Raw genomic sequence first — 137,456 nt, forward strand, 5'->3', positions numbered from 1 at the left:
TGCAAAAATAGGTATTAATGATAATTTGCTGCTAGTAGTGAAGAGCCTGCCTGCCAATGCAGGAGACATAAGAGATGTGGGTTCGATTCCTGGGTCGAGAAGATTCCCTAGAGAAGGAAATGGCAACCCACTCCAGTATTCTTGATTCTTGACTGGAGAATCCCATGGACAGAGGAGCCTGTGGGCTACAGTCCATAGGGTTGCAAAGAGTCAGACACGACTGAAGCGACTTGGCACACACGCTCGCACTCTGAAACAGGGAGGTGGCCCACTCAGCTCTGGGTGCACACAGCATAGCTGGGTCAGTGCTTTGGACCCAGGGAGGCACACTTGGCTGCCCAACCGTCTTCCCCCCATCTAACATTTGACCTCCACCCCATAAGGCCAGCATCTGCCTCCAATGCAGGAGACCTGGGTTCCATCCCTGGGTTGGGAAGATCCCCTGGAGAAGGAAATGGTAACCCACTCCAGTATTCTTGCCTGGAGAATCCCATGGACAGAGAAGCCTGGTAGGCTACAGTCCACGGGGTCGCAGAGTTGGACACGACTGAGCGACTTCACTTTCCCTTTCCCTAAGGCCGTTGCAGTTATTTTACTTTGCTTCATAATCCAGTCATTCATCGTTGACTCGCTTTAGCTCTCCAAGGCCTCTTAACTTCCTGGAGGCAGGCAGATTGTGGAGGTGGCTCTTTTCTGGGGCCTCTAGAGGGTTCTGTAAATAGCATGTGCCCAGGACTTGTTGTGGAGTTACCAGCAAGTTATCCTGCTTGATTCCCGGCGTGTTCCCTGTCCCTGGGAGGGAACCCAGGAAGGCTGGAAACTAGGACCTGGCTGGTGGGCCGATCCCCCTGCAGGAACCAGTTGGACCAGCTGACCGTGAGACCGGCCATGACAAAGGCTTCTCAGAGGGGACAGCAAAGCACGTGCGTTGGCCTTTAGGCTCCAGCCAGGGCCCAGGCTGTGTGCCGGTGGGCGGGCTGCTGTGTGCAGAGCAGAGCAGGGCCCTGTGTCTGGGATGTCTGGGTGCCCAGCACTGCTTCCGGCCGCTGCAGCTCTCAGGGCGCTCTCCCTGCTCACTCTTCATCAGGCTCCGCCAGGTCTGGTCCTGAAGCTGCCTTTCCCAGTGGGAGCATGGGAGCAAGGGGGTGCCAGTGAGAGTGTGCTGAGCAGGGTTTTTGTGTGTTTGGCCCAGGGAGAAGCTGAGTTAATTTAGGTCTTCCAGCTGTGTGCAAGTGTGGAGCCCTGCCCTCTCCCCTGCCCCCAGCCAGGATCTTGGGATTATTTCCAACCTCTCCCTCCCCCAGCCTCAGTTCCTTGAAAAGCACAAGATGGACCACCCTCCCTCTGCTGATGCCAGGGCTCCTTTCTGCACAAATGTCTCCTAAGGCTGTGGGGGTAGGGACAGTGGCGGACAGGGGCCTTGAATTTGCCAGGCCTTCCCCATACCTGCAAGACCTTGGCCCAGTCAGGGGCCCACCTTAGCCCATGAGGTGAAGTGAAAGTCACCCAGTCATGTCCGACTCTTTGTGACCCCATGGACTGTAGCCCACCAGACTTCTCTGTCCATGAGGATTCTCCAGGCAAGAAAACTTGTGTAGGTAGCCTTTCCCTTCTCCAGGGGAATCTTCCCATCCAGGGATTAAACCCAGATCTCCCACATTGCAGGCAGGTTCTTTAACATCTGAGCCACCAGGGAAGGCCATCAGGTAGGACACAGGTTTTCATTCCCACCACCTTTCATGATGGGCCCCTGACTTCTACCCCAGCCTCCTGATTTCTGGGCAGTGGGTCCCCTCTCACCTCTCTGCAGCCCCCAGCCCCCACACTGCAGAGGAGGCCTTCAACCTCTCGCCATCATTGCCATTCAGACACAGGCTGAGACCTTGGATCTTCTCCAAGGTCAGTGGAGTCCAGGACAATATGGCGTGTCTGTGTCCTCACTCCCCATATGAGGCTGAAACTTGAACGGCCTGGGTTCTTCAGGGACAAGCGTGCCCCTCACTGCTCCTTCACTGTGGCCCCAGGACCCTGCCTCCAGGGTCCCAGGTGGAGGCTCGAACCCTCACCTGCCCTGGTCCAGAGTCAGAGCCTAGCTCTGCTCCTTTGCCTGCTTGCAGTATGATTTCAGGTGAGTGAGATCTGCCTGGTCCCCTAGGTGGAACGAGGACCAGAAACCCTCCAGGGTCGCTCGGCGGCCAGTGTTCTGACTGTCCAGGGCAGGGCTCTGCTTCTCAAAGGCAGCCTGCAGAGGGGGCTTGCGGGGAGGCGGGTGGGGGCAGCCTGGAGGCCCCGGGGATGCACGGGCTGGGGGGCCTCAGAGGAGGTGCGAATGAGGGAGGCAGAGCAGGCCAGTGCGGACAGCTCTGTCCCAGCGCTATCTCCCGTCCCCGACACCCTCTCCACACCCGGGCGCCGATAAGCGGGTGTGAGCCACGGCTGCCATGTGACAGGCCCTTCAGCGGGGAGGGGATGGGGGTGTCCATCCACCGCTGAGCCTGGACGGCAGCGGCCTCCTCCCCCTCCCCTCGTCCCTGGCGGGCTGGACAGGCCTGGGCAGCCCCTCCCACCCCTGCCTGGAGACTGTCCTGGGCAGCGAGGCCCCGCCTGCTGGGTGCGGGGAGCAGACCTCCCTCCGTCCTTTCTGGCAGAAAGCCCAGGAGGATGGCCGCCCCTGCCCAACTGCTCCTGCAGTGACCTCATCCCCACACCCCATCTCCTGCAGTACGCATGGCCACCAGCTTTCAGTCATCCCCCACCCCCCTACCAGCTCTGACTTTGGGGCCAGCATTCCAAAGGGGCCTCCTCCTTTCCTCCATGGCCCCAGGCAGTGATCATCGCCAGCAGGCCAAGGCCAGAAACCCTTCACTTCTGGGTGGTGGGCCAGGGGTCAGGGAGGAAGAGAACCAGAGCTTGGAGCTCTCTGGATGGGGAATGGAAAGGCCAACCGTCTGGGCTAGAGGCTGCGCGGACCCTCTGGGAAAGGGGGTCTTTGTCCCCTACGCCTAAGGCACTCAACTTGGAGCTTCCTCCTGCTTTCTCAGAGTCTTGCTGATATGTTCAGACCTGGAGGTTGTTTTGATTCTCAGGCTGCGGCCTGCTGCATCCGGCAGCCTGTCCATGTGCATTCAGGCGTAAGAGTGTGGGGTCCTCTGTGCTCCCGTCCCTGGGTTCCGTTTTCAGCCTCTGCATGGCTTGTGCATTTTCAGGGCCCACAGTCTAAGGGTGCTTGGCGTCACATCCCAGCTCTGCCATCCTAACTGGTCTGGGCCTCAGTTTCCCCATCTCCATGACAACAGGGATGTTAGTACCGCATACATTGTAGGACTCATGCAAATATCAAGTGAGTTACAAAGTATTTGGACAAGGCCTGGCACACAGCATGCACCATGGGGTTTTGGCCATTATTATCATTTGTGTAAATTTTACTTTAATTTCACTTATATCCTTTATGCTGAGTCACCAGTTATTTATGTTTTGCTCATTTATTTTGTAATTCTCTCTACATATACGTGTCTAGTATACTGTATATATAGTATATATATATATATATATAATGTATTATATATAGTATATTTAATATATTTTATACAATATGTATATACTACATATACAATATATTAGGTATATAATATACTATAAATAGTGTATATTTATACTGTATATTCTATATATACAGTATATATTCTATATTGTAATATACTATGCACAGTACACACATTTCTTTATCTGAATCACTAGAGAGTAAGTTGAAGACATGATGCCTTTTTACGCCTAAATACTTGAGAGTATATTGATGAGGATAAGGATATTCTTTTGCAAAACCACAACACAGTTAACAAAACTAGAAAATGTGTTATTTAATCCTTAGGCTATATTCAAATTTCGTTCATTGTCTCAATCTTATCTTCTATTTGTTTATTTTTTCCTTTTCGAGTCACCTGTTGCATTTAGCTGCCATGTCCCTTTGATCTCCTTTAATCTGGAGGAATTCTTCAGCCTTTCCTTGTATTACTTGAACCTGACGTTTCTGAAGAGTTGAGGCCAGTTATTCTGTAGAATGCTGTTGCTCAAATGCTGTTTGCTGTTTCCTCGTGACTACTTTCAGGTTATGCGTTTTCGGTAAGATTACCACATAGGTTATGATGTGTCCCTGTGAGAATCACATGGGGAGACATGCAATGTACATTTTCCCATTTGTTAGAAATGTTGTCTTCGATCAGTGGTTTAGGAGGTGAGCACCAAATTCGCCCTCCCCACTGTTAAATTAAGAAAGCTATAAAAAGCAATGGTTGGAGGATACTTTGAGACTATGTTGCTCATCAAACTTTTACGTTAATTTTCATCCACTGATGATTTGTTACTCCCTTACTAACTGGCCCATCCAAACTGCCCGCTGTGTGTTTTGATGTGTATCTATCCGCCTAAGAACTCTCTTACTTTCCAGGATGGTCCAGGGCTCATCTTGTATTTTTTCTCTACTCTAACAGTGAATCAGCCGTTTCACCAAGGAATCCTCTTTCCTTTGAATGGAATGGTATTTGTACTCTTTGTAAACAGCATTTGTTTATGTGGCTGTGCTGGGTCTTAGTTGCAGCATGTGCACTCTTAGTTGGGTCATGTGGGACCTAGTTCCCTGACCAGGGATCACACCCAGGCCCCCTGCATCGGGAGTTCAGAGTCTGAGGCTCTGGACCATCAGAGAAGTCCCCAGAGTAGTATTTAGAAAGCAAGACTCGGGCGCTACATGAGCTCATTGATACCAGTGTATTATTGTTTCTAGGTGAGCATTTTATCGTCTGTTCATTTGGATGCAATGGTGGGAGCAACGCCAACCAAACAGCAGCTTGGAGATGGGAGGGGCAAGGTGGGCTGGATAGGGTCCCTCCCCTCTCTGGCTGTCTGAGTCCTCCCCGCCTTCTCTGTCCTTCTCTCCCTCTTCATCATGACCTCATGTCCTCTTTCTTAGTCAGAATTCCTCTGGAGATTCCAGCTGTGGGAACCTCTGAAACCAGCTCCCCAGCTACGTGTGTGATACCAGAGGCAGGCAACTGCGCGACCTTTGTGTGTGAACAGTCAAAGGCAAAGATAATTTACGAGAAAGTTTTTGCTGAGAACAATCTGGTGACAGGGTGATTGGGGAAGACACATTTGGAAGATTTCCACCTGGAAACGTTCCTTCTTCCTGCACGAAAAGCACACAGCCTGTGCTGAGGTTAGGGCTGGGGTGCTATTGGAGGTCTGCTCTCCAGATAAGCCTCCGCCAGGCTCGGGGGACCAGCAGGAATGGTTATACGCCTAGCACAGCCCACTCGCCACGTCCACAGGGAGCAGGTAGAAAGAAAGTACCTGGAGTCCAGTGAAGGCCACTTGGCTGGCTTTGTTAGTTACGCAAACGTTGGGTGAGTGGGTCTCCCCAGTCCCCCACTTGAAGTTAGTTAACTGTTTTGAGACAAGATCCAAGGCTTCCTCTCTCTGAAATCCGAGGTATGCAAAGCTGGCCTCTGGCGGAACTGCATCAGGTCACAGCAGGACCCAGTATCCACCTGCTGCTTCCTGAGACGGGAAGGGAAGGAGGCTGCGGTGGGGTGGAGTGGCCACAGTAAAGGCCCTGGGCCAGGGGCTTCTGAAACGAAATGACTGGGGAAGCAGAAGTTGGTGGTGGTGGCAGGGCTCCCCTGTGTTTCATGCGGGGAAGGCTGGCTTCAGGGTGGAGTGAGGCCACTTTTGGGAGGTGCTGAACTGGGCTTGTGCTCTTGACTGGAGACTGTGATTATTTATCCACAGAACTGTCCCCTAGAGAAGAGTCAAAGTGGGTTCACCCCTTCAGCTCTCCATGTCTTTGAGGAATGGTACTGCCTTCGGGTGGGCTTCCCAAGTGGCTCAGCAGTAGAGAATCTGCCGACAATGCAGGAGACGTGGGTTACGTGGGTTCAATCCCTGGATCGGGAAGATTCCCTGGAGAAGGAAATGGCAACCCACTCCAGTATTCTTGCCTGGGAAATCCCAGGGACAGAGGAACTGGCGGGCTACAGTCCATGGGGTTGCAAAGAGTTGGACCTGACTTAGTGACTGAACAACATCAACGCCTTTTGGTAGCCTGGACCCTGCAAGGTATCCAGGTCTCCTCAACAGTGAAATGGCAGTGCTGTCAGACCTCAGCCCCTATTTCGTTTTATAAACAATTCAAGCAGAGAGTGAAGATCCCTCAAAAAAAAAAAAAAAAAGTAAAAAAGAGAGGAACTGGATACGTCACTAAATTCTTGACTAGTTGATAGAAAACATTAAGTCCGTTCTCTGAGTGAGCTGGGGGCCACTGGGGTTCTGTGTGAAGCAGCAGCCTGAGCCAACAGCATGACTTTTGATAGACCCCTCTGGCTGCTGTGTTGAGAATGGTCTGGACCCAGGACCAAGCAGGAGGCCTTTGGGAAATTCCATGCGAGGCCATGGTGGCTCAGACCAGCAATGGCGGCCGTGCAGGTGTTGAGAAGTGGTCAGGCTTGGGATGCATTCTGAAGGCAGAGCCAACAGGATTTCCTGGGATTGGATGTGGAGTGAGAGAGAGAGAGAGAGAGGAGGCGGGGAGGACGCCAGCTGGAACCGAGTAGCTGGATCTCCAGCCGGACACCCCCGTGGAGGCTGCTGACTGGTTTTGCCTGTCCCTTGGGGGCCTGTGGCTGAAGTCAGGACAGAGACCGGCGGTGGGGGGTGCGGAGGGGAGTGGAGGGGCTCGGCCTGCTCCTGGCTCTGGGGCTCAGGGCTGCACATACTGATTATTCCATTACCCCTCATTTATTGGCCTTATTGGCTTTTGTCATTTCCTCATTGTCTCCTGTCTGGAGGGAAGACTATAAACGTGATGGATTGATACAGGATACAGGAGGCCCAATTATCTCCATCGAGCCGGCCTCTCCTCTTGGTCAAGCCCTCCCTGCCCTCTTGTCCTTGTAGAACCTTCCTCAGCCCCGCACACAGAAGCAGCCTGGCCCCTGGCTGTCCAGGAAGTGCAGCCCGAGAGGGTGAGTGGCAGACAGATGGTCCCCAGGAGACATGGCTCCAAGAGCAAATTCTGGAGGCAGACTCAGCCCACGGCGGCCAGACACAGGACGGCGGGGCGGGAGGCCAGGATGGACCGCTGCCGCTCGCCCGCATCCGGGGAAGGGGGCTCTGCTGCAACTTGCATGCCTCTCTGGAACCCGAGCCGGCTCATGCCTCCACGGAGGCTGGAGTGATGGGCCTTTTCTCTCTGGCAGCAGGTGCCTGGCAGCTGACCGTGGATGCCAGCCCCGTGAGCTGGCATGGGAGGAAGTACTTGGCAGAGTGGTGATTGTACGTGTCGGGCTTGGGCCGGCCCAGCCCCCTCCCCTGCCATTTACACTGACTTGGGACACCCACAGGAGAGAGGTGCCTCAGGTGGGGCCTCTTGGGATTCCCCCCGGACAGAGCTTGGCAGCTGCCAGGCTTTGAGTGTCATTTCTAAACCAAGTCCCTTGCCCCAACCTCTGGTCTGTCTGTCTCCCCCTATCCCGAGGATCGTGGTCCAGGGTGGTTGGGACAGGAAGCCTGAGGTTCAGTATTAGGATTTCAGGCATCTCCCTGTGAGCACATCTGCCCCCTCATCAACATGGACACTGGCTACTGTGCCTTGAGTGTACCCTGTGTGTGAATCTGCCCATGCCCCTCCATGTAGGTGACCTCCTTCCAGAAGAACAAGGAATGGAAGGTAGAAATGTGGCTGAGAAACAGGGCCAAGGGTCTCATAGGACAGAAAGGTAGGAAGGGTTCAAACGGAGGAGAGGGTCCAGGTGAACCCCGTGGACACTGAACAGCTGGGTTGATGGGGTGTCTCTTGTTTTAACGCTCCTGGGGTTCTATCTGTGTCGGGCACGGGCAGGGCTGGAGAGGGTGGTATGGGGGTGCTGGCTTGGCCTTCCCCAGCCCTTAGGGAGCACATACACAGAGGACAGTGTACTGGAGGGGTGTACAGTCCCGGGGCACCCCCAGCCCATGAGAGGTGGCCTTTGGCATCTCCTGGCTCTCGGCCGCTGCCCACTCCATCTCCACCTGTAGGAGTGAGTGCCTGGCTGTCTCCCTGACCCTCCCAGCCTCCGGGCACCAAATCCCATGGCCGTCAGGGCTGAGGCGGAAGAGCGGCCGGCACGGGGCAGGGAGCTGCCAGGGCCACGGCCCCAGGGTGAGAGCTGACGTCTGTCCAGGAGCATCTCTGTCCCTGCCAAGGGCTGAGATCCCGGGCTGCATGCCTTCCCTCTGACACAGAAGCCGGCGTCCGTCCCTCATGGAGCCTGGACCCCTGCCTCGCCCCAGAGCGGCCGGGTGACAGCTGCGGTGGTGCAGTGACTGCAAGGCCCCCTCTTGCCTCCCTCTGGACCAGTCTGCACCTCTTCTGTTGGAGGGACAGGTGATTTACAGTGTTGCGTTAGTTTATTGTTAGTTTCAGGTGTACAGCAAAGTGATTCAGTTATACGTGTACATACATCCATTGTTGTTCAGATTCTTTGCTCGTATAGGTTAATATAGAGTATTGAGTAGAGTTCCTACGCTACAGCAGTTCCCTGTGGATAATCTATTTTATATATCGTAGTGTGCTGTGCCAAGTCACTCAGTCATGCCTGCCTCTTTGCGACCCTATGGACTGTAGCCCACCAGGCTCCTCTGTCCATGGGGATTCTCCAGGCAAGGATACTGGAGTGGGTTGCCATGGCCCTCCTCCAGGGGATCTTCCCAACCCAAGGATCGAACCCGGGTTCCCCACATTGCAGGTGGATTCTTTACCGTCTGAACCACCAGCGAAGCCCAGTAGTCTGTATTAATCCTCAATTTATCCCTCCCCACCCCCACCTTTCCCCTTTGGTGACCATAAGTTTGTTTTCCAAGTGAGGACTGGGCCCCCCCGGGGCTGAGAAAACTCAGGTGGGCCAGTGACAGGGATCTGGGGCTCTGGGATCCGGGTGGAGGTCTGTAGGCCAGCTGCTCTGGTGGTGGCTGTGGAGCACAGTGCTGCCAGGGCCGGGCCGCAGGCCAGCGTCGGGGGCAGAGGCAGCAGGCGGAGAGGGGCTGTGAGCCACCACAGCAGGGCTACTGGGGGAGCCCAGGGGCTTGGCAGGAAGAGGCTGAACGGACCCACGGGTACCCACGGGCAAAGAAGGGGTCATGGGGCACCCGGAAGAGTACATCCCCAGGGCTGGGAGACCACTGGGAGAAGGCCCCACAAGCCTGAAGATGCCGCGTGGTGCCTGTCCAGCCACCCCATCTCTGACTGTCACGGGACTGGACATGCTCAGAAGGAAGCCAAGGTGGTGTTTACAACACAGGGCGGCTGAAGGCTGCTGTTTCACCAGGACTGAGTGGAAAAGCCCCAGGAAGCTAAGGTGGTATTTACAACACAGGGTGGCTGAAGGCTGCTGTTTCACCAGGACTGAGTGGAAAAGCCCCAGGAAGCTAAGGTGGTATTTACAACACAGGGTGGCTGAAGGCTGCTGTTTCACCAGGACTGAGTGGAAAAGCCCCAGGGCTGGCCTGGTTTTCATCTGGGGCCAAGGAAGTTATCTCCACTGAATAAAGTTGAAGGGGACAGGGAGAGGCAAAAACAAAGGCTGGATTTGATGACATTGGGGCCGTGTCTCTTCAGACACCATCTTTACAGGCATCTGTTCCCCCCCAAATATATGTGTGTGTGTGTGTGTGTGTGTGTGCGCAACTGAATTATTTTTCTGTACACCAGAAATGAACACAATATTATCAATTTGTAAATCAACTCTACTTAAAAAAAAAATGGACAGAGTCCAGACCAGGTCATGTAAGCCATTTATTGGTTTGTTTTAAAAATATGTATCTTATTTATGCACGAAGTTTGGTGCGAAGTGCTTGGGTAGTTCCGACAACGGCTGGCACTTGGTGCTTGTCCCTCCCTCCTGTGTCCTCCCCTCCTGCTGGTCACTGTGCAGTTCTGGAAAAAAAGCAATGAGAGACACGCTAAAAGCTAAGGAGTTGGCTTCGCTCGGCCCTGCCCTTGGCCACACGGTCTGCAGTCAGTGGCCGGCCCTGGCACCTGCCTCGGGCTCCTGGGCTGTCCCCACACACAGAACCCCGGTCTCCTTCCGGTCAGCTGGGCCTGCAGCCCGGCCGGCCTGCCCACTGCCTCCCCGCCCACGCAGGGTGCCAGGTGTTGCGGAGGGCATACACCTCTCCAAGCCTTGAGAGCACAGCACAGAGAGCTACAAAAATAAGATTTCCACTCAGAGAAGTGGTGCTGGGATAGTTAAAACCACGTCCCACGCCGACTTCCAGGGAACATGAGAGAAGGGAAAGCACTGGGGGCGGCGGGCGGCTGGGGCTGCCACCAAGGGAACTCGAGTGACAAGAAGAAACGTTAATACTTGACTCGCCGCTGACGGTTCCCCCTCAGCTCCCCACGGCTCCCCCCGACGGCTCGGCGAGGTAGGTTAGGACAGCCAGCTTCTGGCTTCTGGGGCTGCCCCGAGAGGCGGCCTGTGAGGTGGCCGCCGGGTGGAGGGCAGCTTTGCTGGAGAGTGGACTTGGCAGCCGAGCCCCTGCCTGCACAGCCTCCACCAGCCACCACTGTCCCTCTCAGGGTGACAGTTCTCTACGTTGAAAGATTTGCATATGCTCAGTAGGATTGTCAGCAGCTGAAGAGGCCCTGTGGTGGGGTGGGGGGTGGGGTGGGGAGGGTGGTGGTAATTGGACTAGAAAAAAGTATTTTTCCCTGAAAAGGCCTGCTCACAAGACCCATGGGCAGCCTGGACCCTGCCCCGGGAGGTCCCGTGTGTGGTGTTCCCGGGACCCTGGGCTGAGCAGGGGGGCGCTGGTCCAGGGTCACTCGACTCCCTTTCCCAGGAGACCTGGGGTCCATTCCCCTCCTAGGGCCCTGGGACTGGGCTGAGCATCCTGCAGCCCCTTCCCTGCACAGGGCATGGGCAGCCCTCCCCACTCCCCGTGCTTTCGCAGCTGGAGAGGAGCTGGGGTCCACATAGGCACCCCCTCAGCCCCGAGCAGAGGCAGAAAGGTTTGGAGAGAGAGCCTGGGTGATGACAGCAGATTCCATTCTCCAGGCGGGCTGGGGGGTACCATGCTGGGGGCTGTGGAGTGGGTTCTTCACCCCAACCCCATGGGCTCAGCCTTCTCTTCCTGGCCTGTGGGGCAGGGCCAGCCAGGCTGGACAGCACGGACAAGCTGGGTGGCAGGACATATGTGCCTCCCTCAGGCCCTTCCCTTAATGTTAATACTCGAACAGAGGCCACGCTCTACAGGGAAGAAAGGCAACGTCAGTGCCAAGGACGAGCCCTGGGAGCCAGGCCACTCTCTTCTGGAAGCTTGTATTTACAGGCCTGACTCCAGGGTGGCCTGCATAAACATACAGGGGGGAAATGGGGTAATGAGTGAGCCCTGGCTGACAATAATCCCACCTGTGGGGGACTGGGGGGAAAGGCCGGTCACCTCGCTCGCCTCGGGGAGTCCAGGCCACATGTGGCTTGTGTCTGGCCTCTGTGAGTGTGAGAGTGTGTGCATGTGTGTATGGGAAGGGGTTCAGCCCTCCTGGCACCTCAGCCCAAGCGGCGGGGGACCCCCTTTCTGCCCCTAGGCAGTGAAGGCCCGTGGGACCCACACCGGATCTCACTTTTGCATTGACAGCAGAGCCGCAGCAGCTCCACAGACACTCTTGTTCAGAGTTAGGAAGAGGCAGTGTGAATCGCTGCCAATCCATCCATAAAAAAAAAAAAGTTCTTTGCTCAAGTAAAAAAATATCAAATATAATAAATTTATGAAAGCCCATTCACAACATACACAGTCTCGGTTTCGCATTTTGCCTCAGCAGCTGGGATGGAGGTGGTGGTCAGAGCCCCAGAGCGTTGCCGGACCAGACCCAGCCCCCAGGACTGGTAACCCCAGACAGACAGCTCGGCCAAGTGCTTCCAGCCATCAGCGCGGTGCACAGGACTCTGCCTTGTCGGTCCACGGGGCCGAGGCTCCTCTCTCACTCCCGAAGCCCAAAACAAAGGTCGGACGGCCCAGCAACTGCTGGGCTGGGGCTGCCTTTGGGTTTGCCGCGATGCTCTGCGCTGGCGCCCCCCTCCCTGGGCTGCGCTCACACGATTGACTCACGGTCCCTGTCGGGGGTTGGGGGGAAGTCTGCGAGATCCTCGCTTGGGCTGTAGTCAGACGCCCGCACCTGGGGGTTGTCGCTGGTGGCCCTGGTGACGCTGTCATAGGAGGGCGGGAAGGACGTGGAGGAGACGGAGGAGCTGGAGGGCGGGCCGGGGCGGCGGGAGAAGTTCTCGTTCATCATGTAGGCGATGAGGCCCTCCTGCTCGGGGGCGTCCTCCTCCGAGAGGCCGCTGCTGCCCGCCTGCTGGCGGTAGAGGAAGGAGGCGTGCTTGACGGAGCGCTGCAGCAGGTGCCGGCGGAAGGCCCGCTGGATGATCGTGGCCGACACCTCCTCGTGCTTCCGCCGCAGCGTGGTGGTGATGGGCTCGTAGGAGATCTTGGACGGGTTGGCCGCCATGAACTTCTCCTCCATCTGGATCTTCAGGGCGTCCATCTCCCCAGATTCGCCCAGGACCCTCTTGGTGAAGGCAAAGAGGATGTCCATGCAGTGGATGCGGTCTCCACTCACCATGGGCAGGTCCATATTGATGAGGCTTATCTGGTTGGGCTTGGGGATCCGGAGTGGCTCTGACAGGGCATCGGCGAAGTCAGACAGGGCCAAATACTCGATGAACTGGGTGGCCTCCGGGTCGAACTTCTCCCAGATCTCGTAGAACATGTCGAAGTCATCCTCACTCAGGGGCTCCGTGCTCTCCTCCGTGGCCACGCTGAAGTTCTCCAGGATGATGGCGATGTACATGTTGACCACAATGAGGAAGGAGATGATGATGTAGGTGGTGAAGAAGAGGATGCCCACCGCAGGGCTCCCGCAGTTGCCCCGGGAGCCGTTGCTGTTGGGCAGGTTGGGGTCACAGTAGGGGGGCCCCGTGTTGAGGATGGGGCTGAGGAGCCCATCCCAGCCCGCCGACGTGGTGATCTGGAAGAGGCACAGCATGCTGTTGGCGAAGGTCTGGAAGTTGAACATGTCGTCGATGCCAGCCTCCCACTTGACGTAGGCGAAGTTGGCCATGCCGAAGATGGAGTAGATGAACATGACGAGGAAGAGCAGCAGCCCGATGTTGAAGAGCGCGGGCAGGGACATCATGAGGGCGAAGAGCAGCGTGCGGATGCCCTTGGCCCCGCGGATCAGCCTGAGGATGCGGCCTATGCGGGCCAGGCGGATGACGCGGAAGAGCGTCGGGGAGAAGAAGTACTTCTGGATGATGTCTGAGAGCACAGTGCCTGTGGGAAACAACAGAGACTGTGGCCACTGGTGGCATCACTGTCCTCCCTCCAGCCCAGCCTCGCTGGGAGGGGTCTCTGCACAAGCAAGGAGCCTGGGAGTGGAGGCCTGGGTCACCTGGGGCCTGTAAGGACCCTGCCTCCACCCACCTGAGTCTCCAATTCTGCATTTATGGTCCAGAAAAGGACCCACAATTCCTGCATCCTTTGCAAAGTGCCTTCTCAGCCCTCCGCTCCTTAGTCTCCTGAGCCTACCTGCACATACGAGGCCCATTATCCAGACTGTGGTTCAGGGGCCTCAGCAGACCTGCTCAGCATCCCTGATAGCCTAGCTTGGACCAGAACTCTAGAACTTTTAGCTCCTTGCTGCTCAGAGTGTGGTCTGCAGACCAACAGCCTTGGGATTTCCGGGGCACTTATCAGAAATGCAGATCTCAGCTCTGCACCCACACCCCTTGTGTTTTAACAAGTCCAGGTGGTCCGTGTGCACACTGAAATACAAGAGGCACCGACCAGGCAATTGGCACACTCCTCACACCTCACCTGTCACAAGTCAGCCTCTCCGAGGTGCTTTCTGTGACCTTCCCACCCCTGCTAGCTGCCAGGCCTGCCCACTCTGTCTCTACTGACTACTCTGAGTTTGGAGTTTCAAGGAGCATGGATGTAAGTTATAGAAGAAAGAATGGAATATACTTGCCTTGTATTGGCCCAAGTGAACTTTCCAGACTTCTCATATATTAGGTTGGTGCAAAAGAAATGGTGGTTTTTGCATTGTTGAAATCTGCTGTTTGATATTGGAATACACTTTAAATAAATGTAGCTAGGTTCTACATCACTTTAGTGTGCATTTCTCGCTTTATGTTTTTGTTTTTTTGTTTTGCTAATGACTTATTACTTGCTGTTTATTTTATATTTATTTTAGACTATGGAGATGATGTTAGGCAAAAAACGAGTTTGAGCAATTTTCTTTTTTGAGTTCAAAATGGGTTGTAAGACAGCACAGATAACTTGCAACATCAACAACACATTTGGCCCAGGAGCTGATAACAAATCCACAGGGCAGGGGTGGTTCAAGGAGTTTTACAAAGGACATGAGAGCCTTGAAGATGAGGAGCACAGTGGCTGGCTATTGGAAGTTGACAACAACCAACTGAGAGGATCATTGAAGCTGATCCTCTTACATGAGAAGTTGCCAAAACTCAACGTTGACCGTTCTACAGTCTTTCAGCATTTGAAGCAAATTGGAAAGGTGAAAAGGCTTGATAAGTGGGTACCTCTTAAGCTGACCGCAAATCAAAAAAAGCATCCTTTTGAAAAGTCATTTTCTCTTATTGTATGCAACAACAACGAGCCATTTCTTAATCAGATTGTGACATGCGATGAAAAGTGGATTATATACCATGACCAGTGATGACCAGCTCAGTGGCTGGAAAAAGAAGAAACTCCAAAGCACTCCTCCAAGCCAAACTTATACCAAAAAAGATCATGGTCACTGTTTGGAGGTCTGCTGCCCATCTGATCCACTACAGCTTTTGGAGTCCCTGTGAAACCATTACCTATGAGAAGTGTGCGCAGCTGATCGGTGAGATGCACTGAAAACTGCAGCACTGACAGCCAGCACTGCTCACCAGAAAGGCCCAGTGCTTCTCCGTGACACGCTCGACACACATTGAACAACCAACACTTCAGAATTCGAACGATTTGGGCTATGAAGTTTTGCCTCATCTGCCGTATTCACCTGACCTCTTGCCAACCCCCTATCACTTCTTCAAGCATCTTGACAACTTTTTGCAGGGAAAACGCTTCCACAACCTGCAGGAAGCAGAAAATGCTTTCCAAGAGTTCATCGAATCCAAAAGCATGGATTTTTGTGCTATAGGAATAAACACTTATTGGCAAAAATGGGTTGATTGTAATGGCTCCTATGTTGATGAATAAAGATGTGTCTGAGCCTAGTAATAATGGTTTAGAATTCACGGTCCAAAACCGAATTACTTTTGTACCAACCTAATGATAATGTCACTCACGAACATGTGTCAAGTGTTCACTGTCAATAAAGCACTGGGCTGAGCAATTCACACATCCATTTACCCCTTCCAGTTACCCTAGGAGGGAAGCTGATACTATCATCCTCCTTTTCCAGAAGAGGAAACTGAGAGGTGAGGTAACTTATCCAAGTTGCCACCTAGTCAGTGAGAAGTGGGGATTTGACTCAGACGCTCTGGCTCCAAGTTGAGCTGTTAACCATGCCTCTCTGGTACACAAGCTCTGGAACCAGTAGTTCCTGAATATAGTCTACACTTCCTGGAATCTTGGAGACTGTCCCTCAGGGCTCCGTTCCAGCTCCTGACACCTGCTTTACAGAGAAGCTCCTCTCTAGCCCCACCAGGCATGGCCTCACCCTCATCCCTGCCTGAGACCTCCTGGAGCATTTCCTGAGCCCACTTCTAGCTTCTAAGCATCTGTGCATCACTATAGCCACAGCAGCCCCTCTCTTGGCCCCCGCCTTTCCCTCTGAGTCACTGAAGAGGCTATACACGGAAGAAAGATGAAAGCCAGTTATCCCATGGCAGAAGTCTGTGGGGGCAGGGTCCAGATTGGGCTCTGAACACAAGTGACAAAAGAAAGTACTGATAAATTGGACTTAAAACCTCTGTGCTCCAAGAGGTGACAACCAAGAAAGTGAAAAGACAACCTACAGAATGGGAGAAAACATCGCAAATCTTGTATCTGATAAGGGACTAGCCTCTGGAATATATAAAGAATTCTTACAACTCAATAAAAACACAAATACGTCAATTAAAAAATCAAGCAAAGGATTGGAACAGACATTCCTCCAAGATACTTCTCCTGTTATATACCAAGATATGCCAAGGAAAATGACCAATAAACATATGAACAGATGTTCATCATCATTAGTCATCAGGGAAATGCAAAGCAAAACCTCAATGAGATGTCACTCCATACCAGTTAGCAAGGCTGTAATTAAAATATACAGACAGGAACAAGTGTTGGTGAGGATACGGAGTAACTGCAACCCTCCTACACTGAATTTGGGGTTGTAACGTGGTGCGGTCACTTTGGAAAATAGTTTGGCAGTCCCTCAAAATTTTAGATTAGTGGCTGCCAGGGGGTGGCTGGCTGTGACTGTGAAAGTTGCTCAGTCATGTCCAGCTCTTTCCAACTCCATGGACTATACAGTCCATGGCATTCTCCAGGCCAGAATACTGGAGTGGGTAGCCTTTCCCTTCTCCAGGGGATCTTCACAACCCAGGGATTGAACCCAGGTCTCCTGCACTGTGGGCAGATTCTTTACCAGTTGAGCCACAAGGGAAGTCCAAGAATACTGGAGTGGGTAGCCTGTCCCTTCTCCAGTGGATCTACCCGACCCAGGGATTGAAGCAGGGTCTCCTGAAATGCAGGCGGATTCTTTACCAGCTGAGCTGCCAGAGGGCAGGGAGAGGGAAAATGGTGAGCTCAGTAGGTGCAGAGTCTCTCTTGGGGGTAAGGAAAATATTCTAAAATTAGAGCGTAATAATGGTTGCACAGGCATACACTCTCAATGTAAGACCAGAAACTATAAAACTACTAGAGGAGAACATAGGCAAAACACTCTCTGACATACATCACAGCAGGATCCTCTATGACCCACCTCCCAGAATATTGGAAATAAAAGCAAAAATAAACAAATGGGACCTAATTAACCTTAAAAGCTTCTGCACATCAAAGGAAACTATTAGCAAGGTGAAAAGACAGCCTTCAGAATGGGAGAAAATAATAGCAAATGAAGCAACAGACAAACAACTAATCTCAAAAATATATAAGCAACTCCTACAGCTCAACTCCAAAAAAATAAATGACCCAATCAAAAAATGGGCCAAAGAACTAAATAGACATTTCTCCAAAGAAGACATACAGATGGCTAACAAACACATGAAAAGATGCTCAACATCACTCATTATCAGAGAAATGCAAATCAAAACCACTATGAGGTACCATTTCACACCAGTCAGAATGGCTGCGATCCAAAAGTCTACAAATAATAAATGCTGGAGAGGGTGTGGAGAAAAGGGAACCCTCTTACACTGTTGGTGGGAATGCAAACTAGTACAGCCACTATGGAGAACAGTGTGGAGATTCCTTAAAAAACTGGAAATAGAACTGCCTTATGATCCAGCAATCCCACTGCTAGGCATACACACTGAGGAAACCAGAAGGGAAAGAGACACGTGTACCCCAATGTTCATCGCAGCACTGTTTATAATAGCCAGGACATGGAAGCAACCTAGATGTCCATCAGCAGATGAATGGATAAGAAAGCAGTGGTACATATACACAATGGAGTATTACTCAGCCATTAAAAAGAATACATTTGAATCAGTTCTAATGAGGTGGATTAAACTGGAGCCTATTATACAGAGTGAAGTAAGCCAGAAGGAAAAACATCAATACAGTATATTAACGCATATATATGGAATCTAGAAAGATGGTAACAATAACCCGGTGTACGAGACAGCAAAAGAGACACTGATGTATAGAACAGTCTTATGGACTCTGTGGGGGAGGGAGAGGGTGGGAAGATTTGGGAGAATGACATTGAAACATGTAAAATATCATGTAAGAAACGAGTTGCCAGTCCAGGTTCGATGCACGATACTGGATGCTTGGGGCTAGTGCACTGGGACGACCCAGAGGGATGGTATGGGGAGGGAGGAGGGAGGAGGGTTCAGAATGGGGAACACGTGTATACCTGTGGTGGATTCATTTTGATATTTGGCAAAACTAATACAATTATGTAAAGTTTAAAAATAAAATAAAATTTAAAAAAAAAGAAAGGGTGGGTTTTGTGTTATGTAAAGTATATCTTAATAAAACTGTTCTTTAAAGAAGGAATTTGGGCTCTGAGGTCAAACAGATATGGGCGTGTACTCTGTTCTCAATGTTTCTGCCTCTCCCTAAATTCGTATGTTAAAATTACCCCTCTCAAAGATGATGGTATTTGGAAGTGGGGCCTTGGGAGGGGCTTAATTTCATGAGGGTGGAGCCCGAATGAATGGGCTTAGTGCCCTTATAGAAGAGGTTCAGGGAGCTCCCTAGCCCCTTCCAGTTTGCGAGGACACAGCAAGAAGGTGTGGGTTATGAACTGGGAAAAGGACCCTCAGCAGGAAACCCACCATGCGGAGCTTTCCTCTTGGACTTCCAGCACCCAGATCTGTGAGAAGTAGATTTCTGTTGTTTATGAGTTACCCAGTCTGCTACTTCTGTCGTATCAGCCTGAGTAGGCTATGTGTGATTCCTATCTCAGCTTCTCCCTAGCTGAACGATTTCCCTGCCTTGGTGCTGACTTTATATGGTGAATTGCATGAGGCAAGTGATGTCTGAGAAGCCTGGCACACACCAGGGTGTGCTCCGTGGTGTGTGCAGGTGGCAATTCTCAACTCCAGAAGGTCCATCTCCAGGGTTAAACGTCTACTTCAGAGGGCCACCTGCCTCCCAACTCTGGAGACTCTTTCTTGGGCTTGAAGGCTTTCCTTTGGGAAGGCAGGGAACCCCCACAGGCCCCATTCCCTTTCCAAGACTCACCCTCGAAGTTCTCCAAACAGAGAGCTGTGTTCCAGGGTCTCAGGGAGGGTGGGACCAGGAGGGGGTGTTGGGTCCTCTACCAAGCTGGCCCCTTGGCCTGAGTGGCCTTCCCAGATGTGTGTGTGTGTGATTGTGGGGGGTGGGGGTAGGAAGGACTGTAGGGAGCGAAGAATTCAGGACGCTGGTGTACTTGGCATGGAGCACAGATCAGGGGCCAGGGGAGGCCTTCTCTGCCCAGCTGACGTGCATACCCACCTACGATGGAGAGGATGACAACCACGAAGTCGAAGATGTTCCAGCTGTTGGTGAAGTAATAGTGGCGCAGGGCAACCATCTTGAAGATACACTCGGCTGTGAAGATGCCCACGAACAGCAGGTTGATCTTGGCCAAGATGTTGACCTTCTCGGGGCTCTGGTCGTCTGTCTCCACCATCATGGTCACCATGTTTAAGCAGATGAGAAACATGATGGTGACGTCGAAGGCCTGCTTGGTCACAATGTCGAATATGAAGCCCTGGTACTTGTTCTGAAAGGAAGGGCAAAGGAAGGGCTCAGCAGGGGCCTCAGACAGGCTAGTAGGCCTCCTTTGCTGCCCCTCAGCTCAGACCACCCACCCTCCGACTCCACCCTCTGGGGCAGGGGCGTCCAGTGCTCACAGACTGCCACGGGGAGAGGAAAAAGGCAGGATGCTGGACAGTCTGGCTCCCTGCTGAAAGCTCCCTGGGCTTCCAGGCCCAGCCCCGGGCTCCTTGTCCCAGACACCATCTCTCATGGCGCCCCTTGTTCATCAAGCTTCTCTTTTTGTTCCCACTGTCTGAAGGCTCAAGGTCAGATCTAATGTTCAGCTCTAGAAACTGTCTCAGCCCTCAGGTTAACAAAATTTCTCCATTCTTTCTGTGTGATTTATTTATTCCATTGAATCTGTATATGTGTCTTGAATTGCAAGATTATTTTGGGGAAAGTGTAAGTCGCTCAATCACGTCTGACTCTTTGCGACCTCATGAACTGTAGCCCGCCAGGCTCCTCTGTCCATGGGATTCTCCAGGCAAGACTACTGGAATGGGTTGCCATGTTCTTCTCTAGGGGATATTCCCAACCCAGGGGTTGAACCCCGGTCTCCCGCATTGCAGGCAGATTCTTTACCATCTGATCCACCAGGGGAGCCCCATTTTGGGGAAGAGAGATGATTATAAACAATTGAAAACACACACACACTGCTAACCTAGACCAGAGCATGGAGAACAGGAAAGAGTCAGATGACATGGATGAATTGGATGCAAAAACTGGGGCTGCCACCTACAAGCTAATGATTTAGGTACCATCATCTGCATAACCTAGGCTGCCCTGGTGGCAGTCTGCAGGGTCACAAAGAGTGCAGGGTCACAAAGAGTCAGACATGATAACACTTTCACCTGAGTTACCTAAGTATTGCCCCCATCCTGCTCCAGTACACACACACACATACACACACATGGGTGTGTGTTGGCCTGATTTGGCCAAGGGAGTCAGCCTAGCAGAGCACTCAGCAGGCCCCACCCACCTGGGGACTCTATGGCTCAGGGAGTTACAAGGATGAGGTCACACAGGGTCTGCCTAGCCCTCCCTGGGGAAAGCCTGCAGTGCTATAGGGGAGGAGGGGCCTCACTCAGAGGTTCCTGTGGGAGGGGATCATCCCTGGGCTCCCACAGCTGTCTCATGCCTTCCCCTGTACCTCCATGAGACTGAGGCCCCTGTGCATGATTGGAGGTCCCTCCTTCCCTGGGCAGGCCAAAGGCCCCAGGTTGCACCAAAAGACTGTGAAGAGGTTCCGATAGCTGGTCTTGTGGTGTGGGGGCTTCCCAGGGCCCTCTTTGGGCAGATCTTCCCCACGCCCACCGAATTGAGAGCCTGGCTCACCAGGGGCCGTGGGATGGGCTTCTGGGGCTTCTTGGAGCCCAGCTTCTTCATGGCGTTGTAGTACTTCTTCTGCTCCTCTGTCATGAAGATGTCCTGGCCCCCTAAGTGCAGAGACACAGGCACCAGCCTCATCTGGGGGTTCTCAGGGACCTAGCCTCCTTGGTGAGGTTGCCAGGGTGGCCCTTCTCCTCACTGCCTCTCCTGGGGGAGAAAAGTATGCCTTATCCTACATCAGAGAGTCCCCCTCAACCACCACCCTGGACCTGCTTCTCCAGGGTGCCTTTCCTCATTCACCTTGAGCTCTCTCTGACTTTGGGACTTGCAAATGCAGCCCCGGCCTCCATCCTCTCCCCTGCCCGGCTCAGCCACCCTGGAAGTTCCCTCTGCCCACCTGGCTTGCCTGCCACCCAATCGTAGCTTCTATGATGGAACTCTGGGAAGACCTAGGCCTCTGTGCAGTGGCTCCCCAGCCCCACCCCCATGATCCCCGATCATGGGCCAGGTGAATAGTCCCAACTCTCACCCCAGCTCCTCTCAGGAGCCTCATCTCTCAGACTAGGGGCCCCTTGTTACACACTTACGGGCCTAAGCAGGTCACATTATGGATACACCCCTCTCCCACCCCAGCCCGATGGGAGCTTAGTCCCCAACAGGAAGGAGGAATGGGGCCAGGAGCCAGAGAGGCTGCCAGGTGCCTGGCACCCAGCCCTGCCCTGCAGCCTGGTGGGCCCGTGCTCTACGTATCTTTTTCTTCTGCTGGTTGAAGTTGTCAATGATGACACCGATGAACAGGTTCAGGGTGAAGAAAGACCCAAAGATGATGAAGATGACAAAATAGATATACATGTAGAGGTTGTATTCCCACTGGGGCTGCTCCTCGTACTAGAGGGGAGAAAGCAGACAGGAGGTCAGGCAGGCAGGAATGGGGGATGGGCTGGCCGGGTGTGTCAGAGGAAGGTCACCACCCGGGGTGTGTGTCTGCGTGCGTGAGGGGCAGGCGGGGATGGCGTTGAGGAGGGTGGGTGGTGGCAGGTGAGGAGGGCAGGCACGCCGGGCTCAGAGCTGGCGCTGTGTTCCTGTGTGGCTCCTGCCCCTGGGCCACTGGGAGGTTTGAGTATATGGGGGTGTCTCGCAGCATTCAGCTGTCCATGTGATATGGTGGCTGGTGTATGTCTGTGGGGCGGGGACAGGACCACAGAGAAACTTGACTGGGTCTCTGTTGCTCCCACCCCACCCTCCAGAGGTAGAATTTTTGTTCAACTAAATTACAGTGAATGCAATTCACAAGATATCTGAGAATCTGGGGAGTCCCCGGGAGACCATACAGCCATGTCCCAGGGGAAGCCAAGGGCATTCCAGAGAGGCTCAACTCTGGGCTGACACAAGAGACCTGGCCCTTATGGGATGCAGACCCTGTTTCCGTGGCAGCTAAGCAGCTGGGAACCTTGGGTGCTTGGAACCTTGACTGATTCAAGGAGAGAGACCAGTGTGACAACCTACCCCCCTGGAGTCTACAGCTGCATACATGATGTCCATCCAGCCTTTAAATGTTGCCTGGAAGAAAGAGACAAGAGTAAGGAAATTTAATTCTGCGTCTATGGAGTTACTCCGGGCTCCTATCTGGGCAGATGGGACCAGGAAGTAACCTCCCACTAGACGTAGGCAGCCTGCTCCACCCTTTCAGCGGTGTCCAAGTGGCTGGGCAGTTGGGGAAAGGCCTTCTTGTTCAGGGCTGAGGCGGAGGGGAAGCCAGCCAAGCAGACACTCCAGGAAGGTCACTTAGTGGGGGAATAAGCCTTCTGATGTTGGCCAAGAGACTACCCTTCAGATCTGCATTCATTTCAGATTCTAAAATGACACAGAGGCCTACAGGGGTGTCAGGAACACAGAGCGGGCACTGGGGTTCCCTGCTCTGGTTTGAGGCCGGCCTCAGTGCTGACCTGGTCCTCTCTGTCATAAGCCTTGGGGCTTCTGCTCCACAGCTTTCCAAGGACATCCCTCAAGAATCCTAATGTTCCCTCACACTTAAGGGGGTCCTTTTGCTAGTGGTGTGTTGGCAAATGACTAACAACAAATGGCTTTCCAGAAGGAAAAATAAAAGCCCTGACTGGGCTTCCCTGGTGGCTCAGTGGTGAAGAATTCGCCTGCCAATGCAGGAGACACGGGTCCGATTCCTGACCCAGGAAGATCCCATATGCCGAGGAGCAACTAAGCCCGTTTGCCACAGCTATTGAACCTGTGCTCTAGAGCCCAGGAGCCACAGCTACGGAAGCCCTTGAACCCTAGAGGCTGTGCTCTGCAACAAGAGAAGCCGATGGGAAGCCCACACACGGCAACTAGAGGAAAACCCGGGCAGCAATGGAGACCCAGCACAGCCAAAAGTAAATACCATACAATTATACATAAAAAAAAGCCCTGACTGTGTGTGCCAACTTCTCTGTGTAAATATTCCCATCACGGCCAAACTCAAGTTGCCAAAGTGTCGTTACTGAACTCAGTGCTGGGAAGAGATGCACAGGACCACAGCATTGCAGTGTTTCCATGGTATAACTATAATAGGCGTGTGTAACCTCAAGAGCATAGATGATAACAAGCGGTCATGGTAAGTTTTTATTTTGTTTCAATATCGTTGAGTTAATTACAAGTTTATAAATCTAATTTTTAATAATGGCTCACAGAATAGCGGAAAATATAACAACCGGCTCTTGCGAGTCCACACTCGCTGGTTCTGGCATGGCAGGAAAGAGGAGGCCGAACAGGACAGGGTCCTGGCGCCGGTTGCATGGATGGCCCCAGTCTGGGCTGCTAGGATGATTCAGAGCTGAGGGACATGCTTGGTGGTGAGACTGACTACCTAGCAGATCTCATTGGTATCCTTGGCACAATCCTATTGTGTCCTGAGCCTCTTCAGGGTGTAAACTGGTCTACACAGATTTCCTACATCTGAGAGTTTTTATGAGTCAGGGAGGGTGGATGGGGAAACCAAAGCAGCCATAGAGAAGGCAACTGCTTCAGCTTCCTGTGCCATGGGGCCTCACCCACACAGAGGCCTGGAGATGCGGTGGGACCTGCTGGGGACCACCCAAGGTTACGAAGTGCCCGTGACCGGATTCTTTCTAGCCACTGTGCGGGTGTGTCTGCAACGGCAGGCAGCTCTCAGACTACAACGGGGGCTTTCCTTCCGAGTGTTGACATTCAGAAGGGAAGGCTTTCTGGGTTGGGTTCTAATCCTGTTCCCCATGAAGTATTTCAGACACTCTGGAGAAAGCTACTCCTGGGATTTAAGAGACGGGTGGAGTTGCTTCCCTGGTGGCTCAGCAGTAAAGAACCCACCTGCCAATGCAGAAAATGTGCAGGAGGCTAAGATTTGATCCCTGGGTCAGGAAGATCCCCTGATGAAGGAAATGGCAACCCACTCCAGTAATCTTGCCTAGGAAATCCCATGGACAGAGGAGCCTGGTGGGCTACAGTCCACGGGGTCACAAAGAGTCGGACACGACTGAGCAACTAAACAACAAACAACAATGGAGGTGTGAGGGGAAGTGTGAGTTCCCCTCTGCTCAGCACTAGAGACAGGTGTCTGGGCTTTGCACTGGGACAAGAAGAAAAAGCTGCAGCTTTACGTGTTACAGTTCTGTTTGCGGTTCTGCTGTCAAGGCTATTTGTATGCTGTGCGTTAGAGTCACTGAAGCCATCGTCCTCACAAATCAATAGAAACTTTGGTAGGGCCATGAGTGTTTGAACATCCTGCACATTAAAGATGAAAGTAAACATATTCTTTTAAACAAGGCAGGAGGAATCACCCCCTTGTATAACGAGGGGCGGCCAGAGTCACAATTTTGCTAACGGTTCAGTCCCTGGGTGTCTGTGGTCATTCATTTGCAACCTGTGCTATCGCACTGCCAAACTGACAGTGTGAGGAGTCAACCTGACTGCTGGCTGCAGAGCTGGGTAAAATGCCCCAGTGTGGAGTCTCACGCCATATTTGGAGAGTGTAGCATCTTCCTTAGAAAGGAACATCTGGCACCTTCCCAAACAGACAAGAAGTCTCTGGAGAATCCTGACCTCTTGTGAGGATCCAGAGTGGCCCCGCTGTCCCCCTCCTGCCCACAGCCTCGGGGAAGGTACCTGTTGCTGGACAACCAGGGAGAGGAAGGCAGCCCCCCCACCGCCCGCCACAGGACTCACCACCTGCAGAAGGGCCAGGTACCCGGCCCCCACGTTGTCAAAGTTGACCTTCACCTTGGTCCAGTACAATTCGCCAGTCACGTTGAAAGACTCACAGTCGCTCTTGTTGTTCACGATGGTATAGTTCAAGGGCAGGTCTCCCTCGGTCTGGTTGATGCATCTCCCAAACTTCCCCGCGAAGAGGTTCACGCCCATGATGCTGAAGATGAGCCAGAAGATGAGGCAGACGAGGAGGACGTTCATGATGGATGGGATGGCGCCCACCAGGGCGTTAACCACAACCTCAAGTGGGCAGAGAACAGACTCAGTTTCTGGGGGTGCTCAGAATGCACCCCCTTTGTAAGATCCACCCCCAAACCTACTGAACTCCCTGGGTGTAGGTCCTTGCGGGGGTACGGGTGGGGAACATTTCCTGTCAACAAGAAAGAACAGTCCATGGCTGGAAGCTCTGGTGGGCAGTGAGAGAGAGCACATGTGCCTTCTGCTCTGCATCCCACACTCACACAGCTCAGAGCCCTCTGTCTTATCCTTCATAGCACTGCCCGGAATCCATGACCTTCAAACTTAACTTTCAACACAGTCTCTGCTAGATAGTATGCCAGAAATCTGATGGGGAAGAAAGGGTCTCTGGAGACACATTCTCTGGGCTGAGTTTCTGGTTCATTTTGGGGCTGCTGCTCCTGAGATGGATGGGTGTTCTCCCGCAAAGCGTGCCCAGGGGCTCTCTGGGTGGTGCGTGTGGAGGGTGCTCAGGGCTGGCGGGGCGGTGTGCACGCACTGGGCCTCTGTCCGCTCCAGGGAGCGGCCCTCTGACCCTGTGGAGCCACGGCCCCGTGCTCTCTTCATTTAAATTCACAGCACCCAGGAGAGGCATCCTTGGCAAAAAGCACTGGGGACTTCACTCCAGGGAGGGACCTAGTCCCCAGCTGTCTGTGAGCCAGGAACATGTTTGCCACACAAACTGGAGGCGGAGCTGGCGTGGGGCTGTGTGGTGGGTATGGTGCCAGGACGGGTCATGCTGACATGTGCAGAGGAAGTGGGAGGGGGGTGCCCCTGGCCCAGCATGCAATGAACATGGGAACAGGGTGGAAACCAACTCTCGCATTTGCCTTTGGCTGGCTTTGTAGCCAGTAGCCACAGCAGAGGCGATCCTGGTAACTAGTGTCTCCCCCATGTCCCCGCGCCCCAGAACCAAGTGTTTTTTTCTCCCATTGGACATTTGGGAGCATCTAACTTAGGTCGGATTATTCACTTGTGAGTGGCTTCCCACCAGAAATAAGCAGTTTGTTTCTCCATGGATCAGGGATGTGGGCGAAGTTCAAAACCATCAACCGAATGGGGCTGCAGAGTGGTGTCTTCTGGGTCAGTGAGAGACACACAGAGCTGTCTGCTAAAGTCACAACAGAACCATGCACATTTCGTACAAACAATAAAAAACTCAATAAAACTCATACTGTTATGCTGCTGCTGCTGCTAAGTCACTTCAGTCATGCCCGACTCTGTGCGACCCCATAGACAGCAGCCCACCAGGCTCCCCCATCCCTGGGATTCTCCAGGCAAGAACACTGGAGTGGGTTGCCATTTCCTTCTCCAATGCATGAAAGTGAAAAGTGAAAGTGAAGTCGCTCAGTCGTGCCCGACTCTTCGCGACACCATGGACTGCAGCCTACCAGGCTCCTCCATCCATGGGATTTTCCAGGCAAGAGTACTGGAGTGGGTTGCCATTGTTATAAAAAACAATAAAATACTCAAACACATAGGCTTGTTTTCTTGCTATATATCACGGGTAATGTTTTTTCTTGCTGGGCTTTTAAATTTGCCTTAAATGTGCACATTCTTTGGTAAAACTTAGTGACTGGAAAAAAGGCAGAGCTCTCTGCACTTAGAAAATAGTGCCAAAGAGTTTACTAAGCAAATCAAACTGCTCTCTGATCGGTAGGACTACAACTGGCTGCTTGCTTGCTTCCTTTATCCTCACTAGCCCTGCCCTACTGCCCATCCTAGAGGGGAGGCAACCTGTGTCTGTCAGGAGGCGGGGGACACAGACGGGCACAAGGAGCCAGGGCACACAGACACGAGGCCCCATGGGAGAGCAGAAACTGAAGGGGCCCGGGCTGGCGGGGCTGGGCTGCAGCTGAGACACCCGTGGTCCAGCCCTTGCTTCCTTTCCTTTGTCCAGTGCTCTCTGGCCCTCGTGGAGCCCACAGGGCTGGGGCATCGGGCCTGGGGGGAGATTCTTACAGCTCTCCACCTCCGGGCACCTCTAAGCCCAGCCATACCTCCTGGAGATCTCACACATGTTTGCAGCAGGTCAGCAAGTGAGTCTGGGGGTCCCCTTTACGGGGGGACCCCTCTTACCCTCATGCCCTCAAATCGTGACAGGGCTCGCAGGGGTCTGAGCGCACGCAAGGTCCGCAGTGACTTGATGGGGCCCATCTCAGCAAAGCCCAGGGCGTTGGCCACCAGGCTGATCAGCGAGACCTGTGGGAGACAGGGCGGTGAGGCCATGAGGCCAGCTCGAGACTGGTGGTGGGGCTCTTGGCCTACCGAACTCAGGCTGGGTTCAGTGAGAGAGCCAGCAGGCCTCCCCGTGTCCAGGCTTTATGATTTCCAGCTGGATCGTCTTCACAGGCTGTCCTGTGCTGGGTCAGCCTTGCCCAGGCCCAAGAGGCTGGGGACAAGGCCAGGCGTGTCCCAGCTTTCAGGCCTTCACCACGGACGGGCCTGCGGTGTGCACTGCATACACATGTCTGTGATAGCTCCACTCACCCCAGGCCTTGGAATGCATCTCCCCAATCTACAGATGAGAAAATGGAGTTCCAAAGCCACCTGCTAGTGTGGAAGAGCAGGGCCACAAAGCCTGGGTGGCTTTAGGTCCCCGTGTGCTTTCCTTCAAATCAGATTCTTGGGCTGGCCCATCCCCTCCCCCAGAGTAAACTCTCTGGGGGAAGAAGGACCATCCTGAGTTGAATGAGAGCAGACAGACCATCCTGGGGCATTTCCTCAAGGCTGAACCTTGCAACATTCTATCATCTTCAGGGAAGAGAGGCTCAGATGGAGCCCCTGTGGACTGCTCTCTGCTTCCTCTGCCCTGCCCCCACTGGGACATTTCTACCCCTCGGACTTTATCCTTCTAAAGCTCCATGGGCATCCAATCCCTTCTTATGTCACTGCTGGCCAGTGATCACAGGTTGGAAGTGGCCTCCTGCCTGACCTCGCTGGCTATCACCATTACCGCCATCCGGGCTCTGAGGGCAGCCTGGGGTTGGTGAGGGGCCATGGGGAGTGGGGGGTAGGTGTGACCCCCATAGCCTGCTCCAGGCTTGGAAGTGCAGGTTGGGAGAAGGCTGGGCAGAAGAGCTTGGAGGAGCTGCCTCCTCCAAGGACTCCCAGGATGGACTTCTGTGCTGCCCCGACTCACCCCTCGAGGATGCTGGTCCCCACTCTGGAGAGGACGAGGGGCCTCTCTCAGGGACCTGCTGCTGAGGCCAGGGTCCCAGGGACCAGGTCTGGCCAGGCTCCCTAGCTAGTCCCCAGCAGGCCGCCCTTGTCTGTTTCTTCCCAAGCTTGCCCCAACTTTCCACCCGATCTCAGCTGATGGCAGCTCCATCCTTCCAGCTGCCCAAGCCACAAGCCTTGGCATCATCCCTGCCTTCTCTGTCTCACACACCCGACATCCAACCCATCAGGATTTCCTGTTGGCTCTGCCTTCAAAATACCTCAGAAGACCAAATATTTCTCACCACTTCCACTGCCGCCATCCTGGCCAGGCCACCGTCATCTCTCCCCTGGATTACTGCCACGGCCTCCCAACCTTCCCCCTGCTTGCACTTCCCCTCCCCTGGACAGGGTGATCCTTTCATAATGGGTCAGATGATGTCATTCTTCTGTCCAAAGCCCTCCAGCACCTCCCATTTCATTCTAAATAAAGGCCCATGGTTTTTCAAAGGCTGCATGCGTTCTACCCCATGCAGTCTGGCCTCAACTCCTGCACTTCCCGTCCCCTCCTCTGCTCCAGCCACTCTGCGCTCCTTGTGGTTCCTCGTGTCCCAGGCACTCTCCCACCACAGGACCTGTGCACTGCTGCTCCAACCTCTGCTTGGAATGTTCTGCAGACGTCTGCCTGGCTAGCCCCAACTTCCTTCAAACATCGCCACAGTTGGCCTACTTTCAGCCAGCTTGTTTAAGTTGTCATCTGGGTCTTCTCTTCTCTCTGAGTCCGGGCCCTCCTAATCCCCTTCCCTTTCCACTTCTTTTTCTCCCTGTGTACATCACCAGGGTAATATACAAAGCCGGCTCATGTATTATGCTTCCGGTTCCCAGTCACCTTTCTCCACGCAGGCAGCGACTTTGTCTATTTTGTTCCCTGAGGTCCGCAGCGTCTGCTCTAGCACCTGCATATAGTAGATGCTCGGCAGTTTTTAAAAACTGCACGAATTGAACATGGAAACACCTTTCTCCAGATCTTGAGGCCTGAAGTACACCATTTCCATGGGGTGTGGGAATGGGGTCAGGGGGCACGGCCAGTGTCAGGAAAGCTGGATTCCAGCACTACTTCCTTCTTTTTCTTGGGCCAGGCCCTTCTCTGCTGGGACCCTCAGTTTTCCTCTCCACAGGCTGATTCTCCAATCTTGGGAATTTCAGGCCCTGAGGCCTGGCCTCAGCTAAGTTCTCCAAGGTGGCAGGGGGTGGGAGGCGGGTGGGAGGGGTGTGGGCTTCCCCAGACATATTTGCAGACTCTATCTGGCCTGCCCTGGGGAAGTCAGTCCCACGAAGCTGCAGGAACAGGTGGGTGACGGGGGCCAGGGCGGAGCTGCCAGGCTCCCAGGGCTTCCCACAGCCCCTTAGCAGGGAGGCCCCACGGTCCTTTCCGTCACCTCAGGGAGGCTCTGAGGGCCCCAGGCTATAAGCGCACCCAGAGCCCCTCCCTGACTGCCACCCCAGCACCCCTTACCCCAGCATTGACATCTTTTCAGCCGCTTGTGGTGGCTTGGAGTCACCTGTGAGGAGGCCCACCTATGAGGCTCTGTGTCCGCATGCGTACTCTAGCTCAGGGGGCCACTCAAGCTTGACCTCCCACCAAGGCCTGACCCTGGCCAGGTCCACTGGCCGTCGAGCCCCGACTTGGGCCTCTGGGGCTGCTGTAAGGACTGAGCACAGGCCTAAGCTAGAACTCTAGGAAGCACAGCCCCTGCAGGTGGGCAGAGCCTGACACCAAGCCCAGAAGCCATGGGCATCTTCTGGAAAGCTTTTCCCAGCTTGCACATCCTGACCCACATTCTGTTGTGGGAGAAGCACCACAGCCAGATGGTAAGCCCTCACTTGGGCCCTTCGCCGTGTTCCCTCTGCCCTCAGGGAGCACAGATCCAAGGCTGCCCCGCACCCTGAGCCTCAATTCTCCCCCCGTCACCCTCTGGTTACTCTCCCACTTGACTGTACTCAGGAGCCCCGCAAGACCCCCAACTCACCCTGCTTGCACCCAACAAGGTTCCGGGGCCTGGGGAGCTGTGGGGAAGGGGCTGCATTCCATCTGCCCACCGGGTGCCCAGAGGACATGCCAGCCTCCTACCCCAGGCCCCTCTGGACACATCAGAGACTGGCACAGCCTGCCAGCTACCAGATGACCCAGGGAAGCTGGCCGGAACCCCTCACCCAGCCCATGTTCATGGCTTTCCTCCTCACAGGTGACTCCATCCCGACTCATCCTCCCCGTTGTGGTACCTTCTACCTGAGCCAGGACGACCTCCCACCTGCCCAGCACCCCTTCCCCAACCCCATGCCCTCTGGCCTTTGGTTCACTTCATCCCCTCTCATGTGTAGACATGTAGGCTCTTAACTGGCCACGTGTGTAGTGGTCCTGACAGACACTTCACAAGGTGCCGTGGTGAGGGCTGTAATACAGGCTCATCAGCACCCTGCTTCTGGCAGTCCTGAGAGGGTGAGAACTCACTCCCGCCCTGGCTCACAGCCCTGCCAGGACTGTATGCACTGACGCCCACAGTGAGTCCAGTTTCTCCCAGGAGCAGGGCCTAGACTTCCCTGTGTCCCTGGCTGGGGGTTCTGATTGCCTCCCTTCTGTGACCTCAGACTCAGATCTCCTGCCCCTCTGCCTGCCTTGCAGCACAGCTAAGAGCCTCCACGTCAGCCTGTGGAACTCCCGCCACCTGTCCTGTCCTCCGATCCCTCAGCCTCAGCTCCTTCTCCCACTGGCAAAGGGCGCCCCCTCCCCTCTCTTCCCTCAGGGGCCACACTCACGTCCACGATGAGGAAATCAAGCCAGCACCAGGCGTTGGTGAAGTACTTCTTGAAGCCGTAGGCCACCCACTTGAGGAGCATCTCCAGCACGAAGACGTAGGTGAACATCTTGTCGGCGTACTCCAGCAGGACCTTGATGGTCTTCCGTTCCTCCAGGTAGATGTCCTCAAAGGCCTGCAGACCAGGGTGGGCAAGGCAGACATGGCGTCCTGACCCAGCCGGTCCCAGCCCACATGAGCCTTCATCCCTGACAGCATCCCTCCCCCAGGAGGCCAGGGTGGAGGAGGCCACACAGTGGAGGGGCTTCCGCGGCATGCTCTCTGAGCCCCGTGGGCACCACTGCTGGGTCAGGAAATGGTGTTACGTGGTGTATGGACAACAAGGAAGAATGTGCAGTGAGAATGCTTCCACCTTCACTTTGAAGAGCAAGTCTCAGTTCAGGGCTAGTGCATCCATCATGAAGATCTCTCTAAAACAGCTCACAGCCTATTGTCGGAAACAGCACACATCTATCTCCCCCTGCCCACCCCACTGTGTTTTTACTGTCTTCACTTTGGGCACTTACCTACTTTTCATAGGAAACAATATTGGTTTCCAATGACAACAATCATTCAAAGTTGCCCTTTACAATAAATTTATTCAAACAAACAAAAAACCAGTGAGTGTTTATATCTAATGCAAAATTGCACAGAAGTGATAGTGAAGGCAGTCTGTAGATATGAAGATTAGGAAACACAGGACTAGACAAAGTCAGACCTTCTGCAATCGTCAGAATCTGGGAGTCAGTCTGTCTAACAAGCTAGCTGTTGGTCTTTCCCCACCTCCTCACTCCTGCCTCAACCCAAATCCCTGGGCCGAGAGAGACTCGGATGGCCTCTGCTGCCCTCTTCCAACTCCAGGCTTCCGATATGTATCTGCCCCTCCCCCAGGATGTGCTCTGAGGCTCCCAGTCTAGGCAACTGAATGCGTCACTGAGGGCCCTGGGGAGTGCCTCCGTCTTTCGCTCTGGGCCTCCCTGTGCGACTGCAGGGCCTCTGTGAGCTGCAGTGATCCAGGGGCCCAAGCCATCAGCAGTGCCCAAGGACGCACTGCCCAGGCGACACGTGGTTAACCTGGTCTGTGTAGGTGGGACAAAAGGATAATTCAGGTCCCCAGGTGGGGTTTGCGGATTCTTCAAGATAAAAAGCAGGCATTTTTTTTTCTGATTATAAAAATATGTGTCTTTGATAAAAAAATGAAATAATACAGAAATTATAAAAAAGAGAATAAACAACAATAACAACAACCTCCATCCCCACAAATAACCCAATCGAAAAATGGGCAGAAGACATAAATAGACATTTCTCTAAAGAAGACATACAGATGGCTAGCAAATACATGAAAAGATGCTCAACATCACTCATTATTAGAGAAATGCAAATTAAAACTACAGTGAGGTACCACCTCACGCCAATCAGAACGGCCATCATTAAAAAGTGTACCAATAACAAATGCTGGAGAGAGTATGGAGAAAAGGAAACTCTCCTACATGCTTGGTGGAACTGTAAGTTGGCGCAGCCACTGTGGAAAAGAATGCAGAGGTTCCTCAGAAAACCAAAAATAGAACTGTCATACGATTCAGCAATCCCACTCCTGGGCAAAGACCCAGACAAAACTCTAACTCAAAAAGGTAAATGTACCCTCTATGTTCATAGCAGCGCTATTCACAACAGCCAAGACATGGAAACAAAAATGTCCATCAACAGACGAACGGATAAAGAAGATGCGGTGCATATTTACAATGGAATATTAGACCGAAAAAGGAATGAAATTGGGTCATTTGTAGTGATGTGGATGGACCTTAAGTCTGTCATACACAATGAAGTAAATCAGAAAAACAAATACCATGTATTAACGATATATATGGAATCTAGAAAAATGGTGCAGGGCAATACTGTTTGTAGGGCAGTAACAGAGATGCAGACGTAGAGAATGGACATGTGGAAAAGGTGGTGGTGGGGACAAGGGAAGGGTGGAACAAACTGGGAGACATATACACATACATGGCATTGACATATATACATACATGGCATTGACATATACACATACATGGCATTGACATATATACATACATGGCATGGACATATATACACTACCATGTGTGAAACAGCTAGCCAAAGCAGTCTTAAGAAAGAAAAACAGCTGGTGCAATCAAGCTCCCTGACTTCAGCCTACATTACAAAGCTACAGAAATCAAAACAGTATGGTACTAGCACCACAAAAATAGGAATATAGATCAATAGAACAAGACAGCCCAGGAATAAGCTCACACACCTCTGGTCAATTAATCTACAACAAAAGAGGCAATACTATACAATGGAGAAAAGACAGTCTCTTCCATAAGTGATGCTGGGAAACTGGACAGCTACATGTCAAAGAATGAAATTTAGAACATTCTCTAACACCATACACAAAAATAAACTAAAAATGTATTAAATACCTAAATGTAAGATCAGATACTTTAAAACTTTTAGAGGAAAACATAGGCAGAACACTCTTTGACATAAATCGTGGCAATATATTTTTGGATCCACCTTTTAGAGTAATGAGAATAAAACAAAAACAAACAAATAGGACCTAATTATACACAAAAGGATTTGCACAGCAAAGGAAACCATAAACAAAGCCAAAAGGCAACCCACAGGATAGGAGAAAATATTTGCAAACAAAGTGACCAGCAAGGGATTCATCTCCAAAATATACAAACAGCTCATTCAACTCAATATGCCCCCTGAAATAGACACTTCCAAACAAAGCACACATATGGCCAGAACGCACGTGAAAGGGTGCTCCACATCACTAATTATTAGAGTAACGCGAATAGAAACCACAGTGAAACCAGCATCAATCACCTCACACTGTTAGAATGGCCATTACCAAAAAGCCTACAAACGATAAATGCTGGAGAGGGTGTGGAGAAAAGGGAACCCTCCCACACTGTTGGTGGGAATATAAATTGGTACAACAACTATGTATTCAGTATTGAGGTTACTTAAAAAGTAAAAGCTAATCCAGCAATTCCACTCTTGGGCATATAGTTGAAGAAAACTATAATTTGAAAAGATGCAAGCACCCCGATGTTCACCACAGCACTATTTACAACAGCCAAGACATGGAAACGACCTAAATGTTAACTGACAGAGGAATACATATACACAATGGAATATTACTCAGCCATAAAAAAGAATAAAAATTCCATTTGCCTCATGGATGGGCCATGGAGATTATCACAGTAGGTTAAGGCAGAGAAAGACAAATATCATATGTTATCACTTAAATGTGGAATCTAAAAAAAACCCACAAAATGATACAAATGAATTATTTATAAAACAGAAACAGATTCAGACACAAAAAACAAACTTATGGTTGCCAAAGGGAAAGGTAGGGGCGGTGCATAAATTAGGAGTTTGGGATTAACATGTACATACTATTCTATATAAAACAGATAATCAACAAGAACCAGCTGTATAGCACAGGGAACTCTACTCAATATTCTGTAATAAGCTATATGAGAAGAGAATCTGAAAAAGAATATGGATATATGTATATTTAGAGCTGAATCACTTTGCTGTACATCTGAAACTAACACAACATTGTAAATGAACTATATTCCAATATAAAATAAAAATTTAATTTAAAAAAGACTACAAAAAGTTAAAAACAAAAAGAATGAGGTACACATGTAAAAGAAAGTAAAAGAAAGCCCTTGCCTATTCCAAAGGCCAGAAAAAAATGACCTTTCTTTTCTATTTCTTTCCTTCTTGTTTCATTGTTTTGTATCATAATTTAAAAAATCTAATATATTTTGGTAAGGAGTAAATATCTATTTTAATATTTTTTCTAGAGCGACTCGTCAAGTGTCCTAACACTTTATTAAAGAACCCACTCTAAATCCACAGAGTAGAAGTCAACACTATAATCTGCTGCTGCTGCTGCTAAGTCACTTCAGTCATGTTTGACTCTGTGCGACCCCATAGACGGCAGCCCACCAGGCTCCTCCGTCCCTGGGATTCTCCAGGCAAGAACACTGGAGTGGGTTGCCATTTCCTTCTCCAATGCGTGAAAGTAAAAAGTGAAAGTGAAGTCCCTCAGTCGTGTCCGACCCTCAGTGACCCCATGGACTGCAGCCCTACTAGGCTCCTCCGTCCATGGGATTTTCCAGGCAAGAGTACTGGAGTGGGGTGCCATTGCCTTCTCCGATAATCTACTACACTTCTATATTTGCTTACGACTTCTGTGTGGTTCCATTGCTCTCCTGGTCGATTCCTGAATTTGTGTCACACAAATTTTCCTAGTCACTTTTCATAATTTTTAAGATACATTTAAACAACGTTTTGTCAAATTCCCTTTAAAACATTAGAAATTTATTACTGCATTGAGTTTATCAACTGTTTTAGGAACTAATTCAGTCTTTCTGCTCAAGGCTGGAGTATATTTGTAGTGTGTTTATCTGTTTGTCTTCCTTTACACTCCAAAGGAAAGTTTAATAGTTTTCTTCATGTATCTGTTATACATTTCATGTTATATTTATTCTCAGTTATTTTATGGTTACAATGCCTGGCATCTAAGGACTATTGGAGAAATGTTACTTGTGACTAAATGTTTCTATTACAACAGCAACAATTATTTGTACATTTGTTTTATAACTAGCCATATTATATGGCTATGCTATGCTATGCTATGCTATGCTAAGTCGCTTCAGTCGTGTCTGACTCTGTGTGACCCCACAGACGGAAGCCCACCAGGCTCCCCTGTCCCTGGGATTCTCCAGGCAAGAACACTGGAGTGGGTTGCCATTTCCTTCTCCAATGCATGAAAGTGAAAAGTGAAAAGTGAAAGTGAAGTCGCCTAGTCGTGTCCGACTCTTAGCGACCCCATGGACTGCAGCCTACCAGGCTCCTCCGTCCATGGGATTTTCCAGGCAAGAGTACTGGAGTGGGGTGCCATTGCCTTCTCGGATTATATGGCTATATATATTATATTATACGGAGAAGGCAATGGCAATTCACTCTAGTACTCTTGCCTGGAGAATCCCAGGGACAGGGGAGCCTGGTGGGCTGCCGTCTATGGGGTCGCACAGAGTCGGACACGACTGAAGCAACTTAGCAGCAGCAGCAGCATATTATATTATATTATATATAATGGCTATACACATATATAATATTATATATTATATATAGCTATATATATTATATATATAATATATCCATATTATATTATATTATATTATATGGCTAGTTATAAAACAAATGTACAAATAATTGTTGCTGTTGTAATAGAAACATTTAGTCACAAGTAACATTTCTTCAATAGTCCTTAGATGCCAGGCATTGTAACCATAAAATAACTGAGAATAAATATAACATGAAATGTATAATAGATACATGAAGAAAACTATTAAACTTTCCTTTGGAGTGTAAAGGAAGACAAACAGATAAACACACTACAAATATACTCGAGCCTTCGAAAAAGCAAGAGAGTTCCAGAAAAACATCTACTTCTGCTTTATTGACTATGCCAAAGCCTTTGACTGTGTGGATCACAATAAACTGTGGAAAATTCTGAAAGAGATAGGAATACCAGACCACCTGACCTGCCTCTTGAGAAACCTGTATGCAGGTCAGGAAGCAACAGTTAGAACTGGACATGGAACAACAGACTGGTTCCAAATAGGAAAAGGAGTACGCCAAGGCTGTATATTGTCATCCTGCTTATTTAACTTATATGCAGAGTACATCATGAGAAACGCTGGGCTGGAAGAAGCACAAGCTGGAATCAAGATTGCGAGGAGAAATATCAATAATCTCAGATATGCAGATGACACCATCCTTATGGCAGAAAGTGAAGAGGAACCAAAAAGCCTCTTGATGAAAGTGTAAGTGGAGAGTGAAAAAGTTGGCTTAAAGCTCAACATTCAGAAAACGAAGATCATGGCATCGGGTCTCATCACTTCATGGGAAATAGATGGGGAAACAGTGGAAACAGTGTCAGACTTTATTTTTTGGGGCTCCAAAATCACTGCAGATGGTGACTGCAGCCATGAAATTAAAAGATGCTTACTCCTTGGAAGAAAAGTTATGATCAACCTAGATAGCATATTCAAAAGCAGAGGCCAACAAAGGTCCGTCTAGTCAAGGCTATGGTTTTTCCAGTGGTCATGTATGGATGTGACAGTTGGACTGTGAAGAAGGCTGAGCGCCGAAGAATTGATGCTTTTGAACTGTGGTGTTGGAGAAGACTCTCGAGAGTCCCTTGGACTGCAAGGAGATCCAACCAGTCCATTCTGAAGGAGATCAGCCCTGGGATTTCTTTAAAAGGAATGATGCTAAAGCTGAAACTCCAGTACTTTGGCCACCTGATGTGAAGAGTTGACTCATTGGAAAAGACCCTGATGCTGGGAGGGATTGGGGGCAGGAGGAGAAGGGGACGATAGAGGATGAGATGGCTGGATGGCATCACTGACTCAATGGACGTGAGTCTGAGTGAACTCCGGGAGTTGGTGATGGACAGGGGGGCCTGGCGTGCTGCGATTCATGGGGTCGCAAAGAGTCGGAGACGACTGAGGGACTGAACTGAACTGAATGAGTGTTAAATTTTCTCTAAGCAACCATTATCTACAAGTAATGATATGCTTGTATTATTTTAAACTCATTTTATACTTGATTCTATTAACTTCAGTTCTTCTATTTTCCTATTTTTATGCTGCATGTTTGGTTTTCTTGATTAACTGCACTGGCTAGTACTTCAAAGTCATTATTAAATAATGAAAAACAGCTAAAAGGTAGTTAAATTATCTTTTTTTATCCTTGACTTTAATAAAATGTTTCTAGTGCTTTACTTACTACTAATGATGATGTAGAAGTTAACTTGAAATTAAGTTTTTCATTAAGTAAAGGAAATCTATTTTATTTCTATTTTTACCAAAGTTTTAAAAATCAAGCATTCACTGAGATAATTATATGGCTTTTCGTCTTTGTCTGATTCATGTAAATAGATTTCCTAACAGGGCATCCTTCTGACTTTTTAGGATATACCTCGCTGTGACTCATTTAATCTTTTAAATATTTTACTGAATCATATTTGCATGTATTTTAATATTTTTGCATCACTACTCACAAGTATAGAGTATGAAAACTAGTGTGTTGTTTTACTTTTGGTAATACTTAAGGTTTTTAAAAATCAGCACTGTTAGCTTTCATAAAAATAATTTATAGATTTTCCATCTGTTTTTCATACTCCAGAAGATTTTTAAATAGAATTTAAATTATTTTCTTCCTTGAAAATATGAAAGAATCCACTCTTGGAGATGTAAGAGATTAGATAAGCTAGTGGTTTATTGATCACTTTAATTTCTCAAGGAATCAGCTTTGGAATTTTATCAATTTTACTGTTTATTTTCTAATTCATTAATTTGTGTTTTTACTTTATTATTTCCTTTGCTTTCTTTACAATTATTTTGTTGTTATATTTCTAATTTCTTGAGTTAATAAATTTATTCTTTCTATTTAACAAGGAAAATGTTTAAGTCTATGAATTTTAGTCATTACAGCTTTGGCTATATCCCACATAAAGTATTAGCAATATTGTTACTTTCTAGTTTCTTCACCTGCCCCAAGTCAAAGTTTTTTCTCTACCTCTATTTTTTCTTTCTTATTTTTTTAGATATCAGGAGGACAAAACTGGTTGAATCATAATCTTTGATGACACACCCCCATATTTGGTTCATGAATAGTTTCTTTACTTCTTTCAGTTCAGTCGCCCAGTCGTGTCTGACTCTTCGCGACCCGGTTGGACCTTCTTTTTTTATCTGAAGATTTTCACCTTGAGTTCAACATTTGTTTGTTTAACATTAACAAACAAAAGCACTTTGATTTTTGTTGTCCTTGTTTACAATTTCCTGCTATATCTTACTATTTCACTTTTAATATTTCCGAGTCACAGAGTTTCAGGGTTGTACTTTGAGAACACACGGCTGTAGTTTTTTGTTTTTTTCTGATCCACTTAGAATCCTTTCCTTTTAAAATGATTAATTTTATCCAATTACATTTATTAATAAAACACATGTCTGATCTTGTCTTTGCCATATTATTTTGTTTCCTGATTTAATGCTTCCTGGTTCCTTCTTTTCTCCATATCTTTTTTGCTGTAAAATCTGTGTTCTCAAAAGAAATTTTTTTTCCCTTCAGCAATTTCAAAGTGATACATAGTCTGCTTTCTGTTAAACAAGTTTATAACTTTAAATAACACACTCTGACTTATTTTTCTCAATATATCATTGATGTGGTTTTTTTTTTAAACAGTGCTTGGCTGTCTACCCTGATGAGATTCACCATTTGCTTGCCAAAACACCTCCTCACTTATGCCAGGCTGAGCTTTTCCTCCACAGCCCAGACTAAATGGCTCTGGCTGCCCTTGTTTGTGGCTGTTTAAAAACAAAACTCGTTAACATATTGTCAAATCCTCCTTCTCTGAAGCCTACAGAGATTTGGCTCTAGCCGATGGTAAAACAGCATGTAGCCAGCAAGCAGCGGCTCCAGGCCCACTCTGGAACAGCGACAGGATAGTACAGGGTGGGCGGGAGGCCCAGAGGTTTAGAAGTGACAGCCGCAGTGTCTCCCTGTGGCTGGCCCCATAGGAGGCAGCATGTGGACTGTGTTAGTCGCTTGGTCGTGTCCGACTCTTTGCGACCCCATGGGCTGTAGCCCGCCAGGCTTCTCTATCCATGGAATTCTCCAGGCAAGAATACTGCAGTGGGTAGCCATTCCCTTCTCCAGAGGAACTTCCCAACCCAGGGATCGAACCCTGGTCTCCTGCCTCGCAGGCAGATTCTTTACCATTTGAGCTACAGGGAAGTCTCAGAGGCAGCAGCAGCATGAGCTGGAGGCAAACAGCCTGGGATCAGAGTAGCCCTCTCACTCTCCCTATCTAAAGTCCAAAGCACTCCTTGTTAGTTGCTCATTCATCGGGCTCTCATCTCCCCAACAATACTGGGTTCTTGCTCCTTCTGGGCTAGTGAAGTTTCTGTTTCCTCTGCCTTCTTGATCACCCCTCTCCCTGTTCACAAGTACCTTTCACAACTCTCTCCTTCTAGAAGGGCTCCAAGAGATGAGTAGGGTGCTTGGGAACCAGCTGGGGCATCTCCAGAGGCCCTCGCTGTTCCTCCTGGTCTCACCAAACCTCCCTGTTTTCCGTAGTCCAGCTCCATCTGCTTCCTCTAAGGAGTCTTCCTGATTGTTCTAGTTCCCCCTGACCTTCCATCACTCTGAATCACCTACTCCATTCTTGTTCTCCTCTCTCTGGAGCTGATCTCTGACTATCTCAAACCTGCTGAATCTAGTTTCCCCAACTAGACTAGGAGTCCCTGAGGCCAGAGCCGGGGTCTCTTCCTCCTGTTGCCCCTCCACGCATCACAGGACCAGTAGATACAAGGAGAGCTTAGTAAAGATCTATTGAACAAATGGAAAGTCAAGACAAAGGACTTAGAATCTGACTCTCTGGGCTCAAATGCCACATCTGCTGCTTGTGAATGGTGGGGCTTTGGACAAGTTACTTAATGTTTCAACAAAGGGTTGCTATGGGGATTAAATGTGATAATGTGTGAACTACATAGCTTGGCCTCTAGCCCTAGAAGACATGGAAGGAGTGGAGCTACCAGTGTACGATAGCCTGCATTAACTGCACTGAACCAGTCTGATGGCATGTCTGATGCTGTGTGCAGGTGGGTATGTCACCAGGGCTTAGGTGTAGGTGGTTGGTGACCTGAGATTATGCCAGCTGTACACTGGGATCTGGGAAAATCACTTCCCTTTGTGGAACAAGGAGGCCTGGACAGATGACCTCTGCCATGATCCCTTTCTGCTCTGACCTCTGTATGTGCTGTGGGTGTTGACAGTTTGTGAGTTGGTCCTCATTTGGGGCCCTGGGGGGTTTCATTTTCAGCAGAGGGCTCTGCCCCAGTTTCTAACCTGGCTTTCCAGCTGGAGATGTCCTTTCTCTGCCTACCCCTTCTACTTCATGCCCCCCTGCCCACCCTCTACCCCCAGGAGGGTACCAGTGCGCCACTGCTGAGCAGGATCATGAAGATGATGAACGTCTCGAACCAGCTGTGCTCCACGATGCGGTAGCAGGTCTTGCGCAGCCTCCACCAGACCTTCCCGTGGGCCTGTGTGGTGTCCACGGTGCAGCAGGGACAGCGGCGGACACAGCCTGTGGGGGAGGGAGAGGGCTCAGACCCAGCCCGGCACCTGCGAACGCCCACATCTGATAGCAGGAAGTTGGACACTTGAAAGGATGACTGAAAGTGGTTACAATGATGGATAATGAACTGGGCCACGTTGGGGGCGGGGCCACGGTGGGGGGTGACGACCATGGGACCTGCCCTCAGGAGGCTGCAGGCAGCAGGTACTCCATGCAGAGGGTGGATGGACTAGGCTACCAGTAAGTAGATGAAGGGCCTGGCAGGTCTGGGCCGGGCTCCAGCTTGTCCCGTGCTCACCCGGGCAACTCATCCCCTGGGGGAATGTTCCAGAATCCCCTGGGGTGCTCGGTCCCTGGACTTTCTCCATGTTTGCAGTTTCTGAGCCTTGGGAAGGGCACACTTCTCACTGACAGTCCTAAAGGGTGTGCCACATGGAAGACAAACCCTCATTTTATCCCCGGCTACCCTCCAAATATACCATGGATTCATAAAAGCTCCAGATGCTGTCACCAACATGGCCACATGTCACACCCACCTTGAATGTTTACAGAGGGCCTGCTACGTGCCAAGCACTGTGCCACAGCCTGAGGGGATGGGGGAATTAGACCAGTCCCTGCTGCTATGGGGGCCCCCAGTCATACCACCACGCCACAAACGCAGCCGACCCACATCGGTCCAGCCAAACACATCTGAAGGCACACCTGCCGTAACTCACGTCACGGGCAGGTGGGGAGGCCCCCAGGGTCTTGAGGAATAGGGAAAGAATAACAGGCATCCGGGTCAGAGCGGGATGTGATACAGCAGCTGTGGGTCCTCCTGCCCCTCTGCGCAGGGCTGAGGCTGGGCCGTAGTGCCAGCCGGGGCCGTACCTTCAGTGAAGCAGTCCTCTGGATCTTTGACATCCTCTCCGAGGTCAGGGATCTGCTCCAGGAGGTCAGCAGTGTTGGTCATATCTGCCGTGCTCCCCTCAGAGTAACTGTCTTCGGGAAGCTGCAGGCAGGATTGTAAGGTGGGGAGGGTGAGCGCATGAGTGTGGGCTCTGTAGCAGCCTCCAGCCTGGGGGTCCCACAGTGGAGGTGCCTAGGCCATCCCCTCCACAGCACACCTGGGGAATCTGAGCCCAGTGGGGTGGGAACCTGCCACAAAGGTCATTGAGGCTGGGCCTTAGGGCCCCTGGATCTGTGATTCTGGGCTGCTGGTGTCTAGAGCAGGGGTGCAGGGGTGGGACAAGGGTTCTGGGAAAACCCCAGGAATGGGGAAGGCATCCAGGTGGAAGTGAAACAGGCATGAGGAGCAACAGGGACACACACTGGGATGTGGACACAGTGGCAGCCCAGCACACACGCAGGAAACAGGCAGGCCACGCCCAGAACAGTCAGCGCCAGGGTCAGAGGCACACACAGGCACCGGGTCAGACATGCAAAGAGCAGGCCAGGGACCCCAGCCCACATTTCTCACTCAGTTCATACGGGTGCTGGTGTGAGGCATACAGCCTAGAGCAAGAAGGTGCCGGAGCCTTCCCTGCCTGGTCACGCGGGCTTCTGTGGCCCTGATCCCGCATAACCTGATGATGACAGGTATGTACCACTGCCCTAGGAGCACCTGTGTGTGTCACATGTGGGCACCTGTACAGGTGTGCTATAGTTCTGCCCAGTTCCCCTCTTTGGGCCAGTGCACCTGTCTCCAGCTGCTGCGAATACTGTTTAGCCGACCCCGTCTCCAGAAAAGTGTCTTTAGCCAGGGACCTGCCATCCTTGGAAATAGCTTGGGGGTTACAACCCAAGTCCAGGGTGGCTGACACCCAGTGACTGACTGATATGGAAGAGACCCGGCTGAGGCTGGAGTCCAGCCAGCATAACATCTGGAGCTGCTTCTTTTGCCTTAGCCTGCTTTTCTCACTTCCTTATGGGTCTCTCCTGAGGGCACCTTCTCAATGAATCATTTGCACAGGAAGCCGGGCTCTGGCTCTGCCTCTGGGAATCCACCTTAATGACAAGTATGGCAGGGAAGAGGGTTCTGGGGAGGAGGGCAGCCTTCATTTGCTTCAGATCACATCTACAACACCCAGCTCAGTCGTCCACCTCATGCTGCTCAGGCTCCGCTCCTCTGGGGAGAGCTGGTTTGAGTTCTTGGGCAGCCTTGGCTCTCAAAGCTGCCTTCTTTTCTCTTCCTTCCACAACTCAGTCCACTGCTGTCTCAAAGTCCTCTTTAACCTTGAGACTGGCCGTAAGGAGTAACTGGATCCTGGTGAAAATGTAGAGAGTGCCCCTGTGTGCAGGGTGGCTTCTGTGGCTCTGAGGGTCGCGTCCTCACTCCAGCTTCGTTGTGCAGTGCTGAGCTGGGAAAGTCACAGTTGAGGGACTTTGTGTGCCTTTTCTTTTCAGACACTAGAGCTTTCACGTGTGACGACAAGTTCTCAGGATTTCCCGGGCAAGTGAGATGAGGGGTCCTTCTCCTAGGAAAGTCCCAGCCCACCTGGCTGTCTCCTCATTTCCACTGGGACTTGATCTGAAGAGGTGATGAAGGTACCAGACTTGCTCAAAGGTCAGCATTCCAGTACGGGAGCCCCTTCTGTCCATGACCTTCTGTCCCTCCCGTGTCTTCCTGTTCCCCCCGCCTTGGTGTGTCAGACTGTCCAGGAGGACAAGTGTGACGTGTACAGTCAGGGCAATGATTCCATTAGGCCCTTGTACTCCCAAAATGGCCATGAAAACAAAGCTTCCCATGGGCCCATCCCATGAAAGGAACGAGACAAAGGAGAAATGTTGTCTTGGAGCAAGTCACAGCTGCCGGACTGAGGCTGAGGTCAGGCTGCAGGACAAGGGCCCTGGGCATGGTCTCAGCACATGACCTCCACCTTCCTGGGTGCTTGGCAGAGCAGGGGTGGGGTGTAGACAGTAGCGCCACAGTCCAGTTAGCTCAGGGGCTGCAAACCCAAATGCTTACGGGGCCAGGCAGGTGATGGAATGAAGGCAGGCAGGTGAGATCTGGCCAATCGCAGCATTCTGGCCAGTCAAGGAGGTGGTTACATTCTTCAGCAGGGAGGCTCTTCTTCCAATGTTTTTTTTTCAAGAGAAGCCAGAATGCAGACTTTTTACAGAAAAGCCTCTGGATTTTAAATGTTGGTCATTGTTATTTTGTTGTTCAGTAGGTCAGTTGTGTCTGACTCTTTGTGACCCCATGGACTGCAGCACGCCAGGCTTCCCTGTCCTTCACCATCTCCTGGAGCTTGCTCAAACTCATATCCATTGAGTCAGTGATGCCATCCAACCATCTCATCCTCTGTCATCCCCTTCTCCTGCCTTCAATCTTTCCCAGCATCAGGGTCTTTTCCAATGAGTCGGCTCTTCGTATCAGGTGGCCAAAGTATTGGTAATGAGCTCAAATTAAAACTCTTTTGTGTCCAGAACAAATTCCCCTGACAGGCCTTGTATTCGCCGCCTCAGCTTCCGTCCAGGTGAGAAGCGGCTAGTGGCTCGAGTGTTGAGAGCCTGTGCTCAGAGCTCCCCCAGTCCCCCAGGATGGGCTGACTCACAGGACAGACTTTCGCCAACAGGACCAAAGCACAGGAACCCAGTGAGGAAGGGGTGAACATGCAGGGGTTTGGGGTTAGTCCTGTGGCGTGCTCCTGGGGGGCTGCTTCCTAATTTCCGAATGGCTCTGGGCCCCAAGCCATCCCTCCCCTGTGTGGGGCCACTCCGCAAACAGGTCTCCCACACTGGCTGTGACAGCGGCTGTGGCTCCCACCAGAAGGTTGGTGTCTGGGGGCCTCTCACGGCCTCCAGCCCCAGCGGCAGTGCCCCATTGGCTTCGGGGACAAAGGTGTGCGTTACCTCACTGCACCCTGGGGCGGGGGCCTCTGCTCGCCGCTGCTGCCGCAAGTCTGCCTGAACCTCACTGGCCTCGGCCCCAGAGGAGGTGGTCTCCGACACCTGGCTCCAGACCCTCGGCTCTGGGAGGGCCTCTGGGCTGCCGGACGCCGGCTGGGATTCCTGCTGAAGAGACCCCCCCAGCTTATGAGCTATCCAGCCAGTGTTTCTAGGATCCTGGCTCTGCTTCACTACTCTCTTCATGAGGCATCATCTCCCTGAAGACCCCTCCCTCAGGCATTCATTCTAAGGCTGACGAAAGCTCCTGAGAGGACCAGGCAAAGGGCCTAAAGCTAAACAAAGCCCCTGGCCTGGCTGGCACAAATCTCCCCTCCTCTAGCTTCTTGAAGGGTGTCAGTGCGCCATGATGCCCAGCTCCCAGGTGCTGGCAGCTCCACTTAGGAAGGACAGGCTTTCCCAGGAGTTCCCATGGCAGCTCAGCTTGCTTACACACACACACACACACACACACACACCACACACACACACACGTCTCAGGGCCAACAGGCTCAAGAGAAGGAGAAGAGGAAAAGCAGGGACAGCCGGAATCCCACTCCTGTGCTGGAAGCATCCTGGAACTAATTCCAAGCCGCAGTTCTGGCAACACCAACCCTTCCCCTCCCCCAACTGACTCTGTGGCTGTCCTGCCGCCTGCCTGAAAGGGCAGGAGCTGGCCTCAGGGACCACAGGAAGGCAGGAGTTTGTGGAATCAAGCCTGGAGCCACAGATCAAATTCCGTGCAGGGGAGCAGCTGCTCTTCTCAGCCAGACCCACCCAGTGCAGGCCCCAGGGAGGTGGCCAGCGTGGGCCCAACGAAACTGAGACCCAGTCCTCACTGTCTGACCAAGGACCTTGGGACAAGCCACCTGAGCTGGGCTCAGGCCGTGAGAACACTGAGGGAGCCGGGGTGGGGGTGGGGTGTACAGTCCTTTTTGTTCAGACTCCAGTCCTAAGTGTTAAAAATAACAGGTTGGGAGATAAGATAGTGCTGTCTCTGACACCTGCCATCTTAGGGATGCTTATTTTTAAACCTTAGAATGAGCTCTGGGCCTCGGGGGAGGGGAAGGGGCAGTGGCGGGGTCAGGAGGCCGCTCTCCCCCACTCACCAAGACATTCCGCCTTGTTAGTCTTGGAGGGGATAAGGTCAGGGTTGGGTCTGGGAGCCAGGCTTCCTGGCTCTGTCCTAGACCTGTGAGGAACTCCTAGCAAGTCTGTCTCTCTTGTCGTGCCTCGGTTTCCCTCTCTGAACAACTGGCTGCCTGTGTCCAGCCAGGGGATGAATGATAGACAGCGGTCCCTTGAAGATGCCCTCCTGGGCTGGGCTGGGGAGAGAGGGTTGACGGCTGGCCTCAGCATGCCTCCAAGAGGCTGGTTCTGGGGGGGTGGCCTGTGTTCCCCCTCCAGGCCAATCCCTACTGGGGCAACTGCTCCAAGTGAAGCTGGGTCCCCTGGACAGGAGGTGGTGCTCATGCACATGAGGGCCAGGGTTTGGGGGCTCACCTGCTTGCTGGACTCTTCCTCTGTGCTTAGGCTGTTCTCCTCATCCTCCTCGGGGTCATCCGTGTCTGACTCGGCCATGGCGATGGGCACACACACAGGCTCGGCATCCCCAGGTGCGCCCTGACCTGGCCGCTGGCCTTCCTCAAACCGCGTCTCCTTGCGGGCTGGGGGCGCCTTCTCGCTCTCTGGTTGGGGTGGGGGGCTGGAGGTGGCGATACAGCCTGGCAGCTGGCCCTGGGAGGCGAGGGCCGTGGGCTTCTGAGGCGGCCGCTGCAGGAGCACGCAGCAGAAGTCCCAGGTGGTCCGCTTGATGAAGCGCAGGCCTCGCTGGATGCGGGCCAGAGCCAGCTGGAGGTTGTTCATCTCCCCATCCTCGTCAGGAGCTGTGAGGTTGTCTGCGCTGAAGGAGCTGAGCAGTAAAGCCAGGAAGAGGTTCAGGACCTGTGGAGACAACGCCAAGCCCTGGGCGCTCAGGATGGAGAACACTTGAGGAGGGCCAGACGCAAAGAGTGCAAGGCTTGGACCGTGGGGCCTCATTCTAAGCTCTCACTCCCTTCAATATAAAGAGTTTAGCTCTAAAAGGAAAGGCGAGCTCTCATCCTGAGGTAGGAGATACACAGGCCCCGGACTGAGCAGCTGCAGCTGGTCTCCTGCTGATGCTTCGAGATGGGAGACCAGCGGGAGCGCTGGGTCCTGATTGGGTGTGTTCTCATGGGTTTCCCGGGCCAACATGTGTGCAGAGAAGGCCCTCAATCTAAGGGGAGGACAAAAGGAGTGAGAATAGGCCAGCTAGAATCCATCTTGGCTGAGAGATGCATGTCCACACTAGGAACAGATATGGAGATGACTGGCTAGAAAAAAACACAACAATGGAAAACTGCCCGATTTAAGCAACCTAAACTGCTCCCTCCTAACTTGCCTGTCTGCTCTTCCACATGTACTTTGCTTCTAATAAACGCTTTTATCTTTTTCACAGTCTTGGTCTCTTTGCTGAATCCTTTCTTCAAAGAAGAACCGAGGTCCTTCTTCCAGCTTTTCACCACCAGAATCAACCCCTCCTCCCAAGGGTTCAGATAGTCTGAATTGAGGGCGTGCAACACCAATGGGTGTTGGTGCACATTCTATGGGAGAACCGTGGGTTCCTCTGATGTCAAAGCCTGCAGATATTGCCATGCTGTCTTGGGAGTAATGGGGGGCCCTGTAGGCACGACGAAAGCTTCCCTAGTGGCTCAGCAGTAAAGAACCCGCCTGCGGTACAGGAGACAGGGGTTTGATCTATGGGTTGGGAATATCCCATAGAGGAGGGCATTGCAACCCACTCCAGTATTCTTGCGTGGAAAATCCCATGGACAGAGGAGCCTGGCGGGCTACAGTCCATGGGGTCGCAAAGAGTCAGACACGACTGAAGCAACTTAGCATGTACACATGCAGTCATGGTGAGCACAGGACTGCTCCCTGGGAAGTGGGATCCAAGCTGGGAGTACCAGGGAAAAGACAGCCTCCCACCCAGAAGCAACCCAGAGCATCCATTCATCGGCCCACCCATCCATTGCTCATCTGCTGTTGGGGACCTCCTGGGAAGGGGCCTGTGCGTCTGTTGGTGAAGGAGGGACAGTGATGTGCCTCTAAGTTCCCCACTGAAGCTAGTTCCCCACTCAAACATCTGGGGGCTCCTGCTGTGCAGCACACTCCACCGGTGTCCCCAGATGTTACTATGCTCCCCAGGTGAAGGACATGGGAACTGAGCACGGAAGAGGGCGATGGCAGGAGAAGAGGCCAGGTGGCAGCTCTGGGGACTGACTGCAGGGTCAAGCCACTGAGAGGGGGTTGCTGTGTCCAGGTGCTGGAGGGTGCTTGGGTGGGTGCTTGTAACACTAGACAGCTGGGATGGAGTAGAGAGACCTGGGGCTGGTGCCAGGGGCCAGCCTTGGCTCCAGTGCCCATATGCTGCAGGGAGTCAGGGGAGGGGCTGAGGTCTCAGAGGGGCCAGAAGACACAGACTTACTATTATGGATTTGAGACCCCTAAGGAGGGGTTGCAAAATCCTCCTGTCTTTGGATGGTTCTTGACTACTGCTTGTTGCTAAGTGAAGTGAAGCGAAGTCACTCAGTCGTGTCCGACTCTTTGCGACCCCATGGACTGTAGCCTACCAGGCTCCTCTGTCCATGGACTGTAGCCTACCAGGCTCCTCTGTCCATGGGATTTTCCAGGCAATAGTCCTGGAGTGGACTGCCATTTCTTCTCCAGGGGATCTTCCCAACCCAGGGATAGAACCCGGGTCTCCCACATTGTAGACAGACGCTTTACCATCTGAGCCACCAGGGAAGTCCATTAGCTTGTTGCTAAACCATCCTGCAAGTCTGAAGCTTTAGTTTTGGTTAAAAAAGCGAACTTCTGTTGAGTGACAAGGGACTGGGCTTGGGTCTTGGGGAGGGTAACTGAAGATGGCAGCGGGCTTGCTCCACACAGGGGGCAGACTGGCTCCCGGGCACCACCAGGCCGATGGGCTAGAGAAGCAACCTCCCCCACCTTGGGCTTGTTCTTCCCCCACAGCCACTCCCAGAAGGGAGTCCAGTCAGATGGGGGCCTCTACATCAGGGTGGTGTGTGAAGGTGGACACCCAATCTGAATCTTTCCTGCCCTGGCTTCTTACAAGCCCCTGAGACACGTCTGTCAGCAAGCTGGGAAGGAGAATTCTGACGAAGGCAGTGGGCAGGATTGGCGTGCCGGGCCTCAGAAACCTGCCTTTGGTTTCGGAAGTAACACTCATTCATGTGGACAGTATGGAAAGGTTAAGAAGTGGGCTCTCCTGTCCTATATCCACAGAGAGATGATCGCTTGTGACACCTGGCAGCCTTTTTTTTTTTTTAATGCCGTCACTGGAGGGGTGAGGCATGTGATGGGATTCAGAGCTGCTGTCTACACTGATCCCTGGCCAGGCCCCTGGCCTCTGTCCACACTGGCCTGGGCCTGACCTGCCTCTGTTCCTGGTAGCCCACCCTGGATACGCCCACCACAGCCCTTGCTCACGCCTGGCTTAACATCTGATCACCAGGCATCCAGGGTCAGGCTGGGGGTGGGGCAGGGGGTGCCTGGGCAGCCCCTTCTGCCCACAGAGTGTGCCAGGGCCTTCCTTGCCGCCGGCTTCGGAAGTTCGGCGGCTTCCGGTGCTTTCCCCGTCAATCACACGCTGCTGCTCCCTGGCCCCTGCCTGATCATCACTTCCCATTTCAATGGCAATCTTGCTTCCACCCACGCCCGGCAGCGGCCCAATTCCTGAGGCGGCCAGGGAGGGGTCTGCGTGGGCTGCGTTTGCTTCCCTCCTCCAGCAGCCTCTAATCTTCTCATCCCCAGGCAGATCCGCTTGGAAATCGCAGGCTGCGTGTGCGTGAGAGCAGCTCAGCCTGGCCCTGGGCTAAGAGCTCTGTGCACTCACATCCTCCTTGGAACACACAAAAGTCTGCTGAGCCGGGGGCTGAGTGAGGGGCACCCCGAGTGGCCGCGGCGTGTTTGAAGGGATGGGAGGGGGTTGCGGGGCCAGCCAAAGAAAGAGCTGGACTCCATGGGCACTGAGCACCCTGCTTCCTCTCTGAGCTCCATCCTTGGAGACCAAGGGAGATGGACCTCAACTCAGACTGAGCCCACCCTGGCCTGCTTAAGGCATGTGGGAGGAGAAAGCAGCAGGTCTGAGAAGCGCTTAGGAATCTGCAGCCCATGGTACTCACATCACCCAAAACCTCCCTGTGTGCTGTGGAGCCTGCAGTGCCCACACCAGAGGCAGTGGGAGCCAGACCCTGCAGCTGTGACGGTGGGACGTGTGTGGGCCCCTGTACACCCAGGAAGAAGGCTGCATGTCCACAGCGGACACTGACTTCTCCCTGAACCACTGACCCTCTCAACCTTGCTTCTTCCAAAGCCTCCATCTCTGGCATTTAGATTTTGATCTCTCTCAACTCCAAAAATTTCCCACGTTGTAAAGACACAAGGCAAGATGCACTCGCTCTGGGACAGACAGGTGACCAAGAGGGCAAAGACCTGGCTCCTTCTGACGGGGCAGCAGGGCCTCTCACCACAGCGACCCAGGGTGACATGCAGGGCTCCCTCAGGCCCCACCTCCTGGACCAGCACCTGCCTGCACCTGTGCTTTGCTTAACCTGCTTCTTCCCTCTCTAGCAGCGCTTGTCCATCAGGTCAGCAGCAAGTCCCCTCTACCAGAAAGGCCTCCTTGATTTCCCTAGCTGAAAGGGATCAGTACCCATGGTCTCCCCCTTAATGGCTCTGATCATTCTGACCAGCTTCATTCAGGCCTGTTTGAACTCTCCACCTGCTCACTCTCTCAAGGTAGCGAGGAAAGTCAGGGCCACATTCACCTCTGTATACCCAACAGCATCTGGCACAATATTTTGCATGTACCAGGGGCTCAGCAAATGTTTGTTAAGCTGAATTGAATCAGGTGATAAATCAGACAGTGAACAGCTAATAAAGTAATGAGTAGCTGAGCAAATAATTAATTAATGGATATAAACTGAACACATAAAGAATAAATAGGTAAATAGATGGGTAAATGAATGAATGAGCAAATAAAGAGTGATGTGGATGAATGGATAGCTTAATTAGTGATAACTGGCTGGATAAATGAGTAGATGGATGGGATTGACGAATGAATGAATAGATGAGCGGACTGATAGATGGACGTAGAGCTGGATGAATGAGCAGAGGGATAGATGAGTGACTGGACAGATGAGTGATGGATGAGTGAATGGATGGATTCGTGGGTGAGTGAATGGATGTGTAGATAGATGGACAAATGGATGGATGAACAGGTGCACGTGTGTGTGAATAAATGGGGATTGATAGATGGATAGTTGATGGATAGATGAATGGATGGGTAAGAGAATGAGTAGATGGGGTTGATGGGTGGATGGCTGGGTGAGGGGATAGATAAATGGATAGGCAGATTAGTAACTTAATAGATTGATAGAGACAGACGTAGACAGATGGACGGGTGGGTTATTGATGAGTGGATAGATAGCTGGATAGGTAGAGTAGATAGATGAGTAGAGAGATGAAAAGAATGAATGGGTAATAGATAGATACATGAATGGATGGGTAAATGGGTGAATGAATGAATATTGCTGTTGTTGTTCAGTTGCTAAGTCATGTCTGTCTTTTGTGACCACATGGGCTATAGCCCACCAGGCTCTCTGTCCATAGAATTTCCCAGGCAAGTATACTGGAGTGGGTTGCCATTTCCTTCTGCAGGGGATCCTTCCTACCCAGGGATCGATTGTGTGTCTCCTGCATTAGCAGGCAGATTCTTTACCACTGAGCCACCAAGGAAGCCCATGAATGAATAGGTGGAAGGATGGGTAAACGAGTGGATGGATGGATGAGATTGATGGGTGGATGGGTGAGTTGACAGATGACTGACGGAGGTAGTGGATGGATGGAAGGAAGGGTAAGTGAATGGACAGATGGATGACTGGGTGGATGGGTAGCTAGGCAGATGAATGGACGGGTAGGTGAGAGAGTATGAGAGAGGCCTCTGGCCAACTTACCACGAGGTTACCAATGACCATAACAAGCAGGAAGACCAGCAGGCATAGTGACTGCCCAGACACCTCCATGCAGTCCCACATGGTCTCGATCCACTCTCCACAGAGGATGCGGAAGATGATGAGGAAGGCATGGAAGAAGTCCATCATGTGCCAGCGGGGCAGGAGGCCCGAGTCACTGATACGGTGCCTCTGCTCTGAGTAGTTCTTGCCAAAGAGCTGCATGCCCACCACAGCGAAGATGAACACAATGATGGCCAGCACCAACGTCAGGTTGCCTAGCGCGCCCACTGAGTTCCCAATGATCTTGATGAGTGTGTTCAGGGTGGGCCAGGACTTGGCCAGCTTGAAGACCCGAAGCTAGGGAGGGAGGGGTCCTTGTGAGGGCCTCTGGCTCCCACTGCCCATGGACACCCTCACGCCCCTAGCTCCTGCCTGAAAACCCAGGGCTCCCTTGGAGGTCACCAACACCTGTTTCTCCCCTTTTTCCAAGAGCACACATTACTGTTTCTCTCCAGAGCCTGAGGGTAGTTTTCACTGCGCTCTGATCTGGGAGTCAGGCCGACAGCTCCAGACTCCTCTCCCCAACCACCCCTTCTAATTGTCCCTGCATCAGCCTGTTACTCACCTTGGTCTCACTTCTAGGAACCACCCAGTAGATTCCCCCATCATGGAATGTCCCTTTTCCAGACCTTTCCTCATCAGGGGTCCTTCCAGGCAGGCTCAAACCATCCCAGACTTGCCCAGTCAACTCTATACTTCCCTCCTCTCAGTCATCATAGAGAAAGGTAGCCAGTGCCTAGCATTTATTGAACACCTACTGTGTCAGGCCTTATGCTTGGATCAGCTAATTAGGAACTCCAAATAACTACATGAGGGTGGCACTGTTATTACCTTATTTGACAGATGAAGAGGCCTGGAGTAACTTGTCTAAATCCCTTGGATCTTGGCAGTGCAGTTGGGATTAGAATCCACAGCCTGGGCTTTCTCTTTTGCCCCAACCATTCTGCTTTCCTAGCCCAAGTTGAAGCCACCTCCTCCAGAAAGCCTTCCCTGACCTACTTCAGGCCCCATGCCTGGACCTCTGAGACAGTGTGAATGAACTCAGAGAATGGTCCACAGACTCATGGCTATGACATTATCTGAGACCTGCTAAATCCACATTGGAACTTTAGCAAGATTGCCAGGCAATTTGTCTGCACAGTAAAGTTTCAAAAATGCAGATTCTAAAACCAGCATGTAGAGCCCCAGGTGAGCTGTCAGGAGACTTGGCTCCACCTGTTACCTGCCATGTGGCTTTGGAAAACTGTTTCACCTCTTTCAGACCTAGTCTCCTCATGTGTAGGATGGGAATGCAGTAACACTAGCTCCTCTCCTGAGATACTCTGAGGACTAAACGGGGCATGCTGAACCATAAAGGGCTTTGCAAATTATCAGGATGGATACTACCCCAAATGCCTCTCTGGAGGGAGGGATAGCTCCCCTGCCCACCTCTGTGTCCCCCACATTACCCATACTAGCCTAGGCTGTACCTAGCGAATGGCTTCTGGGTGAAGGTATGAAAGATCAGAGCAGGGGTGACTGAGTGATGGCCTCAGAGAGGGCATGCCTCAGTGGTCCCAGGCCCCCACCCACCCACCCCTGCCAGGCCCAGCCGGGTACCAGGCGGAAGGAGCGAAGCACCGACAGATTGCCCATGCGGGACAGGCCCAGCTCCATGAGGCTGAGGATGACGATGATGCTGTCGAAGATGTTCCAGCCCTGCTGGAAGTAGTAGTAGGGGTCCAAGGCAATGATCTTGAAGGTCATCTCTGCTGTGAAGATTCCTGTGAAGACCTGGGAAGGAGTGGGAATGAGGAGTTCCCAACATTTAGGCTGGAAAGAGCCTCTGGCAGCAGGGTCTCCCTACCTCCTGACTCTTGCTCCGGGAGGGTCCCCCTCCAGGGCTGCCAGCTCTGACTGTGCCCAGAATCCCAGTGGGTGCTTGCTTGGCCCTGGCCCACTTCCTTGGGGACACCTCCAACCCGATAACTCCAGCCAACTCTGCTGTTTCCCAGACATGACCCACCAGCCTGGGCTTCAAAAACAACCGAGCCCACTGACGGCTAAAGACTGATGGCTCTGGGAGGCACCTGGGATCAGGGGAGGCTGGGGTGGACCTCGACACCACCCAGCTTCAGACTTGTTCAAGCCCATGTTGCCACAGGAAATTTTCCCTGCTTCACACACACCAAATTCACACATTTCCACAAACACTCATGCTTCCACGGCTCAGCACCTTCGCCCATGCTGTTCCCACTTCCTCCCTGTCCATGTGATGACTTTTCTCAATGTAACAACAATCAGCCACCATTTCTTGAGGCTTGACTATGTGCCTAGAGCTGGGCTAGAATGCTTAGAATAAGTCATTTATTTAGGCATAACCTGCCTAACAATCCGGCAAGAAAAGTAGCATTAAGCCCATTTTACAGGTAAGAAAATTGAGGCACTGAGAAGTTAAGTAATATGCTTGGAGTCAAGTAGCTCATAAATTTGAGAACCAGGAGAAGAACATCATGGCAATGTTTTTAATAGGGACAAAAGAATGCCCATCACAAGGAAATGGTTAAACTATTTATGGCTCATCTGTACAGTAGAATATCCCACAACTATTTTTCTTACAGGGAAAAAAAAAAAAAAAAAAACGATGCTGTCGGAGAAGGAAATGGCAACCCACTCCAGTGTTCTTGCCTGGAGAATCCCAGGGACGGTGAGCGTGGTGGGCTGATGTCTATGGGGCTGCACAGAGTCGGACACGACTGAAGCGACTTAGCAGCAGCAGCAGCAGGTGTTTAATTAGTATGAAAGGACAGTCACAAGGTGTTATGTTTCAAAAGTAAGTTTATAATGTGTACAGTATGATCCCATTATAGACATAAGCCAAGGTTAGAGAGTTTTGTTGTTGTTCAGTCACTCAGTAGTGTCTGATTCTTTGCAACCCCATGAATGCAGCACGCCAGGCTTCCCTGTCCTTCACCATCTCCCAGACTTTGCTCAAACTCATGTCCATTGAATCAGTGATGCCATCCCACCATCTCATTCTCTGTCATCTGCTTCTCTTCCTGCTTTCAATCTTTCCCAGCATCAGGGTCTTTTCCAGTGAGTCGGCTCTTCATACCAGGTGGCCAAAGTATTGGAGCTTCTGCTTCAGCATCAGTTCTTCTAATGAATATTCAGGGTTGATTTCCTTTAGAGTTGACTGGTTGGATCTCCTTGCTGTCCAAGGGTCTCTCAAGAGTCTTCTCCAGCACCACAGTTTGAAGGCCTCAATTCTTCAGCTCTCAGTCTTTTTTATTGTCCAGCTCTCACATCCTTACATGACTATTGGAAAAACCATAGCTTTGACTAGACAGACCTTTGCAGGCAAAATCTTCCCACTTCCTCGGAAGCCACTATTAGGGCTCAGGGCTCTGTGAACCATCTGCTGGGAGTCAGGGGAGGTGGGTGCCCACACTCACAGCCTGTCTGTCAGATCCCAGTGAGCTTGTAAAACACGAAGAGCTGTTTGTATCTGAAGCCCCTGCTGGGGCTGGAGATCTCAGCAGTCATAATAAATGAGGCCAAGGAGAACAATAACCACCCTCTCACCCACTTGACATCCTTGAACTCTAACTCTTATAAACAGCCTATGGAGTTATTATTCTCCCCATTTTACATATGAGGACACTCAAGGCTCAGAGAGATGGAGAAACTGGCCCAAGATTCCCCCAAGGCAGACCCGGCTCTGGAACCCAGGTCTGGCTGCTGTTCTCTGCACATCTTAAACTATCCAGCTTTGCTCTCATGCCCTTACAATGCCAGTGATGATCCCTGGTCCAATTCATTTCTTATTATAAATTTCTGGAAGCGGAATTGCACAGTCAACAAGCACTTTCAGAGATTCTGACACCTGGGTGCTAAATGATCCTCAGAGATAGGTTTTAAGCAATTCCATGAACCACGTGGGAAAACTGTTTTCCCCATAAAGATGCTAATTCCTGTCTCACTCACCTCTCCAGTCCAACAGGACAAAGGCCGTTTTTTATTGTTGTTTTGTTGGACATTTCTTCAATGTTTTAAATTTCTCCTTTTGTAAAGTTGCCTCTTCATATCCTTTACTTATTTTCCTGTTAGGGTGTTTGCCTTTTTTGGGGTGTTGTTCATAAATAAATGTACTTTATGCCTTGCAATAAACGCACTGTATACATTGCGATTTTCTTATAATATTGGTGCAAATACAGAAAAACAGACTAGAGCTACAGAATTAAGAACTCAGAAATAGGAAACGCATATTTGGAGACTTGATAAATAACAGAGATGGAATTTTAAATCAGGAAGAAAAGGACAGACCATTCAGTAAACAATGCTGAGAAGAATGGTTACCTCTATGGAGGAAAACGAGTTTAGACTCCTACCCCACACTATATTCATTAATTAGTTGCAGGGAAATGGATTCAATACCCAAATACAATAAACATTTAAACCTTCTAGAATAAAAATGGGGGGAAATATTTAAAATTTGGAGGTTGGGAAGGCTTTCTCTAACACCACCGAAAGTTTGTACCATGAAAGAAAAGATTGCTAAATTTACATACATTAAAATTTATATCTGTATAGTAAGTGATACGGTGAACAAAGTGAAATCACTACCACAAACTGGAAATTGAAGTTAGGAAAAGTATCTAACTGGAAAGACATGGAATCCAGAATATATACTGAACGCTTACACATCTGTACGGAGAAGAGGGACAACTCAGCGGCAAAAACACAACCACAAGAATGGATGGCGGAGATGACAGAAGAGGACCTTCGGATGGTTATAAACAAACGACACACAGAGAATGCAAATTAAATCAACACCGAGTTACTATTTCTCACCCATAAGAGAATCAAAAATAAACTTCTCTGTGTTGGCAACGACATGAAACAGTGGGAACTCACACTCTGTAAGAGCGTGGATTTGGTGCAGCCCTTTCAGGGAACAGTTGTACAGTATCTGGGAAGTCACAGCTGTGCATACCCCAAGCTGTAACAATGTCAGATATGTATAGTCTTAAGAAAGTCTCCTTGTCTGCGCAAGGAGGCACGTCCAAGGAAGCTCTCTTCGCTGCATCGTTAGTCACGGGAAGGGCTTCCCTGGTGGCTCAGATGGTAAAGCTAAGAAGCCTTGTAGGCTACAGTCCATGGGGTCGCAAAGAGTCGGACACGACCGAGTGACTGCACCTCACTTCTAGAGGAACATAGCCAAATACCTAACCGAGTCTTGCAGGTACCTATTTGGGCTTCCCTGGTGGCTCAGATGGTAAAGTGTCTGCCTGCAATGCGGGAGACTCGGGTTCAGTCCCTGGGTTGGGAAGATCCCCTGGAGAAGGAAATGGCAATCCACTCCACAGAACTACATTGACTCCAAGGTAATTGCTATCATGCATGTTTCTAAGTATTTTTGCCTGGTTTTAAGGTTTATATAAAGGGGCCATGCCCTATGTATTCTTTTTTTTTTGCAAGTTCCTTTTATTCTTCACATCATGTTTATGAGATTTATCCATATTGAAAGATATATATGCATTCCTTCTAATTGTGCATAGTGTTTCACCGCATGGAAATACCACAACATATTTTATACACGGGAGGGTAAGCTCTGGCTTCCCCAGGAGCTCAGCGATAAAGAATCCGCCGGCAATGTGGGAGACGCGGGTTTGAAACCTCGGTCGGGAAGACCCCCTGGAGGAGGGCACGGCAACCCACTCCAGTATTCTTGCCTGGAGAATCCCCATAGACAGAGGAGCCTGGCAGGCTACAGTCCATAGGGTCGCAGAAGAGTCGGACACGACTGAAGCAGCTTAGCATGCACACACACAGGGTAAGCTCCTCACCTAATTCCTTAATTTGTCTTGACAGACTTTACTTTTCCATATGAATTACAGGACTGCCTTGTCAAATCCCATGGGTAAAAAGTATGTTAGGATTTTTATCAGAATTACACCAAGCATCTAGGTGTAATTTGATCAGAACTGATATTTCTACAATATTCAGACTTTCATCCATGAAAATGGCATATTGCTGCACTAAATTAACTGTTTTTCAATGCTTTTATAATTTTTCATATCAAATTTATAATCTTCTGCTACATTTATTCCTATATTCCTCAGTTTTTATTGCTATTGTGTTAACTTATAAATTCCTCTCTCCAAATGATCACTCATGGTGCCCTGGAGCAGAATTAATTTTAATATATTGAGCCTGTACCTACCAGCATTGCTGAACTCTCTTACTAGTTCTAATATTCCTTCTGTAGATTTTCTTGGATTATTTCTCTAGACAACAACATAATCTAGAAAATAACATTGGATCTGTTTTCCTTCATTCTTCCTTCTTTTTCTTCTCTTACTACACTGATAAGGGCTCCAGTATAACTTGGACTGGAAGCAGGCAGACGGAAACAAAGCTCGAGCTGTGGCGCAGCTGTGTAAGCCACTAGCAAAGAGCACGGGCTCTAGAAACAAAAGGCTTGGATTTAATCTTGGGTCTTTCACTTCCTGGCTGTGTGACCACTCTGCCTGTTACCTTATCAGTAAAATGTTGTTTTTGTTTAATCGCTGCGTCGTGTCCGATTCTTTTGCGACCCCATGGACTGTATCCTGCCAGGCCCTCTGTCCATGGGATTTCCCAGGCAAGAATACTGGAGTGGGGCACCATTTTCTTCTCCAGGGGATCTTCCTGACCCAGGGATTGAATCCATGTGTCCTGCATTGGCAGGCGGCTTCTTTACCACTGAGCCACTTGGGAAGCCCCAACAGTAAAATAGGGGTAATAATAATAGCATTTCCCTTACTGGTTGTTATAAAAAATTAGGTGTTCAACAAGTGTTAACTATGCTTATTAGAGTCTCTTTGTGTGTTAATTTTTTAAGCAGGTTCCAGGAACAGTCAGGTATAAATTTGAACTCCAAATCTGTATAAAGCCAAATTCACAGACACAAGCTCCCAAGGCTCACTTTTTTTCAGCCCCTCTCTCCAGCCCTGACTGAGACTGACAACCTTCCTTCTTTATCATTTCCCAGGGCCAGCGTGTGATTTTTTTTTAGTTCACCACTGTATTGAATGTAGGGTCATATTCCTATGGGGCTACTCGGTTCCAAACCCTACTTGCACTGCCCCAAACACAAGTCTTGTCTCTGCATGATCACTGAAATCCAAGCCCCCCAAATTACTCGATCAGCACCCATCCCACCCTCTAAAGCAACTACAGAACGATTTCCCACATTTACTGCTACGGTTTTTAAGTCCCTCTTTGTTTTCGGCACTTGGGGATTTTTGTTTTGTTTCCTTCTCATGAACTTTGCTATGTGTGTCAAAGAATATTTGCTATATTTTGCCATAATTTGCTATAATTTTGCTATATTTTTAATTGTTTTGGAGTTGGAGACATCTCAGGTTTTCTTCTCCACAGTATTGCTAAAAGCAGGTATTTCATTTGCCTTTTACCTTTGTTTATATAATGGGCTAGTTAAATCTATCAATCTTCTCCTTTATGGAATTTGTCTTCAGCGACATGCTTAGAAAGGCTCTTTTCACACCAAGGTTATTTACCCATGCGTATTTTTGTGGTTTTGTTTCTTTACATTGAATATTTAAACCATCTAGAATATTAATATTAACTGCAAGACAATTAAAATATTACATACTAACAATAAAGCTATCCAAACAGGAAAGAAGAGCTGTAATCCAACGACATGACCTAGTACTAATAATCTAACCACAAGTTTAACACAATCACAATTCAATCACATCTTAGTGGTCCAGGGAAGCCACCTGTGCTCTTCATCACCTTGACGAATGGCTCCGTCCAACCCAATGGTCACATTCCATTAAAATTGCATTCAGCTGAAACCCTACATAACCACCACTTGGAGACCGACCAACACAAGACCAGCACAATAGTGCAACGAGACTCCTACAGACTGAGAGCTAGCTTTTCCTTCTGTTTGTATACAGAAGGAAAGAAAAGTAGAACCACAGCAAAACAGACTCACATTTGTGAAAAAATGTCAACAGACCCTGTAGAGAATTACCTAGAGCTCTGGATATGGAAAGTAATAAGGGAAAATGATCCTCACACTCCACAGTGTAGGAGACCTGCCCGCCCGTGGGGGCCACTGTGGAGCTGGGACTGAGACAGACTGGGCTGGGTCTGCAAGAGGAGACGGCTTGGACTGAATGAGCCCTCTGCCCACTCAACCTCAGCAATGACCCCAGGAGCTCCTTCCAGAAGCCAGTGGGCTCTCTGCAGCTCTGCCCTGGGATCTGCTGCAGAAGGACCAGCAGGACCCTGTCCCCTGGGGTCAGGAGACAAGAGCCACACGCCAGCCCAGTATGTCACCTCTCTGGCCTCAGTTTTCCATGTTTACGGTGAAGAGCTAGGACTTGATTTGGTGTCAAGAGAAAAAAATCAGAATTAGAACTGACACATTCTGACTTCCAGGGATAGTCTCTTCAACAACAACAACAAAGATAATAACCACAGCTATCATTTGAGTGCTTATTGTTTATCAAACTCTGAGCCAAGCACATTACACACATTATCTTATTCAATCCTCATTAGCTTCCTGAGTTTGATATTGTCATACTAATTTTACATTTATTACATTCAGCAAATACTTACTGTACCAATTACTGAGACTTAGTAATTTGCTGGAGGTCATATAGTAAGACTGAGCCAGAATTCAAATCTGTCTCTGTCTGATTTAGTCACTCACTCATTCACCCAGTCATCCATCCATCCATCTCTGTGTCCTTCCCTTCCTCCTTTCTCTCCATCCCACCATCCATCCATCCTTTCCCTAAGAGAACTGCCTCTTTTTGGCATATTCTCCTCCTCCATTACTGCCACGCCCCATGTCCCCACACATCAGGATCCCCTCAACTCACTTTTGTTTTCTAGCCTTTGGGCATCTTTATCCCTAACTCTCTTTCCCAAATACATCGCCCAGCTCCTTGAAAGCTGATCCTGAGGCTCCTACCAGAACGTCTTCCATAAAGATGCCTATCTTCAGAAGACCCTTTTGTGCTCTGAGTCCCTCCTCCCTCACCCACGAGGGCTGTGCCAGCTGGCCAAGAGCCCTTCACACCACAATGCCCATTTGAGAATTAGCTGCCAGCGGCACTTACCAGGTTTCCAACCTGCAGCATCTCCTCAAATTCGGTCGTCATGTTGTAGTGCTCCAGTGCCATGAAGAGCGTGTTAAGCACGATGCACATGGTGATGGTGAGGTCAGCAAATGGGTCCATGACCATGAACTTCACTTTCTGCTTAATGGACATCCACAGCGGGCAGCACTCCCAGATCAGGTAGTGCTGGGCAAAACGGATCCAGCACGGTGGACACCTGCGCTGAGACTCCTCCAGCTCTGGGGGCAGGGAGTGGGGAGAGCCAGTGAGCTGGCTTGTTTCTGTTGACTGTGTCACATAACTTTCCAGAAAAGCTGTATGACGTTCTCAGCAGATGACAGGGCTGCTGCATAACAGGGGGACAGAAAGCAGGCCAGGGAAGGCTAAGGGGAAGAGGGGCCTGTGTCCTGACTTCTTACTCTTGGAGTGTGGGAAAAGAGGGCCACAGGGACAGAAAGCCAGCATGGGTATGGGGAAAATGGGGACAAGACAGATGAGGACAGGTGTGGGCTCTCTGGAAACAACACTCCCACATAGATGTGGGGCCCCTCGGGGGAGGACAGGCAGAGACAACATCTGAGATGGGCAAGTGCAGATATAAGGACACTCAGGACCCAAGAGGTAGGAACAGATGTGGATATCTGGGACATGTCAGGAGAGACGTGGGGGTGGGGGTGGTGCCTGGGACAGGAGTCATATGGGACAGGAGGGAACAAATCAGGGGGCTGGTACCAAGCTCAGGATGAATGAGATGTGGCGTTGCCTAAAGTGGGACTAGCTGAGACAGATGTGGGATGCTTGGACTAGCCTCGGCTAGATGGGGAATGATGGGGAATAGGCTAGAACAGGCCTGCTTGGGGTGGGATGGCCCCAGCAGACCTGGGGATACTTGGCAGAGGACAGGATGAGGCCAGTGATCACCTGGGATGGGGCAGGGCGGCTGCAAGGACATTTGGAAGAAACACAGGCATGACTCCTGAGGATGTCCAGGACAAAACAAGCTGGCACAGATGAAAAGACACTCAGGACAGGCGACAGAGACTGAAAAGTCTGGGACAGCTGTGGGGATGTCCAAGGCAGGCTCAGCAGCTAGGGCGAGCCTGGCTCCGGTCTGGATAATGGCTCAGACCAGAAGCGGGGGGTTGGGGAGGGCGGTGTTTGGATGACGCCAGGGTGCTGACCTTCCAGGGCACTGGTGAGGACGCTCACTGCACTGAGGGCTCGCTGCCGCTCTCCTGGCTCCTCGAAGCCGTCTACACACGGAGCCTGGGGCGTCAGCGTCTGGGGCCTGCCCGGCTCCTCCGATGGTGTGGTCTGGGTGTAACCGAGAGATCTGCATCAGCCTGGGGATGGACAGGGGTCCACCTGGACCTGGGGCAGGTGCCCCAGACTCAGGCTGGGGAGGTCCCAGGGGGCCACCATAGGGGTCTTGACGTGACACCGGGCTCTGCTCCCAGCTCCCTCCCAGTTAACACTTCCCCTCTCGCCAATCGTTATCCCCTTTGTTTTCTTTTCCTGCACATCTCTCATTAGTGGTGATTCTTGGGTGGGAAACGACATGTACTGAGTTCTTTAACCAGATGCTCTCATATACATTAGTACATGTGAAAATGATCTGGGAGTCTTAATTGATCCCAACCTCCCTTGAGGCATGAGCATACAGAAGCTGAAAAAAAAAATATGTACCATGCTCTAAAGTGACATTAATAGAAGCATAAAGCACAATGCTTTGACATAGCTGGTCGGAGCTTTTGTGGAGGTAACTTAGCTGTATCTACTAAGAAAATTTTCAGTTGGCTCTGAGTTCCTTGCCTAATAATTGAACTTCATAAATAATTATACACGTGCAATCAAAAATATGCAACGCCGCTCACTGCAGCACTGTCCCTAATACCATAAAGACAAAACAACTGATCAATAGGAAGAATGTTAAAATCAGTTATGGATACAATCCAACTCTGGACTCTGACACAGGCAGTAAGGAGAGCAAGGCTGTTGCATGAGTGTTCCCATGGGAGCACTTCCAGGACCGTTTGATGAGAAAACAGGAAAAAGATCTGGAAGATAACACACTAAATTGTTAAAGTGGCTGTATCCGGGGAGTGGGACTGTGTGGGGAGGGCAGGGCCTTTGACTTCTGCACAGTTAGATTTGTTTTCAACAAGCTTGCACCAATTTTGTAAGTAAAAGAACCAGGCCTGTGAATGGAGACAGCGTGAGTCCTGATGAAAAGAGGGGCAAAACATACATTCCCTGGGCTTACTCAGAGCCTCCCACAGAACCAAGCGGGGCCCACAGAGGCTTCATGTCGGCATGGCCATAGTCTGTGAGGCCAAGGTGGGGCTGATGAAGGCACTGGGCTCTTCAGCGTGCAAGAGTGAGGCACTATAATCTCTGTGGGTCAGAGGGAAGATGGGGGTCAGGGCCTGGGGTCGGGTAATACATTGATCTGGGCTCAAGTTAAGGTCAGCTTTTGTGATCCGTGGAATTGCCCTAAAGTGTTGCCTAGGGAGGTAGTGAGCTCCCAGTCATGGAAGTCTTCAAGCAGAGGTGCCTGAGAGGGATACATAGCTGGTGGAGCAGTAGTACCCTGGGTCCAGTACATCCACAAATCAGGCCAGCTTAACTCACAAACATGTCTTAAATTTTCCCAACTTCTCTCCTCTACCATCTGTGATAGTTCGGGTTTTCATTCAGCAAATTTTACTCTTTCCTCTCCCACTGTGACTGAAGCAAAAGTCCCTGTCCTGTTGGTGACACGCTTGCTTTTGGCCAAGGGAACGTCAGTGGGCATGCTGTGAACAGAAGCTTTGATTGTCCTTGTGCCATTCACCTTGTGTTCCAGCAATCCTCCAGGAAAAGAGCTTCCCCAAGCAGCTGCCACCCTTTCAGCTCAGGACAAGCACAAGGGGAGCATCCCTGAGCCTAATCTATAGTATGGAGCCAGCCACGTGCAGTCTAAGGCACAGCTGCCTGGCCAAGGTCAACCTAGACCAGGCTAACCATGGTCAGCCTGCAGAGAGGTGAGCGTGAGTTCTCACTTGCTGTTAGCCATTGGCTTTGGGGGTAGTTTGTTTCGCAGCAGTATTGTGGAAATGACTAGTACGCTGTTCTAGGGCATGCTCTCATCATCTCTTTTCCAAAAATACTACAACAGCCTCCTAACTGGCCTCTTCTCTCTCCTCTATTCTCTACACAGCTGAAAAAGATACCTTAAAAAGTAAATCAGTTCCTGATAATCCTTTGAATAACAACTCTCCCCCGTCTTATTCATAGCACATCCAAACTTCTCTTTAGCTTACAAGGCCCTGCACAGTCTAGACCCTAACTGCTCCAACTCATTTTCTATTCCTGGTTCCGCCACACCGAGCCCTGCCCAGCCCTCTCATCCCTTAAACATGTCAAGCTTATTTCCTTCAATGCCTTTACACTTTCCGTTCCCTCTGCCTAAAGCTCTATTCTTCGACATACGTGTGGCTGGCTCCCTAAAATCTTCTACGGGTCAATTTTAATGTTACCTTCACGGGGAGGACTTCCCCGTGTATTCTAACCAATAGCTCCCCATTCCCAGCCCTCCCCCTAGCGACTTTCTATCACATGACCATTATTGGTCCCTAGAAATATTGATCAGTTTACTGTCTTCCTGACTATGATGCCAACTCCACGAGGTCAGAGCTCTTGTCTGTTCTGTCCACATCCTTGGTGCCTTAAACACTGGCTGGCATTCAACACAGAGGGCTGGTCCTGGGTAGATGTTGGATGGATGGATAAACACGTGGCAGCCAGGGGCCTGGGTTAAATTCTAGCTCTGTCCTTGAGATGACTGTGGGGATGGGGGAGGAAGGAAGGAGACGAATCTGTTCAAGGTGCCTCTAACACCCCCTCTGCCTTTGGGGCCAGGCACATATTCAGATATCAAGCAAAGCAAACCTTCACCCTCTGCTCCCAATTAAAGCCAGCTGTCGGTCGGGTCAGCTCTCTCCCTGTTGATGAAGCACCCACTATGTGCCCGACACTGTGCCTTTTTTTCAGACTAGAACTGGGCAGGAGTATCGCCAGGGGCCCGGCAGACACAGGGAAGGCCTCCTCAGGGGAGGACAGCCCGCTAATCTCTTTAACTTTTCAAATAACCCCCTTGGCCTGCTAATCCCTTTAAGGTTACAAATGGGCCCCACCGAAGTGAGAATGGGTGAAGTCAGAGTTCCTGGTAATGAAGTGTTTGAACTTGGATTCCTCCCGACATGTGCGGTACAATGAGATGATTTTCTCCCTAATGAGATTAGGAAATTCTATTAGTGCTCCAGCTGCTGACCTGATTCCACAAGGCTGAGGCTCCAGGGCTGGACCTGCGGCCCTGGAAATCTGTGTTCCTGGGAAGTTGGGCACCCCACCCTCCAAGTGATGGCCAGGGGCCTCCCCAGACCCACCCAGAAGCTATGGTCTCCCCCAGTGTGTTCCCAGGACCCTCTCCTTGACTCCCCACTCCAGAGCAGTGTGAGGGCCCCAGGCGCTCGGGGGGTGCTCCTGGAGTTGTCACACCTTCTTGCTCTCTAATAACAATAATAGCTAATAGTAATGATTCCTCGAACATGAGGCAAGTACTGGTCTAAGCACCAGACAGGTTTTAACTCTTTCAGTCCTTGCCACAACTTTTTTTTTTTTTAATGCTCTATGATTCCATTTATATAACATACAAAAAAACAGGCCAAATGAAATTCTGGTGTTAGACGCTGGGATAATGGTTAACTTTGGGTGGGAAGGAGGGAGGAAACTGGGAAGAGGGATGCTGGGGGAGCACCTGAGGTGCTGGCCAAGTTTTTATTTCTGCATCGGATGGTACATGCTTGGCTCACCACAACCTGCTGATGTGGATATTAATTTTATTTCTACTTAACAAGTGACGGGGCTTCCCTCGTAGCTCAGTCGGTAAAGAATCTGCCTGTAATGCAGGACAGCCCGGTTTGATTTTTGGATTGGGAAGATTCCCTGGAGGAGGAAATGGCAACCCACTCCAGTATTATTGCCTGGAGAATACCATGGACAGAGGAGCCTGGCAGGTTATAGTCCATGGGGTCGCAAGAGTCGGATACGACTTGCGACTAAACCATCACCACCAGCAGGTGAGGACACGGAGGCACAGAGAAATTCGTTAACCCGTGCAGAGTCCCACAGCTGCAGCACCTATCTGAGCTGGAGCAACAGTCTCTCTCTCCAGCCTGCCTCCACCTTTCTGCTCAGATTTCCCTGTCTTGTCCCGCTTCCTCAGAAAGTCTGCCCTTCTCCACCTCCTGCCGGCCTCAGGGTCTGAGCCGCACATTTGCCCTTCTCCCGGGTGGGCTGCTCCGAGGCCTTTGTTGGGGGACAGCGGTCAGCAAGGGCACTTGATGACCGGCTGGGCGGTCACCATCCTGTCATGGGATCGGCTGACTGAGTGATCAAAGCTCTGACTAGCTCTAACTATCTGGCACCTCCATCCCTGTCACCTCTCTGACAGTCGGTCCAACACCTCTCCCCTTCACTCCCTGGTTTCCTGCACCCTGCCCTCATGGTGTGTCCTCCCGTATGGGAGGCATGCTTCTGCCTCAGGGCCTTGGCACTTGCTGTTCTTTGGGCCTAGAACATGCTTCCCCCAGATGATGCAAAGACAGTCCGTTACTACGTCGTTACCACCACATCAACACATGTGTGCGTGTCCTGAGTACTTTATGCACATTAGCCCTTCATCCTGACGTCAATCCTGAGGTGGGTATTTTATTTATTTTTGGCCAAACCGTGCAGCATGAGGACCTTAGTCCCCCCAGCAGGAACCAAACTCATTCCCCCTGCAATGGAAGCCTGCAGTCTTAACCACTGGACCACCAGGGAAGTCCCTGAGGTGGCTGTTTTAAATCCATTTTACAGACAAGAGATCTGAGGCGCAGAGAAATAAAAGAACTTGCTCACAGCCATCCAGCTGGTAAGTGATAAGGCGAGATTCAAATCCAGTTTGTCTCTAGGATCTGAGTGCTAACCTGTCTGCCATAACCCCCTCCACTTGCCTCCATTAAGTTGTTGTTTTAATACCCTGCAGTAAGGAGGTTTCCCTTTCTCTCTTTCCTACTTTTGTTCTTCCATAATACTTAGAGTTTGGGTCAGTATTCCCCGACATTTACCGGTTTGTAAAGCTCTGAAATACTTCAAACTTGATGAGGTTCTTGTTGCCCAGAACCTAGGAAATGTCCCCTTGCCACTCTGGCCCTTCTCCAGACTGCCTAGGGTCCACAGCCCTCCCGGGCCCACCCCGGGCACACACAGGGCCTCCAGAGCACTGGTCTTGCCACTGCAGTGTCTCAGTGCCTGGCTAGTTGCTAAATGTTTAACTCTCATCCCTGTTTATCACCATTATATGCACATACTCGTTCGTTTGTTGTTTAGTCGCTAAGTCATGTCCGACTCTTTCGCGACCCCATGGACTGTAGCCCACCAGGCTCCTCTGTCCATGGAATTGTCCAGGCAAGAACACTGGAGTGGGTTGCCATTTCCTCCTCCAAGGGATCTTCCCGACCCAGGTCTCCTGCTTTGGCAGGCAGATTCTTTACCACTGAGCCATCAGGGAAGCCCTGATATGCATATACATATATATATATTTTTTTTTCTTCTTTTTCTTTCTTGATTTGTGTCTGTCTGGAAAGTCTAGGAAGGAGAGATTTTTTTTTGGTAGGCTTATTTATCCCCGAGCCCAGCACACAGTAGGTGCTCAGTAAATACTTGGCAAGTACTTTTAGACCTGGCTGTGGTGAGCAGTCTGGGAGATGGGATGTGCCTGGTGCTGCGCCGTGGGGCGGGCTCACCGTGTCTGGGGGGCGCTCCAGCTTCATAGGGTGGAGGAGGTGACTCCCTGGGGAGGTGGCCTCGGGGTCTCCTGCCCCCAGCAAGGAGACCACCCCGTTACAGTCCACAGTGCTGTTCCTTTTGCCGTTGAGCACGTGGCCGGGAGTTGAGGTTCCGGGACTGGGCTGTCCCAGGGTACTAGGCCGCCGCAGGGGCCAAGGCACCAGCAGTGATGTGCGGTGGCTCTCACTGTCCCCGGCGGTGCTGTTTTCATCGTCCGCAAAATCTGTCTCGGAGCCCAGGTCCCGTCGGCGGAAGGTGAAAATGCTCCCGTGGCTGGAGCGCGGCTTCATGGAGGTCCTGCTGAGGCCATGGGTGATGCTGAAACGATTCTGAAGGCACGGAGAGAGGACATGGCTGGGACAGCGTTTCACGTGCTCCCGGCCTGTCACTCACGGTATCGGCCCCGGCTCAACTTGGAGCACTGAGGGCTTCTGTCTGCCACATAGGAACCGAGGGGGCTGAACTAGGGGTGCTCCGAGGAGGGGTGCAGATTACAGGCAATCCTGCATTTTCTAGGGTCTCTGCTCACCTGAGGCCTGGGCTCCTGGGGCTCTGAGACTGAAGCTCATATGGGAAAGAAGCAGCAGAAGGCTCCTGATGGTATAGACAGGCCTGGCCCGAGCAGGACCTCGGCAATCAGCCACATCCCTTGCTCATCTGGGCATGTCTGTGAGCTCCTACCAATCCACACGACGGGGGTGCCCCCAACTCCAGTGCTGGGACTTAGCTGAGGTTGGGGATATGCTAACACCCAAACCTACCCTATCCCTCTGCCCAGGGCTTCTCCACTCTAAGAGTGGCCATGGGAAACAGGAGGGGCTGGGAGGGGGCTCAAGGAATATTTTCCTTGGGGAGCAACCATGGGGGCTCTGACAGCACTAGGCTTAGCATGATGGCTTTTGGATGCCAGATCCATCCTGAAAGGGGCAGAGCCGCAGCTGGGGGTTACCACTGCTCGGGGACCATCCTCTGAGTCGGACTTGGGGAACTTGTCGTCCCCACACTCTTCCATCCCTGAAGACATTCGTTTTCTTCTCTTGCTCCTTCTCTCGTGGGTGGTTACTGGGGCCAATGGGGACATCTCCAAGGAGCTGCGGGACACGGTGTCCACACCCCTGATGGCGAGGGCCTGAAAAATGGTGGAAGAAGGGATGTCATGGTCATGCAGACAGGGTGCAGACTCAAGCCAAGGTAGGCCAGACAACTATCAGCACCTTGGTTTTCCCCAACAGTAAGTGCACTTGCCCACTCACCCCAAAAGGGGGGCATTATGGAGAGGTGTGCACAGACAGACCCAGGATGTTTCGAGAAACATCCAGATCCAGGGAGGAGGAGAGTAGTGGCGAAAGTGGACAGCTCATGAAAGAGTAGAGTGTTGGGCAGGTGCGACTGGGGGTGTTGATGAGCAGAAGTGACAGAACTAGAGGGCAGGGGATCTTCTAGAAGGTTTGGCTGGCCAAAATGGGTGCTGGAGGAGGTGGAATAGGGCAGTTTGTGGATGTCCTTGGCCTGGCTTCTAAAAGGTTTGTTCTGCAGTTAGCTGCCAGCACCCATGTGTGGGACTGTGGGGACAGCCACGGCAGCATTACCAGTTCTCATTTGCTGAGCCTGAGCCTTTGACCTTGGATCTTCCTATCCCAACAGAAGGTATCCCTTGACCAGGATAAACTATGTCTATGGACACAAGATTCTCTTTTACCCAGCATGCACTGGGCTCACAGTGACCGCTTTTAGCCTGGAGCCACCACCTTTATCCACCTGGCACCACTTCATCCAGAAGAGACCATGGTCATAGGGAAGAGCTTTCCCCCAGCAGGCACCATCCTCACAAGGCCCACCTTTACTCAGCAGGCACCACTTACACCCACCTCATGAACAGGCTCTGTCTTCACTCAGCAGCTAACAAATTTTTATTCAGCAGACACCACATTCACAGGAAATATCTATACCCACCAGACACTTGCTTTATCCAGCAGGTACCAGCTTTACCCAGCATGCATCACTTACAGCCACCAGCTGTACCCAACATGCATCATACCTCCAGACACTGGTTTTGCACAGCAGGTACCAGCTTTACCCAACATGCATCACACCCCCAGATACCAGTGTGACCCAGCAGGTATCATGCTTGTAGGCACCCACGGTCAGGTGAAGGCTTGGTCTGGAGGTTCCTTGGCTGCACTGCTCACTCACCTCCTGCTCTTTCTTGAGCAACTCCATGGCTTCCTGGAATCGCTTTTCCTTCTCCTCTGTCTCTGCGATGGTGGCTTGGTTTTGCTCCTCGTAGGCCATGGCGACCACAGCCAGGATCAAGTTCACCAAGTAGAAGGAGCCCAGGAAGATGACCAGCATGAAGAAGATCATGTAGATCTTCCCTGCAGACCTCAGGGTCTGGAGGAGCAAGGGGGCAGAGGTCATCTTCACTGGGGCTCCATCTGGGTCATGGGTGTAAATTCCAAGTTGCCCAGCCTGGCTGTGCCAGGGGTTCAAACGGCCACAGCATGGGGAGGCAGTAGAACATGTCCCGCCTAAAGACAGAAGCATCTTAACCTACAGAGAGGGACCTACATGCATGGGGCGGTGCCCCACTCGTGGGAGGAGGCAGAATGCTCCAGTTGACAGAGCAAGTGTTGCATCACATAGGGTGAACTAGCGTCCCACTCACAGAGCACAGAGTGTCTTATATAGAGGGCTGGGTCTTTGGTCACAACAGAAGGCAAGTTTCTCTGCCTGCTGAGCCCCGCCCCTCAGAGCCCTCTGTCCTCACTCTGTTCTGGCCAGTGGGGAAGCTGCTGGGGCCGCCTGTGGCTAGTCACTTGTGCAGCCTGGGCCCTGCTGCTGGGTGCTCAGCCCATCCTGGCGGCCTTGCGCACCCACGTACCTGCTGGTAGAGGCGCTCCCAGCAGTCCTGCGTCATCAGTCGGAAGAGTGCGAGGAAGGCCCAGGCGAAGGAGTCGAAGCTGGTGTAGCCATGGTCAGGGTTCTCACCTGCCTTCAGGCACCTGTAGCCCTCAGGACATGTCCTGTGGCCAGACGCACCAACTCTGTTCCATGCTGTGAGGGGGCCTCTGTCCCCGAGACTCTAGTTCCACACAGCGGGGTCCTGCCTTCCTGATTTTTCACACTGTGCCTCCCACCCGGGACAGGCTTCTCCTTTTCTCTTCATCTGTCTGCTGCCAGGCCTAAATCCAGCTCCCTCTGTCCACACGACATGCCATCCCAGCTGGTGTCTGCATTGCTTCTCCCCTCCCAGAGGAAGTGTCCAGGGCCTGGCTCAGGTTTCTTCCCTGCCTGCCTACCCCAGGGTAGCTGGGCACAGGGCAGACACTCAGGGGGAGCACTGAGGCTGAGCTGAATAGGCCAGACCTGGGCAAAGGCCAGACCATGGGGTTGCGGGACGACTCCGGGCTGGACAGGCTGGGGCCCAGCCATGTCTGGAGGGGACAGTCTCTCTCCCAAAAGGGAGCACTGGGCTGGAGCCATGAGTGGACTGTGAGACAGGATGGGGACAAGGGAAACTTGGCAAGTAGGAGGATGCAACCAAGGGGCCTCTGCGCCTTGCTGATGTGCTAAATTAAGAAAAGAAGACTTTCTCTTTGGCAACAAGAAGGGCTCTGGAACTCCACAGTCAGACGAGCAGGCCTACTGCCCCGCAGAGCACTCCCCTCGGTAAGCCTGTGTGGCCCTGCGGAGCAGTTACCCTGCCCGAGGTGCAGGCGCACACAGGGCCCCAGAAGATGCACGTGGCACCGAGCGTCTCTGGGAGCCACACCCTGCTTGCCCTGGAGGAGAGTCTAGGCCACCAGGGGAGGCCATGCTTACTCTTAACCTGATGGACAGTTCAAGACAGAGAAAGCGAAGCCTGGAAGGGGAGGGTGCCACCCTGGGGGGCTTTGGGAAGGGAATGGAGCCAGGGTTGGACTGGTGGGGGGCCCTGCGGTGCTTCCTGGGTCCTCTCTTCAGCATTCTGTCTGCCCTCCCTGCAGAGGTGAGTCCCCTTCTCTTTCTTTACCTCTCCAGGCTGTCTCCCTGTGGGGGTGGGGGGAATCTTCCAGAGACCTGGCTGGGAAGAGAACCAGGGAAAGTCTTGCTGTCCCTGGCGTCAAGGGCATAAACAGAAAGCACTGGAAGGAGAGTCCCCTGGCTGGGTGAGGTGGCCCTGGGGGGGGGGGGTTGGTACATACCCAGCGTCGGAGCTGTTCCCACACAGTAACACGTCAGAGGTGCCATTCTTGAGTAGGTAATTTTCTGGAAGAGAAGCATCTGATAAGGAGGGGCGTGTGGGGTCCAGACTCCTGGGGTTTCCAACTTACATCCTGGATGTGGGGAGGGGTACAGAGGCACCACTGGGTGTCTTCTGTCTGCTTCTCTGTTCCGGCCCTGACCTCTGCCCTCTGGCTAGGTTTGAGGCAATGCTGGCTGCTTCTCTGGCCTTCTGCTTGCTGCTCCTCAGACAGTCACCTATCAGTGTCCCCAGTGGACTCAGGAAGTCCCCACAGGGAACTTCTACACCTGCTCCAATCACTCAGGGGCCAACCTCAGTCATGAGAGGCCACGAACTAGGAGGCAGGGGTCTGTTCAGACAGGGCTAAGGTTGGACCAGGTAAGACATGGGACACCAATCCCGTCGCCTCCACTCTGAGGCCATCTATCAGTCCCCCTCCCACCCCACTACCTGCCTCGGTCTTAGGCAGCAGTTTTCCAAGACCAGCAGCATCAAGCATCAACTGGGAGAAAGGCAACTTTCCAGAGATACCAACTCAGAAACTAGGAGGTGGGGCCCAGCAGTCTGTGTTTCCTGGAACCTTCCCAGTGACTCTTGCATGCATGAAAGTTTTGGAACTGCTGCTACATGGCCACAGCTGCATCACAAGCAGATTCACTCACAGAGTTTCCATCTATTTCATTTTTCCAAAGTGGACTGCTGGTGTAGGTTAGAGGCCTTGACTTCAGAATGGCCCTTGGGGCCCTTGTAGACGAGCACATGGCCTTGTACCACCATCTACCATCAACCTTTGGTCCAGACTGATGGCTCTAGACAAGGGGGGTTCTGGCCATCAGCCTGGAGGATGGAAGTGTAACCCACACGGCAGTGAGATAACCTGAGGGGTCCACATGGCTTTGCAGCATCACAGAGCTTGTCCTGGGCTGCACACGGATGGAATTAACATCCTGACAAGGATCACTGACCTCAAGTGACAAAGCCCATGCCAGGCAGTTGGGGTCTCCACTCTGAAGCCTCAAAAACTGTCCCAGCTCTGTTCCCCGACCCCTTCCCAAGAGAAAACCCTCCCCCTGCAGGCAGGCTGGTTTCTTCACCATTCCCAACCCTGCAAACGTGGTAACTGCTGTTCTCCTATCTATCTCTCCATCCTCCTGCTCTTCAAGGGTCATCTCCCCATGCAGCCTGAGAACTCAGTGCTAAGACTGCTCTTCTGCCGTCCTCTCTCCCGGAGCCCCAGAGGGCAGGGGCGGGGATCCCTGACACCCAGCCAGGTCTCTAGGGGGGCGGGTAGGGCTTGGATGTCCCCGGAAGGAGGCCTGTATGGGAGATGCCCGGCCCTGGGTGGGAGATGCCCAGCTCTGGTGGGGGTGTCAGAACCCTGCCAGGGGGCCACAGAGCCAAGTCGGCACCTGGGTCGTTGAGGTAGTCGTCCAGCGATGCCCAGATCAGGCCGTCGGCCTCCACGGAGGCATTGGTGCTGTTGGTGCCGTTGAGCACCGTGAAGTTGCGGACGCACTTGTGCCTCAGGTTGCCCATGAAGAGCTGAAGGCCGATGAGGGCGAAGACGCTGAGGCAGAAGACCGTGAGGACCATCACATCGGCCAGCTTCTTCACAGACTGGATCAGGGCCCCCACGATGGTCTTCAGGCCTGGGGGAGGCAGGCAGAGCACGGGGTCACCTGTGGTGCCACACCCCCTGCCCCAGTGAGCAGGGGCCGGGCCTGAGGGGCGCTGGGCTGGGCGGGCGATCATGAGGTGTGGGCACGGGAGGGAGGCCTCTCTTGGGTTTTTCAGACCAAAGCTCCCCCCTTCCTCTGCTGCCGAGATTCTGTCCTGATCCCCTGCAGCGGGAGCCCAGCCTGGAGTGCCTCTGTGTGTCTTCAGAGGGGCCTCGTTCCCTTTGCTCTCCCATAGCCAGATACCTGATATAAGCACGGACAGTGCTGTTTCCTTGAAGGAGAAAACACTTGAAGCCTGTCCCTCTCTCACTGGTCCCTTTAAATGTGGTCCCTGGGAAGGAGACAGAGGGCCAGGCCCATTGCAGGGCAATGGAGAGCCTTGGCCTTGACCCTGAGATGGGAAGAGACACAGCCATTCTCAGCAGGGGAACGTGTAAGCCAGGCAGGTGTGTGTGGGGGTGTGGGATCCGGCAAGGCTGTGGTGGGGGACGTCCCAAGGAGCCTGTTCTGCCTCAGGTCACACTTTTTGGGAAAGGCTCAGGGGCGCCTGTTTTGTGGTTTCCTCCTCTGCCCTGTGCCCTGGGGACTCGTCCCCGTCCATCCTGCTCCCCAAAGCTGAAAGGCCTGATGTGTTAGTTGCACGGCCCGTTCCCTGCAGAAGCCAGCACGTGTGGACGCCTTTGGTGTGACACTTGGCTGCGGGCCTGTGGCAAGTTCACAAGTTCGAGCAGAGCATAGGCAGCGAGGGAGCTTTTTTGCCAGCAGCGGGGACTCACCCCCTCCACCCCTCCTCCCCAGCCCTCCATCAAAGCGGCCAGATCTCAGATTAAGCCCCATCCATCCATCGTCCAGCCGGTTAAAGTGTTAGGAGCACCCGTGTGGCAGTGCCCATGACTCAGAGACAAGGAGGCAGCGATGGGCAAACACGGGAGAGGGGAGAGGAAGTCCTCCCCACAGTGCCAGCAACGCTGCTGCCTGCCCGGGGCTCGGAGGCACTCAGCGTCCTCTGGGAAATCGTCCTGGCAGATGTTGGCAACTGCCTGGGCAGTGAGTGGACCTCGCAGGGGTCTGGGCCCGGAGTAGTGGTGGTGGTGGTGATGGGATTCACGAGCCCTCTGTAGTCCGGGACTATGCTTCATTTCTAGCAGAGCTTCTGGGACCCTGTGGTGGGCGTCTGGTTCTCCTCGCCATGCCCACTGAAAGAGGCACGGGGAAGGGGGCAAAGTGAGCGGCAGTGGGCAGCAGCTCACATTTCCAAACTGGACTCTGCCTCCACAGCATCTTTGGCCTAAAGCACTCAGTTCAAGGCTCTGAACACCTCCTAGTCTATGGAGACAGTGTTCTTGGGAACAGTCAGTTGGCGACCCATCCCTTTAACCACTTCTCAGATTGATGAGAGTCCACTTCTGGCCAGGAGGATTCCAACCAGGGACAGGGGTTCTCTCTGAAAAGACCCAGGAAGGGATGGGTCCTGGCGGATCAAATGCATAAGTCTCCCTCCACTGAAGCTCTAACAGGCTGGCTGTTAGAAACCAACCATTCCGATTCCTTCCCATTTTAAAGCAAAGGAGACTGAGGTCTGGAGAGAGCCACGGCTATTAAGCCTCAGCGCAGGGGACAGCTCCTCCAGGGAGACTTCCGTAATGCTGACCACAGCATTTTCCTGATGCTCACTTTCAGGACCTGCTGTCTGGCAGCTTTGAAGAGATCCAGTGGGGCTGGGCTGGGAATGGCGGGCTCCCTCTCCTTTAACCCGAGACGGAGAAACAGTTTCCTGTCACCCTTTTGTAATAAAACAAACTGGGGCATGCCTTTTCTTAATGGCTCTGGTCAGTGTGCTTTCCTACCTTCGCCGGGTATGTGCTATAAAGTCCCCGGGGCCCTAGAGGACAGACCCTGAAGTATCTGAGGATGTGTGTGTACCAAGGCCAATGACACCTGTTACGACGGTGGGGTGGGGGAGGCTTCATGGGAGTTGGAGCAGCCTGTCCCACTCACTATGAGCTCTTAGCATGCCTGGGCCACTTGTGGGGAGTGTGGGGGCAAGTTGCTCCTGTGCTCAGCCCATGGTGGGATCAGAGCCAGAAAGAGCATTCTGAGGCTCAGTGTGAAGTCAGCATGAGTAGGGGCTCCCCTTATATGATAAATGAGCCCCACCAGGGGAGGCTGAACTTCAGGGAGCTCAGACCATGGCCCCTGGCTCCCTGGAGGCAGCAACAGCCAAAAGCAGGCCAAGGGCCCAGGACCCATCCGCTTTCCAAATCAGGAGTGGATACCACCATCTGGTTCTGCCGTCTCTCCAGATCGGTGGCATACAAACTGTTTTCAGCTGCCTGCTCAAAAGAAGCACCTGCTCCAGTTCTGAGTGTGGACATGCTGGGAGGCGCCTCTGGGCTCTGACAGCGTCAGAAGTCTTAGAGAATGTTCCTAGATGGATGGGGTTGGCTGGCTTTCTGGAGAGGCCACCGGGGCCTTAGCCGCTTTCCCGGGGACAATTGCCAACATGTTGTCAAGGAGAATTTCTTCCCGAGGCTACCATGCACGGTTTGCTAAACGTCTACCGCACGTGCAGCGAGGGCTGTTAGACGCCAAGGCCCGGCGGCGCCTGTCCACAGAGTACGCTCTGATCACAGAATGGGGCGCGAGTGCCAGCTGTGCGTGTATCACCCAGGGGGCTCAGGGCAGGGACGGGGCGCTCAGCCACCAAAGGCCACGCCCATGCTGTCTTTCTGGGCTCTGGGTGTGGTTTCCCTGCAAATAGCTCTTTTAGTGTCCTGATCGCAGGACGATGCTTCAAGGGGAAGCAACACACACATAAACTTTGACCTCTTCCAATGGTTGAGTTCAGTTTGGGAAAGCAATCACTGTCCTGGGGAGAATTTGGGTTCAACCCAGGACCTTCCATGGTGTACTCTGGGCCCCCGGGGGTCTGTGGTGCTGGGCTTTGCTGGGGTGGGTCTGGAGCCCCTTTGAAGCACCGAGGGGACAACCGTGTCCACTGCCGATAGCCCCCACATCCGAGCTCTGGGAAAGGTACTCTGGGGACAGGCACATTCGGGGGGACCTTCCCGAGGGTTGCCTTGGCCCCCAGGTGGCTGGAAAGGCCCGAGCGAACCCCTCCAGCCTTGGCGTTTAACCTGATTTTCACCTGAAATGACTGATATAGTTTTCAGGGCCCGGAGGACTCGGAAGGTACGTAAAGCTGAGACATTGCCCAGGTCCACAAATTCAGTGGTGTATCTGTAACAGGGGAAATTCACACACAAGAGTGACAACACACCAGGAGGACACACGTCGGGGCGGGGGTGGGGGAGACAGAGAGAGAGTCACTTGTAGCTGAGATCCGGGAGCAAAGCTGAGCATCTTACCTGGGATAACTGAAATAGTTTTTAGAGCTCTCAGGACTCTGAAAGTTCGAAGAGCCGACAAATTGCCTAGTTTTATATTTTCTGATACATACCTGCAGAATCAAACCACAGTTATTGGGAATTACAAAGCAGCAGCTCAGCCCACCCTCCCCGACCAGCCCTCTCTCTTCTCCCGCTCCCATGGGAAGGGCTGGGCATGACCCGCGGCCTCCCCCAGGTCTTTTTCCTGCTCTCATCCCTCCTGCCATGGGGACCTCAGCGAGGATGCCTTAAGAGTGTCCACAGGGCAAGCTCCCAGGCAACTCTCTTGGTGACGGCGCTAGGAGGCGGCTACTCTGCCACATGCTCCATGCCACTGGAGACTGACGCCCGGCCACATGGTGGGGTCTGGGGCTGGGGACATGGCCAAGAGGGAGACTCCATTTTCCAGGGGGAAAGTGATAAAGGAAGCAAGCGGCTGTCTGGCCCCAGTTGTGCCATGCGTCTTCTGCAGTGTCATGGCTCATGCCTTGAAGCTCTGACCTGTGGGACTCAGAAGCCCTAGAGACCACTGTAGAGGCATGGCTGGGTGTCTGAAGTTAGTCTGCTTGCTCCTTCCAACCACAGATCTCTGTGCATGGGCTGGTTCAGGACTCCCTGAAGTCAGAAGGTGGCGGTGACCTGAGAACTCAGAGGAAGAAGACTTCCCAAGAGGATGCTTTGGAAAGCGAGATGGGAGGTTGCCCAGATAGTGAGCTCTTTGACTACAGGCAATGGCCAACAAAAGAAGAGGAAAAAAGCAGGTTGTGGAGTCCTAGGGATGTGCCAACCCCTCTCCCATGAGGCCACCTCTGTCTTGGTGTCCCCTTCCGATGGGTCTCCATGGGAGGAATCATCTTGGGAAGTAAGCAGCCCGCCTGGGGATATGTCCTGCTCAGGCCCGAGTAGTGTTTAGCTGGGCTGAGTGGCCATGGGCCCAACTTGGACAACAGATTCCATAGCCCCGGAAGGAAGGTGTCAGTCTCCAGGGGGCTGGGCCCACCCAAGCAGAGCACAAGGACATGAGTGGATGGGTCCCATGACCAGGCTGTCTGAGCATGGATGGATAGTGTGTGCCCGGGGCCGTCGGGAGAGTGGCAAGTGACTGGTGATATTTAATCAAAGGTTTCACATCCAAGGTGTCTGACATTTAACCGAAGGTGTCTGATGTTTGACAAAGAACAGCGGACTCTGGATGGCTCATATGTAACCAAGTGTGTCTGACCCGGTGTCTGAGTGACATCAGCCCAGCGACGCTGGGTGAGTGTCGAGGGTGGGTTGACAGGGCTGATGGACTCACTCTGCCAGTCAGGGTGGCCCTCCAGGCCCTTCCACTCTGCTTAGAGCTTCTGCATGTGCCTTCAAGCTCTGGGGGTCTGCAGGGAGGGACGTGGCAGGCTGCGCCAGGGACTCAGTGTCCTGAGGTTGGTCGGGTCCGCCTGACTAGCGCTGACACCAGCTTCCTGTCCGTCCACTCACGGGCTCCTCCATCCTCATGGGGCTCTGTGGACCAAGCCTGCTCCCTCCTCACTCTCCATATCCCTTCAGGGATGGGAAGTCAGCAGACTCATTCTCAGTAGAGCTTTCCTTCTGTCTGTACCAGGTCCTTTCTATGGTGTGGTTTCCATTTCTTCCACTGGACTCACGGCAGCCTGCAAATCTTTCTTGGTTGCAATAGTCAGATACAGCCCTGGCTCCCGATGGGAGGTGAACATCACCTCATCTGTTGATTCGGTTGAAGCTCCCTCTCCACTTTGGATGGCTAGTCCACTTTCTGTGAGGGCTCTGACCCTCAGGCCTCCGAGGGTCGCACATTCTCCTCTCAGGCTTGGACTCTGTCCTGATGAGGTGTGGCCATGGGACTGTCAGGATGAACCTGCACCACTGCCAACGTCACTGTTACATGGAAGCCACCGTTCCGGCCTGCAGGTGGCTCTGGGTCCATTTTCTGCGGCTACTCCAGTGGGTGTGCCCCAGAACTGGGCTTTCTTGCTGAGGACACTGGCTTCAAGGCTGTGTCTCCTGGGTATAGGGAATGGGCAGAGAGCTGTGCCAGAGAGGGGGCCAACTCCTTCAGTCTCTTGTCCCTTCCAGACCCTGCCTGTTCCCTCGGGTCTCCAGGGAAGCCCTGCCCATGTCCTGCTTGGATTTAGCCAGTCTGTGCCCGTCCCAGTGTAGACCCTGCCTCCCCCACCCCCTAAGGGTCCCTAGCATCAGCAGTGCTTGCCCTCTAGTCAGCACCTGCTGGGCACAGGGAAGCCAAGACCCCAAGGGGTGTGCTCCCCATAGCCTTCAAGGCCAGTGGCGTGGCTGAGAATGGGGCGGGGCCAGCGGCCAAAATACTGAGGAGGAAGAAGCCTGGAAGGCGGGGTGCAGGGCAGGGTGAGGGCAAGGTGTGTCTGTGAGCACGTCTGTGACACGGGGGGCTATTGCCTCTTTTACTCGACCCAGAACCTGGTGCCTGACTACTTCCCATCTCGGGGCCCTAGACCCTCACTGAAGCCTCTTCTGGGGCCCTGGAGTACGGCAAGGCAGGAGAGACCCTATATCTAGCAAAGGGGCAGCTTCAACAGTGCCCCAGAGCGGGGTGGAGCAGAGATCTGTGCCGCCCAGATGCTCCATCGAGCCATTCTACTCTTTCTGCGGGGGCCGAGCCTCAGGGCAGGGGCAGACAGCTGGGGTGGGATCACGGGCCCTGACACAGAAAGAGCAGACGGTGGTGGGTGAGAGTTCTACCCCATCACACCAGCCCCAGTGCGAGAGGCTTTTGGAAGCTGAGGAGCCACGAGGAGGGCAGAGCCCGGCTTTGCTCCTGCTCAGCCCCCATCCGGTCAGGCGGCCCTCCCATTCCAGGCAGACGGCCCCTCCTGGGCTGCAAGGCAGAGGTACAGCCGGCACGTTAGCTGCTGTGGTGATTGCCACCCTCTCCTCTCTGCCCTCCCTGCCTTCCCTTCCAGGTTTGGTTTCCATAACAACCCCAGAAGGTGGGAAGCAGCTGGTAATGCCCAGCTGAAAGGGGGGCCACAGGAAGAGCTCCGGCTGGAGGGTTGCAAGTGGAGCCTGACAGGCTTCATGGCACCCTCCTCTGACCCTCCACTCTAAAGTGGGTGGGACTGGGGATCAGGTGCAAGCCTAAGTCAGAAACATCAGATTAGGGGTGCTTCTCAAGGTTACGAGTTAGGAGACCTGGTTTGAGTCCCTGTGTTGCTGCTGATTCATCCTACAATTTGAGGCAAGGGGTAGGCTCTCTTTGAGCCTCAGTTTCTCCATCATTAAAACGGAGGGGAGGTGGGGGAATGTCAGTGAACAGAGCTTTCCTGCCACTCTGATTATTCTAGGAGCCCCACATTACTGAATCACTTTGGTTATAGCAGAATGCTTTTCACTGCATCACCACAGCAGTAATTCATTGTTTTCACAAAGCAGGAGCACCGTCAATCGAAGTGCTGGGCCAGTCTAGCCCAGAGAGCAAATCTGGCATTCCAACGGGCCCGGCAGCTCCAGGGGAAGTGAGCGGGCCATTTCTTGTGAGACGTTCAGAAACGTGGAAACAGTCTGGTCGCCGTGGAGGTTTGCTCTGCTTTTTCAGCCCAGGGTCAGTGTAGAATGAGGGCAGGAGGCCTTGGTGAGCAAGGCACTCCTGCTCTGCAATTCTGAATGAAGGGAGTAGTTTCCCTTGGGGTTCCGTGGAGGGGGTGGGCGCTGACCTGGATCCTCTCACGAGACAGGACAGGAGGACTTCCTAAGAGCTAGATGGAGAGGACTCGGAGCACCGCCCAGAGCCACGGGCTGAAGACAAGGCAAAGCCTGGCTCCTGACATCAGACAAGGGGCCCAGGGTTCTGGGTGTGTTGTTGCAATAACCCAGTTCTCTGCTCAGGCTCCAGGATAGGAAGGTAGGGAAGGCTCAGGCAGACGCGGTATCCTCCTCCTGTGACTTCAGGCCCTCAGGGGTCTGTGGATCACCGCCCACCTCCCGCAGGGCACCTGAGAGCTTGGGCCTGGGGATCCTACTCCACTCTCATCAGTCGTGGCTCAGACACAGAGAACGCTACCTCCCTTCTCACACCTGGGACTCGCCTCCCAGCTCTGTGTTCTCAGTTGATGACCCTGCTTCTTACCACAGAGAAAACAGAAGCAATCAGGAGAGAAATTCCTTCTCTCATCATCGGATCTATCAATCCACCCCCACTGCCCCTGGGAATTCTGTCTTCCCTGCTCTTATGGCCAACACTCCCCCCAGACCCTGGATTCCTGACCCCTCGGGGCCAGCTCAAGGGCTTTGGTCCTGCAGTTGGCCCCTTTCCACTATCACCAACTTGCCCTCTCTCCTGGATCGTTCCCATCAACCTGCACAGATGCCCCCTTCTTTAAGGGTTTTCCCTTCACCCATCCTCCCCTCTGATCACCATCCTACCTTGGGTCCTCTTTTAGAGTAAACCCCACAGACCAGATGGGTACACTTGCCCTGCTCCACTCTCTTCCCACCCTGCCTTGAGCCCTCTTTAATCAGCTGTGTCCCCCATCATGTCAAGGTCAAAGTCATCTGCCCTTTTTACGTTGTTGACTCCAACAGTGCAGCTCAGTTCTCACGAGCCTCCTTGTGGTTCCTTTCGAGTCACGTCCCCTCGCTGGCTTTCAGGACACTGCTCTCTCCTGGTTTTCCTCAGCCTTCCCCGGGGGTTCCTTCCAGTCTCTTTGCTCCATCCTCCTTCTTCCTGACTTCAGGATGTCGGAGCGTCCCAGGGTACAGTCCCCAGGCGGCTTCCCATCCCTGGCGACTCTCCCAGATGATCTCATCCGGTCTCCTGGCTTTAAATACCATCCGTATCCCGATGGCTTCTAAATTTATACCTCCGAGTGGACCTCTTTCCTGAACTCCAGGCTGGAAGATCCAGTTGCTGACTCGGTATCTCACCCTGGATGCTTTCAGACTTAATATATTCCACACCGGATATTCGAGTCTTCTCCTCCCTGCGTTCTCCAGGCCGACACATGGTCACACCGGCCACCCAGCTGCTCAAGCCAAGAGCTGCCTCGAGGCCTCCTGTCAGCCCTACTTTCAAACACCCCCAGGATCTGAGCATATCTCACACTTTCTCCACTGGAACCCTGGTCCCAGCCGCCACCCTCTCTCTCCTGGCCCCCAGTACAGCCTCTGTGCTTACCCTTCCCCAGAGTCGCACCCACAGAGCAGCCAGGGCCACCTCCTCGAAGGTAAAGCAGAGTGCGGCCCTCCCTGCTTTTACCCCCATCAGCTCTCATCACACTTGGCTCTTTTCTCGGCCTGTTTGAAGTCTGTCTCCCACAGCCCAGGGCTCTTGCCTTGTTTGCTCTGTCTAGGCCTAAATCGACACTGGATTCCGGGTGACTGGTAGCCCCCTCCGAGCCTCGGTTTCCCCACCTATAAAAGGGTGGGCTGGAGTCAGCTGACCAGTATCGTGCCTAGAAATGGGGGCTCTGCTGCCTGTTCTGACCGGAAGACAGAGAGCACCCCATCATCAAGGTCCAGCCTCTCTCTTTCCCTCTCTCCTCCACTGCATAGCTGAGCTCAGAGCCACTCACATCCAAGGGCCAATAAAGACTTCATCATGAACAGGCCGATTTAGTCAATCTGAGAAACCTAGAAAGCGGCAGCAGAACTGCACGTCGGATAACACCCAGCTCCACACCACCCCTTCACCAGCGGGGAAAGCGAGGCTCGAAAGGGCAGGGAGTATAACCCTCACCGGCTCTGCTGTTGCCAAGGTGCAGCACCCAGCCCTGCACCCACTGGGCTCTCCACACACATCAGTCTTTCGGAATGGGTTTGATGGCTAAGCCCCTGACCACGACTCCTGCATGAGAGGCCTGCCCTGATCCCTCCAGCCTGCCAGAACCCAGCCTCCGTTGTCTGAGCTATCCAGAGCGGCATGCCTCAATCCAGCCCCTGGGCAAGAGGTCTCCTCCCAGGCAAGGAAGTGTGGCTTCAGCCGGTGGAGCAGCAGGCCTAGGGTCGCACCTGCTCACTGCGTCCCCGGCGTCAGTCTGCTCATCTGTAAACTGGAGATAAGGAACCTCAATCCCGTCTACCTCTCTGGCTGGTGTGAGGACCTAGTGGATCATATCGGTGACTAGGGGTCTCGCAATGTGCCAGACGTGGGGTCTGTGAATGGAGATTGAAGCCACGCCAGGGTGCCTGGCAGGAGCTCCTGGGGATGTCTGGCCACTTCTCTGGGCTCCTTTGATCTCTCTTCTGCAGTTTAAGTCACCTTGGAATCCAGGTCACTTTTCATAGTGGTCCAGAGATTTCAGGTTGTAACACTGGTTTCCCTTGACGGAAAGCACAGAGGATGCGAAACCTGAATCTTAATGAAGCCCCTTGAGCACAAGGCTGCCACGGAGCCACAGATGAGCCAGTGGCCCTGAGCCCTAAGGAAGCCTGAGCTACCCTGAACCCGTCTCTCCCCACCAGGATGAGCCAAGGGCCTCCGTGCCGTCTTCCAGCTCCACAGCAGGAAAGCGCGTTGCTCTGCAGCCACCTGTGGAGCTGGCGTGGCCTCAGCCTGGGGCCAGGAGTGGCGCCCTCGCCCCTCAGTGTGGCCTCTCCCAGAAAGCGCAGCCACAAGGTACTTACGCCATGATGATCACGCTGAAGTCCAGCCAGTTCCACGGGTCCCGAAGGAAGGTGAACGCGTGCAGGCAGAAGCCTCGAGCCAGAATCTTGACCAGAGACTCAAAGGTGTAGATGGCAGTGAAGATGTACCTGGGGAGGAGAGATCAGCGGGGGGGTGAAGCCTGCAGGCCAGTTGGCATGAGCCCTGTGCATCTTTCCCCCTCGGCGAGGGCCCTCAGACCAGGCTCTCTGCAAAGCCCCCCGGGCAGAGCTGGAGTTGGGAGTTGGAGCTTTGTTCCAAAAACCTGGTCGGCTAATGCATCATCCCGTTTACTCAGCATCGTGCACAGGCCTCCCACATTCCCGTGTGAACTCTCTATCTTCTCTCAGTTGTCTTGATGTAAGAAGACCCTTCACCTGTCTCCTCACCACAGCCCTGGGGGTTGAGGTACCCTCTGTGGCCACTGTCGGGCTGTCAGGACGCTCAGAGCCATGGCCCCGCGCTTCTGTTTGTGGACTCTCAGTGGACAGCCTGGTCTATCGTCAACCACCTGTGGGTAGGTGGGTACAGGGGTCTGCCTTGGCTTTGAAAGCGGGTTGATGTTCTAACACCTGGGACTAGAAGACGGCTGTTCTCCGAGCTTGGGGCCAGCGGAGCAACCCCAAAGGCTCGGATGCCGGGGCTGCGGCCCACAGGGCCAGACGAGGAAAGGGCCACGGCCCTGCTGGTCTCCGGGTCTTAGCAGCTGGATGCGGAGCGCAGCGTCAGTGATGCTGCCGGGCCCTGTGTGAACAAGGCAAGCCGCCTAGGGAAGAGAGGCTTCCCCAGCCTTGTGGTGGTCCCCTGAAAACAAGAGCCAAATGCACCAGGGGTGTTGGGTCCTCTTAGAGCCCATAGGGCAGGTACTTTCATCTGGGAAGGAAGAACCAGGCAGCTTTCTAAAACTGGTTATAGGAAGTAGGATCTAGGGAAAAGAGACAGCAGCGTGTGGTGCTGAGCTAGGGAGAGCCGGGGGCCCTTTCGCGGTGCCCACTCCCCCTAGCTGCACAGTTTGAAGGGGTTACTTCTCCAGTTCTCTCTCATCTGTCAAACGGGCCCAGCGGCCATACCTGCCCTACTGGGTTGTCGTGAGGGTCACGGGACATGATGCTTACAGTTCTAGGACAGTGCCTGGTGCGCACCAAGTGTTCATTCAATTATTAGTTAGTATTGCCTCTGTGCATTCTCCAAAACCATCAGGTGGGTCAGGGAGAAAGCCCTCTTTTTGCCAACCCAGAGAGCTTCCTCTCCTGATGACACAAATCAAAGCACAAATTTGGCAGGACTGGAAGCAGCAAGAGAGGGAAGGGCTGGGCCAAGGGCGCCCCAGGTGGGTGAGTTGTGGGTCTCTGCTCATGTGACCTTGAGGCCAGGAGTCTCGAAAGGGAAAGGCAGAGGGGGCAGGGCCTGCTGGAGAGGCCCTGGGGATACTCACTCGACATATTTGGTCCAGGGCGGAGGGTCGTGCTGGGCCATGAACACGCAGTTGGTCAGAATGGTACACATGATGAGCATGCTGAAGAGCGTGGCGCAGTGTCAAGGAAGGTCGCCTGCAGGGGGCCAACCGGCCGCCACCACCAGCGGGCCCCACCCCTGGGCCCCACCCCACCAGGCCAAGGCTGCCAGGTGGACGAGACGAGGGCTCCCAGGAGACACACCGGGGCTCTGCCCAGTCCTTGCCAATCCCTCCCCTCTGAGGCTGCACACCTGCCCTGCTCCACGGCCTCTGACAGGGACCAGACCCTTGAATTTGAGCTATTAGCAGAGTCCTTTGTAGGGCCCATCCCAGAGGGATGGATGGAAGGAAGGAACCTCCCAGACCTCAGAGGTTTTTACCTTTATAAACGGCTGCTCAGAGGCCACTGTTTTGGGGGGAGGGAAGCCACGATGGCAGGGCTCTGAGTGCCCTCCTCCACTTCTATGGGAGTGGCCCAGGCTGACCTTTGAATCAGGACTTCTGCCAAAACCTATATGCCTTGTCAGGACACACTGTCCTGGGGGGAAGCAGGAGACGGGTTCTCTGGCTGTTGCTTCTTTTGCACAGGCTTTTCTCTCTTGGCCTCTGCTCCACCTGGTACCCTGCTTCTCTCCTTCAAGGAGCTCCTCAGGGTGGTCTGCCCTGACTCCTTGCTTATTGCATCCCCAGGGCACCGGGCACCCCTCTGTTAGCATGTCTGCCTCCCTGAATGACAGCTTCCCTCTGTTCCCACCAGAAGGGGAGCTCTTTAAATGCCACGACTGTGTCTTGGGCAGCCTTGGGCACTTGGCCTCGAACCGAACTGCTCCAGGCCTTGTCTGATCCCTGACTCCTTGGCTCCAAGTCCCAGACGCTGCTTCAGACTGGATGAAGCTCTGCCTGACCGCCATGGCCTCTCTCACCTCTACCAGGACTGCAGAGGAACAAAGGCCAGACCCTGGGCCTCCTGTGGGCGGGGACACCCTAGGGTCCCGGCCCAGAACAAGGACACTCTGCTGCCCTCAGGAATCCTCTCCCGAGTCTGACTGAGGAAACGGCTTCCCACCCCTGCAGCTGCTCCCACTGTCACCATCTTGCCATGGCATGGTCCTGCAGGGTGATTCACATGGACGCCCCAGGTGCCGCAGTAACTGAACTCCGGGGGCCTGCCTTTTCCCTCCCCATCACAGTTCCACCCTTTCCCATGGCCTGCCCAACCTCAGGCCCAATGCGGAGTCCAGTGCAGTCAGACTGGAGAGGGGGCTGAGCTAGCGTTTTGATTTCTGGAAGAGGGCTGGCCCAGCGGGGGAGAGAGGTGGGATGTCTTCCACACCTCCAGTGCTTCTTGGAGAGAATCCAGGGAATCAGGCAATAGCATGTTAGATCCAGCCTGCAGCTTTATAGCGAATTCTCCAATTTCTCATCTGAGATGACAGGGGTCAGATTTGGAGACCCTCACCCCTAGTTAAAACAGGGTTCAGTTCAGTTCAGTTACTCAGTTGTGTCCGATTCTTTGCGACCCCATGGACTGTAGAACATCAGGCTTCCTTGTCCATCACCAACTCCCGGAGCTTGCTCAAACTCATGTCCATTGAGTTGGTGATGCCATCCAACCATCTCATCCTCTGTCATCCCCTTCTCCTCCTGCCCTCAATCTTTCCCAGCATCAGGGTCTTTTCCAATGAGTCAGTTCTTCACATCAGGTGGCCAAAGTATTGGAGTTTCAGCTTCAGCATCAGTCCTTCCAATGAATATTCTGGACTGACTTCCTTTAGGATTGACTGGTTGGATCTCTTTGCAGTCCAAGGGACTCTCAAGAGTCTTCTTCAATATCACAGTTCAAAAGCATCAATTCTTTGGCACTCAGCTTTCTTTATAGTCCAACTCTCACATCCATACATGACCACTGGAAAGTCATATGACTACTGGAAAGCTGGTAGCTCAGCTCAGAGGCCAGGACTGCAAGGAGCCTTGATTTCTCCCCAGCTAGGGGGCACCTCCCAGACACTGGGGTCCTTCCCTCAGCTTGGTATCTGTCCCTCCCTCTGCCTGGGAGAGGGTCTCCACCACTGGGCCTAGCTCCTTCTCCAGCATTCAAGGGCAGATTAGATAACCATCTCAATAGCCCTTCTCCCCTACACACACACACACACACACACACATTCCTCACACCCTGGCTCCCTGCCAAGGCTTTCCTCACTGGGCAGGGAGTTAACAAGCTCCCTTAACCAGCCTTTCTTCATCCCCAAAGGTCCATTGCTTAACTGTCTACTGAGGATCAGATGACTCCTGAAATATGAAGGTAATGATGCTAACCGCAAGTATTTATTGAGCCCTTCCTAGGTGCCAGGCTCTGCTGTCTGCACCCATTGACTATTTCTCTCCTCCCAAGAATGCAGGAGGTGGAGACTTCTTCCCCATTCTAGAGATGAGGAGACTGAGGCACAAAGAGGTTACCTTGAAGGATACTCTAGTAGGTAGAGAAATGCCCCCCAGCAAAGACAATCACGTCCTAATCCCTGGAAACTATAACCGTTCATGTAGATGGCAAAGGGGACTTTGCAGATGTGATTGAATTAAGGATCGGGTGATTATCCTGGATTATCTGGGTGGGCCCAATGTCATCACAGGGTCCTTATAAAAGAGGACCAGCAGGCGTCAGCATGATGTTCGTGAGAAAGACTCCACCAGCTGTTGCTGACTTTGGAAATGGAAGGAGGCCAGAGCCGAGGATTTTCCGCAGCCCCTGGAAAATAGAAAAACCTAGAAAACGGATTCTGTCTGTGAACCTCCAGAAAGAACTTCGGCCCTGTGGATACCTTGTTTTTAGCCCAGTGAGATCTTTTTTGGACTTCTGACCTCCAGAACCATAAGACGACAAGTCTGCATTGTTTCAAGCTGCTAAGTCTCTGGTAATTTGTTGTAGCAGCTGCAAAAAATGACTGTGGGTCCAACCCTGGTCAATAGCAGAGCCCAGATCTGAGACCTGGCCGTCCTGATGCAGGCTCCACTCTGAACTCCGCTGCAGCCTCACCATCTCTGCACAATGACAGCAAAGTCCCCTGGTCCCTTCCCTCACCTCCAAACTGAAGGGCCTGTGGGAATCACATTGTTTCAGGCCCTCAGTCACCAAGTGGGAGTGCCATCCCACACTTGGACTCTGACACCCACAGGCACGCTGAAAACCATGGGGTGAAGAGCTCTGTAAAGTGTGTGCAGACAGCCACCCAGGAAGACGAACTGAATTATTTGTCATTTTTAAGAACCCACCTCACGTGAGCATAAGGGCGTGGCTCTGTGTGGGGGACAGGGAGACCTCCAAGCCATTGAACTGCTTCAAGATAGGAGATTATGAAAAATCAGACTGGTCTCCAGTGAGGCTGGGCAGGAAGGCTTCCTGGAGGAGGCATTCACATAGGCTCTGGAGGCTGGTTAGGGTTCCTCCAGCAAACAGCCCAGCTGGTCCTGGGGAAGCTCAGGACTAGAGAGATGCCTGTCTGAGGAACCGAGCCTCTCCCCGCTGTGGTCATAGCACTCACGGCTCTCATCAGCGTGGAGAAAAGGCTGCTTGGCAGACAGCAGCAGTGTGGACAGGCTGCCTTGGACCAGAGGACTCAGCTGGACACAGACAGAGGTGAACTGCAGTCTGACATCAAGACTTAGGGAAGAGCCAGAGCGGACAGCCCTTCTGAGCCCTGCCAGCCACGGCCTGCGCTGCACAGGGGGAAAGGAAAGGCGCCATCTGAATGAATTTTGGCTTCTCCAGACTCAGCAATGCCCTAGCGTGAGTTGCCGAGACTCCAGTCTCTGCCACTTGACTGCTCAAAACCCTGCCTGGCTCTCCAGTTCTTGAGGACGGCCCTGCCGTTACTCTCAGTCGTTGTTGGGTAGGTGTGTGAGCGTGTGACCTTTTCCTACATAGACTGAGCCTCTCGTCCACGTGACTCTGCCCAAGCATCCCTGAGTTCCCATGGAGCCACCACACAGCCAATACCAGAGAGAGAAGCCAGGCACGCTCCCGGCCGGAGCGCACCTGTTTGCGCTGCCTGGTGGCTGCAGGCCGATGACTGGGCGGGTTTCGTGTGTGGGCAGCGGCAGAGGCCAGCTCTCCAGGGCTGAGCCGAGCCGAACATCTTCAATCCTGTCATGTCATTGTCCCTAAACACCCACTCCCAGCCTCGTAATTAAAATGCCAGCAAGGACTGCCAGCCTGGGTTGTGGGGAATGCCTGAAACTGGGGCCGCCTGTCTTCAGATGCTAAGGAGTCAAAAAACTCCCAATGAGAAGGGAATTAACAGTAGGCATATTTTCATATATTTGTTCTATTAAATGCACACACACAACACACACACACACACACACACACACACACACACGCGGTTTGATTGCCCATTTGAATCTAGAAGAACGTGGGAGGATTTTGTGAACATATCCTGTGCACCCAGAAAGGCAAAATGCTGCTCGCCATGAACGTGCAGCGTCTCTGAATGTGACTGCAGTGGAATTTGGAGTTCTGTTGGTTTCTTTTATTTAATCCTGGCAGGAACACATTCTGCAGGATTATAACAAAAATACATCGGGAAAAAAAGTTCTCCATGCCCATATTTACTTTTTAGGCAACTTCCCAGGGACGCACTGCGAGCATGGAGCCCAGAGCAAAGCTGAACAGAGTTATCGTGCGCTTGCGAGCCGGTCCCTGGGAATGCCTGGATTGTCACAAGTGAGAGGAATTTCTTTCTGGAGAGCAGGGCCTGTGTTCCTGCCCGCTTTCAAGCAGTCTTTGTCCTTACTGCCCTTTCCAAAGGGCCTGGCACAAAACTTTGCACATTGGGGGCTGAGATGTTTGAATATCTGTAGAAATGTAAGCCAGAGAAAGCGATGGCACCCCACTCCCGTACTCTTGCCTGGAAAATCCCATGGACGGAGGAGCCTGGTAGGCTGCAGTCCATGGGGTCGCAAACAGTCGGAAACGACTGAGCGACTTCACTTTCAGTTTTTACTTTCATGCATTGGAGAAGGAAATGGCAACCCACTCCAGTGTTCTTGCCTGGAGAATCCCAGGGACGGCGGAACCTGGTGGGCTGCTGTCTATGGGGTCGCACAGAGTCGGACACAACTGAAGCGACTTAGCAGCAGCAGCAGCAGGAATGTAAGCAGATAATTAGCTTCAGTTTTGCAACATGAAAAAGTTACTAAAGATCTGTGGCACAGCAATGTCAGCATGACTGTTCTGGACACTTAAGAATGGTTAAGATGGTCAATTTTATATGTTTTATACCACACAAAATGTGTGTGTGTGCTCAATCACTTCAGTCCTGTCTGACTCTCTGTTACCCTATGGACTGTAGCCCACCAGGTTCCTCTGTCCATGAAGATTCTCCAGCCAAGAATACTGGAGTGGGTTGCCATTTCCTTCTCCAGGGGATCTTCCCAACCCAGGGATCGATCCCACATCTCCTGTGTCTCTTGCACTGCAGGGGATTCTTTACTGCTGAGCCACCAGGGAAGCCAGCGCACATGTGTGTATACATATGTATATTCTGTGTTATTCTTAGTCACTCAGTCATGTCCGACTCTTTGTGACCCCATGGACTGTAGCCCACCAGGCTCCTCTGTCCTTGGGGATTCTCCAGCCAAGAATACTGGAGTGGGTTGCCATGCCCTCCTCCAGGGGATCTTCCCAACTCAGGGACTGAACCCAGGTCCCGCATTGTAGGTGGATTCTTAACCATCTGAGTCACCAGGGAAGCTCAAGAATACTGGAGTGGGTAGCTTATCCCTTCTCTAGGGTATCTTCCCCACCCAGGAATAGAATCAGGGTCTTTGGCATTGCAGGTGGATTCTTTACCAGCTGAGCTACCAGGGAAGCCTATCTATATATAGTCATATATCTCTATCTATCTATCTATCTATCTATACAGAGAGAGAGAGAGAGAGAGAGAGAGAGAGAGGAAACTTTTGTAATTCAAGACTTGAAATCTGTATGCTTTAGAAATGCATGGTGACTGCTGATTGGCATGGGACTCCTTCTTCGTGATAAAAATGTTTTGGAATTAGAGAGTGGTAATGGTTGCACAGCCTTATGAATATACTGTACTGAATATAAGTGTACTGAACTGTACACTTAAAATGGTAAATTTTATGGTATGTGAATTTTATCTTGATTGAAAAATGCATGAAGAACTTGTAGATTTGAGGCCTCACACTGGTGGTTCTGGTCTGGAAGGGGCTAGGAGTCTTCATTTTTAGCAAACTTCCCTGGTGCCACTCAGACTGACATTTAGAAGTGACTGCCTTTGAGCAGTGAGTGCACAAATCATAGTTGTTGTTTATCGCTGTCGTGCCTGACCCTTTGCAACCCCATGGACTGTAGCCCGCCAGGCTCCTCCGTCCATGGGCTTTCCCAAGCAAGATTACTGGAAGTGAGTTGCCACTTCCCTCTCCAGGAGATCTTCCTGATCCAGGGATTGAACCCACATCTTCTGCACTGGCAGGCGGATTCTTTACCAGTGAGCCACCAGGGAAGCTACAAATCACGGAGACTTTCCTAAAACACAGGTTCTGGACCCGAGATTCAGTAGTTCCTGTAAGATGCTTGTGATGCTGCTGCTGCTGATCAGCATACCCCACTTTGAGGGCAAGACCCAAGGACACAGAAGGGCTGCTCCCCAACCGCACAATCCAGGCCCCTCCTCTCCCTCAGTGCCTCCCGAGCCCGCTAGGGGGCGCTGTGGGAGGCCCGCCGTGCGCTTCCATCCCCGGGTAGCAGAGCATCAAGGAGCCTCCCAGAGCCATCAAGAGCCCAGCGCAGGGCCTCCCAGATGCTGAGCCTCTCCCTGGGGCAGCTGCCCTGGGAGACAAGGTCCACATCAGGGTCCTCAGGGCCGGTCCTGCCAGGCAGAACCAGCTCCTCGCAGCCTGAGAGCCACCACTTCTGGTGGCCCCTCTGGCCAGGCTGGGGACTCTGTTGGCCCTGCTCCCCCTGGCTCACCTGCCTCCCTGGCCTCAGCCGCCCCGTGGCCCAGCCTTGCAGGAACCCCGGGGCTGCAGGTGCATCCCCAGGGGCTGAGCTGACTGCTAAACAGAGCTGGTTGGTTAGATACCTGGAGGAGAAGCCCCAGGTGGGAGCCAGAGCGTGCTTTCAGTGAGGCCACGCCCTCGCAGTGAGTCCAGAGAGAGGCTCAGAGCAAGAAGAAGGCTGGCCTTTCCTCCTACTGCACTGCTCTCACCAGGCTATGCCCACACGCCAGCAAAATGACAACTCCTCATGTGGTTGTCTAATCACTCTTGGGCGGGGGGGGTGGGGTGCTGTAAAATTCCCAAGGGGGCAAGGACAGGGACTTATCCAGTTTGATAAGCACCCCAGAGTGCCAGGCAAAGTGTGTAGCACCTACAGGGAGCTTGGGAATGGCTCAAAATTAAATCCAGAACCACCCATGCCTCACAAAGTAGGATGCAGCTGTGAATAGTAAGCTGCTCCATGAACACAGTCCCTCCCCACAGTGTCTGCCCACCTTGGAGACCACCCTTCTGATGCCACAGTTACGGCCTAAAAAGGGGGGAGTGGTGTTCCCTGGATGTACACGTCTCAGGATCCCCAGGAGACAGGTCAGAGCAAGCTGGAGGGGGCCAGAGAGCATCTGCATGCAGAAAACGAATGGGCCCTAAGGCCCTCTGAGTGGCCCCGGGTTTGGGATCAGCTCTGGGTCACAGGTGGGCAGACCATGGAGCCAGGAATGGGCACCTCTCATCCCTGCCTGGATAGGAAAGGCCCCCTGAGTAGTCAGCATTCGGTTACTCAGTTCCTCACTGGACAGCCATTTTCACCAAGCCTCCTGCCCTGCCCAGAGGCCTTGGCCTTCCAACCAGAAGGGGAACAGAGAGGAAACTTTAGGGAGCTCCCTTGGGCCCAACCTGCCAACCCCACAACTAATCACACTGCTGAGCCCAGCAGTGTTGATCAATTAACAGCCAAGCCAGCTGCAGCTAAAGCAAAGCTGCCCAGGCCCTCACGCTGAAACACAGGCACCTCTGACTCCATGGCCAGACACCCGCCCTCCCCAAGAGGCTCTGCATGTGGGATCCCTTTTCTGAAATCCAAAGAACAGCCATTTCCCTGTTCCATGCTCGGTCTGAATGGGATCCTTCTAGGACCCAAAGACCAGTACCCATCCCTCATCGCACCACAGCCCACCCATCGGTCTCCTCCACAGCCTGAAGCTTTTTCAGGCTGTGGTTTACATAATTTAATGCTAACCAGAGTTCTTTGAGATACTCTGAAACTGCAAACGTTTTGTCAACACCTAATCAAAAAGCAAGTGTTGCCTCCCTCGAAAGAGGCCCACGTATGACTAAACCAGAGGCCTCCTGATTGGGAAGCAGTTTCTCCTTGGCTGAGCCCTGGTGACCTGCCGGAGGTCCCTGCCAGTGGGTGGGGAGGTGCAGGGCATGGCAGGGTTGGGGGGGGCTGCAATGCAAAGGGGACATGGGGAGCCAAGACCAGAATCAGGGGACACTGACCGGCCTCATTTCTTCTGCTTTCCTTGGTAGCTCAGCTTCTAGGACGCTTCTCTCCTGAAGAATCAGCTGAATCTCCCAAGCCTTCATGTGTCCACTATCCCCCAGGATCTTGTTAAAATGCAGATGCCAAATCGGCAGGTCTTGGGGTGGGGTCTGAGAGACTGATGTCCAATCGGCTCCCAGGTGAGGACTGTGTGCTTGCTTGTTTGAGGACTGACCAGGAATCAACATCGCCCTTAGTCCTAAATGCCCTGTCCACCCTCTTCCCCTGGGTGGGGCCCACCCAGCAGGGATCGATTGCAAAGGATATGAATGCACCAAGATCTTCACAGCCACTCTCCGGATGGGGTGGAAGGGGCTGAGGACATGCAAGGCGTTGGTGGCGCTGAACCGGAAGATGGTCTTGCCTTTGTTCAGGACGATGAAGGTCTGCGGACAGAGAGCCACTTTAGGTAGGGTGGCAGCCCTAGGTCCTTATGGAGGAGCTCCTGGGGGGCAGGTGTGGGCTCAGAGGTCTAGAACTCTGGCAGAGGGGTAGGGTGAGAGGAAGAGGAGAGGGCCTGACAGAGTGGTGGGGGTACCGGGAGCTGGCAGGTGAGTGGATCCTCATATGGTCACCCATGGCTGGGCTGGGACAAGAGCAAGTTCAGGGGATTGTCAGGTTGGGTAGATTTAGTTTCGTTTCAGTGAGAAGGGGCCTTTCATGATCCTAGCTGAGCTGTTATCATAGCAGAGGCCAGGACCCAGCTGATGCCCCCCTGGTTCCCCTCTCCCTCTGACCCCTCTGTGCTTCCCCACCGGGCCCACCGAAGACTGAGGGTGCGAGGAGGGAGCTGGGTCAGCAGGGACAACCAAAGAGGGATGAGGAAAATGCAGAACTCAGCCCAGGAGACAGAAACTTTCCCTGGGACCCTGTCTCCTGGAGTCCAGACAGATGGCAGCCCCAGCTGACACCAGAGGCCACGACCTGGTGTCTTCCTCACTAGGGTCATGTGTTGCCCAGGGTAAACCTGCTCTTCACGCTTCTGGAAGATTCTATCTACACAGCACAGTGAGGCATGGGAGTGGACAGTGGGTGTTGGAGGCTGCGCCACAGCACATGGAGTGGGCATCTGCGTCCAGTGCCGTCTTTGAGGACAGCGGTCCATCCCCGTTGGCTACAGCAGGCACTGCTGAGGTGGCAAGGCCTGGGGCTGGGCTTCTCCCAGGGCTGAGCTGGTGAGATAAGGTTCTATTTAATCTGGGCTAGGGAGACAAGCTGTCCAGAAAGATCGGGACTGAAAGTTCTGCTGTGGTACCTGTGTCACCCCATGGGGTTGCAGGCAGTGTGACCAGGGGTCAGCAAGGCAAGACAGGAGGTTAGAGACCAGAATCCTACCTGGGGCCACTGCTCAAGTGTCCCCGGTCACAGGGACAGGAGAGTGTCCCTGACTGCTCCCGGGCTGAGCTGCCACCAGCCCCCAAAGCCCAGCCCAGCTCTGGCCCACTCTCAGTTGGGTCCCTTTGCCATGACTCCAGTCTGCGAACTCCGACCCCATCACCACTTTGATGCACCACTCAAACCATGACTCGTCCCAGACGTGGCCTTAACCCCAGCCCTAATTCCAGCTCTGACCAACCAGGACCTAGGCCCACCCACCCTGACTAATCCCAATATAGCCAGAGCCCTCACCTTCACCCAGCCTGAGTCACCTGAATTGGGGGGTGGGGAGTGAGGCCAAATTCATGGTCTCTTCGCCCACATGTGCGCATAGCCTGGGTGGGCTTGACCTCCACCCATGCACACGTGCGTGCACAGGGGGAGACAGCTGCGCATCACTCCCACTCGCAGACCCCTGGTCTCCTGGATGCAGTCTCAGCGCATAGTGACACACCGCTCAGGCGCCTGGTAACACTGACACACACTCAGGAACACCAGGTGCTGGCCCTGCCCTGGAAATGCCGGCCTGTCAGCCCTCAGTGCCTCCTCAGCCCGGGCACTGACAGCAGGGATGTGGGCAGGACCCGTCTTGCTTGGCACCCAGCCTTCTGGGAATAGGCCTCCACCAAATTGAAACCCACCTTCCCCTGGCCATGTAGCCCAAAGTGTGGGCAGCTGGGGTGGGGACTCAGGCCTCTGCAGGAGCCCTGTGTGCCCGAGGTCTGGCCGGGTGCAGGCGGCACACGGTCCTGAGAGGTGAGGACAGCGCAGGGGCCCCAGATGGGGGAATTTATCTCCTGGGTAGAAATTCATGCTGGAGGAAGCTTGAGTTACCCCATCCAAGTGGCCAAAGGGCTTCCCTGGTGGCTCTGACAGTAGAAGAATCTGCCTGCAGTGTGGGAGACCCAGGTTTAGTCCCTGGGTCGGGAAGATCCCCTGGAGAACAGAATGGCAACCCACTCTGGTATTCTTGCCTAGAGAATCCCATGGACAGAGGAACCTGGCGGGCTACAGTTGTGGAGTCGGACACGGCCGTGACTAAGACACACAAAGAGTGGGCCAAAGTCCATTCCTCTCCCCACACTCTGAAGGGACAATGGCAGAGCCACCGGCTTCCCACTCCTTTCAGATTTCCCATGAGCCCTCACAGTCCCATCACCAGCCCACAAGGCCCAGATGCTGCCGCTGTGGCCCCCAAGCCGTGATGGCACAGCCAATGCCCAGCAAATTCTCTGGGGTGGGGGGCGGAGGCTACACGCTGTCCCTGCTTGGGGGAGGGATCCCATGCTGTGCTCTGGGTCCAAAACTCAACTCAGGACAGGACTCAGGGCCCGACTCTGACTGACATACACACCACAGGATCAGGAGTCCTCCAGGGGTGGAAATCTGACCACAGATTATCCCCTGAGTAGATGCTCCACCAGGAGGCAAGATTTCCAGAGTGGCTGCCTGCTCTTTCCTTAACAGCACTGAACCATCTCAGGCTGCATAATTCTGGGCTTTTTTTCTGGAACTCCAAAGTTAAGGTGATTGGAATATAGATTACTAATGACTCACTTCCCCGAGGCCCAAGGGAGCCAGCCCCAAAGAGAGCCCCGTATGGAGGTGAGACCCTCTTCCTGTCTGCCTGGTCGACTGAGATGCTGCGGGGAGGCGGGGTGGGAGTGGGTGGCAGTCACCTTTTGAGTGCTATAGAAGGGGTCCAGGTCCTCCAGGGGCTCCCCGATGAGCTCTCGGGGTGGGTTGCCGTAGAGATCCGGCAGCTTTTTGGAGGCTTGCAGGTCCAGCTGGGGCCGGGGCGCCTCCTCCTCGGGCAGCCCGTCGCGGCTCTCCTGCGAGGCGGCCGAGCTCCGGGCCTGCTTCTCTGCCATGCGCTTCTCGATGGCCGCCAGAGACTCCCGGGTGAACCTGCGGAAGCTGCTGGTGCCCCGAGGTAACAGGAAGGCTGCCATCTTCTCATCCTGCTTCTGGGGCACAGGCTGTCCTCACGCTGCCTGAAGGGAAGCTGAAAGACACGCAGACATGGGGCTGAGGCTGCATCCGGGGCCAGGGGGCGGGGTGGTCAGACCTGGGGGGAGCGGCTGGGCCTGGTGGAGGAAGAACCCACATCCTTGCAGAGATGCCCCCCACCTCTCCAGAGGCATGCCCGGCAGATGCCGACCCAGGGAAACCCGGAATCCTCTGGGCTGCGGGGAATGCAAGGGGATCTGCAGGAGGGGCACTTGTCCCTTCCCCATCCCAAGGAACAACTTTGAAAGCAAGTACACACGAGAAACTGGGTCACCAGTGACCCTTCATTCTACCCTATTCAATACAAAAGGAAACCCTCACACCTGTGGGTTTCCTGACCAAGCCCACTTTGACACACTTCTCACAACTGGTGCCCCCCCAACACCCTGGGCTGAGGGGGACACTCCACGGGAAGGGGCAGGAAAGGGGCTGGTCATCTGTTCATCCTAGATCTCTGGCAGGGCTGGTCCTGAACGCACGAGTGAGGGAATGAATGGTGACTACGTAGGTGAGGGGCAGGTGCATTAGAAGGTACCTGATGCTGCCCTTCCTCTCATTTGCCTCCTCTACAGGACACCCTGGGACCCTAGGAGGGTGATCAGAGGCCTCCCGGGCCAATGTACGAACTCTGGGCTTCCTTTCCAGGCAGCTCTCTGGTCTGAGTGGTGGGACCAGAGGGCGGGGGACAGTCTGTCTGGTCTTCCCACCGTGTACCTGTGCGGGGGAGGGTACCCAGACTTCACCTGGGGCACGGAGGTGCCAACATCTGGCAATGGCTGGGGCATCTGGATCTGCTGACCGAGGCCCAGGAAAGTCCTGCAGGTTTGGGGAAACAGCTGGGTAACAGTTTGGCAGCTGCCATCCAGATGTTGGCAACCTGGCGTACACAGCTGCCTCAGGGGCCACCCCCCAGAGCATCTCAAGGAAATCCCCGAGGGAGACAGCCTTCCAGAGATGGGAAATGCTGACGGAGCATCCCAGACTCCCCCACGCCTCCACTCGCTCCCCTCCCCCTGAGTCTGAACAAACCCTGAGAGATAGCAGAACCAGAAAATGGTGACCCCGCCTGCACTAGGACTTCCAGCCAGGCGCCCACGAGTGATGCCATACAGGGAGAATGTGGCCCCCAGTGGCCTCAGATGATCCAGGACCTGGTGTGAACAGGCTCTGACTCTGACACGGAGCCTGGAGAATGTGTGCCCGACTGCCCCACCAAAACAGGATGTGGTCAGCCCAGCTCCCCAGTGGGACACCTCAGCCAATGGGAGGGGAAGGCCGTGTTGCTAATTACCACATCAAACCCAGGCAGGGCCGGGCACCTGTTGGAGGTCTCTGCCAGGACAAAATCCCTTTCCGTCAAAGATCGGCTTGGCCTTGATCTGACTCCTGACACACGTCACTGCTGACCCCAACGAGCAGCCGCCACCCTGACCCCTGCGCATACCCTGCCAAGGGCTGGGGCCCCGAGCACCGCGAAGTAGGCACCTGGCCAGGTGACAGGTAAACAGTGAGCAAGCACAGCCAGGTCTCAAAAGGGCGCCCCTGGTCCCAGGGGCGCCATGGCGCGGAATGTGTGAAGGGAAGCCAGAGGAGAGAGGTCCCAGGACGCTGTCAGAGCCACCCGTGCTTCAGCCTCTTGCGCTTCTCTTTCCCTCCAGTAAAGTTAAAGGAACATCCTTGTTGAAAACAGCAGGTGAAGGAGTAGGTCCCCCTTTAATCAAAGGCTGTCCCTCTCTACCTCCGTCTTTGCATGCACAAAGACAGGCAACTGTAATACTTATCACCAAATGTGAATGGTGATTTTTTTTCCCCCAGGCTGGGAATTCAGGTAATTTTAAACTTTCTTCTTTGTGCTCTTCTTCAGTTCTTGAATTATTTATGATGATTTTGTGTTACTTTTACAAATACAATAAACTCATTATTCTTTTTTATTTTTATTTTTAAAGAAGAAGCCAGCCTGGATGCCAGTAGCCCCTTCCTTGCAGGGCAATCCTCTTCACTCAGCAATCACTAGCCCCGTCAATCAGGAAACCTCCTCTTTTGCTTGGAATTATTTCCTAAAAATAGTGTTCTCTGTCTCACTGTATCCATCTGTGTCCATATGCCTGCAAGGTTTCTGGAGACACGTGGACGCCCATGGACCTACGGAGTCTTTACTGGTACATACCCGTGCATGTGTGTGTGTGTGCGTGCAAGCCTGCACCTGCATATGCATCTGTTCCAGTAAAAGTGTTTGTAAAATGTGTACTGAAATCAACTTTTCATACAGATTGGTGCCCATATCCTAAGTGTACACACGTGGATGAATTTCCACAAACTGAACTCACCCAGTATCTAGCATCCAGGTTGGGAAATAGGTAATTTCCAGTTCCTCTGAAATAGGTAATTTCTAGCTCCCTTTCACTCCCCAACTGAATAACCATTCTTCTGACTGCTAACAGTCAGGAGACCAGCTCTGTCTCTGCAGTTCAGAGGCACCTAACAGACCTCTTGGAGTGATGGGAAAAAAATTCAGGGGAGGGGATTGCCTCTCATTCTCAAATTACCTACCTGAAATCTAACAAATTCTCTACCTGAAACTTAACATCTCCTTCCATTATGAATGTAGGCAGCAAAACGGAAGGGCCAGCATTACCGGTGACCAACAGAAATGCAGCTATTTCCCTGTCCCATGACAGGGGCTGCAATATCTCAAATGTCATTAATGCCATGGCTACTTTAAAACTGGGGCTTCCCAGGTGGTTCAGTGGTAAAGAATTCACCTGCAATGCAAGAGACGCGGGTTCGATTCCTGGGTCGGGAAGATCCCCTGGAGGAGGATATGGCAAATCCACTCCAGTATTCTTGCTTGGGCAATCCCATGGACAGTAAGCCTGATGGGCTACAGTCCATGGGGTCGCAAAGAGTCAGACACGACTGAGCAACTGAGCATGCACATGTATTAGAACCATTGTTAGATATTATCTAATAAAGTAATCATGAAGCCCCAACAACGGGGCCCTGGGTCCTGGGAAGGGTCTTTCCGCAGCTGGCTTCCAGCAGGGAACCAAACCCCTGGGGCTTGGTGGTTTGTGAAACCAGATTCCAGAGGAAGTTCCCGGCTCCCCAGCAGCAGGGCAGCTTCAGGTTCCAAAGTAAACCTGCCATGAGCGTGCTTTGTCTCTGGGTCCCCACAGGTGGCCCACTGTGGGCGGGTGGGATCCGTTTTCTCCCTTGTTCTCCACTGCCTGCACCTGGCTCTGGCCCTGCCCTTCCCTCAGAAGCTCGGGGCCCACGCCCTGCTGAGGCTGAGGCTGAGACTAGCTGAGCCCTGGCTGCAAGCTTTCCAGTGACAGCGGGGTAAGGAGACGTCGGTGTAGATCTGAGGACACTCCAGACTCCATACCCTTCTGGCATAGGTGCACAGGCCCTCAGCTTTGTGGGAAGAACCCACCTCTGGCTGGGGAAGTACAGGGGGCCTCTGTCTCTCACAACTCCATCATGTGGGGGAGCCGGTCCCAGATTTGATTCAAAGATCACACAAAGATCATACTCTTCTAGATGCCAGCATTTCATGACTCTCACTCTCACCCAGGACAGCCTCTCCATCTGCACAACTTCTCCACTGGCAACAGTCTCTCCACCTGCACCAGTCTCTGTACTTGAACCAGTCTCTCCATTTTGGACTGCCAGGAGATCAAATCAGTCAATCCTAAAGGAAATCAATCCTGATATTCATTGGAAGGACTGAAGCCGAAGCTCCAATACTTTGGCCACCTTATGCAAAGAGCCGACTCAATTGGAAAAGACCCTGATGCTGGGAAAGACTGAAGGCAAGAGGAGAAGGGGATGACGACAAAGGATGAGATGGTTGGACGGCACCACCAAGTCAATGGACATGAGTTTGAGCAAACTCTGGGAGATGGTAAAGGACAGGGAGGCCTGCCTTGCTGTAGTTCATGGGGTCTCAAAGAGTCGGACACGACTGAGCGACTAAACAATAACAACTCCGTTTATACCAGCTTCTCCATTTGTACCAAATTCTCCATCTGCACCATCATCTTCACCTGCCCTCTAGGCTGGGTCAGCTTCTTCCAGCTGATCCCTCTTCCTGGGCCAGTTTCCCCTGTTCTGTCACTTAAGCTCTAAGGAGCCCTTACTCCATCCTGTCCCAAGTCCATCAGTGGATTACCACGTGCATCTCTCCCTAAGTTCTGCTGGCTCCTGCGAGTTCTTGGGAGCAAACGGTGAGCCCTCCTTTTCAAACCGGCTCCTCCTGACATCATCTCCTCGGACACTGGCCACAATCCCCCAACTCCACCAAACATCAGGCCTCCATCTCCACAGCCACTGCCCTGGGATGGGCTTCCTGGCTCCAACTGGGACTAGTCCTGAGCCCACTGCCACCGCCTCCTCCCTCGTTCCTTCCACCTGCCATGTGCGGCTCCCACCACTCCCTGGCTCAGACATTCCCAGCACTGCCGCTGGCCTGTGCTGGGCTGAGTCGCTGCAGGCTCCTCTCACTGCCCCACCTCCTCCAGGAGATCCTCTCTGACTGCCCCCGCCCACACTGACGTCCCTCCTCTGGGCCAGGAGGCTGAGGCCGCATCCCGTCCTGGATCCCTTTCTGGCCTCAGCTGCCCTCTGACAGTTGGTGGAGTGGGTCTGGTCTCCCCAGACATGTTGGAAACCTCTTCTGAGGACAAGGCTCCCTCCTCTGAGTCACTAGCCTGTAGGTACAGGAATTCACATCTGGGTGGAGATGCTGTAGGGGGAGAGTATTGACTGTTCACACCAGAAACTCGACCTCCCTAGACTGTCTCATCTTTTTACATCTTCCTGAAAGAAGATTTCCTGAATGCACAGGGCACACAGCTGGTGCTCAGTCAGTGGTGGTGGTTATGATGCCGGGACATGGGACAGGACAGCCTGGCAGCCCGCAGTGCAGCCGCGTAACGTCGAGGTGGAGGAGGGACACGCAGACATCCCGGGCGTCAGCACTGAAATTCCTGAATCCCCAAATGCCCTTCAGTCCTGGGAAAATTAGGCCAGCTGGCCGTTCCCTGTGGTGAGGAGGGACCCGACTCCAGCCTAACCCCTCCTTGCAGCCCCTTCCTGCCCACGCTCCTCCCGGATCCTGAAGGCAGTTCCTGAGTCACTTGTGGCATTTTGGTCACCTTGGAATTGGAGCCTCTGGAACACAACAGGCAAAGAATATTCTTTGCCATGTAAATTTATGCAAAGCACTCTGTGGAAGTGGTTCCCTGGCTTCCTAGAAAATCTCTGCTGGCTTCCTTGGCTCTGGGCGCCTCCTTCCTGCCCTGCAGCCCAGGTGACCTCAGGCTGGAGCACCCATTGCCCTGGGCAGTGGTTTCACCCCTGATCTACCCCTGCCCCCTCAGTCCCGGCGGCTCAGGGAGCTCAGGAAGTAGGAGCTCATTCCCCATAGGCAGAGGTAAGGGTACCAGGAGCCACTTCATTTCTTTCTTGAGGAGAATCCGTTGGAACTAATCAGTACCTCAACACATAGACTCATTTTATTAACTGAATGACTCAGTGAGCATTTAATCAGCACCCACTGTACACAGCCCTACAAATTATTTCTTAGAATACTCTTCTTCCTCAGATGATGGATTCCAAATCAACAGATGCAATGACAGGAAAGGGAGAAGAGTCACCAGCAAATAGACTGTGGTAGCTTGTAAGGATACTTCCACTGGGTATTGTTGAGACTGGCATGAGGAGATGCCCTGGGCCAGAGAACCCAGACTTGTGCCCAGGTCTGCTTGCCTCTCTGTCTCTGAAAGGCTTCCAAGTCCAATGCGGGACAGCGGCAAAGTCAGGGCTGTGGCTCGGAAGCAAGACGGCCTGTGCGATCCTGGGTCCTGGCCACTTGTGTGTTCTTGGGCAACCATCAATTGATGGTTCTCTACCTCACTTTTCCCACAGGTAAAACAGGGTTAATAACAGTACCTATTTCATGGGGCTGTTCTGAGGCATAAGTATATTAACATTTGCACATGCTCAGCACATGTGTCATTTGCTATAATCATTGTGGTTATCGTTGCCATTCTTTTTTCTCTCAAGAAGTCCAGCTCAGAAGACCCTTCTCTGAAAAACCTTCTGGTGGCCCACACCTGTCCTCCCTGCCTGGCTGGTCCTTCCCTTCCCTGTGTTCCTGGCATACTGCATTCCCATATTTGGCTTTATCACAATTTGCTTCCACATCTGCCTCTCCCTCTCCCAAAGCACAGTCTGGCCCCCAAGAGGAGCCTATAAGGGCCTGGTGAATGAAGGAGTGTATGCGTGAATGAACAAGTGCCAGCTTAACCTTTCTATTCCCCAGCCACTAACCACACCGTGACCTTGGACAATGTTATTACCACCCACCTCATCCTTTCTGGACCTCAGTTTCCCCAGCCATGAGCTGAGGTGGGTCAGCCCAGCAGCGTCACCTGCTAATTACCTGCCTGGGAGTAACTTCACACAACAATCCTAGGACGAAGGGAGGTTATTATGCCCATTTTACAGATGGGAGACCTGCTGCCACCATCCGTGGCGAAGCCAGGCCCGTGAGACTAACCACTGCACGACACTGCCTCCCGCCTCTGCCGGCACGGAGAGCAAGGAGGAAGGGCCAGGGTTACCTGCGGCCTGCCCCTCTGGACTGAGCATGTCTGTGATCCTGGCTCCAAAGCTAAGAGCCAGCCCATCAGCCTCCATGGAGGCTGATCCTCCTCCAGCGCAGCCCAGCTGGCCAGGACCACGCCCAGGCGCCCATGTACGGCCAGGGAGACCTGGCTGATTTCTGCCCCTGCCCAGAGTCGGCATTTTCTCTGACAGCAATTTTCTCTCCACCTCAGGCTCGTGGAGCTGCTTGGTACCAGGGCGAAGCCACCCCGACCCGCGGCTCGTGAGCACCTGGCATGTGGCTCGTGCCCGTCCAGATGTGCTGTTGTTACATCCACACCAGCGCGGAAAGCTGCTTGTCACGATAAAGAAAGCCAACTATTTCATTATTAACTTTAAAACATCGATTACAACTTAAACTGATCATATTTTGCATATATGTACTGGGGGAAGTAAAACATATTAAAATTAATTTCACTTGTTTACTCTTGAAAATGTGGCTACTAGAACATTTTTAATTGCCTCTGGGACTTCGCATTTGTAGCTCAAATTATATCTCTATTGGGTGGCACTGTCTTAGAGTTCCAGCCACTGGACCCTTAAACCCTTACAGAACTCCACCTGCTTCGGGGCGGGGCCTCTGGCTGGCCTGGGGGTGGGGGAGGGGAGGGAGCAGAAAATGAAGGGGAGGAGGGATGGAGGGGCGGGGGATGGGTGGGAAGCGAGCCATCCTCAGTGGACTAGAAAGTGGCCACCCGGGTTTCTGGTCTTGGCTGTGGGTGGCTGTGCTGGCTCCAGCCACAGGTTGGGATGGGAGGGGGCGGCGGGAAGGGGAGGGGTCAACAGCGTGTTTCGGGCCAGCCCTCCTGCCCAGGCAATTATCTGCACAGTCCTGGCTCTCCCAGGGTAACAGCTTGGACAAAGGCTCAGCGGGGGTGTCAGCTGGTGCTCGTGGCCTGTGCATTCAGGTCCCTGCTCCCAGATCAAAGGCACATTGGTACGTCCTTGTGCGCACAGGGGCTTCAGCTAACCGGCTCCCTGCAGGCTCCATTCCTTTGAGGCTGCACAGGCATTAACCCTGTCCACTCTGGAGCCGGGTCCTTGGGAAGTGGGGAGCCGTGTCACGAAGGGGCTTTTCTTCCCCAGCCGCCCTCCCAGCCCCCAGAAATCTGGGGAAGTCCTGCAGAATCATCCTCATCTCTCTCTGAGGTGAACACGCCCACCCCAGAAGCCGGGGATGCCCTCATTTACATGCATTTGCATCTCATTTATTCCAACACTCAGGCAGAAGCTGAGGCTAATTCAGCTGACAGCAAAACCTCACTGGCTTGCTCTGCTCAAGTGATTCCCCAGGCAGGGAAGAAAAGGGGATCCTTGAGACCAGGCCCCCTTCTGGACTGGGAGCTGTGGGCAGAGCTCAGGTCCAAAGGGGCACTTTGGAGCCAAGCCCTGGATTCAGCCCAAGCCTCCTGCCTTTTCGTCCCGCTTCCCCGCAGTAAGGGTGGGGCCTGGGGGCTAGGAAGTGGCAGGTCATCTCATCTGAGTGTTCCGTGGTGTTTCGGTGGCAGGTCAGAGGAAGTGCAAACCCTCCACTGGGCACACGGCACTCCCTCGCCCCAAGCTCAAGTCTCCTCCTCCCGCTCCCCTCCAATGCCCATGACTAAGGATCTATAATGTGCTGAGCAGCTCTGAGCTGTCAGTCAAGGCCCAGCACTGCCTCCGGCTCTGGGTCTCCCGGGTGGAGACCTGGATCATCCACTATTCAGAGACCAGAAGTTGGAGAGCTGGCTCAGTCACCCTGGGCACTTCGGCCCCAGACCCTGTGGCAGCTATACCCACACAATACATACAGCCGGGCCAGAAAGGTGCCCCACTGTGGCTCAGGAAACGCCCTCCAGGCATAGAGGTGCCCCCGAGATAGCAATCAGCATCCCAAGTCTTTCTCTGACCCGGTTCCTTCCAACTCACTTTTCTCAATCCCTGGGTCAAAAAAAGCCTCCACAGGGGAACTGTGTACAGATGCCATGGCAACCGAGGCATTTATGGGGGCACCTACTGTGTGCACTGAAGAAGACACAAATCCCCCAGAGAAACCTAGGAGTCCCCAGAGGGAGAAGCCAATCCACTAATCCACAAAGTTCACGCCACAAAACTGTCCAGAACACAGCAGAGCCAAATGTGCGACCCTTGAGCCTTAACACTCTTTTAAACTGAGGCATAATATACACCTAAAAATGCACAGATTTTAGGTGTACGGTTGGTTGAGTTTTAACAAATGTGTATATATGCCTGTGTAACTACTGGGGCTTCCCAGGTGGCGCTAGTGGTAAAGAATCTTTCTCCACCGCAGGAGACCTGGGTTTGATCCCTTGGTCAGGAAGATCTCTTGGAGAAGGAAATGGCAACCCACTCCAGGACTTTTGCCTGGAGAATCCCACGAACAGAGGAGCCTGGTGGGCTACAGTCTATAGAGTCATAAAGTCAGACACGACTGAAGAGAGTTAGCAGGCATGCGCATGTAACTACTACCCCAATTAAGATGGCTCCCCACTGTCCCTTTCCAGTCAACTTCTCTTGACTTCTATCACTGCAGATTAGCTTTGCCTGTTCTAGAACCTCTTATACATGGAATCACAACGTATGGGCTCTTGTGTGTTGTGTTCTTGCTTAACATAATGCTTTTGAGACTTTTACATTTTATTTGCTGGTGAGTGCCATTTAAATTTGGAGAAGGCAATGGCACCCCACTCCAGTACTTTTGCCTAGACAATCCCATGGACGGAGGAGCCTGGTAGGCTGCAGTCCGTGGGGTCGCTAGAGTCAGACACGACTGAGCGACTTCACTTTCACTTTTCACTTTCACGCATTGGAGAAGGAAATGGCAACCCACTCCAGTGTTCTTGCCTGGAGAATCCCAGGGACGGGGAAGCCTGGTGTGGCCGTCTATGGGTTCACACAGAGTCGGACACGACTGAAGCGACTTAGCAGCAGTAGCAGCAGCAGCCATTTAAATTACTTGTGCAATTCACAGGAACACAAGTGACCCATCTGGGGACAAGTCCTTAATTCAATCATAAAGCACAGGGCTGGAAGGGACCCGAAGTCCAGCCGTCTCTGGGGACGATCGGCCCCGGGGGATTCTTACGGAGTTTTTTTTTTTTTTTCTTCTTCCCTCAGACATTTCCCGAAATGGAAGCTCAGCAATTATACATATAATAGGCACCCAGGCCCAGCAAGCGAGTGGGGGCTTTCCCCTGCATTTCTAGTTTCATTATCAACTAGCTGTCGCTTTATGTAACTGGCAGTCTGCACTGCCCGTGACCCAGCACGGTGGCAGGGTTGGCACCGGAATGGGCTTCTGAGCTCCTGGGCCTTCCCCTGCTCAAGTCTGGCCATGGTGGGCAGGCCTCTGTTGCTTACCCTCTCTGTACCGCTACACCAGTTGGGTGTCCCACGGGTGGGGCCCTGGGCCCTAAAGGGAATGGGCCCAGGGCTGGGATTTTTCCCAGGAAGAGGCCCAGAAGCAGGCAGCAGTGCTGGGCAGCAGAGAGCAGGCACCTTGGCTCTTAGAGGCTCTCTGGACCACTTCCCTGCTCTCAGCCCAGGTCGATGAGGCTGGGGCTTTGATGGCCACTCGAGAGGTATTGACTGGGATGGGCTGGTCCCTCCCATGGCCTGATCTCCCCCTGCCCCCATCTTAGATCCTCCTGGGTACCTCCCAGTCCAGATGGAGGGATGCTAATGTAGCCTGAGAACTGAGTTGGTACTTCAAGCCAGATTACCCTGCCCCCCATCCTGCTGTCCCTATTAAAATTGCCTCCTGAGCCAGGTTCTTCCTTCACACAGGCCTTCGAGGAATCAATACCAGCCAGAAAGGTGTTTACTACCCTCCTGATGCCAGCAAGAGCCTTTCTACTGTTCAAAATCCATTCCCAGAAAGCCCGGGGACTGCCTGGGCAAGGCCTGGGTGGGGCCAGGGAGACACCGCTCTAGGCCTAGTGCCAGCTGCGTGCCCGTGTGACCTTGAGTCTAGGGGGCAACCAGCAGCGGCCCTGGCCTCCTGGGGCTCTCAGGAGGGAAGTGAATGCCCTTGGAGATGACGGGCAGTGGGATCTCCAAGTGGGTGAGGCATCTTCTCGAGCCCACACAGACTCCGGGAGAGTACCTTTGTCCTTCTACTCAGCTAATATCTCTGTGGGGACGTGACTTTCCACTGTCTCCCTGGGAGATTTAATCAGAAGAAATGAAGAGGAGAGAAAGAGAAAGAACTCCAGCCTCAGATCATAAAGATTCTTCCGAAAACAGGCTGAAAACTTGACCTGCTCTCTTTTGCCTCTCCAAATGCTGTGCGCTTTCCATGGCTGGGCTCCCATTCCACCTTCTCCAGGCAGCCTCCCCTGGCTGTTCCTGGCCACACTGACCTCCGGCTGGAGAGACTAAGCTCCCAACTCCAGCCTCGCATTTACTCCTGGGCAGACCTCTCTCTGGCTTGTGGGAGAACCGGGGAGGCCCTGAGGTCCTTTTCTGCTCTCCCAGAGTAGTAAACAGAGTGAGGAATGAACAAGAGATGGACAGGCTGTCCCACCAGACTCTGGTTTCGACAATCACAATGAAATTTTCTGCTGGGCCTGGGGCACACCAGGTACTCCTCCAGAAAACAGAGTTGGAGTGCTTGCTTAGGCAGCACATATACTAAAATTGGAATGCTACAGAGAAAATTAGCATGGCCCCTGCCCAAGGATGACACCCAAATTCATGAAGCGTTCCTTTTTTTTTTTTTTAGAAAACAGAGTTGGAGATGGATAGACTATGGACGTCCAAGCTCCCCACACCAAGGCTGTGGTGACTCTGCAGAGATGGGTGAAGCGGGCCTGCCAGGAGAGGTGATATCACTTTCAGAGTCCGTGAATCAGATGGCTCCAACACTCTGCCAGCTGTGGTGGCTGCCCCCAAAAAGCCTAGTCCTGGATTTCCTCCACCATTTAAGGGCCCCAGGTCCCAGGAATTGACTTGGGGGTCTCTATAAATAGCACCCATCCCATATTGATCATCTTAAAAACACACAGTACGTTCCAGGCCCACAGAGAGGAGAAAAGTCTAAATATAGTGTCATCCCCAGGAACTGCTGCCTGTCCGAGGTGAGTGGTATAAGCAGCACATAAGCAAAGGGGTGGTCTGAGGGGGCTGAGAACTGGGAGGGCAGGGGGTACAGACACAAGGGACCTCTCCATCCCCACACCAGTCCCTCTGCTCCAGCACAGCAGCCAACCCTGCTCAGAAGTTTGGTCCTGCCCCAGGCCTTTGCACTGGGAGTCTTCTCTTTACAAGACACTCTTGCCCCAGATCTCCTCGGGATTGCTTCTTTCGTGTTATTCAGGTCTCAGTTTAGTCTCCTCCTTCAAGATGCCTTCCCTGACCAGCCTGTCTAGAGTCACTCCCATCTCTCCACCACCTCATCCTGTTTTATTTCCTTTATAGCACTGGTTGGGCTTCCCTGGTGGCTCAGATGGTAAAGAATCTGCCTGCAATGCAGGAGACCTGGGTTCGATCCTTGGGTTGGGAAGATCCCCTGGAAAAGGGAATGACTCCCCACTCCAGTATTCTCGCCTAGAGAATTCCACGGACAGAGGAGCCTGGCGGGCTCCATAGGGTCACAAAAAATCAGACACAACTGAACGACTAACCCATAGGGTTGCAAAGAATTGGACACGACTGAGTGACTAACACACACACACAGCACTGGTCAAAATCTAAAATTCTCCTTGGTGTCTATTTGTTTCATGGCACCCAGCCTGTCTTTTCCAACAGTATGTAAATTTTATGAGAGCAGGTATTATATCTGAGTTGTACAGCTTCTAGAAGGTTCCCTGGCAGAGATTATGTGTTGGACACCCAAACCAGGTGCTCTCCAACCACCTAAGGCTGAATTCAGCCTCAGACCACCACCACAGGCAAGTCTGGGCTGGCAGAGGGCAGTGGGCATCGAAGCCCGGGCTCACTTTGAAGCCCCACCCTTCCGTGACTGTGCCTGCACCGTCCAGCCTCTCTCCACGGGCTGCCCTGGCTTCATCTTCTTGACCCTGTCTCCTTTGTGCATTTAGCCATAGGACTTTTGGCCCAGCCCCTCTACTTCTGGAAACCTGCTCTTGACAACCTCATCTTATCCCCCAGACATCAGCTTTCTGGAACCCTTTTCTCTCCTCAGAGCAAATCTTCCTCTTCTTCCTGCCCCTCGCCCCCAGCAGGAATCACAGTTCCTGCCATCAAAATCACCCTCTCAGAGCAGCATGGGAAGAGTCACTTCACCCTAGGCCTTCCTGACCAGCCCACTGGACAAACCAGAGCATCCGAGAACACCATGGGCACGCTTTCACCTCACAGATCTCCCGCCCTCCCTGGGAGGGAGAGGCATCTTCCCCATAAGCTCGCGCATGTGGACATACCGCACGGACACACGCCTGCCCGTCCACCCCAGGCCCTCCTACAGCACCCCCTTGAGCCCACCTCCCCCTGGCCTGCTCCCCTCTATCTCCTCCCTCTTAAACCATCAAACTCTTTGAAAGAGCTGTCTACACATGCTCTCTGCACGTCCTCACCTTCTGCTTGCTCCTTAACCTACTCCAGACTGAAATTCCATTCTCACCAATTCATTCATTCATTCATTCAACAACACACCCAGCACCACATTCGGTGGGTGTCAAGAGGGAAATTTCTGTGGTCAAGGTCACCAGCACACTCACAGTCGCTCAATCCAATGGACACTCATTTTAAAATTATGCATTCTTTTTCATCTATCCACGAGCTTCTCAGAATGTATCTTAACTCTCCCTGGCAGAATCAGGAGACTCCCGGGACATGTGCCCTCCGTGCTTTCTGTGACACCTCCCACTGCTGGCTCTCCTCCCACCTCTCTGACTGCTCCATCCCAGCCTCCTCTGCAGACTTCTCCAGCCTCAACTGTTGCAGTGTCTCAGGGCTCTCTGGACTCAACTCTTTTCTCCCACCCTCTTCTCCACATTAGGATTGCCCTGGTGCTTCCAAAACTACTGATGCCTGGGCCTCACCTCTAAGTCGAATGAACTAAAATTTCTGGGGGTGGAGCCTGGGCATAGATTGATTTTGTTTAGAAAGCTTTCAAAGTGATGCTAATATCATCAGGGTTGAGAACCACTGGTCTGCATTCTCACTGAACAAAATATAATTAATACTGCCATGGCCCCAATGACCAGCCTCTGCGGATGATTCAAAGTTTCTGCCTCCAGCCCAAATCTCCTTCCTAGACCCTCGACCTTTCCCTCCAACTGACTGTAGGGTGTTGGCATCTCCCTGGAAATACTACAGGTTCAGATCAGGACCCTGAAACATTCATCACCTTCTCCTTGGTTCTACATCAAGCTGATCAACCCAGATTCCACTCGTCCATCCTCCCCTCACAGTGTGATACGGCAGCAGTGAACCTCACTAGTGAGCAACTGAAGCTAGGGGTGGGAGAGGGCATATCCCTTAACAGGGAAGGAAGTGGGACACCACAAGTTCTGTCGCCTGTGGTCATCTCCCTGTCCCTGTCCTTCAGCTGAAAAACTTTTGGCGGAGCCCATGGTCTGCACTGGACAGGTAGTACAATGCAAAGCTGTTAGACTGACACCTGGGCTCACACTCAAGTCCCGCTACTTGGTAGATGTGTGATGGTGCGCACGTTACTTAACCTTTCTGGGCCTTTAGTTTCACCATCTACAAATTGGTCCTTATTATGGTCTCTGCCTCCAGGGTTGATTCAACGATTCAGCAAGATGAGTCTTATAAAGTGCTTAGTGCTGTGCCTGGCTGGCAGAAAGCACTCAGTGAATGTTCGCTATTTTTAGTACCATTACTGAGGATAAATTCCCAATTCCTGAGCGGAGCTCACAAGGGCCCCCGTGACTGTGACCTTGGCTTTAGCTTCCACTCTTCTCTTCCTCATACCATGGGACCCGTCGGGTCACTGAACAATTGTACTGTTTCACATCTCTATGCTTTTGTACCTGCTAGACGTGATGGCTAGGCTGCACCTTCCCCACCTAGAAAACTCCTATTCATCCTTCAAAATCCAGCAGGAAAGTTATTTTTGTTAGATAGATACCCTTGACTTTCCTGGCCAAAGATAATCACTCCTCTTTTGAGTGGAGTGGGGATACACTTCTACGGCTGCACACTTTTCCAATAAGCTTCCCAAGGGTCAGCAGGAATCAGCTTCCTATGAAGAGAACTGAGACTGCTGTTTACCACTGTCCCATGTTGGCCCCAGAACTCCCTTCTCCTTGGATTCCCTAAACACCAGCTCCTGTGCTCCCCAATTCCCAGCCCTCTCTGGCACTCCCCACCACTACACCGAGTTCCATCTTCATGTTGAGTGAGTCAATCCTGGAAATCTTCCAGAGGACCTTCAAGCACCACAGAGTCACTACCAAGTCCCCCAAAGGCATAGCAGCTGGCTGTACCACACTGGGCTGAATGCTGGCTCTTGGCACCCCAGGGCCAGTTCCCTTTCTGCTCAGATTCTCTGGGATCAGTCCTAGGTCAATTCAGCTCTCAGAAAGTAGATCTCAAGGCATCTTCACCCTGAGTGGGGCCCCCAATCCACTGACTTCTCAGGTGACCTTGTATTAGTCCTTGACCCACTCAGCCTCAGTTTCTCTCCACCCTGGCATGACGTGGTGATGATGATAGGGTTGGATTAAAAATTCACTGAGGCTCATTTCAGCACAGGACTGGACATTCTGGTATAAAAGCTATGTTCCCGACTCTGGCAGTTCTCTGACCCGACCCGACCCTCACTCCTGTGACTGCAGCAATGCTTAAGCTATCAGCCCATGCCACTCTCAACCCACCTCCCAGCTCCATTACCGCCCACTCTCCTGCACCTGCCCAGTTCTAAGGGGGAAAGGCTGATGGCAGCAGTAGGGGCCTGGGCTTCTGATGGCGGGGCCTCTGCCACTCAGGGACCCTCTGGATCCTGAAGGGCTGTGGGAATCAGGGAGAGGGGAGACGTGCTGCTGCATGATGGGCTCATATGCAGCATCCACATGATGCTGTCTAAGCTGTCTGTGGAGGTGCCTGGGGTCTCAGCAGGATGGGAGGAGACAGCTGGGGGAATGGAATACCAGCCCAGAACCCCAAGAGGAGACTGATACCATCACTCCCACTGGTCTTAAGCACTAAGGAGAGAAGATGACTCCTGCCACAACCTCGGCCATGGCTTCCGGATTCGGCTGTGCGCTGACCTCCAACAGGTGTTTGCAAGGCGGGCCTAAGGCCAGCGCCTGGTCCCCAGCATTCCCCTCACCACGAGCACTCTCCACATATCCAGCCCCCACAAGGTTAGGAACCTCTGCTTCCTCCCAGGGCGCCACCAAAGGCGATCAAATAACAAGTAGAAAACGGCCTTCGGTCAGGGCGCTTGGATCTGCCCCGTCAGAGCGAAGAGGGCAAAGAACTCGCCCGATCCCAGCGCACAGTCTCCCCTGGAGAGAGCCCACGGAGATCCCTCCGCAGCCAGGGCTCACAGAGACCAGATGTGTCCCCGTTAGGGCGTCAAGAGGGCACAGAGCTCTCTTTATGTTCGGAGCGCGCAGAGACAGGACACACGACATACATCTTTTCCTTTCGGGGTCCACAGAGATCTATCCCCGGTCAGGACACGCAGAGATCTCACCCCAGAGAGGACAGCCCCGGCGGACTGCTCTACAGGGCCCAGAGAAAGGAGGGTGCATGGCCCCTTCATTCCCAGCCCTGCTCGGTCAGTTCCCCCGCTCTCTGGAGTCACACTCACTGCGCTCCTAGTCGCTGTTCTGACCTTGGGGTCTCCGGCCTCCGGAATCCGGGTCCCAATCCCAGACCCTCCCCGAGTCTGCGCCAGGATCGGCCGGGAAGCCGGGGCCGCAGCTCCCCCTCCCCCGGCCCTCGACAGCGAACTGGGAAACCCGGAAGGAAAGGGAAGGGGAGGGGGCGCGCGCCGGCTAGAGACGCCCCCCTTCCCGGGGATACCCTCCAGCCAGGCTGCTCTGCGCCCCTTCCTCTCCCTCCCCTGCCCTCGGGGGCAGAGATGGGGGAGGGAGCCTGCCGGTGGACCCGGGGCTGGGGAGGGGGCGCGCAGGGGTTGGAGGCTCCAACCCTCGGGGAGGAAAGTTGGGCGGCGGCAGGCAGAGGGGATTCCGCCGGGCCGGGGCTGCTGGAGGAGGCGCTCGCTCACCTGCTGGTCCCCCGGCCCGGGTCCCGGGATGGGCGACAGCGGCTCGGCACGGACTGGCTCGGCGCGGGGCTCCGGGCACCGGGCGCAGGCTCAGCGGCCCCGGGGGCGCGATCCCCGCATCCCACGGGCGCCGCCGCCGTCTCGGCTCCGCCGCTCGGCTCGGGCTCCGGGGCTCGGCGGGCGGCGCGGGCTCGGGCTGGGGGCGGGGTCGGGGGCGGGCCCCGCCTGGGCTCGGCCTGGGGCTTGGGGCCCCAGGCTGGCTCCGCCCCAGAGCGACGCGCCCCGGACTCCGCACGTGGCGCTCCGCCCGCTCTCAGGGTGAAGTCCTGGGCACCCGCCGGGGCGCACACCCCCGCGTTGACCTGGGGGCGCCCCGCCACAGAAAGCGGCCCACGCGGACACGACAGACGCGCGCAGACCCGGCACACGCGGGGGTACACACATAGCCACCCGGAGACGCTTTGCTACAGCCACCTACGCCTACGCGGACAGGCAAACACCCTGGCACACGCGGGGTACACACTCACACATGCTCACTGACTCGGCGACCCTACCACAGCCCTCACCTCTGTGGACACGGACAAACACTGACATTCGCAGACACCTGCTCTCATAGACACACAGACACCCACACGGACACAGGCAGACACATCACTGACACACACAGACACCGAGGCAGACATACTGTGACAAACTCAGGGACACCTGCGTGACTCAGAGACACATATCCACTGACACACTGACACAGAGACACACGCATAGAAAACCACAGTCTCCTAGAGACACATGCACACACACAGCACAGAAGTCTGCACAATGGTGGACACTTTCATACTGACACATTGGTACTGACAGAAACACCCAGACCAGAAACAGCCAACACAACAGACACAACCAACACGGGGACACCCACACTGAAACATACACACTCACTTCACCCTGTTGATCTACAGGAAACTTACACCTTGACACACCCGTAGGCACTCACCTGCTGGCACTGGGACAGACTGTCTCTCACACACGGATGCAGAGACCCGCACAGTGACTGGTACAGTCATTCACACACACAGGCTGACCCACAGGGAGACATACCCGGGAACACACATCCTTCTTTAAAAGAAACAGGCCACCAGTTTTTGCCCACAGGCCAGAAACATCTTTGGAAGGGACGGGCTATTGCCCAGAGTCAACACAGGAGCACACACATAAAAACACACACAGAGATACACAGCCTTTGTCTTCTTCCCCAGCAGCCTTCTAATCTCTCCTGACATTTTTTTCAACGTTCCTAAATGTAAATAGCACTTTCAGAGGGCACCCAGGTGCTGTGTTTGGCAGTTTGGAAGCTGTGACTTGCCTCTCCATTTTCGGGATCTTGGAGACATCACCAGGGGGCCATCCTCCATTTGGGACCTGGGTGTGGCGCTCCAGGGATCACTGGGTGCCTTACCTATATACTGAGGAGCTATCTGTCCCTACAGAAGGTCAGTCTGTAGGAAAGTTCAGGACACAGGACCCTTTCTGGCCAGGGGTCTGATAGGGTGGCTGGCGCCAGATAAGATAAACCACATTCCCACCTCCTGCTTCTGGTCCCCTGATGGGTCTCAGGTAGGCCAGCATCTCCCACTAGCGGCCAGAGAGGGAAGTGCAGGCAATGTCAATTTTTAGCACCACCTGACCCCATGCCTCTTAGGTGGGAGGAGAGGACAGCAGAACCTAGGTTCTCCCTGAGGTTTTCCACCAGGCTTCTGGAGCCCCAGAATGAAGATTCAAACTTGCAAACGAACTCGGGCCAAGAAGGAGACTCAGAACGGAGGCTGATGTGGGGGGGTGGGGGGCGGGCTCAGAGAGACTCTGTGCTCCATCTACATCTAGCAGAGGTGGGCTTCTCACACTCCTTATGGTGGGCACCTGGATTTTGCTCACAGGAGAGGTATGCACCCCAGATTTAAACAAGGGCAAAGAAGCTCATTAGAAGGAGGAAGAAAAGCTCTGATTCGGTTCGGATTCAGAGATTCAGCAAACATATCTGGTGGTCTGAGAGTGGCGGCAGAGGGCAGGAAAGGTTAATGGACCAGAGACAGGGCACCTCCCACAAGGAGCCCTTGTCAAGATCTGGGAGACTCCCTTCTCTTTGCCAGACCCCATTTAATGAAAGCTGGAACATCCAAGGTTTTAAAAACTGTTGCCTTTTTTCTGCTCTTCGCCCTAGCTGAGGTTCACAGTTGGGTTAAGCGCTTTGTGCATCCACAGAGGATTCCTTCCCCTCCTGTATTACTTCCTTTTGTTTCTCCTCCCTGCTACCACCACCTTGCTGTCAGCTCCCTCCCCACACAGGAGCCCTTCCTTATAGGCAGGTCTTTAAATATGTACACATCTTTGTAAAATATGCAGTATTGTGTTTGTGCCTATGGATTTTCATATGTGTGTTTACTGCCCCAGCAATTTCGTTGTTGTTGTTTTACTTCTATTGAAACTACATATGGAAAAGTGCACAAACCCGAAGTGTTCAGTGCAAGAGTTGTTTAACCCTGTTAGTTGAACCCATCCCTATAGCCAGCACACAGGTCAAGAAACTAAACGGCAACGGCACCCAGACCTCCCCTTCCTGCCCTCTTCCTATCACCAGCACTTCTCCCCTGAGATTAACTACTACACTCACAGCCAACTCCCTAGGTTAGTTTTGTCCAGTTCTGATATTTATTTAACTAGCATCAGATAGTACAAATGCTTGTGTCTGGTTCTTCTGATTAGGTTTGTGAGCCTCATCCCTGTGGCTGCTTATAGTCATATATATAGTTCATTTGTCCTCATTGCATAGAGTTCCACTGTGTGAATACCCCACACTTTATTTATCTACTCTTTGGCTGACGGGCATTGGTGATTCTAGCTGGGGGTTACGACGACGAGCACTGCTATGACCGTGCCGGGGTGTGAATTTCAGTGGCCATCTGTGTGCATTTCTGCCAGGGGCATACCCGGGAGTGGCGTTGCTGGGCCACGGGAGGGAGTGTGCTCACTTTTAGGAGGCACGGCCAAATAGTTTTCCAAAGTGGTTCTACCAACATACTCCACCAGTGGTGAATGTATAGAGAATTCTGGTTCATCTGCATCCTCTAGCACTTGGTATTTTTGTCTTTTTCATTTTAGCCACTTGAGTGGGTGGGAAGAGGTTTCATATTGTGGTTTTAATTGGCATTCCCCTGATGACTAATGAAACAGAGCGTTTTTCATGGTTTATTGGCCATTTGTGTGTATGTGCTTTCCATTTATATAAAATGGGCATTGTTCTAACTTTCATTCTTTTTCTTATGTTTCTCCCTTAGTGCTGTGATTTTGAGCTCTATCCATGTTTTGGTGTGGGCAGCTAGTTCTTGGCTTCTGATAGCTGCAGTGTTCTGTGTTATGCACCCAACAAGTTTTATTTATCCAGTCCCCTTGAGAGGGATGCTAGGTAGGGTTGAGGATGGAAGAGTAGTAACTGGCTTGTGTTTCTGTTGGCTTCATTCTGCTGATGCCTGAGGCGGGGTGGGGGGAGGTGAAGAAGCAAGCTGATTCAGGGTTCAGAATCCACTGGCACTGAGCACCAGGCATCTTAGAAGGTGGAGGTGCAGGTTGGGGCTAAAAACAGGAGGTGTGGGGAAAACCGCACACAAAAACCCACAGCCCCAGGCAGATGCCTCCTCCCTACCTCCCCAAGCTAAGGGCCGGTCCTTCCCCATCTACTCGACTACCTCTGGCTCTGGGGGCGGGCATCTGGCAGGAGTGGGAAAACTTCCTGTGAGTAAAGGGATCTACTGAGAGCTCTGGTTCTCTCTGCAGGTGCCATAACTCTGGCAAAAGACTGAGGAATTCTGCGTTGAGAAAATGACCAGCCCAAGAGAAAAGACCTCTGATCCTGGGCACCTACCCAGTCTTGTCCACTGGAAGCCCTGCCGCCTGGGAGCTGTGCTCCCTCCACGTGCATTGCCATCTTATTTCTCCTTTGTCGGTCTCCCCTCTGGAGGCTGGACAAGCTGAGTATTTGCCTGTCCAATTTCCCTGTAGCTGGGGCTGGCCACGTGATTCTTGAACGGCCTGGAGTCATAAGCAAAGCTTTGCTGGGGAAGGGCGGATTCTGGGAAAGCAGTTCCTCTCCTGATAAAAGAGGACAGGAGCAGTGGGGTGAGCTGTCTTCCTTCTTCCCCTTCCTCCTGCCTTGAATGAGGGCACGATGCTTGGAGCTGATGAAGCCATCACGTGGCCATGCAGGGAAGGCCAGAGAGTTGGAGGGTTGGCCCCAATGACCATGATCCCCAGAGCCCCCCACTTCGTACTTTCTTTCACCCCTTGTGCAAACAGACGAAACCAGATTCTCTGTCATTTGCAACCAGGTTGTGTTGGATGGGGAGGAGTCTGGAAACCCGGGTGCTCTTAATACAAACTGTATACCAGCTCTCTTGCTTTTGGCCTCACCTCGCCGCCCCACTTCCTGAGGTACCCACTGTCTGAGTTCCAGAAATGTCCTGGGGTTTTGAGGTGGAGGAGTTCTTTGCACTCCTTGGCACACGTCCCTCGGTGGGCTCTTTGAATTCAACCTTCGCCGCTCTGAAGTCAGTTACCATTCAAACTTTCAACAAGTTGTCATCATATCTACTGTTGCTTCCTCTTCCAGACGTTTTGTCCTTGTAGGGAGGGTTTATGTCTTTTAAAATTGTTTCGGTATAATTTTAGTGAAATTTTAAGAGTTGCCTTCAGTCCACTATATTTTGAAGGAAGTCCTCCATATCAGTTTCTCCTCTAGGTAAGTTTAAGTAGCAATCACATGGTACCCTTGTGGGTTGTCAGTGTTCTCCTCGGAAGGGGCTTTGCTCATGGTCAAGGCCAAGGACACGTGTGCTAAGTCGCTCAGTCATGTCTGACACTTTGCAGCTCCATGGACTGCAGCCAACCAGGCTCCTCTGTCCATGGGGATTCTCCAGGCAAGAATACTGGAGTGGCTTGCCGTTCCCTTCTCCAGGGGGTCTTCCCAACCCAGGGATCGAACCCAGGTCTACCACATTGCAGGGAGATTCTTTACCGTCTTAGCCACCAGGGAAGCCCAAGAATACAGGAGTGGGTAGCCTATCCCTTCTCCAGGGGATCTTCCTGATCCAGAAATCGAACTGGGGTCTCCTGCATTGCAGGCAGATTCTTTACCAGCTGAGCTACCAGGGGATGGTGACCTGATGCCCCCTTTATACCTAGATGAAGGACAGGCTAACACTTATTGAGGGACCATTGCCAGCTGGGACCTGCTGTGTCCTACTTGCACCTTCAGCCCTAGTCACACCCAGCCCCTTACCTCTGCCAGCTCCAGCACAAATGATGCCGGTCTTCAAATGAAGAGCCACCCCTTCCTCCAGACACTCGACTGCCATCTGCTGGAGAGTTGAGAGAAAATAGACGTAAATCTCTGATGGCTAAGAATGTGCATTTTGCCCCCAAATTGTGTGAAGCACAGCTGTATGTGGCTGACTGCTCCTGCCTTCACCTCGACCATCTCTTCCTCATAAACTGTCATCCCTCACACATCAGCTCTGACCAGTGTAGTGAACTAGAGATCCAGGCTTGGAGGGTGGGAAGCTCAGATGGGATCAATTACTATTGTCCACGTGAACTCGGATGACACATATAACCTTTCCAGACTTTACTCATATACAGAGTGGAATAACTATATCCCCACCTGACTGAGTCGTTGAGAGGATCAAATGAAATAACACGTGAGAACTACAATAAATATTTTACAGGCTGAACTTGTTGGCATTTGTACTGACTGAAGCCTGTTCACCCTTTGCCTTCAGTTGGATTCCCTAGAAACACTCTGAGATGGAGGTTTTCATGTATGAGGTTTCTAGGGAGCGGACTGGGGTTCAACGTCCGTGAGGATGTGAGGGAGCAGTGTTGGGCAGAGGAGACGTTGATCTCCAATGCAGCTGCAACAGAGGCTTCAGCCAAAGGCCACAGGAGACTCTGGAGCGGGGTGATCCCGTGGAGCTGTCCCCAGTTGAGACTGGGGAGAGTGAGCAACCTTTTCTACCTGAACTTCAGTCATCGGTGGTATCATGGTGAGGCAGCTCCTGCAAGGCAGGGGCAGTGCTCAGAGTGGGTGCAGCTTTGAGCTGTCAGCAGCCATACTCCTGGCAGCTGGAGGGATAACAGTACCTCGATCCTAAGAGGGGCTCTTGGCGGTTTGCCGCAGCATCCCCCTTCCCTGGGTCGTATATGTGGGGGAGGGTGTTGGTCTCAGCAGATGTGATATGGCAGGTGTTGGAAAAGAGCCAAAGATGGATTCTGTGCACAGAAGAACCATCCGGGGTCTGGATTTTGTAGAATAAGAAGCACTAGCCTGCTGTGGCCAGGGTCAGATCTCCCGGGCTTCATTTCTTCCACTCAGCTGCCCTTGCTCCCAGCTTCGCCTGTGTGAAGCATATTCCATAGGCGCATCCCAGGTCCACATAGGGCAGCCTGCTTCCTGTTCTGTCCCACTCCACAAAGGACACGTGGTCACCCCGAGTCCTGCCACCTTCATGACTGTGACGTGGTTGCCCTGTGCCATAGCTTGTATCAGCACAGTCGTGGATTCGAGGAAGAGGTTCAGTAGGAGAGACTCGAGGCCGGGAACCAGAGTCTGGGCTCCTGAGTGCAGCCCACAGATGTGCTTATGGGAGGGGATGTTGAGGGCAGCTCAGTGCGTCTGACAGTTTGTGGTGCTACAAATGTCTTTAGGGAGGACATGCACTGTCCTCTTTGGTTCCCACCATTTCTTTCTCTATCATGTTTTACGTTGTATTATGCATTATAATACAATATATAATACAATATTATAATATATTATATAATACAATACAAGAAGAGGGTTCTCCTCTTCTGGATGAGGGCCCAGCACCCCACGAGGACTCCGGAGCACCCCATGTGGTCACGTGAACGAAGATCAGAAGTAGGTGGGTGCTGATGGGAGGGATGGAAATTCTGGGCTCCGGGTAGGGAAGCGGTTCGGGGCAGGAATGGAATTGAGGCTGATGGAGGGTGAAGCTGGTTACAGGGGAGCTGGGGAGCTGTGCTCAGAGCTAGAGGCCCCCGCCAGATGGGCACCGTGCTTAGTCACAGAGCTCGTATCACGGTTTGATTTTTCTGCCTTCGTGAAGCATTTTTATTGAAACGCATAACTTGAGTGAATCTCAAATGTGTCACGCTTGGTGAAGGGAGTCAGCCTCAAGAGGTTACATATACTGAAAGATTCCATCTATACGGCATTCTGGAGAAGGCAAAATTAAAAGAACAGGAAGCAGATGTGCGGTCGCCAGGGGCTGGTGTGGAGGGAGGTGTGGCGTTGGAGGGCAGCACGAGGGAGGGAGCGTTTCAAGGTCTGGGTCGTGACCGTGGTGGTGGTTACACGACTCTGCACTTGACAGAAACTCAGAACTGTACACTAAAAAGGATGAGTTTTCCTGAATGTAAATTAAAATATAAATACAAAATTTAAAAAGAAAAAAGGAGGCATCTTTACCTTTTTGAACAGGAGTGGTATTTCCTTCAGGAATGTGTGAGTGTGTGGGTGTGGGTGTGGGTGTGTGTGGAAGAGAAAGAAGAGGTGTGTGTGGTTCTTGAAGAGACAATGGTCAGAGCCGCTGTTCCGAGCCCCAGAGAGCTGGAGAATAGGGTCTGTGGACTGCAGGCATTCAATCTCCACTGCTCTGTATGTGAGCTTGAACCGAAGGCTCTGGTTGCCCAGAAACAGGGGTTGTGGACTTTAAAACGAAAGCCTGGATTTTTTTTTTTTTTTTTTGGTTTGTTTGTTGGTTCTTTTTTTTTTTTTTCCCAGACACTTCCTCCCTAGTGCTGCCATGGTAGACAGCAAGGGAGGGAGCCAGTGAGTGAGTCCTGGCTCCACACCTAGAGAATCTCTGAGCTTTCTCAGCTCCTGCCCCTCTCCAGCATCCACAGCGTCCTAAGATTAAAAGCTTCACAGATACAGAAAGAGAATATGGGGTCAGCAGCCCCAATGACTCAAGCCCTGGTGCTGGGCAGACCAACTCCCAGAATCCTCTGGGCCTCAGTTTCCCCGTCTCTAAGACAAAAAGCCTGTGGGGATTATGATATTCTCTGACATTTCGCAAGAGTGCTGTAGCAATGAAGGAAGGAAGCCCACAAGGCCACAGGCACCCAAGGAAGAACTCTGTCCACACGCTGACATGTGTCCTGGGGCGCCATGGCTGGCAGATCACCCAACCCCCTCTCCCCCACCTCCACACTCCTGAGAGAAGAGGGTGAGCCAGGGTGCCCAGGCCTGACAAGAGACTTCAGAAGACTTTGTAGGGAAATTGGTTTTTTCACTGCAAGTCATTGCTTTGGGCCAGAAAATGCTCAGAACTGGCAGCAGCTGACAAAAGCCGCCTCTTGTCTGTGAGTGTATCAGCTTTTGAAGAGATAAGAGGCAGGGGCTGGAGTGCAGGCTTCTCAAGAGAAGGCTGACAGGAGAACAGAGGAGCTGCCTCCCACTCTCGCCTGCTCATAGCATTGGGGCTGCAGGGCGGGGACATCAACCATGCCAGCTCCATCACTGCTCTCAAGGGAGGGGATGGTCCCGGGACAAGGAGTGGCCTGCCTCAGGCCTGGAACTGGCAGTGGCTGTTGTTGCTGGGGTCCCTAGGGGTGACTCTGGGGCCCTGGCATCTTCAATGTGCACCGTGGGAGTATGGAGCTGCTCTGGACTCGTAATTTCTGAGAGGTGCAGAGAACAGGATCCCTGAGGCCCCCATACTGGAAAGGAGTGTCAGGAACCAGATCAGCCTTGCTTCCCAAGGAGCTTGGCTTCATCTTTTAGCTATCTGCATCTCCAAGCTGAAGCTAGAAGTCCTTATCACTTATTTAGATAGAGAGTAATTTAGTATAAAGATTGTTAATGAGGTATTAAGTTGTCAATTAGGTAACTGAAAAGGTGGAAAGAGAACCCTTTCTACGGTGGGTGGTGTGCCATTCCCTGAGGGTGCAGCCAAAGCTGTGTGCATAGTTAGAGTGGAGGACCGGAACGTAGAAGGGATTGTGTTCTTGTTAGAACTTAGTCACGTGGAAACACCTAGTCATGAGGGGGGCTGTGAGAAAAGAAATGTGGGCAACTTCCACTCATGCCTTCAGAAAGAAAGAATGCGCCCTCCCCTTTCCCACTTCCTACTGGCTAGAATATGGATACAGCAGTGGGAGTCAGGAAAGCCCTCTTGAACCATGAGATAAAAGCTTCATGGTGAAGTTGTCAGAGTAGCTCAATAGAAGGATGGTTCTGGAGCTGCTTTTCAGTCCTAGACTTCTCATCTGGACTTTTATGTGACAGAGTAATGAACCTCTGACTGTCTAAGCCTCTGCTATAGGAGCCAATGCTATATTCAGTCCATATTAACTGATACAGAATAAAGCATTTGGCAAAACCCAACACCTATTCATGATACAACCTCTCACTCGGTTAGGAATAGAGGGAAACTTCCTCAACTTGAGAAAGAGAATCCATAAAAAACCTACAACTGAGATCATATTTAATGGTGAAAAACAGGATATTTTCCCTCTAAGACTGGGAAGCAAGGCAAGGATGACTATTCTCATCAGTCTTATTCACCATAGTACTGGAAGTTCTAGCCAGGCAAGAAGAAAAAGAAGTAAAAGCATACACATTAAAAAGAAAGAAAGCTCCCTATCTGCAGATAACATTATCTATTAGAAAATCCCAAGGAATCTACAAAAGCAAACTCCTATAACTAACCGATGAGTTGAAGCAAGATCCCAGGATACAAGATCAACACACAAAATATAATTACATTTCTATATACTACCAGTGAGCTGAAATTAAAACACAACTATCATTATAATTACTCCAAGGAAAATGAAATACTTACATGTAAAGCTAGTAAAACATGTATAGGATCTAAATGCTAAAAATTATAACATGTGAATTTTAAAAATTCAGGAATATCTAAATAAATAGAGATACATACCATGTTAATGAATTGTAAGACTCATTATAGTGACTATGTCAATTCTTCCCAAATTAACCTACAGAGTTATTGCAATTTTTGTCAAAAATCTCAGCAATAGTTTTTGTAGACATTGACAAGTTTATTCTAAATTCTATATGGAAAGGCCCAGGATTTACAATAGCCAAAATAATTTTGAAAATAAAAAGTGGGAGGAATCACTCTCCTCAATGTTCAGGCTTACTACATATCCACAGCAATCAAGACAGTGGAGCACCGGTGAGGGGCTAAGCACAAAAATCCCTGGAATGGAAGACAGAACTCAGAAAAAACCCACACAAAATGTCCAGCTGATTTTTGACAGAGGTGCAAAAGCAATTCAATAGAGTAAGGATGAAAGTGAAGTGAAACTTGCTCAGTCATGTCTGACTCTTTGTGACCCCATGGACTATACAGTCCATGGAATTCTCCATGCCAGAGTACTGGAGTGGGGAGTCTTTCCATTCTCCAGGGGATCTTCACAACCCAGGGATCAAACCCAGGTCTCCTGCTTTGCAGGCGGATTGCAGGGAAGCCCAAGACTTTTGAATAAATGGTGTAGGAGCAACTGGATATCTCTAGGCAAAAATATGAACCGAAACCCAAACCTCAAAGTTAACTCGAAATAGATCACATACTTAAATGTAAATGTAAAACTAAAAAACTTTTAGAAAAATATGTAGGTGAAACATTTCAGGACTTAAACCTGACATAAAAAACATGATCCATAAAAGGAAAACTTGGCCAATTGCATCTCACCAAAATTAAAAAACTTTTGCTCTGCAAAAGATACTGTTAAAAGTATGAAAAGACAAGCTGCAGTCAGGGACAAGATAGTTGCAGCTCACGTACCTGACAAAGGACTCCTATCTAGAATATATACAAAATTCTCTAATCTCAACAGTAACACTAACCCAAACAATAAAATTGAAAAATGGACCAAAGACATGAACAGATGTTTCACTGCAGAGGATTTACAGATGACAAATAAGGACATGAAAAGATGTTCAACACCCTCAACCACCAGGTAATGGGTCAATGAGGGTTTGCTTGTGGAATTGTCCTTTTCTGCTTTCCTCTTTATTTTAAAGTTAGAATAAAAATTAGCAAGAAAGAAATTCTATCCAAACCAAATAAATCAACAAACAAGAGTTAAGTGAGTGGCGTCTACACCGTTGTTCAGTCAAGTTTTGCCGTGAAGGAGAGCAGGGAGATGGGCAGGAGGAAGACCCAGGAGGAGGGGGAAGGAGGTGCGTGTGTCTTAAGGTGGGGGATAAAGAACATATTTGAAGGCTGATGGGAATGAAGACACTGACGATGAAGAAGGAGGGTGGATGAGGATGTATGTGGTCCGGAGCACAGACTGACTTTTGATTTCAGCAGAAACGTTTTTCCATTTTAGGAGGAGAGAACACAGAGAATACACTCACTGAGGCGGGTGAATTGGTCTATTTGCTGGTGGGAAGTTGTCTGATAACTTTATTCTTTCAATGAAGTGTAAAAGGATGTTAAATTGTAAGTGTTGATTGAGACACCAAAATATAATACATCAGACATGTTAAAGTAAGGTGCAAGAGCAAGATGCAAATTTTTGAAGAAATACTGACATGACTCTTAAAACCCCACCTACACTGCGGGTGCAGGAGGAAGGCTGTCAGGATGATGATGGAAGGGTTTTTCGAGGTCCAGGTGAGAAAGGGCCACCTGAATCCTGGGTGAGAGTCTTCCAGGATTCCTTGGGGCGGCTGCTGCTGCTGCTAAGTCGCTTCAGTCATGTCCGACTCTGTGCGACCCCACGGACGGCAGCCCACCAGGCTCCACTGTCCCTGGGATTCTCCAGGCAAGAACGCTGGAGTGGGTTGCCATTTCCTTCTCCAATGCATGAAAGTGAAAAGTGAAAGTGAAACCGCTCAGTCGTGTCCAACCCTCAGCGACCCCATGGACTGCAGCCTTCCAGGCTCCTCCGTCCATGGGATTTTCCAGGCAAGAGGACTGGAGTGGGGTGCCATCGCCTTCTCCGTCCTTGGGGCTAGAGGAATCCTGAAACCATGGATCACCTATATATGCTATGAGATATGCTTTTTTTTTCCCTGGAAGTCCTGCAACTACCCTAAAAGTTAAATGTATTGTTGAACAGACCTATGCCAACACTTCAGAGACAGAGGAGACAAGATGGCAGAGTAGAAGGATTTGAGCTTACTGTCTGTCTCGAAAACACCAAAATTACAACTAACTGCTGAACAGCTATTGACAAAAAAGACTTGAACCTACCAAAAAAGATATTATACATTCGAAGTTAAAGAAGAAGCCACAACGAGATGGTAAGATGGGAGCTTTTGGTATATAATCAAATTCCGTATCCACGGTCTCCCACACACTGGTAAGTAATTCTGTCACAGAGGTTCTCCCACAGGAGTGAGAGTTCTGAACCCCACGTCAGGCTCCCCAGCCTGGGGTCTGGCATAGGGAGGAGGAGCCCCAGAGCATGTGGCTTTGAAGGCCAGCAGAGCTTGAGTGCAGGAGCTGCTCAGGACTGGGAGAAACAGAGACTCCACTGCTGGAGGGCACACACGAGATGCCACAGCACTGGGACTCGGGGCAGGGCAGCGACTCTGGAGGAGCCTGGGCCAGACCGACCTGCGTGTCTTGGTGGGTCTCCTGGGAAGGTGGGGGGCAGCTGTAGCTCTCACTGGGGGACTCACTATTCACCTCAGCGAATAGTCCTCTCTGCAAGCTCTCCCGAAGGCTGCCCTTTTGGTGCCAAGACTTGACCCCACCCAATAGCCCGCAAGCTCCGGTATTGGGACCTGTCAGGCCAAACAGCCAATGGGTGGAATGCAGGCCCACCCACCAGCAGCCAGTCTGCCCACAGCCACCTCTAAACACACACACCCCTTTACGTGGCCTTGCCCACCAGAAAGACAAACCCAGCTCTAGGGGACAGGCAACCGGCCCTCCCACCAGGAAGCCTGCACAAGCCCCTGGACCAACCCCACCCACCTGAGGGCAGACACCAGAAGTGAGAAGAGCTATAGCCCTGCAGCCTGCAGAATGGAGACTGCAAACACAGAAAGTTAGACCCCGTAAAATATATATATATTCAGAGGAAGGAACAAGGCGAAATCCAGAAGAAAACTAAGTGAAATGGAGATAGGCAATCTGCCTGAAGGTGGAAGGATCTTTAAGGATAATTCTTGATGGGAGGGGCAAGAGTGGGCTGAGACAGTATACAGAGACCCATCCCCACATCCACTGGCGAGGTATTGTGGGTGGGGTGCCTGCCTTTATATCTGAACCCTGTGAGGAGGATTTTAAGTGGCCAGCTTTGGGATCCTTGCAAATGGGAGATGCAGCGGTCGGTGGGACATTAATCAGCTAAAAGTGGGCTGTCCTAGCTGTTGGCAGAGAAGCTGAAGGAGAGGTGGCTTTGTTGTGATGGAGATGCCCTCCCAGAATTTGGCAGACTATTTGTCAGACCTGTGACTGTTCCCAGGCATCAGATGTGGGGTATGAGAGAGAGAGAGAAAGAGAGTGAGTCTATGAATCTATCAGGGCCCCTCAGCAGACAGCACCTGGGGGTGGACCACCTCAGGGCTTCTCAGGGCTACAGAAGGAAGTGAGTAGGAGGATGAGCTGGAGCGGAGGGTATTACTCCAAACAAAGGACCTGCAGGTGAGAGATCTCCAGGAATCAGAGCTTTTATGAATTCACAAAAACTCCCAGAGAGTTATCTTTAAATGTTGGCCTGGCTCAGAAAGCGGGAGAATCTTCCAGTGCCCTTCTCTCTCCAACCGCCAAACCCTGTTGGAATCAGAGACAGCACCTAGGAGAGCAGGAGGGAGAAAGCAATCAACACGACCAACACCCCTTCCCAGGAAGCCGGCAGCCTGCTGCAGCCCGCCTTAGCCAAGGAGGACGGAGAGCCAGAACCTTGAATGAAGTTGGAAACTTTGGCTGTTACACAGGACTGACACGCTAAATACCACGTCACCTGGGGACTTAAAGTGACCAACGGACTTCTTATTACATAAGAGTAGTTAGAAAAGTTCTGGGATAATCCAAGATTTCATTCAGAAGTATTACAACTTGTATCCCCAAGAGCAAATGCAGATAGTCAATAGGTGCTTGGAAAGATGTTCAATATTGTTAATAGTCAAGGAAATGCAAATCAAAACCACAATGAGATATCATCACACTCCTGTCAGAATGGCTGTCATCAAAAAGAACACAAAAATTGTTGGCGAGGATGTCGAGAAAAGGGGACTCTCGTACACTGTTGCTGGGGTTGTAAAGTGATGCAAACACTGTGGAAAACAGTACGGAGGTTTCTCAAAAAACTAGAAGTAGAACTCCTATATGACCCAGCAATTCCACTTCTAGGTATGTATGTGAAAAAGAAAAAACACATATTCAAAAACATGCATGTACTCAATGTTCACAGCAACATTATTTACAAATGCCAAGATATGGGAGCAACCCAAGTCTCTATCAACAGGTGAATGGATAAAGATGTGGTGTGTGTGTGCATGCACACACACACACACACACACGTACATTTGGACGACTACTCAGCCATAAGAAAAGGAATGAAATTTTCTCATTTGGAGCAACATGAAAGGTTATTATGCTATGTGAAAGAAGTCAGACAAAGACTGTGTAATATCTCTCATCTATGGAGTCTAAAAATTACAACAAATTAGTGAATCTAACAAAAAAGAAGCAGACTCACCAGATATAGAAAACAAACTCGTGGTTACCAGTAGAGAGAGCTAAGGGAAGAGGGGAAATATTAGGGTGGGGGATTAAGAGGTGCAAACTATTATGTATAAAATAAAGTATAAGGATATATTGTACAACACAGGGGATATAGGCAATATCTTATAGTAAATACAAATGGAGGATAAACCCTCAAAATTTTTGAATCACTATATTTTATACCTGTAACATATAATATTGTGCATCAACTACACTTCAATAAAACATAAAAATTTACGAAATGGTGAGTGGCAAAAATGAAGCTGCATCACTGAATAGGGAAGGAAGAGTTGGGAGCACAGACTGAGAATGAATGAGGGGGAGAAGTCAGGGGTTAGAAGGGTTGGAGGTTTGAGAAGAGACACAAAAGTGTCATTTTGGTGAGTAGGAAAATGAACTTTCTAGGGAAATGCAACAGGGTCATTGGAAAATATTTGGAGCCCATCTAAGGTTTGTGGTTATGAAACTGAAGTAAGGCCAGCAACTGTCTGGAGTAGGAGCAGAGAGGGTAGAGATTTGGGTTTAAGTGGAGTGAAAGTGAAAGTGAAGTCACTCAGTCGTGTCCAACTCTTTGCGACCCCATGGACTGTAGCCTACCAGGCTCCTCCGACCATGGGATTTTCCAAGCAAGAATACTGGAGTGGGTTGCCATTTCCTTCTCCAGGGAATCTTCCTGACCCAGGGATTGAACCCTGGTCTCCCGCGTTTAGGCAGACTGTTTACCGTCTGAGCCACCAGGGAAGTCTGTTTAAGGTTTTACTGGACATGTAGGATTCAAGGGGAGGGTGGCAAAAGATTTGAAAGTGTTTTGAAGCATGTGATTATCAAGCTAGACCACGACATCAGAGTGGGCAAGGGGAGAGTGGGAGTGATGAAAAGGCAAAGGATGGAAGACCTACAGCCTTTGGAGAATTATATTTCAGTGGCTGGATGGCATCACTGACTCGATGGATGTGAGTCTGAGTGAACTCCGGGAGTTGGTGATGGACAGGGAGGGCTGACTTGCTGTAATTCATGGGCTTGCAAAGAGTCAGACACGACTGAGCGACTGAACTGAACTGAATAAGGTAAGTGTACTGGTGAGGGGATAGTTGGCCAAAGTATAAGATTGGTGTTGTTGATAGTGATGACAAGGTTCAGGATAGACCACTGTCTCAGTAGAGAATGCAGGGTGAGGGATATGATCACTGGATCTGAGAAACCTGTGTATTGGGCCAATCACTCTGGAACTGAGGACAGGAATAGGGTTGTGGACAGTGAGCCAGAGGCTGTGGCATGGCTGAGTGGTGGAGAATAACCTCCGGCTGATGATATTGCTGATGATACTCCAGAGTTCAGTGGATGAATTAGAAGCAGTGGTCATGGGACGAAACCCAGATGAGGCCAGAAAGGTGTCAGGATGCAAAATTTAACTCTTGGCTTTATGCAAGCGCAAGATCAGCACTTGAAAATGAGCAATTTCCTGAAATTTTCTGCCCGGGACACCTTGCTTTCCTCACTCTAGTCCCCGCCCTAGTAGACGGTACTAGAAGAGAAGGGACCAACCCTGCAGGAGTGGAGGGAGGTAAGCTTCCTCCTCTGTACTGATCTGGAAAATATAAAAATTATTGTGTGGAGTCTTCTTGAATGGGGCCTCTGCTTCAGAGCAATCCATGATGACAGTGGGGACTCAGGGAGGAGGTGTTGCTAGATCTAACCAGAAAACATCTCTTATGGTCCAAGATAGCTCAGGATTCTTAGACAATATATTCAGAACATGTGCTCTAGTGACCTCCAACTGTAGCATCTTCATGATCTATGGCAATGTTCATGCAGAAGCTATGCTCTTCCTGTGCTGCTCCCATCCCTGACTAAAGATAGGGAGGCAGGAACAAGAGCTGGGTCATTCTTGCCCAACAGAGTCCTCCACTGGGCAGTCTTTTTCCTGGGAGTCTCCTCCAACTTGACTGTGACTTTCTCAGAGCTGCAGTATGGTCTGAGGTTCTTCCTGTCTCATCTTCCTTCCTTCCCTCTCTCCTTCCACAGTGGGAGACCTGCATCACAGCCTAACGCTCTCTCTGCTGACTCCTGCTCCTTCCCTTTTATTCATCATTAATGTTGCTCCTGATAAATCCCTTGCACATCTAGTTCTGACTGGACATCAGCTCTTGGGGGATCAGAATGGGCACAGTAATCCTTTCCACACCACGGCAGGGTGTTGTGGGTGAACACCCTGTTGTCTTAGTCTGCAAGTTCTCTTTGGGAGAGATCCTGGGAGGGATTTTGAGAACTAGTGGCTGCAGGAAGTGTTGCAGCTGGCAGAATAAACATATCTAGAAGTGCTCACTATTATCCTCGAAGAGATCTCTATCCTGAGAGATTTAGACCAAGGTAAAACACGGTGTAGGCTCAGTCCAAAGAAGTCACCCCGTCCACAGTGCACAATGGGTGACTCAGGTGAGCACCACAGTCCACACACACGATGCCACTGGAGTGAAGCTGGCACTTTGATCCCTTATTTGTCAGTGTTCTGGAGACAGCTTTGGCTGCTCATTGATTTCTTTCTGGGGAAGACAACAAGGGGGAAGCCAGGAAGTTTCTCCCATAGTCCTCTGCTGCTCTGAGTGGCACCAGCAGAGTTCCTTGTTAACTGACGGTCACTTAGTATAATGCTGTGTGCCAGAAAAAGGCACCATGACACTTCTGGGTAAAGTCCCAGTTTGAAGAGTCTTATTGAAAATAGTGGAGTGCCAAAGTAGCCCAATACAATAAACTGATGGAAAAGGGGGCCATAAAAGGTTGTGGACTTGTCAAGAATCTTTGTCCATTTATAAGACGTGGTGGGAAACTGAAACTCAAGCTTGTAATTAAACTTTTATTCATTATAGAACAATTTTGAAGCAGAGGCAAGGATCTACTTGGTTTTAGGACAGTTATCACCAAAATCAAATCTTCAATAGTGCTTGAGAGCACTATTGAATAGGGGATAGGAGTTTTAACCATCTCATCAGTCAGAAACAGCTGGGTGATGGGTAGAGAGCTACGAGAAGAGATGACAATCTCACTTCTGGGTGGGACCCTTGGCACACCTCCTATAACCTTGGGGAAGTGATTCCTTTCCTGCAGACCTTGGTCCAGCAGCAATATATAAAAAGCCTGCAGATGGGATGATGGATGTATGGACAGCATGAGAAAACAGCTTCCTAACTCTGAGCAGGGGGCTATCTGGGAGTTTGTCTTAATTTGTATTCCCCCAAATCAGGAGCTGAGACAAGGATTTGGGTGTGCGTGTTAGTCACTCAGTCGTGTCTGACTCTGCGACTCCATGGACTGTAGCCCGCCATGCTCCTCCTTCCATGGGATTCTCTAGGCAAGAATACTGGAGTGCGTTGCTTAGGAGGCAGGTTTATTTCCAAGGTTATTCCAGGAGGCAAAAGTAAAGAAGCAGAGAGAGAATTAGCTAAGGAAGGGAGAAACTCCCCTCAAAGCTGGTTAGGGCTGTGGGCAACTGGGCAGGGCAGGGTCAGGGTGAGACCAGTGAGTCACCTAAGTAGAAAGGTAAGGAGGTCCTTACTTTCAGGATTGCAAAAGACTGGCCCTACATGAGGACTCGGACTTTCTATCGATTCTCCAAGAAACTTGATTCAGAATTGTTCCTCCACAGCTTGGGAGGTTAGGATATTAATTTATCTTCCAAATCCTGCATTCTTGCATTGGTTGAGGACTGTCCTTGAGGTTGTCAACATCTCCCCTTCCCTCTGCACTTCTGGGCTGCAATGTCTGTGTGGGGAAAAGTGGCTTTGGAGAAGGCCCTGAAGACCAAAAGCTGCAGAGTTCTATTCAAAGTCAGATGAGGCAAGGGATGTGGTGTGGGGCACAAACAGGACCCGCTACAGAGGCAACAGTTAGAACCAGACACGGAACAATGAACTAGTTCCAAACTGGGAAAGGAGTACATCAAGGCTACATATTGTCACCTTGCTTATTTAACTTATATGCACAGTACATAGTGGAGAAGGCAATGGTAACCCACTCCAGTACTCTTGCCTGGCAAATCCCATGGACGGAGGAGCCTGGTAGGCTTCAGTCCATGGGGTCCCTAGGAGTCGGACACAACTGAAGCGACTTAGCAGCAGCATCAGAGTACATAGTGAGAAATGCTGGACTGGATGAAGCACAAGCTGGAATCAAGACTGCTGGGAGACATATCAATAACCTCAGATATACAGATGATGCCACCCTTATGGAAGAAAGCAAAGAGGAACTAAAGAGCCTCTTGATGAAGGTGAAAGAGGAGAGTGAAAAAGCTGGCTTAAAACTGAACATTCAAAAAAAGAAGACCAGCAACCAGTCCTATCACTTCCTGGCAAATAGATGGGGAAACAATGGAAACAGTGACAGACTTTATTTTCCTGAGCTCCAAAATCACTGCAGATGGTGACTGCTACCATGAAATAAAAGTTACTTGCTCCTTGGAAGAAAAGCTATGACAAACCTAGACAGCATATTAAAAATCAGAGATGTTACTTTGCCAACAAAGGTCCATCTAGTCAAAGTTATGGTTTTTCCAGTAGTCATGTATGGACGTGAGAGCTGGACCATAAAGAAGGCTGAGTGCCAGAGAACTGGTGCTTTTGAACTGTGGTGTTGGAGGAGACTCTTGAGAGTCCCTTGGACTGCAAGGAGATCCAACCAGTCCATCCTAAAGGAAATCAATCCTGAATATTCATTGGTAGGACTGATGCTGAAGCTGAAGCTCCAATACTTTGGCCACCTAATGCGAAGAACTGACTCATTGGAAAAGACCCCGATACTGGGAAAGATTGAGGGCAGGAGGAGAAGGGGATGACAGAGGATGAGATGGTTGGATGGCATCACTGACTCAATGGATATGCATTTGAGCAAGCTCCAGGAGTTGGTGATGGACAGGGAAGCCTGGCATGCTGCAGTCCATGGAGTCGCAGAGTCTGATCCGACTGAGCAACTGGACAACAATCACAGTGGAGTCGAAACGGTAGGATCCAAGTGTGGCCTCCCACAGTGGACTTTGGAGGAGCTGCCTTCTATTCTGACCCTCAAAGTGCTGGTCGTGTCCAGAGAGGACCCCACATGTGGTGAGATGTTCCTTTGCACATGAAGCACGGTGCTTCCCACCCAACACGTACTCGGTGGGGGTGGGGTGCAGCGTGGTACTATGTGAGGACACCCTGGGATGTAGAGCGGCAGAATGGGCTCTCTCATTTTCTCCCCGTTTCTCTTTCTGCTTCTTTCAGTGGGCAGAGAGGGCATTTTTATCTCTGTTAACCCTCCTTGGTGAGGAATCTTTATTCCTGCTGTAGAGACAAAGAAGGTTGTTCAGAGAAGTTATGATATGTAAGCAAGAGAAGGTCTGGAATCAAAGTGGGACCTCTGGCCTCATCCAGAACTTGGTCCGGAGCACCAAATTACTTAGCTGATGAGTATTTCTGTGTGGATCATTTGCAGACATCTTCAGCTTCCAAGTGGTGCTGGGGCTCCCTGTTCTAACTACAAGAAGCATCTTTATTCAACAGGCACACACACACACATGCCTTTATGTTACTTTGTAATGTGATTAAGTCTGTAAGCAAGAGCAGCTGCATTTCTAATAATCAATTAACTCAGTTCTGCTCAGGGAAAAATAAAGTAATGAGTCTTCTTCATGCATACCCCTTTAGAATTTGTTCTTTGCACAATGAATCATATTGACCAAGCTTTGCTGTGGTTGTTGGTTCGACTGGTGTTTTAAAGGGCCAACAGTAGCCATGAACTTTCCTTGGTATAGATTCGATGCCCACAGGCAAATCCAGCTTTTCTTTGCCTGAACTCACTTGGATAATAAGTCATCTGGGGCTTCTCAGAGGAAGATGCTTGAAACATATTTCCACTTCAGGCAATGCTGCTGCTGCTAAGTCGCTTCAGTCATGTCCGACTCTGTGCGACCCCATAGACGGCAGCCCACCAGGCTCCCCCATCCCTGGGATTCTCCCAGGCAAGAACACTGGAGTGGGTTGCCATTTCCTTCTCCAAAGCATGAAAGTGAAAAGTGAAAGTGAAGTCGCTCAGTCGTGTCCGACTCTTCGCGACCCCATGGACTGCAGCCTACCAGGCTCCTCCGTCCATGCGATTTTCCAGGCAAGAGTACTGGGGTGGGGTGCCATTGCCTTCTCCGACTTAAGGCAATATATGAGTGATTTTCTAGAGACAGAGTGACATTGCTGATATTTGGGTCCTAGGGAGCATTTATCTGGAGGAAAAGGACTGGGAACTGTCACCAGAGATGTAGATGGAAGCTGGCACCCTTGTCCATGGTGTGGGGGGGCAGAAGGTCGGGTGGCGGGGGGTGGGGGGGACATTCTTTTTGAGTAGATTTGGTGACCAGTGGTCAATGTACATGAGACACTCACAAATCCATACTTCAGGTCCCCATTTGGCACAACCCCATCCTTAATCTCTCCCCCCAAATTCAAAATTTCTGTAACCTGTCACTGTTACCAGAGAGATCTTTAGAAAGCATGAATTTAACTCTTAGGTTGAATACTCCCCGGGCATTTTTGTCTGCCTAGCCTTCTTTTTCTATGCTGGAGCTATCAATCAAAATTCCCCTCCCTTTTCTTGCTGGAGGTGGGCCAATCAGATGCTCTCTCTTTGAAATCTGAATCCTAACTGGACGCTAACCAAAAAAAGAAAAGTAGATACTGATTGGTCCTGACCCCATGAAGCGATTGTCTATTGGTGCCTAATACCCAGAAACCTGCCTAGCCCTGGCTGCTTTCCTTGCTGTGCTCAGCTTTTTAGTTCCATTCTGAGTTTTCCTGCAGTCATCGAGTACATTTTATGCTGGGATGGGTTTCTGTTGCTTGTAACCAAATAACTCCTACCGACATAGAAATTGATGCATGGAGATGGGTGTTATTATTAATAGACCTTAAAGTGTGGCATTGGTTAAGATGAGCTAGGCTAGCACTGAGAATCTCCCATCCCCCTGGTCTAAATCTAGAAATTTCTGTCATGCTGTAACCTGTTATCACTGGAGACTCAGACCACCTACCTCATGCAGCAGGAGTTGAAGGACCTTGATAGAAAGATCTGTAGAATTTGGAAAGGTGTGGGCTACTTCTCGCAGGTTTAGTAAAGGTACACACACAAAAAACAAACTTTGCCTCAACTGGCTGATATGAAAACAGAAAGGGAGGCCTTTTCTAACACTGGCCAGCAGCCCAAGATCTTATAATCATGCCTTGGAGAGTGAAAAAAATCCAGCTTTCTGTCCCCAGCTAATATTGGTGGAGAATAGGCGGGGAGAACTGGAAACAGTGGTGTGCTAGAGCCAGCTCATACTGACTCAAGTCGACATCGCTTCCCAAGTCTGCCTTCAGGGATGTCACATCGGTAGCTTGACATGGGCCGCGGTGGGAGTGTTTACATCGGATAAAACAGAAAATGCTACAAATAAGTGATTTCTTTTTACTCCTGAAGATCTAACTGTTTAATATTTACCAGCATACTGATGACTGGAAAATTAGAGACAGAGGTAAGAATGGAGCTGGGAGAAGCCTCACTCTCCCCTCCTCCCACCTCCTTCAAAGGATCCCATCCCTGTGCTCTTACCAGGCAAAGGAGATTATTACTCCAATCTAAAGAGCTGCCAATGGAATACAGACTGGGATAGGGGAAGGTAAGCTTCCTCTGTACCTCTCCACCCAAGCCAATTTTTTTGTTAACAATATCTCTGTATGGTGGCTGCCTGCAGTCAGGATGCACGCAATTCAGCTGAGGGATGAAGAAGGGCAAATCATCTATTGCTAAAAGGCAGTAATGTCCAGTCCCAATTTTAGATTGAAAGACCATAACCCGACAAGATCTAATGAGTTGGCAAAATGCAAGAGATAGAAATCATACTAGTGCTTTGAGGGAGTTGTATTGCCGCAGAAACTTCAGTCCAGGGAAATAATGGCCTGTGATTGCTCAAACCTTAAGACAGCATGCAGGGCTCACTGATAACCAACAGA

The 137,456-nt window shown here is 52.0% G+C and overlaps 1 protein-coding gene and 1 non-coding gene across 8 annotated transcripts; one reads left to right on the forward strand and one right to left on the reverse strand.

Moving 5' to 3' along the window:
- Positions 1-9,805: 9,805 nt before the first annotated feature.
- Positions 9,806-114,831, reverse strand: SCN5A (sodium voltage-gated channel alpha subunit 5). Of its 7 annotated transcripts, none has more exons than XM_024982393.2 (28): positions 114,671-114,831; positions 97,503-97,828; positions 94,714-94,832; positions 85,863-85,952; positions 84,409-84,537; positions 77,556-77,647; positions 74,138-74,377; positions 72,688-72,751; positions 71,385-71,526; positions 70,697-70,894; positions 69,453-69,632; positions 68,461-68,832; positions 62,812-62,944; positions 61,631-61,869; positions 54,108-54,281; positions 52,449-52,805; positions 46,891-47,331; positions 45,355-45,513; positions 42,391-42,511; positions 41,375-41,529; positions 31,285-31,458; positions 27,388-27,510; positions 25,030-25,311; positions 22,342-22,395; positions 21,586-21,723; positions 20,842-20,946; positions 19,201-19,471; positions 9,806-13,362 (listed from the first exon to the last, which is right to left on the reverse strand). In XM_024982393.2, the coding sequence occupies exons 2-28, from the start codon at positions 97,773-97,775 to the stop codon at positions 12,122-12,124; spliced, it is 6,066 nt and encodes a 2,021-aa protein (XP_024838161.1). In that variant the 5' UTR covers positions 97,776-97,828; positions 114,671-114,831; the 3' UTR covers positions 9,806-12,121.
- Positions 109,111-109,217, forward strand: LOC112443541 (U6 spliceosomal RNA). Its single transcript, XR_003031953.1, has one exon. It is a non-coding gene; the product is annotated as a U6 spliceosomal RNA (small nuclear RNA).
- Positions 114,832-137,456: the final 22,625 nt, after the last annotated feature.

Source organism: Bos taurus, chromosome 22 (assembly GCF_002263795.3).
Source record: "Bos taurus isolate L1 Dominette 01449 registration number 42190680 breed Hereford chromosome 22, ARS-UCD2.0, whole genome shotgun sequence".
Taxonomy (NCBI): domain Eukaryota; kingdom Metazoa; phylum Chordata; class Mammalia; order Artiodactyla; family Bovidae; genus Bos; species Bos taurus.

What these genes read in the sequence shown, in the direction of transcription:
- SCN5A (XM_024982392.2), bottom strand. Translation starts at nt 97,775, where the DNA reads ATGGCAGCCTTCCTGTTACCTCGGGGCACCAGCAGCTTCCGCAGGTTC. An exon ending in TCAACCAGCAGAAGAAAAAG is followed by an intron (nt 20,947 to 21,585) that starts ATACGTAGAGCA and finishes GTGTCTCTGCAC; the next exon opens with TTAGGGGGCCAGGACATCTT. An exon ending in AGCCCATCCCACGGCCCCTG is followed by an intron (nt 19,472 to 20,841) that starts GTGAGCCAGGCT and finishes CCTTCCTTTCAG; the next exon opens with AACAAGTACCAGGGCTTCAT.